The 117921-nt window shown below is 43.3% G+C and overlaps 10 protein-coding genes and 1 long non-coding RNA gene across 22 annotated transcripts in view; 6 read left to right on the forward strand and 5 right to left on the reverse strand.

The window, feature by feature from the left end:
- The window catches only part of cmtm7 (CKLF-like MARVEL transmembrane domain containing 7), an 8780-nt gene extending 8299 nt beyond the window's left edge, over nt 1-481 (reverse strand). Inside the window, exon 1 of the mRNA XM_032557850.1 lies at nt 354-481. The gene's annotated coding sequence lies outside the window, so the exon portion shown is untranslated. The remainder of the gene's footprint in view (nt 1-353) is intronic.
- Nucleotides 482-13765: 13284 nt separating this feature from the next.
- LOC116716879 (sialic acid-binding Ig-like lectin 15) lies at nt 13766-18305 on the forward strand. Its single transcript, XM_032557841.1, has 3 exons — nt 13766-14109; nt 14794-15198; nt 16772-18305. The coding sequence occupies exons 1-3, from the start codon at nt 14055-14057 to the stop codon at nt 17197-17199; spliced, it is 888 nt and encodes a 295-aa protein (XP_032413732.1). The 5' UTR covers nt 13766-14054; the 3' UTR covers nt 17200-18305.
- A 78-nt stretch (nt 18306-18383) lies between these two features.
- On the reverse strand, nt 18384-23951 carry LOC116716876 (uncharacterized). The gene is made up of 4 exons (XM_032557836.1): nt 23620-23951; nt 23205-23260; nt 20257-21405; nt 18384-20003 (listed from the first exon to the last, which is right to left on the reverse strand). Exons 2-4 carry the CDS (start codon nt 23254-23256, stop codon nt 19600-19602), a joined length of 1605 nt encoding a protein of 534 aa, XP_032413727.1. The 5' UTR covers nt 23257-23260; nt 23620-23951; the 3' UTR covers nt 18384-19599.
- Nucleotides 23952-35860: 11909 nt separating this feature from the next.
- LOC116716868 (sodium bicarbonate cotransporter 3-like) lies at nt 35861-69510 on the forward strand. Of its 3 annotated transcripts, XR_004338643.1 has the most exons (26): nt 49182-49235; nt 50543-50624; nt 51903-52043; nt 52117-52255; nt 53006-53166; nt 53565-53753; nt 57671-57777; nt 59421-59578; nt 59688-59775; nt 59863-60009; nt 60582-60685; nt 60748-60922; nt 61328-61461; nt 61751-61996; nt 62376-62481; nt 62566-62727; nt 62808-62921; nt 63429-63590; nt 63671-63922; nt 64039-64107; nt 64478-64651; nt 64725-64853; nt 64971-65050; nt 65135-65242; nt 65362-67163; nt 68241-69510. XR_004338643.1 is itself a non-coding variant. In XM_032557817.1 (25 exons), the coding sequence occupies exons 1-25, from the start codon at nt 35972-35974 to the stop codon at nt 65441-65443; spliced, it is 3351 nt and encodes a 1116-aa protein (XP_032413708.1). In that variant the 5' UTR covers nt 35861-35971; the 3' UTR covers nt 65444-65867. The 3 variants fall into 3 exon arrangements, 2 of the variants coding, with proteins under 2 accessions (XP_032413708.1, XP_032413707.1); XM_032557817.1 differs by lacking the exons at nt 49182-49235; nt 68241-69510 and adding an exon at nt 35861-36013 and having other exon boundaries at nt 65362-65867; XM_032557816.1 differs by lacking the exon at nt 68241-69510 and having other exon boundaries at nt 49072-49235; nt 65362-65867.
- Nucleotides 67930-73230, reverse strand: LOC116716877 (ectonucleotide pyrophosphatase/phosphodiesterase family member 7). 2 transcript variants are annotated; one of them, XM_032557838.1, is made up of 5 exons: nt 72918-73224; nt 70965-71110; nt 70262-70885; nt 68266-68488; nt 67930-68194 (listed from the first exon to the last, which is right to left on the reverse strand). In XM_032557838.1, exons 1-5 carry the CDS (start codon nt 73159-73161, stop codon nt 68127-68129), a joined length of 1305 nt encoding a protein of 434 aa, XP_032413729.1. In that variant the 5' UTR covers nt 73162-73224; the 3' UTR covers nt 67930-68126. The 2 variants fall into 2 exon arrangements, with proteins under 2 accessions (XP_032413729.1, XP_032413728.1); XM_032557837.1 differs by having other exon boundaries at nt 67930-68488; nt 72918-73230.
- Nucleotides 73231-73688: 458 nt separating this feature from the next.
- On the forward strand, nt 73689-75000 carry mrps12 (mitochondrial ribosomal protein S12). 2 transcript variants are annotated; one of them, XM_032557852.1, is made up of 3 exons: nt 73689-73857; nt 74346-74399; nt 74555-75000. In XM_032557852.1, the coding sequence occupies exons 2-3, from the start codon at nt 74354-74356 to the stop codon at nt 74935-74937; spliced, it is 429 nt and encodes a 142-aa protein (XP_032413743.1). In that variant the 5' UTR covers nt 73689-73857; nt 74346-74353; the 3' UTR covers nt 74938-75000. The 2 variants fall into 2 exon arrangements, with proteins under 2 accessions (XP_032413743.1, XP_032413744.1); XM_032557853.1 differs by having other exon boundaries at nt 73694-73909; nt 74344-74399.
- A 1092-nt stretch (nt 75001-76092) lies between these two features.
- On the forward strand, nt 76093-82466 carry LOC116716871 (endothelial zinc finger protein induced by tumor necrosis factor alpha-like). Of its 3 annotated transcripts, none has more exons than XM_032557829.1 (9): nt 76093-76361; nt 76780-76846; nt 77485-78158; nt 78767-79075; nt 79680-79761; nt 79864-80138; nt 80702-80770; nt 80854-81028; nt 81669-82466. In XM_032557829.1, exons 2-9 carry the CDS (start codon nt 76798-76800, stop codon nt 82265-82267), a joined length of 2232 nt encoding a protein of 743 aa, XP_032413720.1. In that variant the 5' UTR covers nt 76093-76361; nt 76780-76797; the 3' UTR covers nt 82268-82466. The 3 variants fall into 3 exon arrangements, with proteins under 3 accessions (XP_032413720.1, XP_032413719.1, XP_032413718.1); XM_032557828.1 differs by having other exon boundaries at nt 76094-76361; nt 76758-76846; nt 81666-82466; XM_032557827.1 differs by having other exon boundaries at nt 76094-76361; nt 81666-82466.
- Nucleotides 82467-83156: 690 nt separating this feature from the next.
- tmem116 (transmembrane protein 116) lies at nt 83157-94934 on the forward strand. Its single transcript, XM_032557839.1, has 11 exons — nt 83157-83947; nt 85120-85166; nt 85946-86006; nt 86089-86220; nt 88255-88359; nt 89699-89748; nt 89824-89907; nt 89979-90114; nt 93370-93514; nt 93608-93687; nt 94472-94934. Exons 1-11 carry the CDS (start codon nt 83873-83875, stop codon nt 94625-94627), a joined length of 1071 nt encoding a protein of 356 aa, XP_032413730.1. The 5' UTR covers nt 83157-83872; the 3' UTR covers nt 94628-94934.
- Nucleotides 94935-99686: 4752 nt separating this feature from the next.
- On the reverse strand, nt 99687-108551 carry LOC116716872 (gamma-aminobutyric acid type B receptor subunit 2-like). Of its 2 annotated transcripts, XM_032557830.1 has the most exons (18): nt 108200-108551; nt 107953-108123; nt 107527-107628; nt 107247-107312; nt 105999-106187; nt 105688-105921; nt 104741-104801; nt 104579-104659; nt 103498-103648; nt 103299-103431; nt 102435-102533; nt 102250-102369; nt 101661-101771; nt 101354-101566; nt 100881-101030; nt 100754-100814; nt 100613-100682; nt 99687-100138 (listed from the first exon to the last, which is right to left on the reverse strand). In XM_032557830.1, exons 1-18 carry the CDS (start codon nt 108269-108271, stop codon nt 99991-99993), a joined length of 2232 nt encoding a protein of 743 aa, XP_032413721.1. In that variant the 5' UTR covers nt 108272-108551; the 3' UTR covers nt 99687-99990. The 2 variants fall into 2 exon arrangements, with proteins under 2 accessions (XP_032413721.1, XP_032413722.1); XM_032557831.1 differs by lacking the exon at nt 102435-102533.
- A 2690-nt stretch (nt 108552-111241) lies between these two features.
- Nucleotides 111242-115139, reverse strand: rpp25l (ribonuclease P/MRP 25 subunit-like). 4 transcript variants are annotated; one of them, XM_032557845.1, is made up of 3 exons: nt 114878-115139; nt 114063-114178; nt 111242-112117 (listed from the first exon to the last, which is right to left on the reverse strand). In XM_032557845.1, exon 3 carries the CDS (start codon nt 112115-112117, stop codon nt 111506-111508), a length of 612 nt encoding a protein of 203 aa, XP_032413736.1. In that variant the 5' UTR covers nt 114063-114178; nt 114878-115139; the 3' UTR covers nt 111242-111505. The 4 variants fall into 4 exon arrangements, with proteins under 4 accessions (XP_032413736.1, XP_032413738.1, XP_032413737.1 ...); XM_032557847.1 differs by having other exon boundaries at nt 114063-114192; XM_032557846.1 differs by lacking the exon at nt 114878-115139 and adding an exon at nt 114721-114805 and having other exon boundaries at nt 114063-114192.
- On the forward strand, nt 114199-116097 carry LOC116716894 (uncharacterized). 2 transcript variants are annotated; one of them, XR_004338650.1, is made up of 2 exons: nt 114199-114835; nt 115854-116097. It is a non-coding gene; the product is annotated as an uncharacterized LOC116716894 (long non-coding RNA). The 2 variants fall into 2 exon arrangements; XR_004338651.1 differs by having other exon boundaries at nt 114756-114854.
- Nucleotides 116098-117921: the final 1824 nt, after the last annotated feature.

Consider the following 117921-nt stretch of genomic DNA (forward strand, 5'->3'; position numbering starts at 1 on the left):
CATTTTAAATATCCAAAGTAAATAAAACAACAGAAACAACAAATAAAAGGAATTATGAAGTTTCTGTGAACAAAAGTGTACTTCAAAAAAGGTTTAGTTGAGACCAAAACTGAAGACTTTTATGATCCAGTTTTTGGTAGAAAACTGGATGATAAAAACCTAAAATGGCCGCCGCGCCAGCTTCCTGAAAACAGAGAGGAAGACGAAGAACTGCAGCTCCGCCCACCAAGCTGAGAAGCTTCCAGTGTTTATAAGGCAAATGTTCGCTGAAGGCAGCGGGACCCGGACAGAAATCCCGACCAGATCATCATCAGACCCAAACGGTCACTGTGTGGAACAGCCGCCATCTTTACCTCTGTGGGCTCGTCAGCAGGCGGTCTGGAGCCGTGTTCCTAAAGAATCCTGAGACTAAAAGTAGATCTTAGTGACGTCGTTTCAAAATGTTGGAGAGAGGAGCTTCAGTGATCCTCAGTCTGAAGCAGGAAGTAGACGGAGCTCTGCCAGCAGCAGGTTCTGATCTGTGATGCTGAGAGGAAATCCATTAAATTTCATCATCACTCACTTTATTAATTCGGTGTAGATTGTATGAATGGTTGTATTTTTTGTAACGTGTTTTAAAGGTGCAGTTTGTCACAGCTGCTGCCATCTAGTGGTTGAAGGGAAAGGCGTTTCCAATCCCTGCCTTGTTCTAACAGTTTGTCTGAAACCTGTTGATAAAGAAACTCAATTAAGACAAAACTGAATTTTTCAATGTAAAGATTGTTTATCTTTTAATTATCTTAAAATTTGCTTCCAACTTTACTAATTCTTACGTCACTACTGGCTAACTGTTAGCATCAATTTAAAGCAAACTTATTTCCTAAACTTATTTTCTTTTCATTAACTTGAACTAGTTTAGTTTATTACTAAACAACAATTCCCATTAATCATCATGAAAATTAGCTAAAATAAGTTAATTTTATCAGAAGTCCCGTCATTACAGCAGCCTAAAAATAAAAGCACTGCAGCGCACTGAGAAGAAAACTAAAACAGAAATTTAATAAAAATCACAGAAACATCAAGAAGCATAAATTCTAATAATCAATTTTCATTAAACGGTTTTAATGTTTAAATCACGTTTTTATTGTTGCTGTGAAGAAAACAGTCGAGGAGCTTTTATTTTGAAAGGAACATCCTGTGTGAGCAGCGTTCAGGCGGTTCGGTGTGTGAGGTTGACAGGTGGGTGTGGCCTTCATCAGGAAACACTGCAGCATCCTCATCATCATCCTCATCATGAAGTCTCAGTCCAAACAGGAACGTCCAGCAGAGACACCGGGGGACCGGACCGGACCGGACAGTTCTGCTGGGCAACCGGACCGGACGGTGTTGCACATTCAGCATTTTCTAACCAAGCCTAGCTTCAGCAGCTCCAGCAGCTTCAGCTCAGAGGTCACCCAGAGGTCAGGTGATGAAAACATGAAGGAATCCAATCCAGGTCCGGCTGCACGGATCCAGGACTTCCAGACATTTTTCTGGAAACATTTCAGTTTTCCAGGAGTTCACTGAACCAACCGGTCCCAACTTTCTGTCCAATCAAACGGCTCAAAGGGCCGTGGGCGGGGCTTCATCCACTGCTATGGAGCTGACCAATCAGAGCGACTTCTGTTACCCGTCAGGATGTGATGAGAAGTCATGTGACCGGCAGTCGCCATGACAACCAGATCCGAGCTGGACTTTGCTTCTCATTTAGACGTGTAAACCAGCAGTGAGACGAGAGCGGCCATCTTGGTTGGTCTGATCGACGTAAACTAAAGGAAACAGGAAGTTTATTGTTCAGCCTCAGAGCTTCTGGAACGGCGCCCCCTGGGTTAGCAGAGCTAGCTAACAACTGGCTGTGTTCATGTGGAATATCAGATATTGATCAGATACTGATCTGTCATACAGCAACAGTCTTCAGTCAGAGGCTGTTTCACATTTGTTGGAACATTGACTGCTACTGGAGATCCTTCCTGCTCGGTTCGCCTGAAGCTGCTGGTGGATCAGTGGGACGGCCGCAGCTTTCTGATTACAGCAGGCTATTGATCCGGACCGGGCCGGGTCCACGCTGCAGCGGATCGATCCAAAGGCTGATCCGGACCTTCTGCCCAAAACGCTCAAAGTTCTGATGAATCATTCAGAGTTCAGCCAGAAACGGGTCGACCAGTCAGGGACAGGAACGGACCGGGACCGCCTGAAACCCGGCCCGGATTCACCGCTCCCATCATTACACAAAGTAAAACCAGATCTGTTCCACATGTGGAGCAGAACCGAATCCTGTCTGCGGCCTGAGTAGAATAGAATAGAATAGAATAGAATAGAATAGAATAGAATAGAATAGAATAGAATAGAATAGAAGTACTTTATTCATCCCAGCAGGGAAATTATTTCGCAGTTACAGCATAGAGACAAGACACACAACAACCACCACTGAGTAGTAGTTGTAGATAAAATAAAAATAAAATATAACATGGTGTTAATATAAAAAGCAGCTTAGAGCAGTCCTTGCAAAGATTAAAAAAATGCAGAACAGAATGTATATGTGTGCCACAGTGCAGTTGTGCAAAATCGGACTGATTAGTGCAGAACAATGATTTAGCTTTTATTGTACAGTGAGATGGCCTGTGGCAGGAAGGATTTCCTGTATCTGTCCCTACGACAGCGGAGCTGGAGCAGCCTATGTGAGAAGGTGCTCCGCTGTCTGTCCACTATGTGGTGGAGAGGGTGCTGTTTATTGTCCATAATAGACAGAACCTTCTTCAGTGTCCTCCTCTCCACCACAGTTTCCAGGGACTCCAGCCTTAGTCCCAGTACAGAGCCAGCTTTCCTGATGATTTTGTCCAGTCTATTAGAGTCGCTGGCTCTGATGCTGCTTCCCCAACACACAGCAGCAAAGAAGATGGCGCCGGCAACAACACTGTGATAAAAGGTCTCCAACATCTTGCTGCACACATTGAAGGATCTCAGCTTCCTTAAAAAATAGAGTCTGCTCATCCCCTTGCTGCACACAGCGTCAGTGTTAGATGCCCAGTCCAGTCTGTTGCCGATTACAACTCCCAGGTATTTGTAATCCTCCACCTCCTCCACCACTTCCACTTTGAGCCGCCATGTCGCGTTTATCCGACTTCTAAATGCGTCACAAATCAGCGGCTGGAGAAACCGGCGCCGAATTTGGACGTAAACGATGATGATGATGATGATGATGATGATGATGATGATGATGATGATGATGATGATGATGATGGAAGCAGCTGGAGTCGGTAGCCACATTAAACAGGACTGAGCAAATTAGACTATGGATCAAAGTGAAACGGAGTCGAGTCGCCTTAACCTAGGTTAAAGTTTTCTAGTTTAATCTCGGTTACAGTTTTAAAGTTTTCTAGTTTAATCTCGGTTAAGTTTTCTAGTTTAACCTAGGTTAAGTTTTCTAGTTTAACCTAGGTTAAGTTTTCTAGTTTAACCTAGGTTAAGTTTTCTAGTTTAATCTTGGTTAAAGTTTTCTAGTTTAACCTAGGTTAAGTTTTCTAGTTTAACCTAGGTTAAAGTTTTCTAGTTTAATCTTGGTTAAAGTTTTAAAGTTTTCTAGTTTAACCTCGGTTAAAGTTTTCTAGTTTAACCTAGGTTAAGTTTTCTAGTTTAACCTAGGTTAAAGTTTTCTAGTTTAATCTTGGTTAAAATTTTAAAGTTTTCTAGTTTAACCTCGGTTAAAGTTTTCTAGTTTAACCTAGGTTAAGTTTTCTAGTTTAATCTCGGTTAAAGTTTTCTAGTTTAACCTAGGTTAAGTTTTCTAGTTTAACCTAGGTTAAGTTTTCTAGTTTAACCTAGGTTAAAGTTTTCTAGTTTAATCTTGGTTAAAGTTTTAAAGATTTCTAGTTTAACCTCGGTTAAGTTTTCTAGTTTAACCTAGGTTAAGTTTTCTAGTTTAACCTAGATTAAAGTTTTCTAGTTTAATCTTGGTTAAAGTTTTAAAGTTTTCTAGTTTAATCTCGGTTAAAGTTTTCTAGTTTAATCTCGGTTAAAGTTTTCTAGTTTAATCTCGGTTAAGTTTTCTAGTTTAACCAAGGTTAAGTTTTCTAGTTTAATCTTGGTTAAGTTTTCTAGTTTAACCAAGGTTAAAGTTTTCTAGTTTAACCTAGGCTAAGTTTTTTTAGTTTAATCTCGGTTAAAGTTTTCTAGTTTAATCTCGGTTAAAGTTTTCTAGTTTAATCTTGGTCAAAGTTTTCTAGTTTAATCTTGGTTAAAGTTTTAAAGTTTTCTAGTTTAACCTCAGTTAAAGTTTTCTAGTTTAACCTAGGTTAAGTTTTCTAGTTTAACCTAGGTGAAAGTTTTCTAGTTTAATCTTGGTTAAAGTTTTAAAGTTTTCTAGTTTAACCTCGGTTAAAGTTTTCTAGTTTAACCTAGGTTAAGTTTTCTAGTTTAACCTAGGTTAAAGTTTTCTAGTTTAACCTAGGTTAAAGTTTTCTAGTTTAATCTCGGTTAAAGTTTTCTAGTTTAACTTAGGTTAAGTTTTCTAGTTTAACCTAGGTTAAGTTTTCTAGTTTAACCTCGGTTAAAGTTTTCTAGTTTAATCTCGGTTAAGTTTTCTAGTTTAACCTAGGTTAAAGTTTTCTAGTTTAATCTTGGTTAAAGTTTTAAAGTTTTCTAGTTTAATCTCGGTTAAGTTTTCTAGTTTAACCTAGGTTAAGTTTTCTAGTTTAATCTCGGTTAAAGTTTTCTAGTTTAATCTTGGTTAAAGTTTTAAAGTTTTCTAGTTTAATCTCGGTTAAAGTTTTCTAGTTTAATCTTGGTTAAACTTTTAAAGTTTTCTAGTTTAATCTCGGTTAAGTTTTCTAGTTTAATCTCGGTTAAAGTTTTCTAGTTTAATCTTGGTTAAAGTTTTAAAGTTTTCTAGTTTAATCTCGGTTAAAGTTTTCTAGTTTAATCTTGGTTAAAGTTTTAAAGTTTTCTAGTTTAATCTCGGTTAAAGTTTTCTAGTTTAATCTTGGTTAAACTTTTAAAGTTTTCTAGTTTAATCTCGGTTAAGTTTTCTAGTTTAACCTAGGTTAAGTTTTCTAGTTTAACCTAGGTTAAGTTTTCTAGTTTAACCTAGGTTAAAGTTTTCTAGTTTAACCTAGGTAAAGTTTTCTAGTTTAATCTCGGTTAAAGTTTTCTAGTTTAATCTTGGTTAAAGTTTTAAAGTTTTCTAGTTTAATCTCCGTTAAAGTTTTCTAGTTTAATCTCGGTTAAGTTTTCTAGTTTAACCTAGGTTAAGTTTTCTAGTTTAACCTAGGTTAAGTTTTCTAGTTTAACCTAGGTTAAAGTTTTCTAGTTTAACCTAGGTTAAGTTTTCTAGTTTAACCTAGGTTAAGTTTTCTAGTTTAACATAGGTTTAAGTTTTCTAGTTTAACCTAGGTTAAAGTTTTAAAGTTTTCTAGTTTAATCTCGGTAAAGTTTTCTAGTTTAACCTAGGTGAAGTTTTCTAGTTTAATCTCGGTTAAAGTTTTCTAGTTTAATCTTGGTTAAAGTTTTCTAGTTTAATCATGGTTAAACTTTTAAATTTTCTAGTTTAACCTCGGTTAAAGTTTTCTAGTTTAACCTAGGTTAAGTTTTCTAGTTTAACCTAGGTTAAGTTTTCTAGTTTAACATAGGTTTAAGTTTTCTAGTTTAACCTAGGTTAAAGTTTTCTAGTTTAATCTCGGTTAAAGTTTTTGAAGTTTTCTAGTTTAACCTAGGTTAGGTTTTCTAGCTTAACATAGGTTTAAGTTTTCTAGTTTAACCTAGGTTAAAGTGTTCTAGTTGAATCTCGGTTAAGTTTTCTCGTTTAACCTTGGTGAAGTTTTCTAGTTTAACCTAGGTTAAAGTTTTCTAGTTTAATCTCGGTTAAAGTTTTCTAGTTTAGCCTCGGTTAAAGTTTTCTAGTTTACCCTAGGTTAAGTTTTCTAGTATAACGTAGGTTAAAGTTTTCTAGTTTAATCTCGGTTAAAGTTTTCTAGTTTAACCTAGGTTAAGATTTCTAGTTTAATCTTGGTTAAAGTTTTAAAGTTTTCTAGTTTAACCTAGGTTAAAGTTTTCTAGTTTAATCTTGGTTAAAGTTTTTAAGTTTTCTAGTTTAATCTCGGTTAAGTTTTCTAGTTTAACCTCGGTGAAAGTATTCTAATGTAGCCCAAGTTAAAGTTTTCTAGTTTAATCTTGGTTAAAGTTTTCTAGTTTAATCTTGGTTAAAGTTTTCTAGTTTAACCTCGGTTAAAGTTTTCTAGTTTAACCTAGGTTAAGTTTTCTAGTTTAACCTAGTTTCTAGTTTAACCTAGGTTAAGTTTTCTAGTTTAACCTAGGTTAAAGATTTCTAGTTTAACCTAGGTGAAAGTTTTCTAGTTTAATCTTGGTTAAAGTTTTAAAGTTTTCTAGTTTAACCTCGGTTAAAGTTTTCTAGTTTAACCTAGGTTAAGTTTTCTAGTTTAACCTAGGTTAAAGTTTTCTAGTTTAACCTAGGTTAAAGTTTTCTAGTTTAATCTCGGTTAAAGTTTTCTTGTTTAACCTAGGTTAAGTTTTCTAGTTTTACCTAGGTTAAAGTTTTCTAATTTAACCTAGGTTAAGTTTTCTAGTTTAATCTCGGTTAAAGTTTTCTAGTTTAATCTTGGTTAAAGTTTTCTAGTTTAATCTTGGTTAAAGTTTTAAAGTTTTCTAGTTTAACCTCGGTTAAAGTTTTCTAGTTTAATCTCCGTTAAAGTTTTCTAGTTTAATCTCGGTTAAGTTTTCTAGTTTAACCTAGGTTAAAGTTTTCTAGTTTAATCTTGGTTAAAGTTTTCTAGTTTAATCTCGGTTAAGTTTTCTAGTTTAACCTAGATTAAGTTTTCTAGTTTAATCTCGGTTAAAGTTTTCTAGTTTAATCTTGGTTAAAGTTTTCTAGTTTAATCTTGGTTAAAGTTTTAAAGTTTTCTAGTTTAATCTCGGTTAAGTTTTCTAGTTTAACCTAGGTTAAGTTTTCTAGTTTAACCTAGGTTAAGTTTTCTAGTTTAACCTAAAGTTTTCTAGTTTAACCGAGGTTAAGTTTTCTAGTTTAATCTCGGTTAAAGTTTTCTAGTTTAATCTTGGTTAAAGTTTTCTAGTTTAATCTTGGTTAAACTTTTAAAGTTTTCTAGTTTAACCTCGGTTAAAGTTTTCTAGTTTAACCTAGGTTAAGTTTTCTAGTTTAACCTAGGTTAAGTTTTCTAGTTTACTATAGGTTTAAGTTTTCTAGTTTAACCTAGGTTAAAGTTTTCTAGTTTAACCTAGGTTAAAGTTTTCTAGTTTATTCTCGGTTAAGTTTTCTCGTTTAACCTTGGTTAAGTTTTCTAGTTTAACCTAGGTTAAAGTTTTCTAGTTTAATCTCGGTTAAAGTTTTCTAGTTTATCCTCGGTTAAAGTTTTCTAGTTTACCCTAGGTTAAGTTTTCTAGTATAACGTAGGTTAAAGTTTTCTAGTTTAACCTCTGTTAAAGTTTTCTAGTTTAACCTAGGTTAAGATTTCTAGTTTAATCTTGGTTAAAGTTTTAAAGTTTTCTAGTTTAACCTAGGTTAAAGTTTTCTAGTTTAATCTTGGTTAAAGTTTTTAAGTTTTCTAGTTTAATCTCGGTTAAGTTTCTAGTTTAACCTCGGTGAACGTTTTCTAATTTAGCCCAGGTTAAAGTTTTCTAGTTTAATCTTGGTTAAAGTTTTCTAGTTTAATCTTGGTTAAAGTTTTAAAGTTTTCTAGTTTAACCTCAGTTAAAGTTTTCTAGTTTAACCTAGGTTAAGTTTTCTAGTTTAACCTCGGTGAAAGTTTTCTAGTTTAACCTCGGTTAAAGTTTTCTAGTTAACCTAGGTTAAGTTTTCTAGTTTAACCTAGGTTAAAGTTTTCTAGTTTAACCTAGGTTAAGTTTTCTAGTTTAACCTAGGTTAAAGTTTTCTAGTTTAATCTTGGTTAAAGTTTTAAAGTTTTCTAGTTTAATCTCGGTTAAGTTTTCTAGTTTAACCTAGGTTAGGTTTCTAGTTTAATCTCGGTTAAAGTTTTCTAGTTTAATCTTGGTTAAAGTTTTAAAGTTTTCTAGTTTAATCTCGGTTAAGTTTTCTAGTTTAACCTAGGTTAAGTTTTCTAGTTTAATCTCGGTTAAAGTTTTCTAGTTTAATCTTGGTTAAAGTTTTAAAGTTTTCTAGTTTAATCTCGGTTAAAGTTTTCTAGTTTAATCTCGGTTAAAGTTTTCTAGTTTAATCTTGGTTAAAGTTTTAAAGTTTTCTAGTTTAATCTCGGTTAAGTTTTCTAGTTTAACCTAGGTTAAGTTTTCTAGTTTAACCTAGGTTAAGTTTTCTAGTTTAACCTAGGTTAAAGTTTTTTAGTTTAACCTAGGTTAAGTTTTCTAGTTTAACCTAGGTTAAGTTTTCTAGTTTAATCTTGGTTAAAGTTTTCTAGTTTAATCTTGGTTAAAGTTTTAAAGTTTTCTAGTTTAACCTCGGGTAAAGTTTTCTAGTTTAATCTCCGTTAAAGTTTTCTAGTTTAATCTCGGTTAAGTTTTCTAGTTTAACCTAGGTTATGTTTTCTAGTTTAACCTAGGTTAAGTTTTCTAGTTTTACCTAGGTTAAAGTTTTCTAATTTAACCTAGGTTAAGTTTTCTAGTTTAATCTCGGTTAAAGTTTTCTAGTTTAATCTTGGTTAAAGTTTTAAAGTTTTCTAGTTTAATCTCGGTTAAGTTTTCTAGTTTAACCTCGGTTAAGTTTTCTAGTTTAATCTCGGTTAAAGTTTTCTAGTTTAATCTTGGTTAAAGTTTTCTAGTTTAATCTCGGTTAAGTTTTCTAGTTTAACCTAGGTTAAAGTTTTCTAGTTTAATCTCGGTTAAGTTTTCTCGTTTAACCTTGGTTAAGTTTTCTAGTTTAACCTAGGTTAAATTTTCTAGTTTAACCTCGGTGAAAGTTTTCTAATTTAGCCCAGGTTAAAGTTTTCTATTTTAATCTCGGTTAAAGTTTTAAAGTTTTCTAGTTTAATCTCGGTTAAAGTTTTCTAGTTTAACCTCGGTTAAAGTTTTAAAGTTTTCTAGTTTAACCTTGGTTAAAGTTTTCTAATTTAGCCCAGGTTAAAGTTGTAAAGTTTTCTAGTTTAACCTAGGTTTGGTTTTCTAGTTTAACCTAGGTTAAGTTTTCTAGTTTAACCTCGGTTAAAGTTTTGTAATTTAGCCCAGGTTAAAGTTTTCTAGTTTAATCTCGGTTAAAGTTTTAAAGCTTTCTAGTTTAATCTCGGTTAAGTTTTCTAGTTTAACCTAGGATAAGTTTTCTAGTTTAACCTAGGTTAAGTTTTCTAGTTTAACCTAGGTTAAGTTTTCTAGTTTAATCTTGGTTAAAGTTTTCTAGTTTAACCTAGGTTAAGTTTTCTAGTTTAACCTAGGTTAAAGTTTTCTAGTTTAATCTTGGTTAAAGTTTTAAAGTTTTCTAGTTTAACCTCGGTTAAAGTTTTCTAGTTTAACCTATGTTAAGTTTTCTAGTTTAATCTCGGTTAAAGTTTTCTAGTTTAATCTTGGTTAAAGTTTTCTAGTTTAATCTTGGTTAAATTTTTAAAGTTTTCTAGTTTAATCTCGGTTAAGTTTTCTAGTTTAACCTAAGTTTTCTAGTTTAACCGAGGTTATGTTTTCTAGTTTAACCTAAAGTTTTCTAGTTTAACCTAGGTTAAGTTTTCTAGTTTAATCTCGGTTAAAGTTTTCTAGTTTAATCTTGGTTAAAGTTTTCTAGTTTAATCTTGGTTAAACTTTTAAAGTTTTCTAGTTTAACCTCGGTTAAAGTTTTCTAGTTTAACCTAGGTTAAGTTTTCTAGTTTAACATAGGTTTAAGTTTTCTAGTTTAACCTAGGTTAAAGTTTTCTAGTTTAATCTCGGTTAAAGTTTTTGAAGTTTTCTAGTTTAACCTCGGTTAAAGTTTTCTAGTTTAACCTCGTTTAAAGTTTTCTAATTTAGCCCAGGTTAAAGTTTTCTAGTTTAATCTCAGTTAAAGTTTTAAAGTTTTCTAGTTTAACCTCGGTTAAAGTTTTCTAGTTTAACCTATAGGTGCAGCTGGATTTTTGCCCAACATCAGCTGCTTTTTTTTTACTGCATCCGTCAGCAGATACCAAAAACACACAACACACACAACACACACACAACACACACAACACACACAACACACACACAACACACACAACACACACAACACACACACAACACACACAACACACACCCTCCTTTTGAAGAGTTACACCAGTTTTTACTCTGCTGTTTTCACCAGATTTGGTGAAAACAGCAGAGGGAGCAACGTTCATCATCATCATCGTCATCATCAACACCGTTGTCGCCGCCGCTGCCGCCACCGCCACCACCACCACCACCACCACCACCACCATCATCATCATCATCATCATCATCATCATCATCACAGCCTCGTCTCCTCTGCAGTTTCACAGAACCATCTTTTTTCTGTCTGCGGTGTGAAACTGCCACCTGGTCAGACTTCCTGCCGGGTTAGCTAAGGCGGCTAATGTTGTGTCAGTGTTTCCAGTAAGTCGGGGCAGCGAGGCTGTGAGGTGAGCAAGGTGTGAAACGCAGCCGGAGCTGCAGCTCTGAGCTTCAGACGGAAGGAAACGCTCAGACGCTCTGCAGCGCAAAAATGGAGCTAAGCTGAAGAAAACAACCCAAAAAACTCTCCAGATCTGAACAGGAAGGTTTTATTTCATGGTTTTAATTCTGGTGCAGGTTTCTGACAGCTTTTTTTGTTGCTATGGAGACGCGATGCTTCACACGTGTAACCACATCCTGGAGATGCAGCGTCGGTGGAAACACAGCAGCATAAAATTCACACCTTCACAGCAGCAGGAAGGAGGCGGCTGTCCGAGTTCAGCAGAGAGACGCCTGGTCACATGGTCACACGGTCACATGGTTACATGGTCACATGGTCACATGGTCACACGGTCACACGGTCACATGGTCACACGGTCACATGGTTACATGGTCACATGGTTACATGGTTACATGGTCACACGGTCACACGGTCACATGGTCACATGGTTACATGGTCACATGGTTACATGGTCACATGGTCACACGGTCACACGGTCACATGGTCACATGGTTACATGGTCACAGGGTTACATGGTCACATGGTCACATGGTTACATGGTCACACGGTCACACGGTCACATGGTCACATGGTTACATGGTCACATGGTTACATGGTCACATGGTCACACGGTCACACGATCACATGGTCACATGGTTACATGGTCACATGGTCACACGGTCACATGGTCACACGGTCACACGGTCACATGGTCACACGGTCACACGATCACATGGTCACATGGTTACATGGTCACATGGTTACATGGTCACACGGTCACATGGTCACATGGTTACATGGTCACATGGTCACATGGTTACATGGTCACACGATCACATGGTCACATGGTTACACGGTCACATGGTCACATGGTTACATGGTCACACGGTCACACGGTCACATGGTCACACGGTCACATGGTCACATGGTCACACGGTCACATTTGTCATAAGCTTCTACCAGCAAACGGCTGCTGTAGCCACTCTGGCCACCAGGTGGCAGCAGCTGTGGCACAGAGCACCTTTAAAGCCCAGTTCGTCTTTTCTCCAGTAATAAACTGTAATTAAACCTCCAGCAGCTTCACCACACAAATGAAAAGATTAAAACATTTATTTAACAGCAATAAACCCATTAAAGTTAAATAAAACTGAATTTATGTTGGTTGGAAATCATAATATTCCAGTTAATACAACGATGTAATTAGAAAAAATTATTAAAATAAGTTTATTGGATCATAAAATCTGCTGGAAACTAAATGAATCAAGTTGAATGAAAAACTGCAAACATGTTGCATCATCACTGAGCAGGTAAAACCTGCATGTTCACTTCAAAATAAACCAGAATGGAACCTGATTTCATTTCATTTTACTGGGTTTATGGGATGGTGTGAGCGAGGAGCAACGGCACAAACAAAACATTTTACAGATTATTTCATATTATGTAATAATCCAGGTTAGATGGATGAGTTTTGTTATCAGATTATATAATCTGACTTAAATAAAATATGTAAAATTTTGTAATTATTGTCTGCGACAGACTGGCGACCTCTCCAGGTCTGGAGCCGCAGCAGCTCCTCCCTCCGATGGAGTTATTGTTGTTATATCAACCAGGAAGTGATGAAAAGTTTCCCTTTTCTGTTTAACTGAAGCGACACTCTGGCGCCCCCTCTTGGCTGAGAAGGGGAAGGCAGCTGTTTACAAAAACCTTTAGATAAAAACTGGAAAAATTATAAACATCAAATGAAAATATCACGAATAGCTTCAAACATAAAGAGAAAAACAGATGAATAATTTATGTATTAAGCAGCTTTAACACCATAATATGATTATTTTAGTCATTTTAATCTTTAAAATATCAGAGTTGAGACAGAACTTCACAATTTGGTAATTATGAGATAAAATTTCTAAAAAATTAATTCAGACGTTCAGAAGAGTTTCTCAATCTTTGAGTCGATTTTTAATGAAATACAATTTTACTCCTGATTTAATGAAACGACTAAAAAACATTCTGACAGGACACAACGCACTGTAAAACATTACCACACACTGTAAAACATTACCACACACTGTAAAACATTACCACACACTGTAAAACATTACCACACACTGTAAAACATTACCACACACTGTAAAACATTACGACGCACTGTAAAACATTACAACACACTGTAAAACATTACCACACACTGTAAAACATTACCACACACTGTAAGGCTACTACAGAAGGTCCAGGAGGACGGATCACACTCCCCTTCTCATAGATGGAGAAGTGGTGGAACGTGTGGACAACATCAAGTTCCTGGGCCTCCACATCACGTCTGACCTCTCCTGGAACACAAACACCTCCCACCTGGTGAAGAAAGCACAACAAAGGCTCTTCTTCCTCAGGAAACTGAGACGGGCTGGACTTTCCTCACGGCTGCTCGTGAACTTTTACAGGGCGATGATCGAGAGCATCCTCTGCCTCAACATGACTGTGTGGTATGGTAGCTGCACAGCACTGGAGAGGAAACAACTGACACGGGTGGTGAGAACAGCACAAGGCATTGTGGGATGCCCCCTCCCAGACCTGGACTCCATCTACACAGACCGGGTCAAGAAGAGAGCTGGATCCATAGCGATGGATTCCAGCCACCCGGGCCACAGACTGTTTGTGCCGCTGCCATCAGGCAAGCGGTACAGGAATATATGGACTACAACAAATAGACTGAGAAACAGTTTCTTCCCCACAGCAGTCAGAGCCATTACTCCCTGCCGCCCCCCCCTCCCACACATATCATAACCTCGCAGTCACACATACATATCCCCCACCCCCACACAGCCATATTGTTCTGCACTTTGCACTGTCACATTATCTGTACTTTGCCATAATTGGACCTGCTGCTACTTCTTTGGATGGTTGAGTGCCTTTAGTTAATTTAGTTGTATATATTGTTATTATTATTATTGTGTGTTTGCTTATTTTTACTGTATATATTTGACCTTTTGCACGGGAGCTGCAATGGAAATTTCGTTGAATTCTGTTCAATGACAATAAATGCTATCTAATCTAAAACATTACCACACACTGTAAAACATCACAACGCACTGTAAAACATTACAACACACTGTAAAACATTACCACACACTGTAAAACATTACCACACACTGTAAAACATCACAACGCACTGTAAAACATTACAACACACTGTAAAACATTACAACGCACTGTAAAACATAACACGCTGTTAAACGGCGCCCCCTAGCGGCTGCCTGTGGCGTTTTATTGTTCTACTTTTAGAGAACTGAAAATAAATCTGTTGGAAGTTTGGATCAGAACCGGCTGAGTTTTTCCAACCAGCTGATGATTAACGCAGCAGGAATAGCTGAAGTGTCCAGAAAGGGACAGAAACACGCGGACTTGTCTGGGAGGTTCTGAGTCACCGGACCGGACCGAACCAGTCGGGTTCTGGGTTCGCCGCTGCTCTGCTCTCCTCATGGACGCTCCGTGGGTCGGACGTTTTCTGGTTCTGCTGCTGGCGGCCGCCGCAGGTGAGAAAGTTTCTGGTCCTGTTAAATCAGGATGACGAGCTTCCTGCTGATCTACACTGTAAAAACCCAACTGCAGCACTTTGGTTGATTTAGTCTGTCATGGAGGGGAAAACATCTGGTGTTATTTATAAATGTCAGAGTTCCAAACTAAATGTTTCATTTGAAAGCTAAAAAATTAGTTTGTATCTAAATATTTAAATCTGAGTAAAACATTTATTTTGCTAACTAAACATTTAGTGAAAAACTAAGAATGTATTTTCCTATTTAATTTCCAAACCAAATATGCAGTTAGCTAAATATCTAAGTTAGTAGTTAGGTTGCTAGCTAAATGTTTAGCTAAATTAATATTTTAGTTAGAGATTTAGTTTTTGTTTGCAGCAAACAGACCAGGAGCCTCATGTCTAAAGCGCCGTTTGAATAAAAAATGTGCGGCGCTAATTTTATGCTCAAGTCGGCAGGTATAAAAATTAATTTTGCCTAAATATGTGAACAATATAAATCCACTGAAATCTGACGACATTCAGTTATTAAGACCAAGAATCAGCAAATCCGATGATTTTATGATTTTAATATTTTATTGTTTAAACGATGATCATCAAAGGTCAGCACTGTTTGGGGTCATAGTTGCTGTTTTTATTTAATATCTCATATTTTATTGGAGCCTCATCTTGACTCTGTGTGAAGGTTTCTCCGCTGCAGCTGGCGGCTCCGGGGACGACGGATGGTCCATGGAGGTCCAGGCGGAGGTCCGGGGGATGGACGGCTACCCGGTGGTGCTGCCCTGCACCTTCAGCCACCCGCAGCATTCCCAGCATTCCTTGCTGCAGGTGATGTGGCGGCTGGGCCACGGGTCGGCCGCCGCCGTCCTGTACCGCTGCACCAGCCGGCCCGGCGCCGCGGCCTGCGAACCCGACCCGCAGCAGGACCAGCGGTACCGCCTGGAAGGCAACCCGAGGGAGCACGACCTGTCGCTGCGCATCAACGGCGCCACCCTGCAGGACAACGGCCGGTACTACTGCAGAGTGGAGGTTCAGGGGCGAGAACACGTCAGCTTTGAGAATAAAATGGGGACCAGGCTGCGAGTGGAAGGTAGGAGACGAAACGGCACGAAACGTTACGGTCAGGGCCGGCCCAAGGCATAAGCAAACTAAGCAGCCGCTTAGGGCCCCATGCAGGGCCACTACGGGGCCCTCAGAGGAGCTGATTTATTTATTTATTTATTTATAATAATAATTTCTATGTCATTATAATATCAAAAACACACAATTTCAATATGAAGTGATTTGTTTTTACAATAATATATATTTGATAATCTATGTAGAAATTATTATTTTATGGATAAAAAGAAAAATAAATAAATTCTCTTGGGCCCCCTGGTGGCCGCGGTAGGTACCGCACGCTTCGCCGGTACCGAGCTGCCGAGCAGAACATCCAAAGGTCCAAGTTCCGGTCAGAAGTTAAGTTAGTAAAACTATGTCTCAAAAAAGGAGAAAAGAAAGAGTGAGAATAGAAAAAGCCAAGATAAAGGTTTGTTTTAATATGTCTTGCTAATGTAATGTAAAAGATTAGTAAAGCTGCTAACAGAACATTAGCTTGATAGCGACCTGGACCGGTCCAGTTCAGCAGCCAAACATTTATGCTAGGGTCTCTATGCTAGAGTTTAAACTTTAAATGAGTTGATTCTCATGGTGGCTCTGGATATTTCTGAGCTATTTTGGCTTCAAACCGTGTTTAATAAGAATAATTAAAACTTGTCAATGTTTGACATTGTTAGCTAAATGTTTTTCCGTCAGGCTACAAGCTGCTACATGATGAGCTGCTCTATGTTGTTTGCTGCTGAGCAAAATCATTTAGTGGCTAAAAACATTATTTTTACATCAACTTCTAAGTTATGAGAAACTTCTGTTAAAATCATTTGAAGGCTCAGAATCAGTCCGGTACCGGTACCGGTCCACTTTCTCAGGGGAGAAAGACTCACCTGGTATAAATTACATTTTAGCTGTTGGAGTAACGCTTAAGAGAAATGAATTTAATCAAAGTAAGTCATGAATGTGTGTAGAGCTGCACCGATTGCAGTTTTCTGGCCGATCCCTGGTTACCGATCTTTAAAAGCCTGACCTGCTGATTTTGATTTTGGCTGATATGAATTTTTTTTGTCTGAAATGTTGCTAAATGTAGCAAGAAAGTCACTGAGTTGGTAACAGTGAGGTGAATATTGTTAGCTGTAAACGTTCAGACCTGGTGGGTCGGTCTGTCAGTCAAACGTCTCACTGCAGAGCAGAAGAGGACAGAGATGATTTTTAAACCTTTGCTGATGAAGATCAGATCAGCTTTAAGACAAAACCAGACGATAAAGTTTCTGGAGGTTTTTTCTCAACTAAACTTTTTTATGGAGGATGATTTTGTTTACAGAATCTTATAATTTGTTTTATTTTTTTGTTTTGTTTGTTTAGAATTTGTCTTCCAGTTTTAAATGTTCATCAGAATTTATTAATATAACATTTATAATTATTTTATGTTTATTGCAAGAACTTCTTTATCGTCCAGTATCGTTAGTTATGGTTTTACGGCCTGGCAGCATCATGCTGTGGGTGTGGCAGCCATCTTTCCTCTGGTTGTTGGGGTCAAAGGTCAGACTAACCCTTGCTGTCTGTCCCTGCAGCTCCTCCAAAGATCCTGGCCGTGTCAGTGGAGGGCGGCGGTCCGGCCGGGTTCACCGCCGTGTGCCGGGTCCAGGGCTCGCCGCTGCCGGACATCCAGTGGCTCGGCCCGGACGACCCGCTGGAGGGCTCCTCGCCGGCGCCGCCGCTGGTTCTGGGCTCAACGGGCCGGTACCGAACCGTCAGCCAGCTGAGGGACGTCCAGCCGGGTCAGCGCTACACCTGCAGTGCCTCCAACCCGCTGGGCCGGGAGCAGGCCGCCCTGTTCGTCCTGCGGCCCCGCCCGCCGCCGCCGGCAGCCGGGCCGCCTCCGCCGCTGCTGCTGCTGCTGGCGGCGACTCTGGGCACCAAGCTGGTTCTGCTGGTGGGCGTCGGGGCGTGGATGGTGCAGGGAGGGGCTCTGCAGGGCGTCGGCTGCTGGAGGAAGTGACCTCACACTTCCCGATCAGACCGCTTGTTGTTCTCATTACTGATCTGATCTGATTCAAAGGGCCGGCAGCATCTAAATTCTTTATTCACCGTTCCATCATGGTTTTCCCTCCAGGCTCACTTTGATTCTTTCATAAATCCTTTAATCTCCATGGCAACCTCTCAGCTGCTGGACCTAGCCCCGCCTCCGAGGAGCAGCTCCTTCAGACTAGCCAGCAGCAATTAGCAAACAGCTGCTGAGCTCATGATAGCAGCTACTGCTGGTGAAAACGTTGTTAAACAGAGGAGCCATGTTGACTTCCTGGAGGCGGAGCTTCAGAAAGAGCAGAAGTTTTTTAAAGAGACAGACGCCCAAATTCAAGGTGATAAATCAGGAATCTGATACATGCAGTATTTTCATAGTTAGTAGATTATGTATAAAATGGACCTGTGTGTCCGGAAAACACAACGCTTCCATCCATGACCCCAAACAGCTTTGACCTTTGACCCGTTTGCTAACCCCAGACATTGCTACAAAATATATAAAGAAACATGAACTTTTGGAATGTTATTGTATTATTCAGTAATTTTTACATTATTACATTCAGTTAGCATTAATGCTAATCTCAAAGCTTCTGGTTTTAAATAGCCAGGAGTTCAGAAAATGATATCAGATGAGTTATTATGACTTTATTACCAGATGATACATTATTTCACTCCAATCCTCTCCTTTGATTATAAGAAAATATGTAATATTTAATATTAAATGTTATTTTATTACCAGTTCTTCTGGTTTTTGTTTTTATCAGAAGCTTTTCTGTTTCTTGCTAGCTGCTAGCTTCAGGAGCAAAGCAAATAACATTTAAATTATTTGAGCTTAGATTTATTCAAAACACATAAAAATGATTGAATAACAGAAAAATTAGGATGAAAATTTTAACATTAAATGATTTATAAGATTTGTTTGTTTTTTTTTGTTTTGCTTTTTTTCCTCATCTTCTCTGTAATTTTCTGAGGCCGCCACAGCGCCCCCTGGCGGCCTCCCAGGGTCCACACCCCACACTTTGAGCATCAGTGCGTTGATCTACTGAAATCTGCAGCTTCCTGTGTAATAAAGAAACAAAACAATCTCTTGTTTCTTGTTCAAAATTCTAATTATTTTCATTTTTTTAAATCAGATTTTGTTGAAAGAAAGAAAATAAAAAGTTTAGTTTCACACATGAAACAGATTTATTGGCATAAATGACTAATTTCATGTATACAGTTTACATGATACATTCACAGCAAATCACACTAAATACATTCATTGTTTGCTAGATTCAATCTTAAACCATAAAAGATCAATAAAACCCTAAAATCAATAAATAAAATGATTAAACCTGAACAGCCAGAAGTTAATGTTCTGACAGTGAAAAATGATTCATGAGATTTTTAAATCTAAAAGCTGCATTTATGCTAGAATATATAATTTATTACTTTATAATTTCTTATTTAAATGGGATAAAATATTAAATCCGACTCGAGCGAAAAAAGTTGAAACAAAATCAGAAAACTGTTGATCAGATTTTCATCTTAATTTTAATTGACCAGTTTCCAGATCAGTGTCTGATGTCACTTCCTTTACACCCGTTAAGATAATTTGAACTTTAAATTTAATCTAAAATCTGGTCTTCCATAGATCTTTTAATAGGAATGACAAAAGTTATGGGAAAATATTGATATAATTTACATACAGCACAGTTAAAGTATGGAGCTAATAATTCATTTAGCAAGCTAAATATTTAGCATGCTAATTAAATATTTAACTCAGAACTTTGAGTTAGTTTTGACATCATGATTTTAAAAATAAAATCTGGTTCTGGTCCATCTCTGTATTTTCTTTATGGTTCATTATCAGCATTTGCTGATATTACTTATTTACCTTGGAGCTAAATATTTAGCTTGAAAGCTAACTATGCAGCTTCCAAGCTAAATAGTTTTGCAAAACTAAGTATTTAGCTTTCAAGCTAAGTATGCAACTTGAAAGCTAAATCTTGCTAGTTACATATGTAGCTTGAACCTACATATTTAGTGTGAAGCAAACTATTTAGCTTGCTGGCTAATTATGTAGCTTCCAATCTAAATATTTAGCTTGCTAAATGCTACGTTTGGAGCTAAATATTTAGCTTACTAGCTACATATGTAGCTTGTGAGCTAACGCTTGCTTGAACAGCTATGATTGTGTATCATAGCTGTTCATATATTTATATTTTATGTCACGCTCAGCCCTCCATACAATAACGGCTCATCTGTGTTCTGCCTGCCTCTGTAGACCCAAATAAACCGGTTTAACTATCAATGCCAGAGTTTTCTGATGCCTGTAATGATGGTATCAGCGGCTCGGTTCTGACCCAACCAGAACCGGGAGCAGGAAGCCTCTGATTCAGTTTATCTGCAGGATTTGTGGAGCGGCGTAGCAGAGAGGTCGGGCGTCCTCGCAGCAGTTGCGGTCCTTCCAGCCGCAGTCGCCGTCGCCCTCCAGACTCATGACGGCGCACTGGCCTTCGCTGACGTCCCCGGGTTCGCTGCCGGCCCAGTTGGTGTCGTTGAAGTCGCTTTCGTCCAGCCAGTACCAGTCTCCGGTCAGCGAGCTGCGACGCGTGCCGATCCACACTTGCTTGGCGTCGTTTCCACGCAGATTTTGGCAGGTTTGTTTTTGGAGAGCTTCGCTGGGGAGGCTGATGAGATCCAGGGTTTGGTTCTTACAGGATCGGATCGATTCCTGCCAGCTCTCTGCTTCTTGGAGGATCTTCGTCACCTCTGGAGTCGAAACGCAGCCCCTGAAATCTGACATGAACACAGAAGTTAGAGAAGGTCCAGTGTTTGTTCAGGCTTTAACTAGGACTAACATCCATCCCAAGGGTGTAAGATGGCCACCGCGGCGGCCATCTTTACTACTGGAAAATGGAGAACTTCTTCCAGAAGGACTGGGAGAGTCATCCTGATGGATGGATGGATGGATGGATGGAGGGAGGGAGGGAGGGAGTTCTAGGTGATTCTGATCTGATTGGAGGAACTGGGCCGCGGTGTTCATCCTCACCTGGGTTTGCACTGATAACAGCTGCTGGGTTCCCAAACCAGGTGTCGTTCTGCTTGTAGATCTGGTAGACGGTCATGTTGGCGGCAGCGTGCCAGACGACAGTTGTGGATGAAATGCTGCGATTGGTTGAGGAGTATTCGGTTCCCTTCAGCTCCTGCCATTCTGCTCCCTCCAGAGGATCGTTCCCGATGTGAATTCCCTGCTGGTGATTCTTGTTGACCACGATGATGAGAACGTTTTCCTTGCCCTCGATGAATTGGACCACAAAACAGCTGCCGAACTCTTCTACTGGGACCAGTGTGAGGAGTAGGCCGGGCCAGTAGACGATGGCCGTGCCTGCCGATTCAACGACCGCCGAGGAAGAACCGAAAGTAATCCGTTCTCTGGTTTCTTTATCGGACCGCAGAATGGACACTGGCTGGTCCAGAACCGGAGGAATGGGGAACCTCATGGTGTTGTTCTTGGCCGGAGGCACCATGGCATGCAGTAGGCCGCAGGTGCATTGGTGCTGAACGGCACAGGGGTGGCTGAAGAAGACCGCCACGCCTTTATTTGCTTCAACGTACCAAGTCTTGTTGTCATTTTTCACCCAGATTTGAGCAGCACTGCCTGACTCTATGACTATGGAGATTTCCTCTCCGCCTTTAATGGTCACAGATGCTTTGGGTTCATTAGGGTTGACGATGATGAGTCTGAACGGGGCTCTCTCTGTAACATTTGCCACAGGAGACGCTCCACTAGTGGTTCCTTCAATCTCAGGTACCGGTGGGATGAAGTACTTGTTACTGAGTTTGGTCGTTGGTATTACCAGAACTGACTGCGTGCTTCTTCCTTTGCTGCTGATGGCTTGGACGATGATGTCCTTGTTGCTGGTAATATGAACGGTTTTGTCAGAGATGTTGAAAACCTTGAACGGATCAGAAGCGTTAGTCTCATTAATCGTTAGCCTGCCGAGTTCTTGGGTCACAGTAAAACTTGTAGTTTGACCAGCGTTCAGTTGGCTGTTGGCTGATGACACCGTGACGGATGTGCCGTTATGCAGAGCGGTGACCCAGATCTTGTTTCGGGCATCAGAAGGGTAGTAGTAGGCGATGTTTTCTGGAAAAACGACTCTGAAATCCTGGCCAGCATTGCTGAGAGTTTGAGATGCTGTAAAGGAGAAAAGATTTGCTGCAGTTAAAACTCAAAGCATCAGAAATGTTCATCCAGTTTACAGTTTTCTGAAAGTCAGAGAACCGTCAGGACTGGTTGGTGATCGGTTGGTGTCTTTTCCTTCAGTCTTCGTCATCAGAGGAAGTTAACTGAACCTGACTGTGTGTAACTGGGTCGTAACTGGTTTAAATGGATTCCAGGAGGTTCTTAGAACCGAGGCAGCGGTTCTGAAACGACCCTGAACCTTCAGGATGAAAACTTTGTAATGGGTGAATGTGTTCAGAACCAACCGTCTGTTTTATAATGCTAACTACAGTTTGAATTTTTAAAACGTTCCACAGGAATCGTGCTCAAACCTCCGCAGGTCGATTCCCAACAAGTGGGCACTGCTAGCTGAACATTAGCTGGGCTAACTCTATAGCACTACTCATAGACAATTGTTCTGCTAATGCTAAAATGCTATGAGAAAGCAGCATTTAGCAGAAGCTAATGCTAAATGCTATGCTATGCCAAAGTGGTATTTAGCAGAAGCTAATGCTAAATGCTATGCCAAAACGGTATTTAGCAGAAGCTAGAGCTAAATGCTATGCCAAAATGGTGTTTAGAAGACGCTAATGCTAAATGCTATGCCAAAGCAGTATTTAGCAGAAGTTAATGATAAATGCTATGCCAAAATGGTATTTAGCAGAAATTAGAGCTAAACGCTATGCCAAAACGGTGTTTAGAAGAAGCTAATGCTAAATGCTATGAAAAAACGGTATTTAGCAGAAGCTAATGCTAAAGCTCTTAGCGACGTTCGAGGCTCTATGACTCCTGATGAGTTTTTTCATGTGTTTGTCTAATGAACTTCCTGCCTTTTTGTTTTTTCGGTGTTGAGTTTTTCTTTTCCTCATTCGTCTGTTAAATATTTTCCATTTGCTCAGTAAAGAAAGGAAACGCAGCTGCTGTGTAAACGGATTTCAAAATAAGAGCATGATATAAACAATGGTTAACTGAAAGTTTACAAAGCAGCCAAATAAATTAGCGCCTTAGCATTTTTATGTGTCAGTCTATGAAGAAATATCCAGTGAAATAACGGCTTCGTACTTTAAGTTTTCAACCTTTATATAAAAATATAGAACCGTAATGACCTGATTATTCTGTTCACTTGCTGCAGCAGAGGCTCATCTAAAGGTTTCAGGGCTGCGGGCCGCCAGGACTGGAGTTGGACACCTGTGCTTTAAAAGCTTCTGGGCATTTGAAAGTATGGAGCTAAATATGGGCCATAAAGTTTGTTCAAAAGAAAAACTATTTAAAACTGAGAAACTGGGTGTGCTGTGGTGGCGCAGGGGTTAAGCACAACCTACATATAGAGGCCTTAGTCCTCGACATGGCTGTCGCAGGTTCGATTCCCGGCCTGGCGACCTTTGCCGCATGTCTCCCCCTTCTCTCATTACCCTCTTTCCTGTCAATTCACTGTCAAATAAAGGTCACTAGAGCCAATAAAACCTTTAAAAAAAAACTGAGAAACTATTTTTATCTGAAAAAAAAAGTTTTGCAAATCAAAAATAAAAACTTGAATCTGAAAATTAATTTGGGGAAATCTCTTTTTCAGTTTGATTTTTTTTTCTTTTGAACAAACTTTTTGGCCCCAATTTACCTCCGTATGGAAGCAGCCCTGCAGCCGACAGGCTGAAATACCTGATTAATAATAATATGAGATTATTTCCAGAGGAAATGTTTGGTCGGTCAGTGATTGTCCAGGACGAACCGCTGAATGAAGGGAAACCGTCCGAAAAGCAGATTTCATGTTTTACCTGCGATCCGAGCCACCAGCAGCAGGACGACGAGGCGCGGCGCCGGACTCATGGCTCTGGAAAACCAAAAATAAAAACAACAATGTTAACAACAATTAAAGTTTCAGGAAACGTTAAACTTCTCATTAATATAAAAACAATGACGGATTTAGTTTGTTTTGACGTAGTTTGACTGGATCGACCTTTTTTATTAGTGTTTCATTTGATTAGTAATTTTTTAATTAAAATGTAAAAATCTTTTTTGAATTTTCCACCAAACGTCAGCTGAATAAACTCTCATCTAAACAAATAATGATGGAATATTTATCTACTTTTAAATATCTTCAACCTGTGAAATAAACTCAGAAAATCAGATGATAAAAATGAATCCCGTAGAATAAGAACAAAATTATTCCTGAGGAGGAAATGTTCTGACCTGCTGTGCGGCCGCTGGCGGTCTGTCCTCCAGACGCTTCCTTCTTCTTCTCTTATGGAAATGAAACATTTGTCAGTCAAAGTCAGCAGCTGATTTGGAAGAAGTTTGCATGAGGAGCTGAGGTCAGAGGTCACGTGGCGGCGCCTGAAGACGTTCCTTCCTCGTGAAACAGCAGAACATCTTCAGCTTTTAAAATCTTTGGATAAAACTCGACATTTTTGTAGAATTTGCTGCGATTCTCTGGAATAATATTTAAAATATGTTAAATATTCGTCTGGAGGAAAATGTCTGACTCGAAGCTCTTCCCACCTGAAGCGTTTTGGATTTTTTTCAAAGTGAACACAGTATTAGAGAAATCGTTCCAATATTATTGTAAAAGCAAACAAAATGTTCAAAATGAAAAAAAATCAAGTTTGATTTTTAAAAAATTCTGATTTAATTTATTCAAATTAAAAATTTCAGATTTAATTTTTTTCTATTTTTGTTTTTTCTAATTATCTTTAAATAAGTTTTTTTAAATTAAGAATTTATTTAATTTTAATTTTGAAATAATTTTAAACATTGTTTATCATAGAACTGCAGTCTTTTCAGATTCTGCTCCTCTGCTCTAGGTGACATATTTCTACCGGTCAGTTTGGAGAAAGTCTCAAAAAAGTTTTGAACAAATAAAATCTGAAAAAATTAAATACTAAACTACATAAATGAGTTCAACTATAGCATAAAAATGTATGTTTTGATTAAGAAGTTTGATAAAGTTTAACTTTTTTAATCATTTCTTTTTTTTAATTTAAATTTCTGAAACATGTTCTTTAATTAAAATAATATTGGAGCAAAATTCTCTCTGTAGCCGTGTGACCTCTGACCTCTGCCGGGCCAGGCTGAGAGGAATCTGTGGATCTAGATATAGGTAGAATAGATGTTATAGGGAATAGAAGCTGTTTGACTTTTTCCTCTCAGTCTCATTAAACCTGGAAATGATTAATCCAGATTATAATCTCTGATGAAGGTTTATGATCGGGTTTGATGCTTCCTGGTTCTGCGTGCGGAGTTCGTCCCTGGTGGAGTTCTTCTTCTGTGGTTTCTGTGGAGCCGGAGCAGCAGGAAGCTGAGCGGGGCGTCGGCTGAAAGCAGCTGCTGCTTTGAGAGTCAAAGCAGCAGCTGCTGGTTCCTCAGGCTGCCAGCAGGGGGCAGAACGAGCACATTAACATCCATCCACTTTCTAACACGGGGGGGGGCAACAAATGTAACCAAAACAAATTTAAATCTGCTGGAAACTCATCATGAACACATCAAACCTGCCTTCATTTAAGACCTTTAAGGATCTGTTTTATCCTTCAAGAGATTATTATTATTATTATTATTACTATTATTATTAGTATTATTATTAATGTTATTATTATCGTTATTATTATTATTATTATTATTATTATTATTATTATTATTATTATTATCATCGTTATTATTATTATTAATGTTACTATTATTATTATTATTATTATTAATAATGTTATTAATGTTATTATTAATATTATTGTTATTATTATTAATAATATTATTATTATTATTATTATTATTATTAATGTTATTAATGTTATTACTCCCAGATAAAGGAAGAAGCTGCTGCGATAAAACAGACACCAAGCAGCTGGACTGGTCAGGCATGGTAGTGGCAGCATCATGCTGGGCTCAGCTGTCAGTGGCTCCACCAATCAGCAGAACCAAGTCCAGCTGCAGGAGAGGAAGTGACAACGCTCTGACCTGATTGGACGGCAGCCAGGACGCAGCGTTTCACCTTACAGAGAAACTGTGAAGTTTTTTATTTTAGCCACAAAGGATCGAGTTGGTTGGCCTGAAACTTCAACCCCACAGAACAAAATAACCGGCGGGCCGGTTCTGGTTTCCTTCAGCTGTGATCCTTTCCGTTGTCAATCTACTGCTCTGCTTCCTGAAGCGGAACAAAAACAGACACGTCATGATATGGAGAAACATTTCTGGTAAAAATGATCATATAAACACAAACGGACCTGAAGAAGAAGAAACACGGAGCTTCATAAACCGCAAAGCTTTACTGCTGTTTCAGAAACATTGTTTTATTAGAAATGAAGTTTCATTTCTTCCCACTGAAACTTTTACATTTTCCAGAAATGTGTTTTACACATTTTGTACAGAAATATCTGAAAAGAAACATTATTTTGAATGTGGGGCTGCTTACTGAAAAGTGTGGTGTGTTGCTAACAAGGTAAAGGGATAATATGAGGATGTTTATTCTGTTAATACTTTGTAAAAGTATTTGTGAAGAAAGTTGGGATATTTATGGAAATGGGAAGAGAATTAAAGTTGCAGAGATTTTTAAAATATGTCTCCATGGTTGGGAAGGTTTGAAATTCAGCAATAAAATGTCAAAGTTCTTCAAATGCCTGAAGTCCAACAATATTTACTGGTAAAATAATCTTATGGAGATATAATGCACTGAGCTGCAGGACGGACCGACGGACAAAGCAAAGTGTTTCTGTCTGTTTTACAGTGTAGATATGCGGGATTATGACTGTAATCCTTAATCTGAGGAAGTTTTTCACATGATTACATCATTGTGTTTAGCCCCGCCCCCGATGACGTCAGCGCAGCACCAGCAACCAGGGGTTGCGTCCGTCCTCCTCATCACTTTTCTCCTCCGCAGCATCAGGAGAGCAGCTGCAGCAGCGTCGCCATGGCAACCTTCGTCTTGGTGAGTAATCAATTTTTATGATCAATGAAATGTTGTTTTTATTTCAACACAAACAAAACAATTTTATGAAAGAAAGTTTAGGTTTTGTGGAGAACAGGATATTTTTTTCTGAAAGTCACAAAATAATTTACACATTTCACAAAAACATCCTAATAAAGAATATATTATGGTCACCGATGCTATTTATAATAAACTGGCTCGGCGTTTGTTGAATTTCCTACATAAGAATATAAGAATCCTGAGAATATTTTGGTCTGAATGTATTTGTTATTGATTGATTGATTTTTACTCTGTTTTCTAAGTTAATTGATTTATTTATGCCACCCTGCCAATCTTTTGTAATTAAAATCTATTTTATGAATTAAACTCTACTTTGCATTAAAATGAAAACTAAAGTTACATTAAATATACAGTATATATAAAATGTTTCTACAGTAATAAAGCTGCAGGCGAAAAGCAACAACATAAAATCAAATAAAACAGATCAGAGAAAGTTCTGGAGCTGAGGAACGGTCCAATTAAAGCAGAAGTAGGTCTGAGGCTGCGGCGGGGCCCCTGGGGGCCACACGGCCCGATTTACAGCCTCTGTGACCGGAAACAGGCTCCGGCTCGGTGCTGCCCCCCAGCGGCGGGCGGTGGAGCTGCAGCGACATGAGGAGCATTGATGAGTTTCTGATTCTATGAACGTCGTTTAAAATCTGCTAAAATATATAATTCATTTTTAATGCAGTCCAGCTTTTTTATTAACAAAAACCAGTAAGAACATTTTGAAACAAAAATGGTGACAAAAGTCAAACACAAAACTTTCTGTGTTTAAGAAATTCAGGTTGAGATAAAAAAAATAAATTTAATTAAAATTAAATGACCAAATATGCAATTTGTATTTATCCACTGATGTATTTTACACAACTAATGAGGGAGATAAACGATAACAAAAATAATAAAATGATTACAGCAGTTCAGGAAATAAATACAGCACTACTTTAAGCAGCTTAGTTATTTTAATAAAACAGCAAATGAAAAGCAAGCAGAAAACAAAGAAAACTAAATTCACACTAAATATTTACCTTTGGTTTTAGCTAAACATTTAGCTATAAATCTGTAGCTAAATAGTTTATTAATATAAATCTATTTAATGACTACATTAATGATTTTAATGTAGCATTAATGTAGGAATAAGAAGGTCTGTATTAATAAACGTTTTCTTTAATGTATTTGTTCTTCTCTTCCTCTGGGTTTGGTCCTCCAGCTCCGCTTCATTTTCTTCTTCTTTTGTTTAGGATCCTCCAGGATCATTAATATCAAGTTATTCATTTTCTCTTCCCTTTTGTTATTCGTTCCATTGCGGAGAAGCAAGTTTTGAATCCATTGTAATCCGTTCATTTATATTGTTCAAATGTTAATTTTTCCTTAATGATAGGCGTTTGAATAGTTTCATTTGAGTTGCTATTACACCTTTATAACATTTGATGGATGCTAACACTATTATTTTGTATAGAACAGGCTGGAGAGCTGAAGCACATGCTATGTGCTAATGCTAATGTCTCCTGATTGTCAGGTTCAATAAACGGAGATCGGATCTGAACCCAGACTTGATGTCCTGTGGTTGGTCCAATCACAGCTCACATGAGCAATATAAGGAAACTCGATTCAAAATAAATATTTCATTATTTAGCTGATTAGCCAAATATTTAGCATCAAACTAAATATTTAGCTTCAAAGCTAAATGTCTAGCTCAGCTAAATGTCTTTTTAGCATGCTAAATGTTTGTAGATCAGCTTCATATTTGTGTATTTAGCTGATCTTAATATTCAGTTAGCTTCTCTGTTTCCAGAACTTTCTCTGATATCTGAATATCTGCTGGGAAGCTGTGAATGAATAGCATGTTTACCAGGTTTCTGCTGTTGCTCTGTTAGCATCATTAGCATCATTAGCATCATTAGCCTGCTTGGGTTTGATGCGTCTCCTCTTCGTGTCTCTGTCCCCAGCTGGCCACCTGTCCCCTCTGTCCCATCAGGTCCAGCCGCCGTCGCCTCGTCTACACAGACTCTCTGTCCATGCTGTCCAGGAGGCTGCGGGGCCCCGGGGGGCCGGAGGGGCCCGGGGCCCTGGGGGGCCGCCGCATTCCTGCCCACCTCCACAGGGTGGCCAGGTAACCCCAACTCTGCTTCCTGATGCCTTCTGATTGGCTCTCCTGCTGATGACCTCTCAGCAAGAAATCCGGGTTTTTATCCTCCTCAGGATTCTGAGGACCTCCTCAGAACCTCCTCAGGATTCTGGTTCTGATCCCAGAACCTCCCCGGATCCAGAGACCGGCTGACCGGAAAATATGGAATAAAAAATTAAACAGAAAAAAATATTTGAAATTTTAAAAATATTTAAAACAGCAAAAAAGTTCAGAGCGACGTTTTAGATTCAGATTTTATTTTTCAGTTCCCAACATCAGAACCAGAACCAGGTTCCGGTTCCGGTTCCGGTTCCTGTTCTGGTTCCAGTTCTGGTTCTGGTTCCGGTCTGACTTCTCCTTCCTCCAGGCCGGATCTCCCAGCATGCATCGCTGCAACCCGGGCGAAGCCGGCTGGCGGCGTGAAGCACCTGGTTCTAACTCACCTGGGCCGGCTGCTGATGGTTGGCCCCGCCCACTGGGGGGAGAGTGGCCTCCAGCCACCCGGTTGACCTTTGACCTGCCACGTACAGCGGCTGGTGTTGAGCTGGCCACCAGGGGGCGCCACAGACTGCCAGGAAACTCTGACCCGATCTGGACCTGAGAGCCAGAACCTCCTCAGGAGGGAGGAGCTTCAGGGTCAAAGGTCAACATGGAAACTTGTAGACAGAGATCAAATATTATAATAAATGTTTAATTTAATGTTCAGGATGATTAAAAATATGATATTTATAAAATAAACAGGAGCAGATTTACTCTTCCTGCCACTTTTCACGTTTTATTTGTTACCTGATTCTACATGAGTTCGTTTAAAATAAAACATTTATTCAGGATAATCTCACTTCAGTCTGACTGGAAAACTAGAGCAAAGTTAGAAAGATGTTTTTATCATATTTTATAGTAAAATTTGAAATAATTACTGGAAATAAAATGTGTAATGTAAGATATTTCTTAAATATCAGAAATTAATATTGTCCATTTGTTTCTGTTTTTATGGTTCTAGAGAAAACTGCAGTTGCATCATGGGAAATGTAGTTGCTTGATGTAAAGTGAATAAATATTTCTGCTGCTCTTCATTTTGCTTTATTTTGTTTCTGCGATCAGATCCAGAACTCAGAAGGTTCTGAAATCATGACGTTTTCATGAGGGAATGGTTTTAAATTATTTTAAATTATTTTGAACATGTTTTTAATTAAAATAAATGGTTTTAAATTATTCTTTAACATGTTTTTAATTAAAATAAATGGATTTAAATTATTTTGAACATGTTTTTAATTAAAATAAATGGTTTTAAATTATTCTTTAACATGTTTTTAATTAAAATAAATGGTTTTAAATTATTCTTTAACATGTTTTTAATTAAAATAAATGGTTTTAAATTATTCTTTAACATGTTTTTAATCACATTTTGAGAATATTTCCGTTTGAAGCTCCACCAGAAACCTGATCTGGCTCCTAAACTGGGAAAATCCAGTTTTTGCTCTGGATTGTGCAGATTTGCAGGTGGCTGCCATGACCTAAAGTAGAGCAGATGGAGTTATGGAGCTCCCACCAGGTCAAAGGTCAAATGAAGAATAAATGTTTGCAGAGAATCAGTTAAACAGTTAGCAGAAGCTAATGCTATACTGCTAAGCACATTCAAAAATAGCAGATGTTAATGCCAAACTGATACACATTTTATACTTAGCAGAAGCTAACGCTAACGCTAAGACATTGATCTCTCTTCTTCTCCTGCTCTGAGACTCGCTAACAGAAACATTCTCCTTTTCTGATTCTGTTACATTTGATCACTTTAGTATTGTTTGGACAGATGATGTGGCATAAAGTTCATGAGTCATAAAAATGGGGAACATTTCATGGCAAGAATTAGTTTGAGAGGCTCAAATAAATGGCAGCCATCTGGAAACATCTTGAAATTTAAGTGGCTGATGGGAAATATGAAACACATGTGACCTGAGGAGCGTCTGGCCTCTGATTGGACAGAAAACAGGAAGTCATCCAGCAGTGGGAGACAGGAACTGCTGGATGGAGAACATGTTTGGAACCAAAAGGTTCTGAAGGTTTAACCGGGTCAGAACCATCACCACGCCGAGCTAATCCTGGGAAAATCCTCAGAGTTAAACTGGGATTATGGAAAAACTGGGAAAGAGTTCAGAAAGATAACTGGGTCAGGACAAGTCCAGCTTCCTGTGACCCGGTTAGACCGGTTGTGATGGTTCTGATGGCGGTCCAAACCGGACCTGGTTTATTCTGCTCTGAATACTCTCCAGGGTTTGGTGACTCTGGTTCATCATGAGAAGAGTTGTTGAAACTTTATTGTTCCATCGTTGCTGAATGCTGAGTCATCATTAGAGGACAGGAAATAACCGAAAGTTTCCTGTTTGTGACGGTGACATCGAGTCGACTGAACATCTTTTCTATGAATGTGTTTATAGCAACGTTTTCTGTTATGATGTTCATCACTGGCTTTTCCCTAAAACTCCAAACTTACCTGAATTTTCTAAGAAACATTATTTTTGGGACTCTGAGAAAAGAAAAAAAATTTGAAAGGCTACTAAATGTAATAATTATGATGGGCAAGTTTTTCATTCACAAATGTGGTTTTCTTAAAGCTAAACCATCTTTCCCAACTTCTCATAAGGAACTCTGCCTCCTCTTCTTATCTCTACAATTCATGGACAAAGAACAAGATACAGATCTGGAAAATATGATAAACTATTTGAAACTGATGGAAAACCCCTGATGTTTTGTTTTGTTGTTTTTTGTTTTGTTCTTTCCTCTCGTCCTTCCTGTCTGTAAGGAAGCAGCCTGGTTCGGCTTCTTCAACTTTTTCAGGTTTGTTTACATCTGATGCTGATACCATGTTTGTTGTATTTGATGGTTTTAAAAAAAAGTTTCCCGTTTCCTGAAATATGGAGCAGTACAACAACCCAAACACAGCAACGATACGCAGCAGGAATCGACGGCCTAGTCAAAGCCTGGTCCTCCACCGGACGCACTGCGCTGAAGCCTTGAATGCAGATTTAACACACTTTATTCTATGATATTAAATCTATTTATTTTTATCTATTTCAGGTCCTCAGAGATTTATTCTTCTTCCACTTTTATCTTTTTAAGATGTTCAAGATACTTTAACTTTCAAAACCGGGTCAGAACCCAGGAGAACCGGCCCAACTTGAGATTACTCTGTCCATGTGTGACCAGGGAATGCTGAGGGAACTGAGTTCTTCTTCTTCTGTATTATTAATGTTTTTCTTCACTAAAACCCAGTCCGGCAAAAAAACTTCTCAAATATAAAAATTTATTGCCTAGGGGGCGCTGTAGCAAAGGACAGGTTTTGTCCAATAACTCGTAAATCTCAAGCTACAAAACTGAATATCAGTTTAATCCTTCAGTGATTCTGCTTCACGTGACATTTAGGCCCCGCCCATTTCTGCCCTACCGAGTTTCCCCTCTGCGGGGCAATAAAGGCTGCTTCTATTTACTGGTTTTAATGGAAGGAACTGGACCGGAGAAACACCTGAACGCGTCTGGACTCACCTGGACTCACCTGAATGCATCTGGACTCACCTGGACACACCTGGACTCACCTGGACGCACCTGGACTCACCTGAACGCACCTTGACTCACCTGGACTCACCTGAACGCACCTGGACTCACCTGGACTCACCTGGACTCACCTGGTCGCACCTGGACTCACCTGGACTCACCTGGTCGCACCTGGACTCACCTGGACACACCTGGACTCACCTGAATGCACCAGGACTCAACTGGACACACCTGGACTCACCTGAATGCACCTGGACTCACCTGGACACACCTGGACTCACCTGAATGCACCTGGACTCAACTGGACACACCTGGACTCGCCTGAATGCACCTGGATGCACCTGGAATCTCCTGGACTCACATAGACTCACATAGACTCACTGGACTCACCTGGACTCACCTGGTCGCACCTGGACGCACCTGGACTCACCTGAACGCACCTTGACTCACCTGGACTCACCTGGTCGCACCTGGACTCACCTGGACTCACCTGGTCGCACCTGGACTCACCTGAACGCACCTTGACTCACCTGGACTCACCTGGTCGCACCTGGACTCACCTGGACTCACCTGGTCGCACCTGGACTCACCTGGACGCACCTGGACTCACCTGGTCGCACCTGGACTCACCTGGTCACACCTTGACTCACCTGGACTCACCTGGTCGCACCTTGACTCACCTGGACTCACCTGGACTCATCTGGAGCGGCCCGGTTCTGGTCGTTTTCCCTCAGATGATGGAGTAAAGTGAGTCAGAACATTTTCCTCGTGTTTTTTCTGAAAGGAAACCTGGAGAACGCTGCGGGTCGGCCAAAGGGGAACAACAAGGACTTTGATCATGAAATAATCGGAGGGCTTAGAGCGGCTGGAAGCCAAGCGCTGAGGCCTCCCTCAGACAGAACCGGGCCTTCTGGGTCCAGTTAGTTCTCTGGGTAACTGCAGCATAGTGAAATCAGTAAAAATTGCTCCTGGACACCAAACAGCTGTGATGGACTGGAGACCCCGACTCTCGCACCAGAACCTCCTGACCCGATAGGGATGAGGGTGGATGGATGATGGATAGATGATGGATGGATGATGGTTGGATGGTGGTTGGATGATGGTTGGCTGATGGTTGGATGATGGTTGGATGATGGTTGGATGATGGGTGGATGATGGTCGGATGATGGATGATAGTTGGATGGTGGTTGGATGATGGTTGGATGATGGCTGGATGATGGATGATGGTTGGATGATGGTTGGATGATGGATGGGTGATGGACAGATGATGGATGATGGTTGGATTATGGATGATGGTTGGATGATGGGTGGATGATGGTTGGGTGATGGTTGGATGATGGGTGGATGATGGTTGGATGATGGATGGATGATGGATGATGGTTGGAAGATGGTTGGATGATGGTTGGATGATGGTTGGATGATGGATGATGGTTGGATGATGGGTGGATGATGGTTGGATGATGGATGATGGTTGGATGATGGTTGGATTATGGATGATGGTTGGATGATGGTTGGATGATGGATGATGGTTGGATGATGGTTGGATGATGGGTGGATGATGGATGATGGTTGGATGATGGATGATGGTTGGATGATGGTTGGATTATGGATGATGGTTGGATGATGGGTGGATGATGGATGATGGTTGGATGATGGTTGGATGATGGACGGATGATGGATGATGGTTGGATGATGGTTGGGTGATGGATGATGGTTGGATGATGGTTGGATGATGGTTGGATGATGGATGATGGTTGGATGGTGGTTGGATGATGGTTGGATGATGGGTGGATGATGGTTGGATGATGGTTGGATGATGGATGATGGTTGGATGATGGGTGGATGATGGTGGGATGATGGGTGGATGATGGTGGGATGATGGGTGGATGATGGTGGGATGATGGGTGGATGATGGTGGGATGATGGGTGGATGATGGTTGGATGATGACGGATGATGGATGATGGTTGGATGATGGTTGGATGATGGTTGGATGATGGATGATGGTTGGATGATGGTTGGTTGATGGGTGGATGATGGTTGGATGATGGATGGGTGATGGATGGATGATGGTTGGATGGTGGTTGGATGATTGTTGGATGATGGACAGATGATGGATGATGGTTGGATGATGGATGATGGTTGGATGATGGGTGGATGATGGTTGGGTGATGGTTGGATGATGGGTGGATGATGGTTGGATGATGGGTGGATGATGGTTGGATGATGGTTGGATGATGGATGGATGATGGATGATGGTTGGAAGATGGTTGGATGATGGTTTGATGATGGTTGGATGATGGATGATGGTTGGATGGTGGGTGGATGATGGTTGGATGATGGTTGGATGATGGATGATGGTTGGATGGTGGGTGGATGATGGTTGGATGATGGACAGATGATGGATGATGGATTAACCTTCAGCCTTACTGGCTTTGATTGGACAGAACAACACAAACTTTTCAAATAAAATCTGAAAAGTGTGGCGTACCTTTGTTTCTCAAACCCTTTTTACTCCAAAACCCCAAAATACATCCAGTGTCAGCCAAGCTAAGAGCAGCTTATCTGGGTCTTTAGAGAACAACCAGCATCATGGAGTGGATCCATGTGTTAAAGTGGCCTAGTCAAAGTCCAGACCTGAGTCTATTTGAGAAAACTGATGTTCACAGATGTTTGAGCAGCAAAGCTGGTAGAGACTCCAGATTTCATTTTCACAAATCTCAGGAAAACTCAGAAACATTTGTATGGCAGTTCGGTTTGCAATATAAATATTTCATCCTGAACTAAACAGATTACAAATTAAGTTTAATTTGGAGCTAAATATTTTATTTGTAAAGTAAATATTTAGTTTGGAGCAAACGTAATTAGTTTCTTAAGAGACAGGTCTGTGCTAAAAGGGCCGTTTGTAAAGTGACAGTCAACGTTGTGGTTTATTTACGCTAAGAAAAAAAATAGGTGATCCAACTTAGAATGTAAATTGTTAGAAATAATCAAATTAAGTTTATCCAAGTAAATATAGTAAGTTTATATTAAGTTAAACAAACTGAAATAAAGTTTGAGAAACTTTATGTAACAAATAAATTCAGTTTTTTAAAGTTGGAGCTTCAGTCTCTTTTTTTCAGTGTACCCTGAAAGAAATGGGTGTTGATTTTTCTAGGTCATATTTTCACCATGTTATTCATTCTTTCAGAAAAATCAGTTTCAGACTAAATAAGTTGGAGCTAAATTAGAAAACTAAATATTTAGTTTGTAACCTAAATGTTATTATTTTTTAAAATTTGGGTGTAAATATGTAGCTTACAAACTACATATTTAGTTTGGCACTGTGACATTTATGAATGTATGAACATCCTGGTGAAAAATAAACTCCCAGTTTTTCTACTAAAACGGGCTAAATAACCCAAATTACTGCTGTTCATTTCTGACTGTGTAACTTTATCCATATGGTCTGTCTGTAGATCCAGGAAGTTAACCAACATTTCATAAAGATCGCACGTTTTTTATAGAAGTAACCACAGCCATTAATTAAAAATGTTTCTGTGAATGTGTTTCAGTAACTTTATGACAGGAGTTATTGGTTTGTCTTTCGCAGCCTGGAAAACCTCATGTCTAACCGGCAACTGGAACCATCAGTCTGGAACAACTGATGAGAAGCTCCCGTGCTTTGTTACCGGTAAAGCCACGCCCATTTTACATATCAACTCCGTCATTGGTGGAACTGAAAAACTGTCTGAAACGTCATTGGCTGAGTGAGCTGCCGCTCGGGAAAGGGCGGGGCTTACTACCAGAGTTAATATATTCCGGGCAGCCGCGTAATCGTGGCGGAGAGAAACGGCTGAGGAGGCGGCGGGGGCTGGGAGCTGAACTTGGAGGATCCCGGAGAAGCTGAGTAGAGATTTTCCCGGTTTTCCTGGTGATGGAGGACAACATGGAGCAGATGAGACCGCTCCTCACATCTGTAAGTCCCCCCCTCTTTCTCTCTCCTCTCTGGGGAACCTGTTAGCTGGAGGCTAGCGCCCCCTCAGCCCTCTGGGGTCCGGAGAGCCGAACAGAACCGGCAGGTCCGGACCCGGTACAGAGTTTGAGTTCGGGAAAGTCCAGAAAGTTCAGAGGACTTGGTGGTGTGTGTTGGTTAAAGACGGAGATGTTCTGACCGAGGGGAAGCAAAGGCTGCCAGCGGAGCGCTTTGTTTTTAAAGGAGCACGTTGATGGCAGGAAGTGGAGAGCTCCGCGAACTCCGGTCAAAAAAAGCCCGATTTTAGATTCAAATGCTCTCTGCTTCCTCTGGGAGCGGGAGAAAATGATATCAAAAACAAGCCAGACTCTCATTACACAAAACTTATAATCGGCATATAATGTCTCCACTTTGATTAGCTGTTTGTCTTCAAACAGCTCCTGTTTCCAACCTGGTTTCCAGCTTGGTATAAACCTGTTACCAGCCTGATTTTCAGCCTGGTTTAAAGCCTGGTTTCCAACCTGGTTTCTAGCTTTGTTTCCAGCCTGATTTTCAACCTGGTTTCCAGCCTGATTTCTAGCCTGGTTACCAACCTGGTTTCCAGCCTGTTTTAAACCTGTTACCAGCCTGGTTACCAACCTGGTTTCCAGCCTGGTTTCTAGCCTGGTTTCCAGCCTGTTTTAAATCTGTAACCAGCCTGGTTACCAACCTGGTTTCCAGCCTGGTTTCTAGCCTGGTTTCCAGCCTGTTTTAAACCTGTAACCAGCCTGATTTCCAGCCTGGTTTTCAGCCTGATTTCCAGTCTGGTTACCAGCCTGATTTCCAGCCTGTTTTAAACCTGTAACCAGCCTGGTTACCAACCTGGTTTCCAGCCTGGTTTCTAGCCTGTTTTAAACCTGTAACCAGCCTGATTTACAGCCTGGTTACCAACCTGGTTTCCAGCCTGTTTTAAACCTGTTACCAGCCTGATTTTGAGCCTGATTTTCAGCCTGTTTCCAACCTGGTTTCCAGCTTGGTATAAACCTGTTTCCAGCCTGATTTTCAACCTGGTTTCCAGCCTGATTTCTAGCCTGGTTACCAACCTGGTTTCCAGCCTGTTTTAAACCTGTAACCAGCCTGATTTCCAGCCTGGTTACCAGCCTGGTTTCCAGCCTGGTTTCCAGCCTGGTTTCTGCCTGGTTTGACCTACAGGTCGCTGCTGGTGACTCTGAGTTGTTGAGGCTCTTCTGGAGGAAACGTTTTGTGACCTCGTGGTTCTGATCCACATGGAGCCTGGAGGTCATCTTGCTGGGGGTCAGCTGGATGAAACTTCAGCAGAGGTGATGGGAAAGACCTGGCAGGTCTGTTGCCATAGTGACCAGGTGATATAACTCTCAGAGTTCCACCTGTCCGTGTTTTGTGGGATGATTGGATGATGTTTGAAGGTTTTGTTGAGGTCTGTGCGGGAAGCGTTTCCGCGGTCGGACCAGCTGAGCGACTCTGGTTGCCATCTGAGTATGAAGCAGGTCAGCCATGTTTAATCCAGAGGAGGAACTTGTGTCGTAATAATTAAAATAGTTTTGTGTTCTGTTGGTGCCAGTCTGATGCTCAGGCTGCATGGATGCGACCCGACTAGACGGATTTCTTCTTGGCTGGTTAACGTTGGTCAGGCGTTCAGTTACTGACTGGTTTTTCAGTTCAGAACGCCAGTCTGAAATGGGGAAATATTTTCACAGGAAACCCAAGATGAAGCCTTTTAAATATCGAAATTGTCTTGTTTTTTGTTTTGTCAGAATTTTAATATTTAATTTAAATTATTTGAATTTTATTATTTAAGTTTTATCAAAATTAATTACTTTTCTTTTTGGGTTAATTTTTAGGACTACAGTAATTTTAATTTACTTTGTTTATATTTATAAATTAATATTATTAATTCTAATATAATTACATTATAATTATAATAAATTATATTATTTTAATATAATAAATTATTTTGTATTTTATAATTGATTATATTAATTTCCTGAACATAAGTTCAGAAAATGTACAGTTTCTGAACTTTATCAGTTTTACTGAAGCTGTTCAATGTTCATGTATTTGTTTTAGTTTTTGATTTTCTGTGAATTTCTAAATTTTTTGTTGACCTCTGGTCAATATTTAATTTTTATTTGTATTTTTAACTCGTATGTTTCTAATTATTTTAGTCGTTGTCAGTTTGGATGTTTAATTTGCTCTGATAGCCTGAAACAGTCTGACTCTGGTGTGAACCGAGGCGGACATGTTGAGTCAATTTGGTGTTTTTGGTAAATTAACTCATGCAGCTGATTGATTATTGGGAATATATGTGATTATATCTGCTGGAGGTAGCTTTGAGTTTGGAAACTTTTCCCAGTTTTCTGTAAAATTGAAGCATTTTTTAGCTGAACAGATGAAACGTTTCCTGATCTGGTTGGAGATTGTTGCAGTGATGAAGCAGCTCAGACTGTGGCTTTAGTTACAGGAACCACTGGGAACAACAATCCTACTGGGGCTTTTTAATTGGGCCCAAACGGAGCCACACACACACACTCCCACACACACACTCTGTGTTAACCCTGAGGTTCTGATCAGGCTTTAGCAGAGCCAGCTAACCCATGGCTGCTGCCCGGACCATCATGCCTCCACCACCGTGCTTTCCTGAGAGTCGGACTGTCTGTCCAGACAACAACGTTTAGAAGCAAACCTGATGCTGAAGCAGCAAGAAACTGGGATCAATTCAGATAAAACGGTGGAAAAAGCTGAAATGATTAATCGGATTAATTGATTATTGAAATAATTGTTAACTAACTTATAAATTAATTGTCAGCTGCAGTGTTCAGACTGTGAAAATGCCATTAGCTGAAAGAACAACACACTTAAATCAGTTATGAAGCCAAAACTGTAAAAAAAAAAAGGTTTTTCAGCTTCAGCTTTGCTACCAATAATCAAACGTTTAGTAAACGGATCCAGTTGTTACATTTTAGGCAGTAAAATGTTGTCTTATTTTAAAAAATGAATCAAGTTATTAATCTGCATCTGTTACTGTATTTATAATGTGTAAAAAAGCTTTTATCTGCAGAATGTTCCAATTCTTTTATCCAATAAATTGTTGAATCGTTGATTGATTAGTAAAATCAATTGATTAGATTGTTCTACGCTGCAGACGCAGCAGGTGAAGATCTCTAAACTGCAGGGTGCCAATAATGTAACAGAAACAGAATGTCAGTTTTATTTTTGTACACGTCATTGTTTACATTCTGACATTTTGCGCCGTTGCAACTGCCAACAACGCCACGGCATGTTTCAAGATTCAACACCAAAAACACTCAGACATTTCCCACACAGAGACCACAACATTCAGTCCGTTACAGTTTCAGGTCTATTTTTCCATTACTAGTAAGTGATCGCTGTGGTAGATTAGCGACTGCTGCTATTAGCTAAGCTAACACAGCGGCGGTTGATTAGCTAATATAGACTGATGATCTGCCAGAGTCGGTAATTAGGTTGCCTTTTTTGTTTTCTAACTGAAGGGTAACAGACAGAATCCCACAGCACGTCTACATGCTACGTTTGTCATAGTCAAGCTAGCATAACTGAACTACCGCCCTCTCCCTTGCTAGTTTATTCAAAATTAAAACTTTTTCTTGTCCTTGTTATCTACTTGTCATAGTGTAGCAAAGCACTGCATCCCTTTTTCTTTCATATCAGGCGTACATTTAAGATTTAGCGTGTTTTGTTGACAACCTGATAGCTAAAACTAATGCACCTGTTTTGACTTCAGAGGGAGCTGAAGGGCTTGATGTCACGCTGCAACGTATCTGTTTCTTTAAGAGGTTGAAACGGCACCAAAGTGAAAAATATAAAGTATGAAAAATTAAAGTATGACATCACAGCAGAAAAGTTCCAGTTTCAGATGTGAGGAAGAAAAAGTTTTTTTTTCTCGGAGGGAGTTTCAGGTTCACCAGCAGCAAAGTGAAGGCAGGTCTCAGCTTGTACATTCACACAATAGAAAAATATCAACATCAGAGACGTACTGCTGAACGAAATGATGAAGCATTTTAGGACACAAACAGAAACCAAGTGGATAAACTACCACACAACAAACACCATAGAATAAAAAGACAAAGGAGGAAAGGCAGTGTAAATATGAGCTCAAGCTTTTAATTCACGGCGCTCCTGAAGTTCTCAGCCTGGTGAACCGTGAACACGGTGAGGCTCAGATCCACGTTTTCTTCCCGGGAATTCAGTAAAAACCAAAAACAGTCCAAATGTTTTCCTTCAACCAAGATGGCCGCTTCAACCTGGCTTTGATCTTTACGGTTTCCTCCGTGTTGTGCCGCTCCACTACGTCTCCAGTCAGTACCGTCTCCATGGCGACGTCAGGACGTCCTGCTTAGCTACAAAATGGATGGCGACAGGCGGCCGATTTCTTTTTACATTTTATTGATTTTGGGACGTTTTAAATCAATTCTGAATCGTAGTGAATGAGAATTCATGTCAATCACAATTTTTATTTTGGGCACCGCGTAGAGCAGGGCAATAACGACATAATATAAAAATATGATGTATATCACAAGAGGCGATCAATAAAAAAATACATTCAATAAAATGTTCAATAATTTCACTGAACTCTGGTCCAGAACCGCACAGCATTCTGGGAGACGTAGGCAGAGTAAAATGCTTTAATCGCTCAACCAGCTAGCTGCGTAGCTTCTACTAACTCAGTCACCCTTTGGTTGCCTAGCAACAGCCTGTTGACCAGCAGCCTTTCCTTATAACTGCTTTAAAATGAAAAACATGAAGATAAAACAGGAAATGTTTTCCTTTCAGTTTGACAGGATTTCAAATATAAAAAAAAAAAATCAATCAATAATTACGTATCGCTGATATGAAACTGTTATGTCGTGATGCATTGTTCAACAATGTTGTCCATCAGTGATCGTGAGACGGTTTGTTCTGGCCTTCCAGCGCCCCCTGCAGGCCTGGAGGTCTTCTGAGGTTTTTCTGTTGGTGTTTGACGCGTCAGACGGACAGAGTGGGAATCCCTTTCCTTCACGCACAGCTTTGAGTTGCTCTGTAATGATGTTACATCAGTGGTAAAACATGCTGAGAGGCGATGAGTCGGATCCGACCCCTCAGGTCAACAACACCCTGAACGCTGCCGCCGGGTCGGGTCGGCCGTCCCGTTTGTCTCCGAGGGGAATGACAGGAAGCATCAACATGCTAACCTGAAGCCAAACAATCCGACTCCTCAGCCGGTCCGTTTGGGTCGTCTGGTTCTGGTTCAATCTGAACCATACGTTTGGTTTTTATCCTAACAATAGGATATGGTGATAAAATTCATTATCGGCCCACTCTGCTGCAGGTATGTTTGTGGTGAGGGAATATTATAATGACATAATGGAAAACTGAATAAAAATGGATTTTATGTAACACTGTACAGTTTCTTCTTTTCTGCTGATTTCATATTTATGTTCTACATTTTCTCTCTTCCCTTCCTGCTTTTCTTCTGATCACAGCATATTTAATAAGTCAGTTTTATCGGCCGACTGCTCGCTCTCTCCTTCCACTTTTCCATCTAGTGAATCTTTTGACTTTCCTTCACAGCTGAAGGAAAACAGGAAATGCGTAGCTTCGGCTAACTCAGTCTCCCTTTGGCTGATGCTGGTTCTCCAGCTGATGCCTCCTGCAAATCAAACACAGTTGGTGTCAAACGTTTGAGCCGCCATCAATTACATCAGTCATTTTTTCCATACACAAGTCAAAATTAAAGTAACAAATACTTCCAACGACTGAGGAAAAAACAAGATGAAACTAGTGCAGAAACAGATAAACAATATTTAAATTTCTATCAGAGGCAAAAACACAAAGTGGACCGAATAAAAGTTTAGCTTATGATGGCTTCACTGTGTTATTCATAAGCATCATCAAAAACAAATCAGGTTATTTTCTGTATATTGGTGGAATTTCTGCTGAGTCGGTGAACAAACCTGTAAAATAAAATAATCAAACCTTATTGAATTTGTTTAGCTCATGATTTTTTTATTGTAAGAGTGAAAAGCATTTTTAACTTTTTATTTCACTCCTGAATTGTTTTTAATATTCGTCCCGACTTCTGGTTTCATCGTCAATATCTTCAAAGCAAAAGCAGCACAAATGAAAGTTTTTGCAGCACAAACGCAGCCGAGGTGACTGACATTAAATTAGTTTGATTCTGAAAGCATGACGGGAGGGATGGGGTTGACCTCCGACCTCTGGAAACGTTAATATCTTTAAAATGATAGCGGCACTAACGTGGCACAAATATTTGACACCAATGTAGTTAAATATGGGTATGTGGGGTTGACCTTTTGACCTTTAAACTTTCATTAATTTCTTCAAAACAAACGCAGCACAAACTAATGGTGCATTCAGACCAACCAGGATTAGATTCCTGAATCAGACTAATCCGTTTTCTAGAAAGTCCGAGTTTTTGGGGAGTTCTGAAAGCAAATTTGAATTCCAAAACGGATTTAAAAACCGAACTCTGATCCGCCTATAAACCTCGGTGTGGGTCCGGTTGAAGTGGACTCTAAAACGGTAGAAAACCTGTCTGAATGCAACCTGACTAGAAACCGTTTCAAAAGCAGGAAGTTGGCTACAGTGCAGGGCATTCTGGTCATTTATTGCTCTCTGCGCGGCTGGTTAACGCAGATGTTGTCGGTTGTCATATCAACGGGTTTGCATGCCGACACTAAACAAGGAAAAGCAGAATATAAATGGTTTAAGTTGTTTTACAACTTTTTATCAGCTTATTGTCCCGTTGCCATGGCGCTCTGCAGCTGCTGTTATTTTTAAACCTGTAATAAATGACAAAAACTGAACTAATTGCCTCGTTTGTTTAAACATAATCATCGAATAGGATGGAGGAATTTGCTTAGTCTTCTCTTGCATCTTGACAGAAACCAAACTGTTTATAGATTTATATCCAGGCAGAAAACTTACAAACATCAGCAATTTTCTCTGCTTTAATTTAAGCCATGTTTATAGAAATCGGGTAAGAAATAAAGGCGCTGCGATCATTTTGTGATTCCTGCTCATCCTGCGTTGGAACAGCCTGGTTTAGTGGACAGGAGCGTCGCTAGCATTAGGGGCTAACAGGCCGCTAGCGTTAGCGGCTAACAGGCGATGTCCAGACTAGTAATGTAGATCAATGAAGAAATCCTACAACCGCTAAAATCTGACACTGCTCCTTTTTGTTTGCTTTTTGTGAAGAAGGTAGTTGCGCTCGTCTTCTTCAGAGGTTTTGTGTCGATTCCTTCAGTAGTTCTTGGTGCAGCGCCCCCACAGGCGACGGGGGGAACAGGTTTTCAGTTTTAGTCGTTTGACTCAGTGCAGTGTGAATGAGAACTAGAGTTCTGAAAATGTAACAAATGTTGCAATTTTAGACCCCAATCGAACCGAGTCTACCGGACTATCCGGTCTGAATGCACCCTAAATGTCTGACATTCTTAGATGTGAAGACGGCAGCAGGCCGACTTCACTCACACAAATTTCTCCACTGAGAAAATGAAGAAAGTCTGAATGTTTTGCCTGAAGCGACGTTCAGCCTCGTTTTCTACCATCCGTTTCTCCACAGCTGCAGATGATCCGGTCTCAGGATTATAATAGTAATTTGACTTTAATCTTGACTCATTATTTACACATATTTTAAAACTTCAACACAACTAGTCAGTTTTTCAAAACATCCGTCTGGAACCGTGTTTCTGCTAACCTCAACCAGCTGCTCCCATCGACCAACCGGGGCTTAATTTCTGCTTCTACGCAATCTGATTGGACGCTGGAAAACACTGTTGTTGTGCTAATAGGAGTTAGCCTGTCAGCAGAGCTATGCTAGCAGTGCTAACATGTAAAATCTAGCTCTAATGTCAGCGTTCGCAGTTCAGACCTGTAAAGAGGCTCAGTGAATGATCTGATAAATCGTCCCAGAAGTTATTGCAATAATATTGTTGTTTTGATTCTCAAACTTTAAATTCAAATGAATGTTTAACTGTGGAACTGGAAGCCGTTTTAAACATCCAAAATAAATAAAACAAAAAATAAAATGAATTATGAAGATTCTGCAAACAAAACTGTCCTTCAACAAAAGAGAAGTTTAGTTGAAACTGAAGATCTAAATGGAAATGTGAAAGGATTGATTGATTGATTGATTGATTGATTGATTGATTGATTGATCGATCGATCGATCGATCGATCGGTCTGACCTCATCAGGTCTGCCTGAACTCTGGAAAGCTGAATGACCAGAATAATATTTTACTCCAACCTGATGAACTGATTAAAAACTAAAATATATTTGTTTAATTTGTCTATTTATTCAGTAATTTGAATTGAAAATGTTGCTTTTTTGTCAATACACATTTTAAATCAATTGTGCTTAAATCCTGACTCTAATATGAACTTCATGAAACATTTTAATCAAGTCTCTCTAAATAATTAAAAGCTTCGGTGCTTTTAGCATCATTAGTCACCAGTTTAGTTTCCAGTTTATTCCAGTTACTGGTTGAAACCAGCAGAAGGTTAAAAATCCAGCTCTGCTCTGATTGGTCGTAATGTGACCAGAATCAGCTCTTCTTCCTCATGACTGTTGGACTGACTCCATGAACAAAGCCTGAACTGTTCACTGGCCCGATGACTCATGGTGATGTCACAGCCCAGCCGGGCTCTGATTGGACGAGGTTTAGAGGAAACGATAACCAAAACAGGCTGATTTCTGTCAGACTCTGAGAACGGGTCTGTATGAGGAACCCGTTTCCCCCGGCAACGGGCCCTTTAACGAGGTAACTCCTCTGCAACTTCTCCCTTCTGACCTGCCAAAATAAAAGCCCTCCTGGAGCAAACAGACAGATTTCTAAACCTCACTGAGTCAGAACTGATCAGCTGCATGAAAGAAGAAACCTTCACGCTGGATGAAACGTCTGCTTCTAAAAACAAAATTAACAAATTACTGAGAACCTGAAAATGGCTCCAACATGAATCTCAATGTTCTGATTCTGGGGATCATTCAGAGAAAACCTGAAAGAAACTTCATGACCTGAAGCATTCCTCCAAACATCCAGGACCAAACCTGATCACCAGGCCATGGAAACTCCAGAAAGCTTCAGCTGCCGGAGCTTTGCTCCGTTTGACGGACCATCTGCAGACAGACGCTGGAAAACATATTATTGGCTTTGAGTTTATTAAAAACCAGATGCTTTCACATTGGGATGCAGGATGCAGCGGTACCGGTCCGATCTCTGTCGGCGTTTAACACAGCGGTACCGGTCCGATCTCTGTCGGCGTTTAACACAGCGGTACCGGTCCGATCTCTGTCGGCGTTTAACACAGCGGTACCGGTCCGATTTCTGTCGGCGTTTAACACAGCGGTACCGGTCCGATCTCTGTCGGCGTTTAACACAGCGGTACCGGTCCGATCTCTGTCGGCGTTTAACACAGCGGTACCGGTCCGATGGCGGTCATGCCTGCACGTTTGCAGTTAATGGTCACCTCACTGTTGGCAACTCAGCAACTTTCTTGCTTTATTCAGCAACATTTCAGACAAAAAATTGGTTTTGGCCAAAATTTAAATTTGCTGATTGGGCTTTTTAAAAATCGGAAATCTGCGATCGGACAGAAAACTGCAGTCAGTGCAGCTCTGGTTATTTCCTGTATCTTGCAGTCGATCATGCAGCTGTTTGTGGGTAAGGATCTGGTTTTCTCTCTGCGGTGCATCTGAACATGTCTGCCTGATGCTGCATGTTTCAGTTTTTCTGCCGCATGTTTTAGTTTTTCTGCTGCCTGGTGTGAACTTTCCCACACTTCCTGCTGGGCTTGCTGCACTCTGCTGCAGGCCAGACGTTATCCTCCCGCCGAGTTTTCCTAATATGGAAGCAGCAGATCAGGCTGGAGATGCGTCTCTGTGGAATCCAGCTGCTGTGATTCATATCCAGCCGAGTCGTTTGTTTGTTTTTATCACATTAATTTCTTTCTGAGTGTGTTAATATTCCAGATGACATGAAATATCTTTTAAATAGATGTTTTACCCTTTTGGACATTTTGAATAAATAAAAAATGTAAGCTGACAGTTCTGTCTGGAAAAATCCTACAATAATCAGGAAAAGGTGAACAACAGAAATCAGATGGAAAATGAAGAGCAGCTGACTTCCTGTCTGTCTGATCCACTGGTCAACATACCAGACCCACAGGGGGCAGTGTAGCGCTAAGCTAAACCTGTCAGCCAATCACGTTGCTTCAAAACAGTCAGCACTTTCTGTTAGCAATCAAACATGGCGCCATGAGGTTCATTTATAGGTAGGCCTGTCACGATAGCAAATTTTGCTGAACGATTAATTGTCTCAAAAATTATTGCAATAAACGATAATATTGTTTGAAGACCTTTTTACACTGATTTAATGGAAATGACGTAATAATGCAGGTGATTTCCTGCCAAAGATAGATACACTTTATTTTCAAAAGAATATTTAACACTGGAGCTGATAAACAAAAACAAAAATAAAATGGATTCTCAGTCTCCATTAACAAAAAACTCACTTGGAAAAAAAAACTAAACATCATAAAGCCAAAGTGGAAATAAATACTGCATTCAACCAAAAGATTATGAAGTCTGTATATTATGTTGCCCTTCAGTAATAATTAGATTTAATAGAGAAGATGGGCACATCGACTACCTGATGCAATATTTCACACTACATGATTTTTTGCTCCTATTTTTCCCCTTACAACAATCTTAGATCGTTGGTCTTTCTAAGATTGTGTGGTGTGTTACGGTAGGTCGTCGTTGCCGCTCCGATCTAAATCAGGATTTTTCCCCGACTGGGATCTTAACTCCACCTGTTGAATGTGACAGGCAGCCAATCAGAAAGCGCGGATTCTCCTCCGTGTTTTCTGAGGGGAAATTACGGAGGGGAATCCCAAACAGCTGACACGGCGCAACCCGAAGTCCAGCGGACATTGGAGATGATATGTAGAAACAACATTAATGTTTATTCAACATGCAAAGAATATAGAAATGACAAGAGGAGGAGTTGGAGCGAAATTGCTACTGCAGTTGATAAACCCGGTAACTTTTCAGCTGTTCTTCGTTAACGTGACATAAATATGTTATAATGATTTTCATTCAGTCAGGACTTTACGCTGACACTAGCCACATGCATTGCAGGTAGATTGTAGTAAAGCATTGATTAATGCCTGGTTTTAAAATTAGTTCACTGAACTTGTAGCCATTATTTTGTGCCCATTGTTGGACACCAAACGGCCGGACCGAACCCGATCGAACCGTCATACCTAGGATTTCTGTCGGCTCATGTTTGGTCTGTCAGGTTTTGAAAATGGGCCGATAATCGGCCGACAGCTCTAAGATCCTGTAGTCTGCGCTGGGCTTTACACTGAGGAAATGAGGAAGGGAGGGTCAGTGGAGAGCACCGGAGTTGAGCCTTTTTTCATTTGGTGTCATCAACAGAAAGAGAAAAAGGCCGGAAGAGACGATAATGCCGATAATTAAAATGACGTCCATAGTTTTAATTTATCTTAATTGATTTACCGTTTATCGCTACAGGCCTATATAGGTTAAGCTGCTTTAAACTGTATTAGAATATAAAGTTATTGAAAACGATGTTTATTGGGAATCATGTCAAAGCAAATCTGTAAATTTATTGGCGGTTTATTCGTCGCAGACTGAAATGCGAGAAACTCTAAATCTCCGTATTTGAAACACAAATATAAACTTTCTCAAATCTCCAGTTTGTTCTGAACTTAAAGAAAAATAATTTTAGTGAGTTTTAGTGTGGATGAAAAGCCAAAGCATAAAAATAACAATTTTCTCAGATGTGGGCTGACTGGTATCTGACCCCATGTTGGCTTCATCATCAGGGAGTCTGTGTGAGGAGAACCTTCTGGGTCACGAAGTTCCGATCCGGTCCAGGCTCGTTGTTCCTCATCAGAATTCCTGAGCCAGCGGAGGACAAACTGGGAGCCAGGAGGCTCCAGCAGCCAGGGAGACGAAGAACTGGGGCCGTTTATAGAGAGGCTTCCAATCAGGAGCCGGGAGGCGGCGCAGCAGCCAATCAGGAGCCAATAAGATGCAGAGAAAGCCAAGAGCTTCCGTCTCCACTTCAACTAATTGGATTTCTTGGAGGTTTTTTCCCACAGGGAGTCGGGACAGATTAAAAGGCTTCTGCAGGGGTCAGAGGTCGGGAGACAATGGGCCCCGTTGGATTGAATTACAGCAGAGATTTGGGCCGGCTTAAAGGAACAAAGACACCATTTACTGGGGAACGTCCAGCTGGAGGGAAGGCCGGGTTCTTCCCGACTCACCCTCTTCATTGGTTCTGGTTCTGGTTTTGGGTCCAGTCCTGTGAGGTCCTGGTTCTGGTTCTGGTGTTTCTTGTGGACTCAGCAGCTCAGCGGTTGGTCCGACCAGTTGCTGATAAATCCTGTGCGATCAGTGAACGCTGAAGAGCAGCTCTGTTTGAACGAGTTAAAACCCCTGAGAGCTAAGCCCCGCCCCCTGAAAGCTAAGCCCCGCCCTCGGATAAATGTAGAACAAAACATTTCCCAAAAGCAGGTGGAGCCAAGGTAAACCGAGGGGCGTGGCCAAGGCTTAGGACGAGGGGAGGGGCTAACGCAGGATGAGAGACATTTCCCAAACTCTGCAGACGCCGAGTCTCGGAGCGAACGGTTCTGCCTCACCCGGTCCTGCTGCTCAGTTTGGGTTTTAGTTCCTGTTTGGGCTAAATAAACGGCTCCTCTTCCACCCAGTGTGACGTCTCCTCTGGTTATTCTGATTGATCATCTTAAAGCAGGGTCAGTTTAACTGAGTCGGCTCCTCAGAGGTCAGAGGTCAGCCTGGTTTCTCAGCTTCCTGTGTCATTCTTTGCCTCGTTTCCCAGTGAACTGTTTGTGAGTCGAGCTGCAGCAGGTGAACCGGACCGGGTCAGGAGTTCAGCTGGTCCGCTCCGTTTGCCCCCTTCCTGTCCAGGAGGGCGGTGCCCTGAAGCCCCGCCCCCTGCTGTCTGTCTGCAGAGTGTCAGGCTCTGCTGCTGACGAGGAAACTCTCTCTGCTATAAATATCTGAACCGCAGCTGCAGCAGACAGTTCTGCTCTGGGTCCGGTCCTGCGAGGTTCTGATTCCGGTCCGATATGGGAGACTTCTGGGCAGACGCGGCCTCTCAGCGCGTGGCCAGAGGACTCTCGGTACGTATCTGTGCTGCGTCTCCAGTTTCGTGTTGCAGCGTTTGAGGAAGTGAGAGCAGAGAGGAGCGAACATCCTGCTCAGCGTAGAGACGGAACGTCTAGATCTGCCAGAAACGCTGCTGCTGCTGCTGGACCGGCTCAGAAAAACATCCAGGTGTTTGGCACGGCGGGGTCAGAGGTCAGAGGTCAGGCCTGCAGAGAACCACGGTTCCTCCAGGCTGCATCGTATCTTAAATCAAACCGACCATATCGGCTCCAGAACCGGTTCTGGTTCCGATCCGGTTTTCTGTCGGTTCCAGGGAGAAACTGAATATTCAGAGCAGATCGGTAAAATAAAAACATGTGAAAGAGAAACGATCAGAACGAAGGAAACGACCCGAAGATCTGAATCTGAAGTGAAGCGACGTGGCGCCGAGCGACCCGATGTTTTATGGTTTCAATGGATCTTAAATTTCTTTCTGCTGGTTTTCATTTTTATTATGGAGAATAAAATAAAAAATGAAATGAACCCGGTTCATGCAACCAGAACCAGGAAGCTGGAGTCCAACAGACATGGAGATGGAAACAGAACCAGAACCTCCCGGGTCTGTTTGGCTTACCCGGGATCTGACCCGGTACTGTTCGGTTCTGTTGGGTTTGTTTCAGTCAGATTCAGGTTTATGGTGATTATTGAGGAGAAATTTTCCAGAACCTTCAGAGGTCCGTCAGGTTCTGGTTGTCTGGTTCGGATCAGAACCATGTAGGAGCAGCTAATCTGCTGGACGAGGTTCTGGTTCTGATCCAGAACTGGAATCGAGCCTCTTTGAAGCCGTTCTAGTTTTCACTCTCAGGTTGTTTCTAATTTTATTTGATCATGTTTTATTCTCATCAAAGCGCCCTGGTTTTACTGGCTGGTTTATTTACCTTTATTTTTATCTTTTGTTTATTTTTATTCATTTATTCAGTTTAAATTTAAATTTGTCAGTTTAAAAATGACAGCGTTTTGATTGGCTGCTGAGCCCCTTGAGCCCGCCCCTTGGCCCGTCTTCCTGTGGCTCAGCAGCAAACGGAGGGCTGTGATTGGTCCAGCTTTCGGAGCTAAAGAACTGGAGGTTCTGAGACTGCAGCTCTGTTAGGCTGCTGGACAAGCCCACAGCATGATGCTGTCTCCACCGTGTTTACACATGGATGTTGGGATGTGTTCTCGTTAACTCCGCCTTGTTTTCTCCGTTTGGTTTAGTTTGTCTCAGTGAGTTGGAGCGAAGAGGCTGAAGGCGAAATTAGACGTCGTTCATCCTCCATGTTTCAAAGGTTTTGTTTCTCTGCAGGGAAACGATGAGGAGGCCGTTCTGGACCAGGGCAAGACCAGCACCTCCCTGCACACAAACTTTGAGAAAGAGGAACTGGAGAGTGAGTGACACCCGCACACACACACCCACACACCCACACACACACACACACACCAGCAGCCTTTATTTGCAGCCAAAACAGAAAGTAGCGAATCGTTCCGCCCGTATTTCCACTGTTTGGGTTTAAACAAAACGTTTCTTTTTGGGTCGTTACATTAAATACCATGAAAACTTTTAACTCTTTTACTTTTTCTTCTGGAAACTTTGATTTAATTTACTTTAATCAGGAAACTCACTGTTTCCTGGAGCTTAATTTTCTGCTCCACTTTCACTAAAAGTCACAGTTTCATGGTTTATTTTATTATTCAAGTCATAAATCATCAGTTTTCTCCAAGTTTTCTGTATTAACACTTATCTGCTGATTTTATGAGTTTAAGCATCACAGTTGGATTTTACGGCTGATTTTATTCTGTCAGTTATTATTAGATTCTGGGAGTCTACAATGAGTTTAATTAAAATGAATTTCATTTATATTTTTTAAGCTTTCTGTTCTAAAGGTTGGCGACTGGAACCTAAAAATCCTGTTTTGCCATAGAAATGAATCAGCAAAACCTAATAAATATTATTTGCATATCTCTCCTCATACATGTTGCGGAGAGATATGATATTCTTTAATTTGTGTAAATAAAGGCCAGTTTGTCATTTAAATGCAGTTTTTCCATCCATTAAATGCGTCCATGTTTTTAGGTGGAGGCGTCAAAATTCATTATTTCTTTTTTTCTTCTCCCATTTACACAAATTGTTGGACTTACAGTCCACTATTTCTTTCTAACTGTAATAAAAATGCAAAACTTGTACAAACTAGGTGGAAAATTTATGAAGATGCTAAAAAAAGCATCTTAATAACAAGATGCAAAACTATTTATTATTATGTTAAAAAAATGGCTGAAAATGCATCTATATATTTTATTTCCAGTAAATTTAAATATTTATATTGAAACTGAAGTTTGCACCTGAGTCTTTGCCAATAAAGTTATTCTGATTTAAAATTACGATTAGAAACGAAAAGCATCAAACAGAATTAATCATCAGTCATAAAGAAACAGCAGATGGGATTTTACATAAAAAAATTAAAATTCACCCAAATATTCAATCAGTTTCATTGAGAAATAAAATGTTGTAGAAGTTTGGAGGAAACGCGTCGGTCCTGTTGGACCCGATCAGAACTCTGGTTCTGATGGGTTTCATGTTGTTAGTATTTGTGGATATTTGTTGTTCCTGTGAAGGTGTGAATCACTTCCTGTGTGTGTGTGTGGGTGTGTGTGTGTGTTCCTGCCAGGCCACAGAGCCGTGTACGTCGGCGTTCACGTCCCGCTGGGCCGGCAGAGCCGCAGGCGGCACCGGCACCGCGGACACCGCCATCACCGCAGGCGGCGGGACCGGGACGACCACGAGGACGGCCGGGAGTCTCCGGCGTACGGTCAGTACCGATCCGATTCTTGCACCAGGACACATCTGATGATGATGATGAAGAGTCTGACTTCCTGCCGCAGACACGCCGTCCCAGAGGGTCCAGTTCCTCCTCGGCACCGAAGACGACGACGAGGAGCACATCCCCCACGACCTGTTCACCGAGCTGGACGAGCTTGCCTTCAGGGACGGAGAGGTCCAGGTGTGGAAGGAAACGGCCAGGTGAGGTTCTGATCGGATAAATCGGTCCGATCACAGAACTCGGTGATTCTGCTGTAGATTGATGACGATGAGCAGGACAGGAAGGAGGGCAGGGGGTCGGCGGTGAGGTGTGCGGCAGCAGGGATCTGGGATCAACTCCTGAAGCTGACCGGGTCAGACGATGTTCTGGAGAGAAGAAGAAGAATGAAAGAGGACGGGGCTCCTGCTGGGTTCTGGTTCAAACTTAAGGAAACGTTAAACTGCCACAGCTCTAAAATCAGCAGCAAAACCAGATTCTATTAAAAAGAAGCAAAGCTTGTTAAAAAGAGAAACTTGATGCTGACGTCATTAAAACCAGATTCTAAACCTGTTAAAATGAGACGCAAAAGAAACCAGAGTTTCAGGTTAAGACAGACGCTGAATGTGTTCAAATTAGTTCCTCTAAGTTCAATGAGATTTAAGACGAGATGGAAATCTTGTTGAAATTTAAGACGAAAACGTTTAAAACGAGATGTAAAACTTATTTCAACGACAAACTTTTCTTGTTTTGCTTCTCATCATCACGAGCTCCTGAATTTATTTTCCAGCTGTGGCGGTTAAAGTCTTCTGGGTTCTGGTTTTAGTCTCGCTTCAGGTAACCGGGTCACATGGCGATCAGATTCACGAGACGTTGGACCCAAACAGAACCTGCAGAACTGGTCGGGTTCCCCTACCAGTCGGGCTGAGGAGGAGCAGACAGGAAGTTGGTGATGATGTCATGTTTGTGTCCAGGTGGCTGAAGTTCGAGGAAGACGTGGAGGACGGCGGCGAGCGCTGGAGCAAGCCGTACGTCGCCACGCTGTCGCTGCACAGCCTGTTTGAGCTTCGCTCCTGCATAATGAACGGCACCGTGCTGCTGGACATGAGGGCCGGCGCCATCGACGAGATCGCAGGTCAGACGCTAACCACACGCTAACCACGCGCTGACGACAGGCTGGGGACACACCAACAACATGCTAACGGCACGATAACGACAGGCCAATGATGCGCTGAAGACATGCTACTGACATGCTAAGAATGTCCTGACAACATGCTAACGACAGCCTAAGATGCTAACCAAGCGCTAACAATGTTCTAACAGGCTAGCAACGCCCTGACGACCTGCTAATGGCATGCTAACATGGCGCTAACAATGTGCTAACCACCCGCTAAATACATAATGACATGCTGACCGCATGCTTACGATGTGCTAACAACATCCTAGCATGCTAACAACGCGCTAAAAATGTGTTGGCAACGTTCTGACGATGTGCTAACGACATGCTAACGCCCTGTGGCTACCCCCTCCCAGACATGGTGATCGACAGCATGCTGGCGACCGGCCAGCTGGAGGCGGAGCAGCAGGACAAGGTGAGGGAGGCTCTGCTGAAGCGCCACCATCATCAGAACGAGAAGAAGCTGAGCAACCGCATCCCGCTGGTCCGCTCCTTCGCAGACATAGGCAAGAAGCATTCCGACTCAACGCTGCTGGAGCGCAACGGTGAGGCTGCGGCGCTGCTGCCATCCCTGAACGTCAAACCTCGCAGGTCCACCAACAGAAACCAGTCGGGTTTAGAACCACCATCCGGTTCTGGTCCCATTTAAGCCCAAAAGTCTTCACACTTCGTCGTCTTTATTTATCCGTTAGGCCTGTCGCAATAAATCAGTTAATGGCATTATAAATTAAAACATTTTCTTGATTTAGCTGGATGATCGAAGTTGTTAATCTGGTGTTTTGGCCTCAACTGGACCTTTTTTGGACGGACAGTTTTGGGCTTCGTAATCCATTTAATTTGTTCATTGTTTAATCAGTTGTTATATTTAAAACGTTTTCCTGTTCCAATGTTAAATGTTTATTTGAATTTAAGGTTTTAGAATGTGTTCTTGCAATATAATGCTATTCCCATTAAATTATTTGAAAATGGTCTCAATATTGGGAACATTCTCAATATTATCGTTTATCGCGATAATTCTGGGGCAGTTTATCGTCCAGCAGCATCTGTTATGGTGACAGGCCGTTTAGTTTCCTCTGGTTCTGACCCAAACCTTTGGTTTCCTGGTTCCGACGTTCTGTTTTCTCCCTGAGATCTGCTAGTCGCCGGGCAGAGTTCGGTTCAGTCCGTGCGATCTGATTGGTGGAAGTAATGGGATGACGTGGCGTCGGGCCTCTGGTGTGGCGTGTTGCATGAACACGCGTGTTGGTCTCTAATTCATTAACCGAGTGTTTAATGATCAGCAGAAGCTGCTTTCTGATTGGTCGGCACTAACCAGTGTGCTGATTGGGCGGGTTAATAATCAGCTGCTGACAGAGCTGAGTTGGAGCTTCATGGGTTTGGACTCAATCAGAACCTCGATTTTTACACGCAAGCAGTCAAATAATTTCGTTTTCCTGCACTTCTGGATAGATGCAAACTACATCTCGTTGCTTGTACTTGTGACAGTGCAATGACAATAAAGTTGAATTCTATTCTATTTATATGAACATTTTTAGCATTAAACGGTTTTTATGTCATTTATAAATATAATTAAAAGCAAAAACTGTCATCCTGCTCCGTCCCGCCAGGGTGTCACGATTGATTTTGGATGTTTTGCAAAGAAATCATTTTTTTGTGGCGCTGCTTTAGAAATACCAGCAAGACGTTTTTGCGCATGTAAGGTTCAGGCTAAAAAACCGTTCTTTCATCTCAAGAATAAAGTTCTGTGAGAAGTCGTAATATGAGAATAATTAATATTACAGCAACATCGTCTACAATACGAGAATAAAGTTGTTCATGAGAACAATTGTAATAAGAGAATAGTCATAAAGTGCAAGAAAGTCGTGATAATTTTGGGATAAAGTCATAATTCCTGATTATGCTGACGCGTAGAAACGCTTTCCGTCTCTGACTGACGTCCAAACCCGCTGCTTCTATCCCAGTAATGGGTAGTGAGGTGGTTTCCATGGAAACCCAGAGCCTCCTGCTGGTTAGCGTGACTCTGTTGATGTCAGCGTCTCTTCCTGTCCCTCCTCTCTCCAGGGGAGGGCGTGTCCTCCTCTCGCCTCTCCCTCCTCCGCCGCTCCTCCCAGTTCTCCTTCGATGCCGCCACCCCTCCCCCCTCCCCGCGGGCGCCCTTCCTGTTTGGTCGCCTCCTCTCTGGCCCCGCCTCCTTGCCTCCCGACACGCCCACCCTGTACCGCCAGGAGCGCCACCTGTCGGAGCCCTGCCCACCGGGTCTGGCCCCGCCCCTTCTGGACCCCGCCCCCTCAGGAGGAGCGCTGCGCCGCCGCTCGGCGCCGGAGACGCTGGCGGACGGAGCCGGGATCCAGGTGGTGGTTTTCCCTCCGGAGGAGGAGCAGCACCTTCACATGGATGATGGCGCTCCTGAGAGCCAAACAGGCAATAAGAGGCATGAAGCTGCTGCTACTAACACCAGGCCTGGGGTCAGAGGTCATCTGGGGACCAACGAACCTCCTTCACTGATTGGGATTAGCTGAGGGCTGGACAATAAATCAATAACTGACACATGATCAGCATGAAGCGATAATACACCTGATAGAATATTTATAGAATATTCACTGAACTCCAGAACCGCACGGCATTCTGGGAGATGTAGGCAGAGGAAAGGCTTCAGCCGCTAAACCTCTCGCATCGAGCCGAGCTAACTGGGTAGCATCAGCTCACTCTGTCTCTCTTTGGTTACCTAGCAACAACCTGTCACTCAGTTTTTCAGTCCTCGTTAAAATTTAAAGAGCTGGTCTGGAAAAGCAGCCTGGTTCTGCTAAACCCAACCCGGTTCTGATTCAGGTCCAGTGACTGGATGGATAGAGGACTACAGTTCTGGTGGTTCTGTGGTTCCGACTGTGGGACTGATGAAAACCAGAACCAGGCTGACTCTTCATCGGTGCTGCATGAAAATTTATGAAAAGGCAAAAATAATTTCATAGCAAGGAAAGCTGCCAGCTGGACCACTGACCTCTGCTAGAACTCGGGTTTGTGGCTAATAACTCTGTTTGCGTGTGAACGCTGGTGTAAATGTAGCAGGAAGTCTGAGTGTCGGTTCTGAAGGTGGAGTCCAGCAGGAACAAACGGGTCCAACAACCGAGCCCTGAGGAACACCGCAGTGGAGCTGACGGGGTTTCCCTCACAGACTGCAGGGCTCTGCAGCTTTTAAAGAGACAGTACTACTGCCTGACCCGCCAAATTAAACTTCAGAGCTGCAACTGTCACAAGACGAACCAGAACCGGTCCATTAATGAGCCGCTGGAGTTGCTCAGTATCGACCAGAACCGGTCTGTTAACCGATCGGAGCGCTGACTCGTCATCTCTGAGGTCGCTCTGAAGCGAACAGGAAGTAGTCAGAGCGTGACGGCCAGCAGAGTCAGCTGCTTCCTGGACCGGTTCCCCTTACTCAGCCCAAACCCCGTTGGTCCGGTCCGGTCCGGTCCCTCTGCTCTGGTTTAAAGTTCAGGAGTCAGGTGGAGCGAGCGTTTCAGCGCCCTGACATGGAGTCCACTGAGCTGTAACCGGACTCTGGGCCGTGTGTGTGTGTGTTGGGGTGTGTGTGTGTGTGTGTGTGTGTGTGGGTGTGTGTGTGTGTGTGTGTGTGTGTGTGTGACTGCATGCCCTGTGAGCTTCGTGTTCAGATGTCGGCTGTTGGATCAGACGAAGTATCAGAGCAGTAGAGTTGAAATCATTCTAATATAATTTAATGTTAAGAGAATAAAGTTAAAAAGTTTTAACTAGTGTGTAAAGTGAACATCCGACCTGATCAGGTCAAAGGTCATTCTTTGAGAGCCAAACCTTCAGATGAGGTTCAACTCAAACTGGTTCTGGTGAAAAGATGAATGATGATAAATCATCAGGAGCCTCATGCATAAAGCCTGCGCACAAATAATGTGCGGCGCCATATTTTACGCACAAGTCGGCATGTATAAAAATTAACTTTGCATCAAAGTTTGAGTAAATATACGTAAACTTTTTCAGTGGTGTGAAAATGTGCAGCAGCCAGGAAACTTTTCCTGTGGACAATAATAAACTAGAAAGAGTCAAAACTCACTAAATCCACTGAAATCTGATTCCGTTATTTAGACCAGGAAGCATCAAACCCCATGATTTTATGATTTTAATATTTTAGTGTTTAAACCATGACATTTATCCTCAGACAATAAGCTAACACACACACACAAAATAAAGAAATTAATAAAGGAAACATGCGCGGCCACAGCTTTATGCTTCAGAGTTTTTTTGTTTGCCGAACTTTAATACATTTTTCCCTTCGCCAAGTTTTAGTGTGAAAACTGCGCAGTGTTTTATTCATGAGGCCCCTGCACATGTAGAATAGATTTAATGAATAAATACTGAAGTGTCTCCAGAGTGGACTGAAAGAGGTTCTGGTTCTGGTTCTGGCCCGGTGAAACTGACTGTGGGTTTTCTGCAGGGCTGCTGGCGTCGCCGCAGTCGGCTCCAGGAAACCTGGACAACAAGATCAGCGAGAGCCGGATCAGCGCCGGCAGCCGAGAGAACAGCACCGTGGACTTCAGCAAGGTGAGCAGCACAGGCCCGGTTCTGGCGGCCCGGTTCCATAGCTAGTGGGAATCTTTGATTCAGTTCTGAGTTTTGGGGAAAATTTGTTTGAAAATTGTTTTATATATATATATTTATATTAGTAACATAAGTATTCATATTTTGTTGGTAAAAACCAAATGAATCCTTCATTTTCGTGGCTTCCTCTGTTTTGGTGCTTTCTGTGCTCGTCCCGTCTCCATGGCAACGTTTCGTGTACTGTTACAAAATGGAGGCCGACTGACGGCGGATTGGGTTTTTATTTTTTTAATGCATTTTCGGGCATTTTGTACCAACTCTGAAGTAGAATCATAATTCTGTTCTCCATTTAGTTTTATTTTTAAGGACAGACCCGATGTTAGCTTTGTTTTGTTTTTTTGTAGACTCACTTTCACCAGTCGTTCTGCATTTGTCGCCATGGTTACTCTTGATTCTTGATGTCATTGCAAACATTTTAAAATAAGAAAGAAAAAGTTGCTGAGTCACTGTTTGCCATGGCGATTCCCGCTTCTTCTGGAATCAGAACCAGAAACCCAAATGGAACCGAATCCTGAAGCTCAATCATCCGAACCTTCTGGGTCGAGACAGGGACAGATTAACACTGCCTTCAGGTCCGGGTTCTCCAGAACCAACCAGAGCTGAAATCTGACAGGAGGGAAGGAGAGTGGGCGTGGCTCTCTGCTCTCTGGGCTCTCATTGGACAGAAAACAGGAAGTTCTCCAGCTGTGGGAGACAGAAAAACCTACGATTCGACAGAGAGACTGGTTAAATCCAAAAGGTTCTGGTTATTCCACCGGGTCAGAACCATCAGCTGAAAAAATCCTCAGTTAAACTGGGATGGTGGAAAAACTGGAGATGGAATCAGAACGATATCTGGGTCGGACAAAGTCCAACTTTCTGTATTTAAACTCTGAAGGGTGGTTCTGGGGGGCGGGACCTTCCATTGCAGGTCCAATCAGAACCTGGGACCTTCCAGGGCTGGTCCAATCAGAACCTGGGACCTTCCATTGCAGGTCCAATCAGAACCTGGGACCTTCCATTGCAGGTCCAATCAGAACCTGGGACCTTCCATTGCAGGTCCAATCAGAACCTGGGACCTTCCATTGCAGGTCCAATCAGAACCTGGGACCTTCCAGGGCTGGTCCAATCAGAACGTGTGTGTGTGTGTCAGAGGGTGATGGCTCGTCTCTCTGCAGGACTGTAACTGTGTGTGTTTGCTGCCGGCGGCCGACAGGAAGCCCGCAGTAAGTCAGCCGTCGCCCAATCAGAGGCCTGTGTCGTGGTTGGTGCTCTGTGATTGGTCGATGCTCGCTGTCGTTTCAGTGATTGTTGTCGGCTGTGATTTTGATGTCACCAATCAAACGTTGTGTTTTTACATCTGAGGTGTTGGGACGGATTGGACCCAACAGAACTCCATCTGAAGCCGTATCAGTCCGCCTCTGAAAGTAGTCCCTGGCATGTTCCTCCTGTTTCAGATGTTATTTAGTCAAAATGATTTCAGCGGACGTAAAGTCCAGCTGAGTTCCTCCGGTTCTGAAGGGGCTCATGGTTCTGACTGGAACAGGAGTAATGTGGCAGGAGTACCAGGATCCGGTCCAGCAGTCTGAGTTCTGGTTCTGTTCCAGGTGGACATGAACTTTATGAAGAAGATCCCGCCTGGCGCCGAAGCCTCCAACGTCCTGGTGGGAGAGGTGGACTTCCTGGAGCGGCCCATCATCGCCTTTGTCCGCCTGGCGCCGGCCGTGCTGCTGACGGGCCTCACTGAGGTTCCGGTACCGACCAGGTGAGCTCAGAACCTGCTGGCTTGGTTCCCATGGCAACTCCGGTCCATTTCAAACCCACACAGTGAAACCAGAAGCTGCTTCTGAAGCGTCTCTCCGGTTCTGTTTCAGGTTTCTGTTCCTGCTGCTTGGTCCGTTCGGGAAAGGCCTGCAGTACCATGAGATCGGACGCTCCATCGCCACACTGATGACCGACGAGGTGAGCTGAGCGACGCAGGAGGTTCTGGTCTGGTTCAGGTGCGACCCAAACAGAGGAACCTTCTCTATCCTCCCGGTTCTGCCGCAGGTCTTCCATGATGTGGCGTACAAGGCCAAGGACAGGAACGACCTGCTGTCCGGCATCGACGAATTCCTGGACCAGGTCACGGTTCTGCCGCCAGGCGAGTGGGACCCCAGCATCCGGATCGAACCTCCGAAAAACGTCCCGTCTCAGGTGAGAACCGGCCCAGCGAGGCCCAGGAGGGTCGGCAGAAACTCGCCCTGTAAAGTTATGATGAATTAGCAGAAGTTGTTTTAGCATTATGTGAAATTATGCTACAACAAAATTAAGAAACTATAAACCTGCTAACATAACTTCCATTTAAAGCTGCAGTAGAATAAAACTGTTGAGTCTGTCTACGTGGAGATCGATCTTTTCACAGATTCCTGACTCATAACAAACTAATGACATGGTGACAGATTAAACAAATACATAAAAATCATATTTTTATTAAAGTTACATACTGCAGCTTTAACACATTGGAAGTTGGACTAAAACGGAAATTATGCTAGCAAGTTCATCCTAAATTTATGTTTCAGCATTAAACTGAAATATGCTAAAGCGGAATGCTAGCATTATTTCTGCTGTAGCAAAACTTCCATTTTAGAAGAAATTACATTTTTGTAGCATAATTCTGTTTTATGCTAAAACGGCGCTAAGCTAGAAAGGTTATAACTTCCAATTTAGCATATTTCTGTTTAAGAGCAGCAACATCCGTGTTTTCAACCGTCCATCTGTGTCTGCAGGAGAAGAGGAAGACGGCGGCGCAGCCTAATGGCTCCGCCCACTGCTCAGAGGCTGTGAAGGAGACGGAGCATCACACGGGCCCAGAGCTGCAGCGGACGGGCAGGTGTGTGTGTGTGTGTGTGTGTGTGTGTCTGATGCTCAGGTGACGCTGATCTAATCCAACAGGATCTTCGGAGGCCTGGTGAACGACGTTCGGAGGAAAGCGCCGTTCTACTGGAGTGACATCAAAGACGCGCTGAGTCTACAGTGTCTGGCATCCGTCCTCTTCCTGTACTGCGCCTGCATGTCGCCTGTCGTCACCTTCGGCGGTCTGCTGGGGGAGGCCACCCAGGGCAGCATAGTAAGGTTCCCAAACTCTGACCTGTGACCCCCACAGCAAACCCACAGTCAATGCGACAACATATGTAAACGTCAGAATGTTTTATATTCACTAATCCATTATTTTTACATCCATTTAGCATAAATGCTAACCTTCTGGCTTTAGATGGCCATGAGTTCTGTGGTAGAAAAGTTTATTATTAGATAAAATATTATGGTTTTCTGAGGCTCCCACAGCGCCCTCCGGTGGCACCCACTTTGAAAAACACTGAGCTAACAGAGATCAATTAAATAAATAGTAGTAGTAATAATAAAGTGGAAAAAGATAAGTTATAAAATGTTTGAACAGAATTAGTGAGCTCTGTGGGACCTGCTGATGTTTTTCCCGCGGTGTGCTCAGCAGTAACGTCTCCTCTCGGTTCTGCAGGGCACCATGGAGTCTCTGTTCGGGGCGTCCATGACGGGCGTGGCCTACTCCCTGTTCGCCGGCCAGCCACTCACCATCCTGGGCAGCACCGGCCCGGTTCTGGTGTTTGAGAAGATCCTCTTCCATTTCTGCGAGTGAGTCCAAACCGCAGTGCCCCCTGCTGGCTGCTTCATTTCTGAGCCTTCAGGCTGTTGGATAAGAGCCGCAGAGCCAAACGGGTCACAGATTATCAGAACTTTTAGGATTTAATTCTTCTGTTGTTTATTTTCTGGAGCTTTTAGACTTTTAATCCTTTTGTTTGAGGTTTAAATCTGTTTCATAACTCTTACATAAACCCCTGGTTTGTTGGCTGCTCTGGTTCTGAACCCATAAGAACCAAGATGGCGTCCTGGTGAGGTGTGACGTCTCTTTGTCTGTCCCCAGGAATCACGGTCTGTCCTACCTGTCCCTGCGGACGAGCATCGGGCTGTGGACGGCCTTCCTGTGCGTCCTGCTGGTTGCCACGGACGCCAGCTCTCTGGTCTGCTACATCACCCGCTTCACCGAGGAAGCCTTCGCCGCCCTCATCTGCATCATCTTCATCTACGAGGCTCTGGCCAAGCTGGTCAACATGGGGAAGAAGTTCCCCGTCAACCTGCACAACCAGCTCAACAACCTCACCTTCTCCACGTGAGGGGCGGGCCTTCACTCTTTAATGCATTTGTTTCCTTTAACTTTTTCTTTTACTTTTAAATAAATAAAATTAATTTTTTTCCCTTAATTTCTTATTGTATTTTTATAAAAAATTTTTTTTACTGATTTTAGTTTTTACTTTATTCGTTTTCTCTCTTTTTTCTTATTTAATTTCTTAAATTAAAATAAAATTTAAAAATTATTGCTAAAAATATTTCTTTAATTTTTAAAACGTTTTTAGTTTTTTCTTAAAATTTTTCTTTTCTGTTTTCTTTACATAAATATTTTTAAATGTACTTATTTAAACGATTTATGCCTTCTGTCCGATGGTTCTGGAGCGGCCCGGTGGTTCTGATCCGGTCTGCATCTCTTCCAGATGTCGGTGTTCTTCTCCCTCCAACGCCTCGGCCGACGTCCAGCAGATCTGGAGCAGCAGGAACCTGACAGCAGGAAGCATCGAGTGGGAGCAGCTGAACGTGACGGTATGGCTCGCTGGTCCACAACCAGCGGCCCCCGGTGGCGGCCGGAGGGACTGCGGCCTGTAACCCTCCTGTCCGTGTCTGCAGGCTTGTCGGGACTTGAAGGGACAGTTTATCGGGTCGGCTTGCAGTGAAAAAGGACCCTTCGTCCCAGACGTCCTCTTCTGGTCCGTCATCCTCTTCTTCGCCACTTTCTTCCTCTCCTCGTTCCTCAAAAAGTTCAAGACCAAGAGATACTTCCCCACCAAGGTCAGTACCTCTGTGTTCTGCTGGTTCTGCTTCACGGACCTGCTGGTTCTGCTTCACGGACCCGCTGGTTCTGTCTACAGGTGCGGTCGACCATCAGTGACTTTGCCGTCTTCCTGACCATCATGGTCATGGTGCTGCTGGATTACCTGGTGGGAATTCCTTCTCCCAAGCTGGAAGTCCCGGAGCGATTCGAGGTGATCCACCTTCAGGTTCAGAGGCGTGTCCGCACTTCCTTAAAGTCTTTAAAAAGTTTTAAATTGATTGGAAAAATGTATGTTGGCCTTTAATATATTACTTAGTGGCAGTTGAGGCTACTGTATGCTAGCTAGCTATTTAGCACTTTTGCATCTATCATAGGTTAAATGCAAATGTGTCTCCAGTTAGCTGACTTCTGTTGCGATGCTACATGCACTCTGTGCTAAAACGCTAGCCACTAAGGGGATTACGACTGTAAAGAGCCATTTCCAGTATGATGAGCAATAAGCTGCGAATTTTATTTGTACATTTTAGCGTCTTCTTCCCTCCTGAATAATCTGGATGAGGATCTGGTTCTAGGTACCATTATAGGGTTCTATTGGCTTTGGTCGCCCTCCTCTGGCGTCTGTGGCTCTCCGTTTCGTCGGTCACCCTCTGTTGGCGTCGGCCGCCTTCCTCTAAGAGGGTCCACTGGGTTGTAATGGCGTCTGTTGGGTTGTCTGCAGCCCACCACCAGCGACCGGTCCTGGCTGGTTTCGCCACTCGGCGCCAACCCCTGGTGGACGCTGCTGGCGGCCGCCGTCCCCGCTCTGCTCTGCACCATCCTGATCTTCATGGACCAGCAGATCACCGCCATCATTATCAACAGGAAGGAGAACAAGCTGAAGGTGGGTGGGGCGGCTCGTGGCCGCGGTCCGGTCTCGGTACGGGTCTCTGTGGTTCTGACCCGGTGTGTGCCTCCCTGCAGAAGGGCTGTGGGTACCACCTGGACCTGCTGGTGGTGGCAGTCATGCTGGGGGTCTGCTCCATCCTGGGCCTGCCCTGGTTCGTGGCGGCCACCGTCCTCTCCATCTCCCACGTCAACAGCCTGAAGGTGGAGTCGGGCTGCGCCGCGCCGGGAGAGCAACCCAAGTTCCTGGGCATCCGGGAGCAACGAGTGACGGGATTCATGATCTTCATCCTGATGGGCTGCTCCGTCTTCATGACGTCCGCGCTCAAGGTGGACATCTGGTTGGACATCGGACGTTCTGCTGGACATCCAGCAGAACGTCCAGCAGAACGTCCTGCTGGACGTTCTGCTGGACTCAGTAACAAACGTGTCCTGTTGGTCCCCAGCTGATCCCGATGCCCGTCCTCTATGGAGTCTTCCTCTACATGGGAGTGTCGTCACTCAAAGGCATCCAGGTTCATTTCTTGTTTTTTGTCTTTTTAATTTATTTCCAGATTTGTCCTCTGGGAGTCGAACCTCTAAAACATATTTTTGCTGTTGGTCAAAGTAAAGCAGGATTTGGTGAAAATGTTAAAGTTCTTGGTAACCAATAAGTGATTTAATATTTTTATATCATATTGTCCGCGATATATTATAAAGTTACATGCAAATTAAGATATTTTATAATCAAATATTTTCATACTGAAGTTACTCGGTGAGTAGTGCAAAGAAATGTTAATAATAATAATAATAATAATACTGAAGCCAGAAGTTTTTGCTGTGTCACATTAATAAAGTAAAGTTGAGTAAATCCTGCATTCCTCTGAACATTTCCTGGTCCTGCAGCTCTTTGACCGGATCAAGCTGTTCGGCATGCCGGCCAAGCACCAGCCGGACCTCATCTACCTGCGCTATGTCCCGCTATGGAAGGTCCACGTCTTCACCGCCGTCCAGCTGTCCTGCCTCATCATCCTCTGGGCCATCAAGGCGTCGGGAGCCGCCGTCATCTTCCCCATGATGGTGAGGCGGCGTCCCCCCGCCCGTCTCCTCGCCTGAACGGCGCCGCTCACCGCCGTCCCGCCTCTCCCTGCAGGTTCTGGCGCTCGTCTTCATCCGGAAGCTTCTGGACTTTTGCTTCACCAAGAGAGAGCTGAGCTGGCTGGACGACCTGATCCCTGAGAGCAAGAAGAAGAAGGACGACGACAAGAAGAAGAAGGAGGAGGTGATGCGCTCTGATTGGTCCTTTAGCTCTGATTTTTCCTTTGGCTCTGATTGGTCCTGTAGCTCTGATTGGTGCTTTGGTTCTGATTTTCTCTGCGTTCTGATTGGCTGTCTGCAGGACGCCCAGCGGATGATGGAGGAAGCGGAGGACGAGCCTCAGAGCATCCTGAAGTTCCCCATCAAGTCGCTGAAGGACAGGTGAGTCGAACACGGCGCCCCCTCTGAGTGCGCTCTGCTGCAGGCGCTGACCTGGTTCTGGTTTTGGTTCTGTTGGTCCTGCAGGTCTGACCCGTCTGAAGTCAACATCTCTGATGAAATGGCCAAAAGTGGAATCTGGAAATCCGTTTCCAAGAACTCTGAGGGAGGAAAGGCTCTGAAACGCTGCAAGAGGTGATGATGACATCACCGCCTGCGGCCGCCCCTATTGGTCCAGGAGGTTCTGGTATCAATTCCTGATCAATAATCAATAAACTCAGATCTAACTGGTCTGAAATGGTTCTGCTGTCCAGTCAGGAGAAACTTCCCAGCATCCAGATCAGCATGGAGAGCGAGGACGGACGGAGGTTTGTGGACGCTGAGACGGCGTTATGATCCTCCACCGGGACGGCGAGGTGGGCGGGGCCTGAACGAGGCGGAGGACCAATCAGCTTCCACCTGGCTGTGCTGCATTTCTCTGATGACATGACTTTTATTTCCTCATCGTTTCACACGGACAATCCTCAGGTTACTATGTTTTTACTGCCAGACCACCGCTGTGCTCTGATTGGCCGACGGCCAGCGAACTCAGAGGACGAATATTTATTTCTCCTTCAGTTTCTGCTTCTCCTCCATGATCCAACGCGGAACGGACGTTTTATTTAATCTATCATGCTGATTTCACTTCAGAGTGTGTGTGTGTGTGTGTGTGGGTGTGTGTGTGTGTGTGTGTCACCATGTTGCCTGTAGGTTAAACCTCAGCAGATGTTTTGTAGTTTCTTTGTAATTTTTTTAAATAAATCAGTTGGGAGGAAACATTTTCCACATCATGAGTCACATGACCAACAGGAAGTGACTCCTGGAGGAAACCATGAAGAAGACGAAGACAGGAAGTGATTTCTGGAGGAAACCACGAAGAAGACGAAGACAGGAAGTGATTTCTGGAGGAAACCACGAAAAAGACGAAGACAGGAAGTGATTTCTGGAGGAAACCACGAAGAAGACGAAGACAGGAAGTAGTTTGTTTTTTTTTACCTTGGTGGAGTAGATTTGTGACGTAAACACAGTAGGTGACACACCTGAGTGAAGTTGGCCCCCTCCTTCTTCAAGTCAGACGAAATTAGTGTCAAACTTTTTTGCTCCGTTTGTGCAGCAAAGATTTTTGTTTGTGCCGCTATCATTCTAAAGATATTAAGAAAAATGATCTCTAGGGGTCATCAGAGGTCAACCACTCTCCTGGCCCTACTCACATTTAAATTTATTGATTTAATTTAATTGTTTTTCATTTGTGCTGCTTTGGCTTTGAAGATATTAATTAAAGTTTAGGGGTCAAAAGGTCAACCAGCCCGCCTTCTTTTATAAACAGTTTCTGCTAGTTTGTGCACTGATTTGAAGTCGTGTTGATGATGACTGTTGATCAGGAAATTGAGCTGGAAACAGCTGATTAGACATGTTTTGCTCTAGTCCTATTGTTCATATTTCAACAGTACAGTTTGTCCAACAGCGCCCTCTGGTGATCAGAAACTGAAATACAGGTTTATTTTGGAAGGTTTTGTTCCAGTTCATTCTAAATGAGACCAAGCGAATTTCATCCACGTTAACATTAAATTATTCATGTTTGTAGGTTAGCACTTAACAATTTCAAATGAAATTCACAGATCCAGCATGAACTGATGTTCACTGACCTTTGACCTCTAGAAACATTGTAATTAATATCTTCAAAATGAAAGCTACACAACTGGAGTCGAGTTAATTGATTTCGTCTGATTTGAAGAAGGTGGGGGGAGGGGGGGCTGGTTGACCTTTGATGACCTCTAGAAACATTTTTTTACATCTTTAAAATGATATAAAACATTTTGCTGCACAAACGTTTGACACCAATTTTGTCTGATTTGAAGGTCTGGAGCCGACTTGCCTCAGGAAACTGATTTTATTTCCTGTTTCTGATGATTGAGATCATTTTATTTCTGTGTTCAGAAACGGCCAGCAGGTAACGCTCTGGACCGGACCCGACCCGATCCGACCGGACCCAACCCGGACCTGCCGTGGCCCCTGCCGCCGCTCTGGTGATGGCGGCGGGTTGCCTGCGTCGCGTCCTGGTGAAGCGGCTGCAGATGTAAAGCACCAAATCACAACACGCCTCGCGACGCACTTTAAAAACTAATTTCTGCATCAAGTTCAGTTTATTTCAGCAATGTTTTCCAAAATAAAAGTCCTAGAAACACAAAACAATCTTCTAAATTGAACGCAAAATGTTTTATTATGAAAGCTAACAATTTACACAAAAATTTATTTTAATGTTCATATTTTAAAATAAAATTAATTACAAGAGAAAATAGATTTTGTAGGATGAAGCCAGTCGTTTGTATAAATATGGAAAATGAAGAATTATAGTTTGAAGTTACTTTTAAAGCTGGTCGTTATTAAAAGCAGAATTCATGAAAAATAATTTCTTGTTGATCATAAATATTTCTATTTGAGTCGTTCACTTCTGGACCAGCAGGGGGCGACGGTGGACAGGAACCACTTCGCTTTAACAGGAAGAAACCAGAACCAGAACTTTCTGTTAGAAGAGCATCAAAAGTTTTAATGAAACAAAATTAATAATAAACAACGAATGTTTGAAATTATTATTTATTCATCAGTTTCATGTTTAGTGTAAAAACTGTAAACTATTGAATCCAGATGAGCTGACAGGCCGGTTCTGGTCGGTTCTGTTCTGTTCTGGTCAGTTTGGTTCTGTTCGGTTCTGGTCAATTTGGTTCGGTTCTGGTCTGTTTGGTTCTGTTCTGTTCTGGTCTGTTTGGTTCTGGTCAGTTTGGTTCTGTTTGGTTTGGTTCTGGTCAATTTGGTTCGGTTCTGGTCTGTTTGGTTCTGTTCTGTTCTGGTCTGTTTGGTTCTGGTCAGTTTGGTTCTGTTTGGTTTGGTTCTGGTCCAAATGCTTTGATTAATCAAACATCAGATTTTAAAGAAAAATGGAGAAGCTTCATGCAGAATCCTGACGGAGCATTCTGGTACCAGAACCTCTGGTCCGTTTTGATGTCTTCTGTGGTTCTGCAGGTGAGCGGTTCTGGCCCGGTTAGAGAACTCTGGCCAGCAGGACGGTCAGCAGCAGAGCGGCAGACAGACCGGACCTTTGGGATTCTCCTGCAGACAAACCCGGGTTAATCTGTGGTTCTGGTTCTGGTTGTAGTTCTGGTGGGCCGGAGCGGACTCACCTGCGGCCCGCAGCATGACCTCGGTGACCCCCAGCGACCCGTTGTGCGGCGCCGGCTGGATGCCCAGCAGCCTGCAGAGCAGCGGGTAGACGTGGATGCTGTCGAATGGGTCGGACACAAAGTTCTGCTTGAAGCTCGGTCCGACGGCCCGGAAGATGGTCTTCATGTCCATCTCCCCGTTGTGGAAGCCGTGGTCGCCTTTGTTCACGTAGACGATGAACCTCTGAGAAACAGAGAGGCAGGGTGACCTTTGACCTCACCTGCTGCTCTGGAACCAGAAACTCCATTTGAACAATTTTACACCTAAAAAAAAAACTGATTTCCTGATTTTATCTTTAATTAAATGTCAAACGCAACAGAAAGTCCTTAAAATGAGATCTGGACCTGAACGACTGAATTTCTGTTTCTGTTTCTGTGAGGTCAGGAAATGGACTTCAAAATAAGAGCATGAATGATTCTTAACAGTTTAAAACCAAAACACAGATGTTTAACTTTATTCAACTGAAAGTTTCTAAACCAGTAAATTAGTGCTTCAGAATTGAGCTGGAAAATGATCTTAGTGGAAGCTAATTGCGCTAAACGTTTCCAAAGTTAGCTAAATGGTTTTAGCTAAGCTAAAATTTAGCAGAAGTTTGACGCTATGACTGAACCAAAGTTCCATCTGCGCTTTAAATACTGAGTGAATATTTATGCAGTCACTCGTTTAAAAGTCCCTCTAGCTTTAATTATTTTACTTTGAATAAAATAATCCCTTAACCAGCTAGCTAGTTAAATCTGTTTCTCATTATTTTACTTTGACAGGGTGTCCACACATTAAGTCTTAATTTGTGTAAAAGTAAGAAATTAAAATGTCTTGAATTCATTTAAAATGTAAATTAAACACGTTAATCACCAGTCTTAAATTTTGTCGTAGCAATTTTATTTTTCAACATTTGAGTCATTTGCAGACGTTTCATTGCGTTCTGCGCCTGGAGCGGTTGAGGCTACCGCTAACTACCTGCTAATAAACCCTTGCTAGCTAGTTAGCTGGCGTTTTGTTTTGTTTCTTTTGTTGTTTTTTCATATTTAATGAGTTAAGTGCAGACTAATCACCAGTTTGAAGAAGAAAGATCGTCTCTCCCATTGGCTCACTTCTGTTCCAGCTCGTTTGATGCTGCGTTCATTCTGGGCTGAAAGGATTGGCACTATGGACCTTACGGCTAAATTGCACATTTTATTTGTAATTAAATACAAAAATCCACTTTTGTACATTTCTGTAATTGTCTTAAATTTCCTTCATAATGGTCTTAAATAGTCTTAAGTAGCCTTTAGGAACACTATTGATTTGTAATCTGTTGTAAAATAACCATAAATTAGCTCTACTTTTAGCAGATTAACAGAAGTTTTCCCACTGCCTCTTCAGATTTAAAGGTTGCTGAAAGTAGATAATGAAATACTTCAATATGAGTATTGGACTTTAGCTAAAAGAATCATCTCGATGGTCTTGTAGATGACTTCGTCACTAGCGATATTAGCGCAATAAACCGGAAGTCGTTCAAAGAACGGAGACGATAACTGAATGTTTCTGAAGCCAAGGAGCAACGTATTAATTATATATGTGTATATATATATATATATATATATATATATATATATATATATATATAATCCATTCCCTAACATTCTTGTATACTCTGTATAATCTGTGCATATAGCTCCCATATTTATATTTATACACAATATCTATATCTCTTGCTATAACCCCTTATAGTCCATACATACATAGTCTTGTACATCCGTAAATAAATATCTATATCTCGTAGAGCACTTCTGGATAGATGCAAACTACATCTCGTTGCTTGTACTTGTGACAGTGCAATGACAATAAAGTTGAATTCTATTCTATTCTATTAATAATAAAACAATTCTTCAACACCACCGGGGCCAGGACTGTTCCCACACTGACGCTCCTAGCACCAATTCTTTGGTGAAGAACCAAACCTGAGGCGAGCCTTACCGAGTTCAGGTTGAACCCCAGGTCCGCCACGACCACGATGGGAGGCAGCCGCTTGCTTCTCCCCAGATGGAAACTCTCCGGGATCTCCTGTTTCTTGTAGACGGTCAGATTGGGAGCGTTGGACAGAGCGTCGTAAACCTCCTGATCCTTCCCCGGCCGCGGCGTCACGATGCCGAAGCCGCCGTAGTCCAGGATCTCGAAGCTGGCGAGCTCCATCAGGTTCAGGTACTTGTTGAGGACGATCTCGTCCACCAGCGGCCGCTTCTTGACGGTGGTCATGCCGTGATCTGAGGTGATGACGACGTCCAGGCTGTCGTCCAGGCCGTGCCGGCTGATGGCGTCTCGCAGGTAACCGACGGTGCGGTCGATCTGCTGGATGACGGTCTTCCTGTCCGGGTGGTCCGGCCCCTTGTTGTGGCCCACGAAGTCCGGCTCGCCGTAGTACAGGGTCACCAGGTCGAAGTCCTCCTCCACGAACCAGCTCAGAACCGTGTCTATGTTCTCACGCCATTCTGTCTCATTGGTGTAAGGGTGGCCGGGCTCTGCCAGCTGAACTCTGTTGACCCTTTGACCCCCGTAGGTGGCGGCGCCTCCCGGGAAGAAGAACGAAGCGGTTTTCAGACCCTGAAAGAAGGAGATCAGTTTGATTTACTGGTTTAGCGTCACATTTGGAGCTCCTGCAGTCCGGCTCGCCTCGACTCGCCTGGTTCTGAGCCGTGATCCATAACGGCAGCACTCCGTTGTCCCACCACTCCGACCTCTTCAGGGTCTCTTTGAAGGAAACTTTCAGGTTTGTTGTTTCGTTGAACATTAAGTTGTGGACAACTTCGTGGTCTTCTATCCATCTACCTGAGAGGAGACATTTAGCTCTGTGATTCGGGAGAAAAATCAACAGAAACGTCTGTATGGTCCACTGTTATGCTGCCATCTGGTGGTTAGATTTGGCTGTTCAGTGAAGCAGTGGTGATCAGATCGAATTCAGGTAAATTGGGACATTTAAAGATTTACCAGGTGTCACATTTTTTATACTTAGTTTAAATATTATTTTGCTTACTAAATATTTAATTGCATCATTGTTCGGTGTTCAGTCTCCATTTTTCACCGTGACTCAGCATAATCTCTAACTGGGGGCTCGTCCGGGATTGAAACCAAACATTATGCTTCTTTCACTGCCCCTGAAGGAATCATCATGATAATTGTTGTCTATCTCAAGAGTGATCATGTAAAATTGAAACTTGTGTACAACTTAACGACACACAACCCAGTTAACGCAGCAGTTCAGTCCCAGTCAAACCAGTTCAGTGAGTCAGGGCTGCTTTAATGGGTGTGATGGAGTTTTCAGCCAGCAAACGGCGCCCCCTGCTGGAGTTCAGTTGATTCATGTTTACAATGTTGTGTCTGCAGCAGTGAGTTCAAAGTTCATCACAACTAAACTTATTCTCTCTGTTGGACGGCGTGAATAAAACGATTTTAAACGATATCAAATCCGTTTTCAGAAGGATGGATTTCATATTGATCTGCTGCTTATGGCCTTTTTTAAAATAAGGGGCAACATTAAACAAAAACAGATACTTCAGCAAATGTTTCTGCACAGAAATAATTTTTTTAAAGAGCTGGAATTGTATGACTCTTATAAAGCCAGAAAGTTTCTTGATTTAAACATTTTCGAGTCTCCTGAGGTGAAAATCCAGGTTTTTCCTGAGTGATTCAGGCTCAGATGCTTCTCACGTCTCCTGCAGGAAACAAAGAGTCGCATTTAGAAGAAAACCGTCACTTCCTGTTTGATCAGCAAGGAATTGGCAAACATCTGATCGTATCTAATGCGGCCATAAACCTCCACTTACTGACAGGAAGATCAACACAACCCAGACCAGCTGACAGTGCTCAATAATCCAGAAATAATCTAGGAATGCATGATTAGATTATATTTCTTATCCTGTAAGCTGGTTCTGATCTGCAGAGCTTCAGAACCAGATCATTTTCAGAGTCCAGCTGGTCTCCTTCTCTAAATCTAATAAATTCAGTGTCAAACATTTGTGCAGCAAAAATGTTCATTTTTCATTAGCATTTTAAAGATGCTAATAAAAAGCAGCACAAACAAAACTTTTACTGCTCAAACATAGTCGAGTCGATTGACACCAATTTTGTCCGATTTGAAGACGTTTGAGGGCGGTTGACCTTTCATGACCTCTGGAAATGTTTTTATTAATATCTTTAAAATTTGTGCTGCACAAACCAAAACGCTTGATGCCAATTTTTGTAGATTAGTAGAAGGTGAAGCGCCAACTGCCCTCAGGAGGATTTCTGGGTTCAAGACTCGATGACAAAAGCGCAATTTATTTATTGATTTTAATTAAAAACATCCCAAATAAAAAGTTTGACTGACAGAAGAAACGACTTGAACCAACATGTGGTTCCTAAACGGGATTTTCTCCGAAGCGTTCTGCGTGCTGCAGCCTCGCTGCTCGTCTACCCAGAACTTAAGATGTTTGGTTTCTGTAGCTCTGAGCTGAAATGTCGGTTTCCCCCCTGGAGGACTGACAAAGCTCTTCTTCTTCTTCATAACTAATTGTTCCTGACTTTACTGCAGAGCTGCTAGTAATCTAATTAATCTGCAGGACTGTTTGGTTTAAGGCCGTCCAGCGGCGCTTCAGACCTGTGATGGTGGTGAAGTGTGACGGCGAAGTCATGGTCATCATGGGGGGGGTGACATATTTGGCCTTGACCCCGTCCCGGGCCATGCGGTCCAGGTGCGGCGTGTCCACGTCCTGGTCGTAGTCCCACCTGAACCCGTCGAACGACACCAGCAGCAGCTTGGTCTTCTTCTCCTCCCTGCTGCTCACCGGCTTCCCGCCGACGCCGCTCGCCGCCATCAGCACGAGGAAAATCTCCAGCCTCATCTTCAGCCTCACTGCGACTGCCTGCCGCCTGGCTGGTGCTCACCTGTGCAGGAGACCCTGGTTAATGAGTAGCATCAGTTCCTGATACAGATCTGCTGATGGAGGGGCAGACCTTTGACTGTGAACTAATAGGTCTTATCGGGACGGACTTTAATGATTAGATGGACTTTGAAAGCTGGTCCTTGGTGTTTATAAGTCTGGACCAATCAGATTCTCAAAGCTGATAATCTGATCAATAATAAGACCAGATAACCTGAAGTTCTGTCCTGTGATGTACTGACCTGTCTCCAGTCAGATGAGGAAAAACAGATAGAATTCAAATTTCTTGCAGTAAATTTTCCACTTCAAGTTTTTATAAAACAATATTTCATCAATTTAATCTCAAATATCACGCCAGTAACTCTTCATTTGCTCTATTTGTACTCAAAACAGATTTACATCAGCATTAACAGCTTTGATATTAACTTGAATTGATCTCGCGAGCCTTTTAAGAAAATTAGCCCTTTATTTTGAAATTGCGTCTTTTATTTTGTCGTTAAACGCACCGGAAGCGCTTCTTTACCCTATGAAGGACATCCTGTCATTCGCGCTGCAGCGTGATGTCCGTCATTTAAGTGTTAAATGAAATGTTTTTATCAGGTTCTGGATTCTAAGTAGTGTTCGGTTCGGACGGGTTGTTCCGGATCATCTGAGCAGGTTTGTAGCTTTAGACGAAGAAAACATCGGAGTTCCGCACCGGAAAGCTAACAGAGGTTAGCTTAACCAGACTCCAGGAAGAGAAATGCGTCTTTACCTGATAAAATGCTCCAGAGGAAACTTTAGAAAATAACTTGATTTAAATTCTGTCGGTGTTTCTTCATAATTCGGCATGTGTGAACTGAAATTAATTTTGAGATATATAGACATGACATGCGGCAATGAGTCCAAGCAGGAATAATCTGACTCCACCGCTTATGGTTCTGGTTCTGTACCGGAATTGAAATGAGCTTTGGTCAAATCTGAAATGATTATATCCGTCAGATTTACTCTATTCTGGATAAATATTTCTGGAGCGAGAATTTGAGATGAGGAATGTCAGGATATTAGGAATAAAGGATAACCAAGATACTCGCAGATGATTTAATCCTGTGTTGTTTGGATTTGTCTTTGATTTGATCCCGGTTCTGAGTTTATGATGGTTTTAGTTTCAGGAATGTCCCTCTGGAGCCTCAGACCGGCGCTGGAGCTGCTGATCCACGGTGAGTTTCTTCCTGCAGGCTGAAGGTGAAAAAGTTTTTCTGCTCTGGACAGAAACATCCCAGGAAACTGAAACAATTTTCCCTGAGGTGTTTGTGATGAAGAATTCTTCTGAGTTAAACATGAACAGCTCTCGTTCTGCTCTGTGTGTCTGCAGCGACCCGGCTCTCCTCCTCCTGGACCGGGCCGCTCCTCTCCAGAACCATGGCCACTCTCAACCAGATGCACCGCCAGGGGAAGCCCAAGGTTCCCCCTAAAACTCTGGGCGCCACGTTCGGCCGGCCGCAGCTCAAAGCCGTCGTCCTGAAGACGATGATCCGGAAGCCCAAGAAGCCCAACTCGGCCAACAGGAAGTGCGCCCGCGTGCGGCTGTCCAACGGGAAGGAGGCGGTGGTGTTCATCCCTGGGGAGGGACACAACCTGCAGGAGCACAACGTGGTTCTGGTGCAGGGGGGCAGGACCCAGGACCTGCCCGGAGTCAAACTCACTGTGGTTCGAGGAAAATATGACTGCGCTCACGTGGTGAAGAAGAAGCAGTAGCTGAGGCTCACACTGCTGTTTGATTATAGATGATCAATAAAAACTGTTTGGTTCCAAACTTGAGTTGATTTTGCCTGAAACTGAACAAGAATTAATCTGCTATTAATAATGAAAGACGTGAGTCGGCTGGAAGGATTCAGACTTAATTTGCTCTCACCTTTATGCATTTGACTACACAGACACACAAACACATTTATATGAAATGTAAATGTGTTTCATGTATCACAATGAAAAACATTGTGATGTATATATATAAATATATATACATCACAATGTTTTTTCATCTTACATGTAAAATGTATAGATTTATTTGTACTGTTTTGATTTAATGTTCTGGGTGTTCTTTCAGAAAATGATCTTTGAGGCTTTACGCTCCAGTTAATTAATTGATTACTAAACTAGCTGACAATTATTTTAATAATTGGTTCATAAATCATTATTTATGTGAACATGAAGAGCAGCCAGTCCCTCCAACCGGCTGAAAACAGTATAAATATGAACGGCATGAGTTCATTTTACTGCCAGTGTTGGTTTGTTTAGAGGTGTAAACATCTGCAGCTGGTAATAAGCAAGAGCATCAAAGTCAAACAGGATTTACTTTGACTAGACTGAGGTCAGAACTGACTTGTGTTCCAGAAATACCACAGCAACAATAGTCAATGTCACTTTTATTCATTCTGAACTTTATAACAACAGATCTGCTCCAAAGTGCAAAATGCAAACAAAATAAGAATAATATTGAAGTTGTAGCATAAAACAACTCAATCAAAAGCTAGTGAAGAATTTCTTAAACTGATTCATATTCTGAGCAGATCTGACATGAAGAGAACAACAAACACACAACCACTTCTGCTTTTTAACTTCTTTTAACTTTCTTCAGTATGAAACAGTTCCAGAGTCTGTAGGCAACGCCAGACTAAATGTGTCACTAAACTGTTTAGTTCATTTAAATATTTGTCTCAAAAACCTCGCCATATATCTCCTCTTAGGTAAATCATCAAACTATACCTGAATGTAAACTATGTAACTATACCGTCCAAAATATTTGTAAATAATTGTTCTTATTTCGTTATTCGTAATAAAAAATGAAATTTCCATTCACTGGTAAAAGGAACTTAGTTTTACTGATTATACCGCTACTTTTGTTGTTGTAGTACCGCCCTCCTGCCAGTGGTGGCAGCACTGAGCCCATGAGCTCCAACATCTACTTTTTTACTTGCAGTTGTTTCGGTTCTGGTTTCTTTCTTCTCTGCTGTCGTTTATAGAAAACCTCCAACATGAAGCCACGGATCTCTGAAACTCTTTAACTGACGGTTTACGTCTTTAAACGGAACAAACTGGACCTTTAACGGTCGGAGCCATCCGAACTGTTCCTATTAGCTCCACGCTAGCTGCTCGGGCCGGTGTGGACCGGATTTCTGACGGTAAAAGAGGCAGTTGTGGATGTTTTTCGGCTATAATTACTTTGCATTCTACTGCTGTGGTTTGCTTCTGATTTTGCGCTGAGGTTTAATTAAGATAAATCAGCTTTTATTCGCTAATTAGCTGGCGGTGTAATAGTGATAGCTGTTAATGCTCTCTGATTGGCTGAAATGATCTCTATTGTGTTCTCTGATTGGCTGAAGTTCTATTTGTTGCCAGATGTTTAAATAGTGGTTAATGTGGTTCAATAAAGATGTATATGCGTTAATCTGATTAAAAACCTCAGTTAGTATTGTTTCTTTATTAGATGTTATCGCTGTAAAGCACCTTTTCATTTGAGTGATTTAAAATCACATGTTTGAGATCAAGCTGTGGATTTTTGTTTCTTTACCCTTCAGAGACATGTGTGTGTTTTTCCAGAGGCCTAGATGAGAGAAGATGATGAATGAAGTGAAGGTGGAAGAGGAGGAGGAAGGAGGAGACGAAGGTCAGAGCTGCATTCAGCCCAAACATGCAGGAAAATCACTAACAGCAGCACATCTGGGACACTCTTAGTAGTTTCTACTATTATTATGTTTTGTAGACACTAAGTCAGGAGAAATGAGCTTAACTGGAATAACCGCAGGTGGATGAGAGGTAGGAGAGACAGGTGGGATCTGCTCTGACGCGGCTCCTGATTGGTGGAGCTGCTCAGGTTCCAGGCGGAGAGGAAGAGTAGAGCTGCAGGAGAAGAAGGCGGCCATTTCCAGCTAATATATTGATAACGGCATAAAGTGAAAGTGCAAGACAAATAAACTTTAATTAAACTGAAACATTAAACTGGAAGACATTTTAAACATTAAAGTAAAACGCAGCAACCGAAAATAAAAAGCATCAGTGAAGCAGATTATTACTGAAAACGACAATTTTCTTCAAAAAAATGGAGTTAAGATGTTAGTTTTACAATCGGCTCTCAGTTTGTTCAATCAGAACATTTTAAAAAGATGAATGCTAGAAATGTGAAAGTCCACAAGAACCTTCAGTGTTGATCAGAACTGGATCAGAACCTGGTCCAGTTCTGTTTAGACATGATCAGAATTTCTTATCTGGAGCGTGAAAGTTCTGATCGGGTTCTGGTTCTTTCAGGCCCGCCGATGCCTCCTGACCCCCAGAGTTTCTGCTCTACTCCAGAACCGGCCTCGGACCAACACAAACCCAAACGGCGCCACCGCTGCTCGCTGTGCGGCCGGGAGTTCGCCGGCCCGGCCCGTTTGGCCGACCACGTTGCCACGCACTACGGCTACAAGCCGCACAGCTGCTCCGTCTGCGGGAAGCGCTTCACCAAGAAGGTGAACGTGTTGGTGCACCAGCGGGTCCACACCGGGGAGAAGCCTTACTCCTGCCCCGACTGCGGCGTCAGCTACGCTCAGCGTGGCTGCCTGCGCCGCCACCTCCTCATCCACTCCCCAGAGAAACCCTTCAGCTGCTCCCTGTGTGGGCGTGGCTTCGTCCAGCGCCGCTACCTGGTCCAGCACGAGCGCACCCACACCGGGGAGAAACCGTTCTCCTGCTCGCTCTGCCCCAAACGCTTCGCCTCCCGCAGCGGCCTGTCCGACCACCTGAAGACCCACCAGGAGCAGAAGCAGCATTCCTGCTCGCTCTGCGGGAAAACCTTCTCCTCCGCGTCGTCGTTCCGGGATCATGTGAGGAACCACACGGGACGCAAACTCCACCCCTGCTCACTGTGTGGGAGGAGCTTCAACCGGCCGAGTCTCCTGAAGAAACACCTGCAGAAACACGCGGATGGAACCCTGGAGAAGGTCAGAGGTCAATTAAGTCAATTAAATGAATTAGTGGAAGCTAACGGTAAAGTGTGAACCATTCCGCTAATGCACCATGCCGATATATAACTATTGATAATCAATGCTGTACGGCTAACATAAATGTTAATTTTGCTAATGCGTTATATCAACATGGTGCTTAGTGTGACTGCAGGTGTGTCAAATCTGTCATTGCGCGCCGACCTGTTGAGTTTTGCTAACTCTGTTGCTAACTAGCCGCAGCAGCGTTCAGTCAGAAAGCATCGGGAGATTTTAGACCGTTTACTGTGAACGTACTGCGAAGCATTCTGGGTAGAGAATGACATCATTTGCTGCATCAGTGGGAATGTGGGAAGAGGAACTAGAGTTGATATGTAACCATACTTCAAAATAAGAGCATGCATGAATATAAACTACTGCTCTGAAATCCTAACCACTAATAACCAAAACCTGAACACAGACATCAAACTTGATTGAAGTTAAAGTTTCCCTTATAGCCAAGGAAATTAGCTCCTTCAAATTTATCTAGAAAAATGGAGTAGAAGCTAAGTGTGCTAAAGTTAGCAAACGTGCTGAAGCGCTAAGCTAAAACTTCTCTGATCCTGCAGGAAGAAGCTGCTCTCTGCTGCTTCCTGTGTCAGGAGCATTTCTCCTCCGTCAAAGAGGCCAAGGATCACGAGCGGCAGCACCACGCCGCGACCCGGTTCTCCTGCGACATCTGCAGCCGCTCGTTCACTCGCTCGTCCCGGCTGAAGGACCACCTGCGCTCCCACACGGGGGAGCGGCCGTTCCAGTGCGACGTCTGCAAGACGCGCTTCACCGTGCTGAGAGCGCTGAGGAAGCACCAGGAGATCCACAGCCGGCCGGACCGCCGGGCCCACACAGCGCCGCCTGGAGGTCCGGATCCGCCAGAACTGGTGAGGAGAGAGAAACTGGAGGGTTTGAACGTTAAACTTTAAAGGGGCAATGTTATGTGTTTTCTATTTTATAGCACAATTAGGTCTCTGTTACCTTCAGTAGTTATGAAAATGCTGAATGTATTAAATATGACCAAAAAAAAGTTATTCCTGATTTACCGCTTTGAAACTGCGCCTCTGTCTCTTTAAGAAGCTCCTCCTCTTCCTGAAGCTCCGCCTCCAGGAAGTCGTCCCAACATGGCTTCTCTATTAACCCTTTAATGTTTTTACCAGCATCGCCCTGAGCAACGGCTCCTGTAACGAGCTCAGCTGCTGTGTTTGCTAATTGCTCCTGGCTAGTCTGAAGGAGCTGAGTGGGGGAGGAGCTGCGCCTAGGAGGCGGGGCTAGGTCCACCCAGGCATTTTTCACAGCTGAATGGTTGCCATGGAGATTAAAGTATTTCTGAAACATGGAAGAATCAAAGCAACACTGCAGGGAATAATAATTAAATTTTATATGATACCGGCCCTTTAAAAGTCACAAACATGGACCAGAACAGTTCCTATGAGTTTGGATCTGAACTGCTGGATCTGGTTGAAACATTTTACCTTCTGTTGGTTCCAGAACCCAGACGAGCTTCTGGACGGAACCAGCGCTGCCCTGCAGGTGGAGACCCGCAGCGACGAGTCGGTGCCTTCACTGACTGGTGAGAAAATCAGAACTTTGGCTTCAGGGAGCGTCTGGGTCCAGAAGTCTGCTGGTTCTGTTGGGTTTATGACTCTTCCGCTTTGTGTTTTTGGTTCTGCAGACCCGATCCCTGCCAGGACAGAGCCAGAGAAGAACCTGGAGGCCCAGGAGGTCTCAGAAAACCTGCAACCGGAACCGCCGGGTCCACTGGAACCGCCGGGTCCACCGGAACCGCCGGGTCCAGAGACTCAGACGACCTGCAAGAGTCCGGCGGCGAGGAAGAAGAGGAACCACAGCTGCAGCATCTGCTCCAAGAGCTTCCTGAAGCCCTGCCTGCTACGGGAACACATGAGGGTCCATATCAGGGAGGGCCGGCTGCCAGACCCGGCCGACAAGGTGACCAGAACCATCAGAACTGTCCAGGTTCACAGTTTCTATCTGATCCACCTTTCAGTTGTTCACCTTTGACCTCCAGATGGTTTGACGAAAGAACAATGAGCCAAAGCATCAACAGTTCTCTGTTGATCTACGGAGAGAAATTGGTTCCAAAATTATTGAAAGAGAAGAAAATGTTTCAAAAATTACAATTTGAAAAAATGCATTTCTATCAAAAATACATTTTGAGAGCAATTTATGACATGTTTGCAATAGTTTAACCTTAATTTTTCAGATTTACAAATTGTATTGTTTTCAAATCACATTTGACATATTTTGTTAGGGGGCGGGACTTCCTCTGATGCGTGGCAGGAAGGTGCATTCCTATTTGTCGACGTTAGCAGCTGCGTTTCTATTGGTCAGTGTGGAGCAAATCAGTGTCTAAAAAAAATCTGCCAGAAAACAAACTGCATAAATGTGGGTTATAAGTTTTAGTATTGGACCAGATTTCTCTCCGTACTGATCTGGACCTACCCGGGTCCCACACCGACCCGGGTTCTGGACTGACCTGGGTTCTGTTCCAGGTGTTCTGGCTCCACATGCGGACCAGCGGCCAGAAGAAGAAAACCGTGATGATGATGAAGGAGGAAGAGGTGAGGAACCAGTTTACTCACCAGTCTCCAACCGGTTTAAGGTTCTGGTTGAGCCTGAAACTTCTCCTCCTGTTTCCCTCCAGCGCCGACCTGGTGACCCCTCCACCTCTGACCCCGCCCTCGTCCCTGATGCCGGGCCGCATGCCGGTAACCATGGCGACCAGGGTGGGAACCAAAGCGAACAGCAGGAGGAAGAGGATGTCAGCGGTTTGATCAACTCTGATGGAGAGGAAGAGCGCTGGGAACCGGAGCGCCGCGGTACGACCACGGTTCTGACCCAGTTCCGACCCGGTTCGCATGGTTCTGCCTGAGGTCCAGATTTCCTAGTAGACTGGTAAAGCGGGCTGGGTCGGTTCTGATCCGGTCCGTTTGTTCATTAGTTCTGAGGTTCCAGTTGCATCAGATAAATATGTACGGCACAAGATCAGGGCCAAAATTAAGACGATTCTCCTCCCAGCTGTGGCTACTTCCTGGTAGCAGGAGGCTACTTCCTGGTAGCAGGAGGCTACTTCCTGGTAGCAGGAGGCTACCTCCACTCTGAAGCTGCCGATCTAATGGAGCAGCACTGCTAACTGAGCAGAAAGTCAATTAGCGTTAGCTTTGGAGGAGCTAGTGACTAGCATGGCTACCCTGGTCACCCACTGGATTGGCTACTTCATCTGCAGCTATTAGCCATAATAGGCTAGCATTAGCTTTGTGTAAGCTGCCGATAGCCTTCTGTAGAATCATTTTAGTACTGAGAGGCTTTTGTTTAGGAATTAATTGAATCGGGACCGGATCAGAACATTACCAGAGGTCAGAGGTCACTGAAATCTTTCCAAAATGCGTCAGCAGAGCTTCCTGACGGTGGCGTGTCGAACTCCAGCAGCTCCTGACTGACCCTTCGTGTTTCCAGCAGGTCCAAAGATCCGCTCCGACCCGCCGGCAGACGGCCGCTCCACGGGAAAATCCAAGAGCTGCTGCCCGGTGTGCGGCCGCGACTGCTTCAAGGCCTCGGCGCTGCAGAAGCACCTGCGCATCCACTCCGGCGAGCGGCCCTTCCAGTGCCCCACCTGCAGGAAGAGCTTCGTGCAGCACGTCCACATGACGGAGCATCAGCGCATCCACACCGGCGAGAAGCCCTTCACCTGCGGCGTCTGCAGCAAGAGCTTCACCTTCTCCAGCGCCCTGCGCCGCCACCAGCGCGTCCACACCGACGCCAGGCCCTTCCGCTGCGCCGTCTGCCCCAAGACCTTCAAGCAGCTGTGCGTCCTGAAGAACCACCAGCTTACGCACTCGGGCGTCCGCTACCAATGCCCGCTGTGCAGCAAGAGCTTCAGCCGCGCGCTGGAGCTCACCTACCACATCGACGTGCACTCCGACGCGCAACCCTACTACTGCAGCGTCTGCAAGAAGAACCTGAGCGGCGCCCGCATCTTCAGGAAGCACATGAGGAAGCACGAGTCCGACGAGCCGAAGCTCGACCCGGCGGCGGCGGAGCCGATGAAAAACCAATGAAGGTCACCTCAGAATCACGTGACCTGAGAGATTCGCTGCTAAACTTCCTACAGGAGCTCAGAAGGGCCAAACAAAGCAGAGACTCCAGCTAGCAACCCGATTCATCGATGCCTTGCTCAAGGGCACGGCGAGAGCCGGACCAAGACGTTCAACACGAAATAATCAGATTCTCCACAATAAAAATTTGATCCAAATGAAAGTTTCTGATGAAGAGTTTGAATCTCATTTATCCACAGAGGTCAGAGGTCGTTTAATTACCTACAACTCCCAGATCAGGGCGTAAAAGCTCTTCCCTGCTGGTTCCACCAAATCCAATACGGTCCAGGCTGGTTCTGTTGTGCTGAGGCGTCCACCAGGTGGCGCAGTGCTACATTCTCTATTTCCAGGTTCCTGAAGGTGGAAACTTTTCTCCCAGTTGGACCCAAATCTGGTTCCCTAAGGCTGCATCATTCGCTTTGATCCAACTCCAGTCCGTTTGTCTACTCAAAGTCCGGTTGGGTTGGTGAGGTGTGAACGCTCTCTGACCTCTGACCTCTGGTCCTCCAAACCTCCGTCTGGGTTTGGTTGAAGTGAACTCTGATTCAGTTTCATATCTGAATGCCAAGCGGGCCGCAGACCGCTCCAAAAGCAGGAAGTGGACTACAGCGCAGGGCATTCTGGGTAAATACAGCCAAAGCTAACATGCTAGCTTAGCGCTAGCAGCAGAAATGGCTCCTGGTCTTTAGCCAAAGACTAAAGAGAAATCCTCCAACTCTAAAATCTGACGCCTCCATCTTGTTTCCATCTGGTGAAGAAGGAAGTTGCTCTCAGTGTCTTCAGAGGTTTTTGTGTCGTTTCCTTCAGTGGTTCTTGGTGCAGCGCCCCCACAGGCCAGGAGGGGAACAGGTTGGTTTGACTCAGAACCACAGCAGCTGGAGGTGGAGCAGATGTTCCAGTAGGACCGGGTCGACCGGACCATCAAGAGGGAAAGACATCCTAAATCCTTATTAATGTAAATGACGTCAGATGGCGGCTGATTTAAGATCTGGTAACGTTTGGATCTCCCATAACTACCCATAGTTAACCTCCAGGCAGAAAAGCAGCTAAAGTCTCTGAAACGTTTAGTTTCTCACCAAGCTTCACTAGTTTCTGTTCGTTGACTAGAAACTCATTTTTAAACCCCAATGTGATGAATATTAGGGAAAAACAACAATATGGAAGGACTGCAATGGAAGCCATCACCAGGCTGAATTCAGACTCACTGAGAAGAGATGGGAACAGGAACTGATGAGGGCAGAAGTTGGTCGGGATTTCCTCCAGCAGGGGGCGCCAGCAGAGATGTTTCGGTTCATTAAATGATCCGTTTTCACAGTAACTCTGTGGTTCGGGTTTGTTTCCAGAAGAGGTCAGAACCTCCTGATGGGAGCTGAAGCACGGCTCTGATCCAATCAGAGAGCTGATAAGAAAACCAGTCTCTACCTCCTGTCACCGGAGACCAACCTGCAGCTCCGCCAGGTGGGCGGAGTTAACGCGGCTAAGCCCCGCCCCCCGCAGGATAAAACCTGCTGCTGAACCCCTCGCTCCAGTTCCTGGTTCTGCTCCTCCAGAGACCCCCATCCTGCCAGCATGTTCCCCCAGCTGACGCTGAACCTGCCCCGCAGCCCGGAGGCCAACACCACGGCGGCCGTGGACTGGACCCAGGTGAGTTCGGCTGATTTAATCAGGAGATTTAATCTTATCGGTCCGTTTTCACTCCCTCATTCAATCACTTCTGCTCTAAAAGCTGCGAAATAATCTGAAAAAGGAGCAAAAACGCTCATTATTTTAGTTGCATCTGGAAAAAGGAAGTTTTTCCATTTGATTATTGGAACATAAAATTTTAACTTTTGAAAATTCAGTAATTTTATTTTCTTAAATTGTGGATTTTTTCATATCTTTCTATCATTTGTATCGAAACCCAATAAACATGTAATGAAATGTTCCTGGTTCTTTATTTCTTTTCGTGTATTTTAATAGTTTTAACGCTGTGGGGCGTGTGGGTCATTATTCCCTCCGCGCAGACTGACAGGCTCTGAATCCTGAAGAAGTTATCAGGAGTCCCAGGGAATCGAACCGGGACCGCTGAACCACTGCACCGCCAGCAGATTCTCCTCAGAAAGTTCAGTTTCCTGGTGGATCCAGAAACTGGATTTAGTAACTTGAATCTCTGACATAGAATGAAGCTGTATGTGCTGCCGTTTGTAAAGTTAGTCAGAAATGAACAGCAGTCATTTGGATGATTAAACTTGTCATAGGAAAAAATTATAGTTCATTCTTCAGTCATATTTTCACTGTTATTCCTTCATTTAGAAATGTTACTAAATATTTTTGCTCAAAAACAAAATCCTAAAATTAGCAAAGGAGCTAAATTTAATAGCAAATTTATATATTTAATTTGCTACCTGCATATTTAGTGTAAAAGTAAACATACAGCTAGCTAAGTAAATATGTAACTTTAGTTGGCAAACTGAATATTTAGTTAGTGATCAAATTATTGATAAGCTAACTAAATATTTAGCATCTTAAATATAAAGCTAGTGATGAAACTAGTTTGTGAGCTAGCTAAATATTTAGTTAGCAAGCTAGCTGTACTTTAATTATCGAATTAAATATGTAACTAAAAGTTTATCTCACGTAATATTTATTTATTTAGCTCTATTTAAATATTTTGATCATTAAATTTATTTACTTTGCCAGCGTTATATTTAGTTTATGTTAATATTCGTGTGAGATGAACGGTTTGGGAGGTGAAGAGAAGCTCCGTGTCAGCCTCGGTTCTGCTCGGTTCTGGTCGGGTTGCAGCGGCAGGTTGATCGTGTTGTTTTCCCCTGCAGGTGTACGAAGCCGTCCGGTGGGTCCAGCTCGTCATGGCCTCGTTCAGGTTGGTTCCGGCTTCGTTCTCTGTTCAGTTTAAAATGACTTTTATTTGTTTCTGCATTGAAAACATTTCAGGAAGGAAGAGACTTTAGGCTAAAACTGAGGAAAATATTGTTTTAAAAACCCCAGCTAATTTTAGTTCTGGACTTTTTGATCCGGTTCTGGTTCTGGTTTTGGTCCAAGGTAACGTTTCCATGGCGATGAACACAGTTTAGATGAAATGCCGCCTTGGTGCAGAGGTAGATGAGAAGCAAAGGTCTTTAAAATATTTTTGTTTTTTATTTTGTATATTTCATTTAAAGATTGAAAGTTTATAGTAAATTAACTTAAAAAAGCACAAAATGTGTAACCTACTGACAAAAAAGACAAAGTTCCTCCATGCAGAAAGCTACGTTAGTTTAGTTTATCTTAGTTTCATTTAATTTATCTCCGTTTATCTGAACTTTGCTTGTTTTTACCTTAGAAAATATTTGAAAAGAATCTTAAGATCTTTGCTAATTTCTTAGACATTTATTTCAGTTTTTGTACATTTTACGCATGAAAACAGGAAAACCTTCTACAACTGGCCTTTTAAATGGCATTTCCATTTTACAACTTTATTAACTATTTATTAGGTAATTTGGCCAAAATGATTCAGGAGCGCCTGTACTGTTAGGGTTAGGGTTGGGGTCCAATACTAAACCCTAACCCTGTGTTTCAGCCTGGTTGAGAAATATTAAAATATGTTTTAATGCTCTGATAATAATTCAGTCACTTTTAAACGTTTTCTCTGAATATTTGCAGCATTGTTGGTTCCGGCTCCATCATCTCCCTGATTATTCCCAGACTCGGTCAGACGCCCGAGGTCAGTCCCTTCGTACAGGCGCGTCCGGCTGTGCCTCAGGGGTCAGAGGTCATGTGTCTGACCTCTGCTGTCCTGTTTGCAGCTGCAGCCTCTGTTCCAGCTGAGCGTGGCTGACCTGCTGCTCGCCACCTGCTGGCTGATCGGCGCCGTCCTCTACTCTCAGCGCTGCGACCACCTGAGCGCGCTCTGCTACAACCTGCACACCGTGGAGCAGGTAACAGCTGCGCCGCCGCTCTGGGGGACTCTGACGGGATTTCTGGGGAAGTTTGAGGGATTTCTATGAGTTTTATCAGGAAGTGGCTCCTTTTTCCTCCTCAAAGCCTTCACTGTTAGAAAATCTCAGCTTCCTCAAACGGCGGAGAGAAACCGCAGCCTGGACACGAACAGCATCAGAAGCACAGAATGAGCCCTGCCGGGTGTTTCTGCAGAAACACCCGGCGGGGCTCATCCTGGGACACAAACACCGACACGGAAACTTTCAGCCGATTCAGTTCTGTTTGGTTCCAATGGAAGATGAGGAGAAAACCTTCATGGTTTCTAACTTCATCTGTGAATAAAACATGGAAACGTGCAAAGGAACCAAACAATTTTAAAATCAATTGAATTCAGTTTATTTCTTTATTCATGTTAGTATTCACAACATGGAGAGAAAACAAACTGAGAAATCGTGAAGTTAAATTAAGGCTATTATTTTTTGCTATTGTTGTGATAATGATAAAGATTAAGATAAAAAAAACAAAACTATATTACTTATTTTTTAGGTAAGTGAACCAAAAACACAAATATTGTTCTTGGAAAAACATTTCCATATGAAACAGGATCCTTCAAGACTCCACTTACATAAAACTAAAACTAAGATGAAATTTATTGATGCCCTCATGGAACAAACAGTGAAAAAACTGTAAAAATAACATTTATTTATTATTTATCATCAGTAACTGAAATTTATCCTAACAGTAGATCAAAATTGATCATTTATAACAAAATAAATTATAAATGGTACGACAGATTCTCATCCCTAAGTTGAAATGTCAGCAAATAATGCAAATAGGAGAGTAGTAGGAGAAAGTAGCAGGATGAGAAAAGATCAGTTCAACCAGGTGTAAAAATAAAGTTTAAAGTGAATAAAATTGATTCAGATTCAGTTTGTTCAGGCTGGGTTCAGGATTCAGATTCAGGCTGGTTTAGCTGCTTTTAGCTTTAAAAAGTTCCTCTGAAAGTAAAGTTTAGTGTCTTCTGTTTTCAGGTTTTATTTTTGACACCAGGAGCTGAACTGGAAGCTGCTGTCTGGGGGTTTTCCCACCCCAGCAGCAGCAGGTTTGAGTTTTACATCTGGCTCAAACCCAGCAGTTAAATCCTGTGAGGTCAATAGTCAGTCACAAAGGCAGCGTGGGTAAATCACATGACATGAAAAACACGTCAGTCCGTCATTTAAAAATAAAGTATCCGTCACTTGATGATGTACTGGTTGGCCTTACCAGTTGGTGGCAGTAACGTTCCCTTTACTTGTTTGCCAACCGTCATTATAACAAAGAAGAAGTCTAACAGATCACTGCGCATGCGTGAACAACGGCGCTAAGTGCAGCAAAGCTAGCTAGATAGGGAGTTTTCTCCCATTTCTAACCCTCGGTTTTTCTCTTAAACTTAAAAAGGGAATAAAAATAAGTACGGGAGACGGACCAAGTAAGAAGACAAAAGCTTATCACTTTAAATATATAAATACAGTTATGTTTTGCGTGTAGTATGTAGGTCGTTTCGACTCGGTCCTGTTATAAGAAGCTCTCATGCTGAGTCCATTTGGCCTTTATTTGTTGGCTTCTTCCTCCATTTTGTCCTGATTTGTTGCTTGTTGGTAAAACCGGGTTTGATCTGAGTCTGGGACCGGCGGTTCCTCTTTCCGCTCCGGTATTTCGCGGTTTGGGTCTGGATGCTGATGTGAAACCCAGAGCTCTTTCAAAGCCATGACGTCATTTTCACATCATGTGATGCATTTCCAAGTTAGAAAGCAAGCAGGACAACAGAACCTGAACTGGACCTTTAGGACAGGAAGCAGGTGGGAAAGTTCTGATCTGATCCGGCCCGTTTGGCTCAAACAACCAGAACTCATCCTGAACTGGGTCACTGAGGAGGAAATGGAGCAGCAGAACCAGGACACAAAAACACGCCTGACCTACATCTATTGTCTGTTTGAGCTGCTGGTTTAACCCGATACTGTCAGAACCAGACTGACCGTTTTGTTCTGTTTCAGATTCTGTACATGGCGTCCTTCTTCTTCACGCTGAACTACGTGTGGAACCTTTACACGCTGACCAGAGAGAAGTTCAACAGCTGCTTGAGCGGCTACTCCGTACAGGTAGCCATGTGGAGCGGTAGACATGTGGAGCGGTAGCCATGTTGAACGGTAGCCATGTTGAACTGTAGACAAGTTGAGCGGTAGCCATGTGAAGCGGTAGCCATGTTGAACGGTAGCCATGTGGAGCAGTAGCCATGTTGAACGGTAGACATGTTGAGCGGTAGCCATGTTGAACGGTAGCCATGTTGAGCGGTAGCCATGTTGAGCGGTAGCCATGTTGAACTGTAGCCATGTTGAGCGGTAGCCATGTTGAGCGGTAGCCATGTTGAACTGTAGCCATGTTGAGCGGTAGCCATGTTGAGCGGTAGCCATGTTGAACTGTAGCCATGTTGAGCGGTAGCCATGTTGAACGGTAGCCATGTTGAACTGTAGCCATGTTGAACGGTAGCCATGTTGAACGGTAGCCATGTTGAGCGGTAGCCATGTTGAACGGTAGCCATGTTGAACTGTAGCCATGTTGAGCGGTAGCCATGTTGAACGGTAGCCATGTTGAACTGTAGACAAGTTGAGCGGTAGCCATGTGAAGCGGTAGCCATGTTGAACGGTAGCCATGTTGAACTGTAGCCATGTTGAACGGTAGCCATGTTGAACGGTAGCCATGTTGAACGGTAGCCATGTTGAACGGTAGCCATGTTGAACGGTAGCCATGTTGAGCGGTAGCCATGTTGAACGGTAGCCATGTTGAACGGTAGCCATGTTGAACGGTAGCCATGTTGAACGGTAGCCATGTTGAACGGTAGCCATGTTGAACGGTAGCTCCACAGAACCATCATTAAACATCCATTAAGCAGCTGAACCCAGAAGCTTTAATCAGATTCAACAAAACTTTTATTTTATTGTTTCTGTAAATCTTAAACTGTTTTCCATCTTCTTCTGTTTGAAGTGACATCATTACTATCTGCTTTCTATGGAAGGCCATTTCTGCCATGAAAGAAAAAATGAGAGTCCAACAGGACGTCATATTTGAAGTTTTAAGGTTGTAACTGTGAGATGCTGGAAATCTCATAACAGTTTAATTTAACACGTTTTATCTAAACATTATGTTGGCTTTGCTCTGTTCAACTCATTCATATTGACATAGAGTAGCTTTATGTTAAGTTGTCTTTCTGTTTCTTAAATAATATTAAAAGAAAAGGCTGTAAATGTTTCAACTTAGCTTGGTTTAGCCTTTAGGAAGGGGAAATCTAAAGCTAAAATCTTCCTAAGAAGAATTATTATTAAAGAAGCAAGCAGTCTTTAAAATGTTTATCTCCATATTTTGCTGTAAAACCAGCCGACCATTAAACATCTGTTGGTTCCTGGATCAGGTTCTGATTCTTGGCATCTTTTCTTTCCTCAGTTTTCCAACACGGTGTCGCTGAAAGCTAAAATGATTGCAGTGTTGTCAAGGTGAGTGCAGGCTGAGAGCAGCAGCAGGTGAACCGGGACCGTTCTCAGCCCGCTGACCCGTTTCTCCCGTTTCAGTCTGGTTCCGGCGCTGCTCATGGTCCCGGTCTTCGTTCAAGGGAACCTCGGCCACTGCCAGGTCAACTTCAGTGAGCCGTACAGGTGAGGCCTCACCTGAGACAGGTTAGCGTGGCGGCGCCGCTGTTTGGACTGACGTTGTGCTTGTGGAGCAGGTGCCTGCTGATGCACACCGGAGCGCTGTTCCTGCTGCCGGGTCAGCAGCAGCTTAGCCGCAGCTGCAGCTTCCTGCACACCTACCAGATCGGAGTCTTCCTCGGCAGCTTCCTCCTCACCCTGCTGGGCATCACGGTGAGCTGAGGGGTAAATACTAGGCGTAGAGGGGTAAATCCTGAGTGTAGACGGGTAAATTCCTGGGTGTAGAGGGGTAAATCCTGGGTGTAGAGGGGTAAATCCTGAGTGTAGAGGGGTAAATCCTGGGTGTAGAGGGGTAAATCCTGAGTGTAGAGGGGTAAATCCTGGGTGTAGAGGGGTAAATCCTGAGTGTAGAGGGGTAAATCCTGAGTGTAGAGGGGTAAATCCTGGGTGTAGAGGGGTAAATCCTGAGTGTAGAGGGGTAAATCCTGAGTGTAGAGGGGTAAATCCTAGGTGTAGAGGGGTAAAATCCTAGGTGTAGAGGGGTAAAATCCTAAGTGTAGAGGGGTAAAATCCTAGGTGTAGAGTGGTAAATCCTGAGTGTAGAGGGGTAAATCCTGGGTGTAGAGGGGTAAAATCCTGAGTGTAGAGGGGTAAATCCTGAGTGTAGAGGGGTAAATCCTGGGTGTAGAGGGGTAAATCCTGAGTGTAGAGGGGTAAATCCTGAGTGTAGAGGGGTAAAATCCTAGGTGTAGAGGGGTAAATCCTGAGTGTAGAGGGGTAAATCCTGGGTGTAGAGGGGTAAATCCTGGGTGTAGAGGGGTAAATCCTGAGTGTAGAGGGGTAAATCCTGGGTGTAGAGGGGTAAATCCTGGGTGTAGAGGGGTAAATCCTGAGTGTAGAGGGGTAAATCCTGGGTGTAGAGGGGTAAATCCTGAGTGTAGAGGGGTAAATCCTGGGTGTAGAGGGGTAAATCCTGAGTGTAGAGGGGTAAATCCTGAGTGTAGAGGGGTAAATCCTGGGTGTAGAGGGGTAAATCCTGAGTGTAGAGGGGTAAATCCTGAGTGTAGAGGGGTAAATCCTGGGTGTAGAGGGGTAAATCCTGAGTGTAGAGGGGTAAATCCTGAGTGTAGAGGGGTAAATCCTAGGTGTAGAGGGGTAAAATCCTAGGTGTAGAGGGGTAAAATCCTAAGTGTAGAGGGGTAAAATCCTAGGTGTAGAGTGGTAAATCCTGAGTGTAGAGGGGTAAATCCTGGGTGTAGAGGGGTAAAATCCTGAGTGTAGAGGGGTAAATCCTGAGTGTAGAGGGGTAAATCCTGGGTGTAGAGGGGTAAATCCTGAGTGTAGAGGGGTAAATCCTGAGTGTAGAGGGGTAAAATCCTAGGTGTAGAGGGGTAAATCCTGAGTGTAGAGGGGTAAATCCTGGGTGTAGAGGGGTAAATCCTGAGTGTAGAGGGGTAAATCCTGGGTGTAGAGGGGTAAATCCTGGGTGTAGAGGGGTAAATCCTGAGTGTAGAGGGGTAAATCCTGAGTGTAGAGGGGTAAATCCTGGGTGTAGAGGGGTAAATCCTGAGTGTAGAGGGGTAAATCCTGAGTGTAGAGGGGTAAATCCTGGGTGTAGAGGGGTAAATCCTGAGTGTAGAGGGGTAAATCCTGGGTGTAGAGGGGTAAATCCTGAGTGTAGAGGGGTAAATCCTGAGTGTAGAGGGGTAAATCCTAGGTGTAGAGGGGTAAAATCCTAGGTGTAGAGGGGTAAAATCCTAAGTGTAGAGGGGTAAAATCCTAGGTGTAGAGTGGTAAATCCTGAGTGTAGAGGGGTAAATCCTGGGTGTAGAGGGGTAAAATCCTGAGTGTAGAGGGGTAAATCCTGAGTGTAGAGGGGTAAATCCTGGGTGTAGAGGGGTAAATCCTGAGTGTAGAGGGGTAAATCCTGAGTGTAGAGGGGTAAAATCCTAGGTGTAGAGGGGTAAATCCTGAGTGTAGAGGGGTAAATCCTGGGTGTAGAGGGGTAAATCCTGAGTGTAGAGGGGTAAATCCTGGGTGTAGAGGGGTAAATCCTGGGTGTAGAGGGGTAAATCCTGAGTGTAGAGGGGTAAATCCTGAGTGTAGAGGGGTAAATCCTGGGTGTAGAGGGGTAAATCCTGAGTGTAGAGGGGTAAATCCTGAGTGTAGAGGGGTAAATCCTGGGTGTAGAGGGGTAAATCCTGAGTGTAGAGGGGTAAATCCTGGGTGTAGAGGGGTAAATCCTGAGTGTAGAGGGGTAAATCCTGAGTGTAGAGGGGTAAATCCTAGGTGTAGAGGGGTAAAATCCTAGGTGTAGAGGGGTAAAATCCTAAGTGTAGAGGGGTAAAATCCTAGGTGTAGAGTGGTAAATCCTGAGTGTAGAGGGGTAAATCCTGGGTGTAGAGGGGTAAAATCCTGAGTGTAGAGGGGTAAATCCTGAGTGTAGAGGGGTAAATCCTGGGTGTAGAGGGGTAAATCCTGAGTGTAGAGGGGTAAATCCTGAGTGTAGAGGGGTAAAATCCTAGGTGTAGAGGGGTAAAATCCTAGGTGTAGAGGGGTAAAATCCTAGGTGTAGAGGGGTAAAATCCTGGGTGTAGAGGGGTAAAATCCTGGGTGTAGAGGGGTAAATCCTGAGTGTAGAGGGGTAAATCCTGGGTGTAGAGGGGTAAATCCTGAGTGTAGAGGGGTAAATCCTGAGTGTAGAGGGGTAAAATCCTGGGTGTAGAGGGGTAAACTCCTAGGTGTAGAGGGGTAAAATCCTGGGCGTAGAGGGGTAAATCCTGGGCGTAGAGGGGTAAAATCCTGGGCGTAGAGGGGTAAAATCCTGGGCGTAGAGGGGTAAACTCCTGGGTGTACAGGGGTAAACTCCTGGGTGTAGAGTGGTAAATCCTGGGTGTAGAGGGGTAAAATCCTGGGCGTAGAGGGGTAAAATCCTGGGCGTAGAGGGGTAAAATCCTGGGCGTAGAGGGGTAAAATCCTGGGCGTAGAGGGGTAAACTCCTGGGTGTACAGGGGTAAACTCCTGGGTGTAGAGTGGTAAATCCTGGGTGTAGAGGGGTAAAATCCTGGGCGTAGAGGGGTAAAATCCTGGGCGTAGAGGGGTAAAATCCTGGGCGTAGAGGGGTAAAATCCTGGGCGTAGAGGGGTAAACTCCTGGGTGTACAGGGGTAAACTCCTGGGTGTAGAGTGGTAAATCCTGGGTGTAGAGGGGTAAATCCTGGGCGTAGAGTGGTAAAATCCTGGGCGTAGAGGGGTAAATCCTGAGTGTAGAGGGGTAAAATCCTGTCTCCAGGGACAGGATCGGGTTTCAAGGCTTCATTAATGAAAGGAACTGACCTCTGACCCGGTTCCTGACCCGTCCACTCAGGTCTTATGATGTTTGTTTTGGATTGGCTGTACTGAAACGAGTTTCATTGTGCTTCTGTACGATGACGATAAAGGCCGGTTCTGGTTCTGGCTCCGGTTCCAGGTACTGGTGGTCAAGGCGCGGTGTGTCTACCGGCGGGCGGTGACTTCCAGCGGTTACCTAGGCAACGAGCAGCGGGCCTTGTTCCGGGTGATGGACCTGCGGATGCTGCTGTACCCACTGGTGTTCGTGTTCTGCTGGGGTCCAGGTGTGTTCCGGTTCTGACCCGTGACACTCGCCGCTCAGCGTGGCGGTTGCTAGGGGCGACGGCGCCTCATTCACTCTGTGCGTTCTGTTTCAGCCGTGGTGCTGGCGGTCCTGCGGGTGGCAAAGCCGTCGACGGGTCACGGTGTGGCGGGCGTCTGCCTTTACATATCTGAGGTCAGCGCGCCGCGCTCTGCGCCGATCGGGTCGCTCCGGGCCGATACCTGGAGCTCCGACTGATCAGGCTTCACTTTTTAATCCAGGGATGTTTTGTGATTTTTAAAGGGCCAGTTTCAGATTTTCCATCATGTTATATTTATTGCTCATCAGAAACGTACAGTTAGTCCTCTGATCTCCATGGCAACCATTCAGCTGGGTGGGCCTAACCCCGCCTCTGAGGCGCAGCTCCTCCCCCACTCAGCTCCTTCAGACTAGCCAGCAGCAATTAGCAAACAGCTGCTGAGCTCCTTATAGGAGCAACGCTGGTAAAAACATTAAAGGGTTAATAGAGGAGCCATGTTGGATGACTTCCTGGAGGCGGAGCTTCTTAAAGGGACAGAGGCCCAAAATCAAGGCGCTAAATCAGGAAGTCAATTTTCCTTTAAGTCATATTTAATAACATTTCTATGACAACTGAAGGTAACAGTTGCTTGAAAAACATAAAACTGCAAAGTTTAAATGAATTGTTGGTAAAATCCAGATGTTTGGTTCAGGAAGAAAAGTTCAAAAAACAAAGAAATGTTGCTCATCTGCACTGTAAATAATGATTGGAACAGAAAACTGAACGTTTTCAGCTGGAGCTTCTTAAAGGGACAGAGATCCAATTTCAAGAAGTAATTTTTATAGCAGCTGAAGGTGACATAGTCAGAAAGTGAAAACACCTGATGCTGCCTCTTTAAGGTCACTTTGTGTTATTTTTGTTCCCGTTTCTGTTCTTAAAGTGACGGTGTGTATTTTCCAGGCCTTCACTTCGGCCTCTCAGGGTTTCCTCAACTGTCTGGTGTACGGCTGGACGCGCCTGCACCTCCGCCGCGCCGGCCTGTCCTTCTTCTGCAGAGACGTGGACACGCAGACGCCGCTGCTGCGCTCCCAGCAGACCAGGAACTATCTCACCTGAGGGGGTGAGCGGCTCAGCAGCGGGTGGGGGTGGGGGCTTTTCTGCTGCTTTCTGCCACAGAGGCTCGAGGCGTTAACTTTCGCTTTCCACCGGAGGAAAAACTCCGCGGCTGCATCTTCCACCTCTGGTCCTGAACCACCGAGGCGAGGAAAGAGGAAGAGGAAGAGCGAAGGGGGTTGAGAATGGTTGCTCAGTCAAGCTCTGTCAGCGACCTCTGACCTCAGGAAGTGAAATCATCAGTTTGGGCTGAAATGCTTTTATTTTGTAGTTTTTAAGCTAATAAAGTTGCTTCAGTGACCAGAAATCACCTGAAAGGTTTTTACAAACTGCTTTAAATTTACATTTTTAATTGTTTCATTTATTTTGCAGATTTTCTTTCTGGAAGTTGGCAGAATAAATAAAAATGACAATTATTAAGTTTTAAATAAATTATTGATGCAACACAAGAAAAAAATGTGAACTGGAAAAAAATCAAACTATTTGAAAATGTAAAAATCCCAACAATCTACTAAATATAAAATTTATTCTGATTTTATTTTCACTCTTTCAACTTGTATTACAATTTCATTCTTGTGTTTTTATGACTTATTTTATTTTACTGTTCCGGCTTTCTTGTATTATTTTATTTTATTTATCTTTATTCTCTCATGAAATTATCACTTTATTTTTGTAATTTGAAGAAAAGTTTGGACTTGTTAATTGTTGCATTTATTTTTCACCTTTTCTTTACATCTTGTCATTTTTATGTTTCAGAACTAATAAAAATTATTGATGGAAACAGATTAAAAAAATCAAATGAACTGTAAAACGTCAAACTGGTCGGTCGTTGGTTAAAGATGAAAAAATCAGATGGGAGTTCAGATGCTTATTGTTGCATAAACAGTCGAAGACAGATAATATCTGAAAAGTGAAACTTTATAGATATCGTAAATTAAACTGAAAACGTATTCATGCTCAGAGCCGGCTGCCCCTCCCCAGCCTGTTTCCATCAGAGAGCAGCGGCTCTTGACTTCCTCTGCTCGCCATCCTGAAGCAAAATTCAGACATTTTGACCTAAATCATGAAACGAACCTCAGAGACCCGCAGCCTGCAGCTTCTCAACCATCTGTGTTGGTTCTGTCCGTCTGGACCCGGCTGACCGGAACCAGAGTTCCTTCCCTCTACCTGCCGGACAGGTGAGACACACCTGGCCCTCTCGGGTCTGGCTGCGGACCAGCAGAGCTCTGCGGCGCCCCCTGCTGGACACTCTGCGTGTCACATTCTGCTGGAAATTCTTTTCAAGATGCGGTTTGTTGGTCTGATATAATATTTATTTTCTAACATTGTTTTATTTTGAGAAAATTCTCGGTTGATTGAAAATAATTTAAATCTAAATCTTACAGGGGTATGAATACTTCTGAGCTCAGGTTTGTGTGGATCAGAGAAAATTCAACAAAAACAAAATGTTTGTTTTTAAAGTGAATTTTAGTTGAAAGTTGAGTCAGAGGATGGAAACATGACTGTAGCTGGAGTCACAGGCCCCAGTTAGCCCCAGTGGGCCCCAGTTAGCCCCAGTGGGCCCCAGTGGACCCCAGTTAGCCCCAGTGGGCCCCTGTTGGACCAGGTACTAAGTATTTTCCAGAACATAAGGTGTTTAGAACCGGAACATGTTTTGGTTCTGAACCAATCAATTTCTGCTGCTTTGCGCCCTCTAGTGGAATAAAAATGACACAACACGTTCAGGCTTCAGTTTTATTATGAGAAATGATGAAAATTCACTGATTCATGATGTTGGTACAGGCATTGTGGCAGTTATCCCCGAACAGCCGGTAGTTCGGGCCTCCGGCTCCAACCAGGTCCGACACCGTTTTGGTTCCCCTGAAGTTCTTGGACTTGATGACCTGCAGACAGGAAGTGGGTCCATCAATTAATGACGTCATGGTTACCCGGATGTTCGGACAAACGAAGCACCAACAGAATGGCGCCATGAGGACGTCTCTGGAGCTTCGTTTCAAGATTCTCCGATACAGAAGCTCAGTGAGGACAAACTTAAACGATGGTTGAAGGCAGAGGACTCAAAGTGAGCGGAAAGAAGGCAGCGTTGGTTCAAAGAAAGCTTTTCTCTTTCTAGCTAACACTAACTTATCTGGGCCTACGTTACCAAGTTCCCGCTCGGCTCAGAAATTGCCTCGGTGTTGGTTAAACATTGATTCATTAATGGTTTACAGTTAATTTTTCCAGTTAAGTATCACTTGAGAAAAATCTGTGACTCGATTGGATCTCCTGTCCTGCCACGGTGAGCAGCGCTCATGCAGAAACATGCAGCTTGTCCACAGTCACTGGTCTCAAAAACCAGTCCAAACTGGTTCTGGACTGGGGAAAGTCAGGCTTCTAGAACGTTCTTCCAGAAGCTCCGACCTCAACGTCAGTTAACAGTTGGATCCCAGAAACCCAACCAGTCTAAACAACGTTTACCAGTCCTGCTGCTTGTTGACGGTGTGTGGTCTTTAGCCACCACCGAACACTTGGTGGCGCTGTTGTACCTCAGATGTTTGGTGTGTTTGCTGCTCACCTCCCAGTTGGAGCTCATGTATCGAGCGTCGGTCGCCACCGTCTGGGAGGAAATCCCGTATCCGCCTCCTTTATGGATCAACCACCGAGATCCGTCAGCCAGAGTCACTCTGCAGAGGAACCACAGCACCTCTCAAGGTTACACAGCCGCCATTTTGTTTGCTAGCTATCCGCTAGGACCTTCTCAGAGAAGTACACTGGAGATCAAACAGAACCATGAGTTTGGGTTTATGGTAAAAATGCCTAAATTCTCTTTAATGTTTAATTTACCTCTGATTGCTATGACTAACTTCACCACAAGATGGCGGTACTTACTCGATACCGGCCCTTTAACTGCTGAAACATTGAAACGACACCAGAGAGAAAACGGATCAGCTGTTTGGATCAGTTCTGACCCGAACAAATCAGAACCGGATCCAACAACTCAAACCGGGTTTAAATGACAGATCTGAGAAACAGACCAGGAGGAACCAGGAGCTCTCAGGATCAGTTACCATGACGACACAGATGATGCTCATCCCTACATTACAATGTCACCAGCTGACCTTTGAACCCACCTTAGGACAGATACATGTGTGGATGGGCCACGACGTCCTGAACAGAAACAAAACTGAAGGTAAGAGGAATGATCTAGAGTTATAGATCTAGAGTTTTATATCTAGAGTTATAGGTTCTAGATTTATAGATCTAGAGTTATAGATCTAGAGTTTTATATCTAGAGTTATAGGTTCTAGATGTATGGATCTAGAGTTATTGATCTGGAGTTATAGATCTGGAGTCAGCTTCAGTTCTTCCAGCTGGAAACTAGAAATCAGGATGACCTCTGACCTTCAGAGCCACATAAAGACGTTCTATCAGCTGAAGAACTTTTCCAGGATTAAAGATCTGCTGCTCCTGGTTCTGGTTCTGCTGTGCATCTAGAACCAGAACCAAAGCAGCGTTCAGCTTCTATGCTCCACAGATCTGGAACAAATTTCCAGAAAACTGCAAAACAGCCGAAACACTGAGTTCCTTTAAAGCTAAAAGCGGCCGGTTGGAGCTGCTGCAGAACCATAACCAGTGGAACGTTGAGAACATGTTGATGCTTTTGGAGGTACTTTGATAAGTTCTGGAGTTTCGGCCCGGTGCTGAGACCAGACGGTTCTCCAGCCTCTCTGCTAATGTTTCCATTTATCAGCAGATTTCAGTTTCTCTCACCGAACTCCACAGTGGCTGATGTATCCAAGTCTGAAAGGAAAGTTTTCCAGCGGCCGCCGCATCGCCTCCGCCAGGTGGACCCGCTTGTTGTAGAGTTTGGTCAGGTCGGAACCGGACAGGTCGTAGCTCAAGGGACCGGTGGATCCTGTCGGGGGAAAACAGTCAGTCAGTCAGGCTGCAAACGGCGGAGCGGCTCTGAAGGCGCCTCACCTCCAGACGACGGCTCCACAGAACCGGCCAGCAGAACCAGAGCGGCTGAACACAGCAGAACTTTACAGAACTTCATGGTGGACGGGTCTGTGGCCGGAGGTCCGGCCCAGCTTATAAGGAGTCCAGAACCTCCTCCCACTCACATGCTGGGCTTTTCCACTGCAGATTTCATCACAGCAGCAGAGGCTGAAAGTCCAACAGGCAGAAAAACACGACCCGGTTCTACAGAACCAGAACCACCTCTATGGAACGAACTGCAGCCTGTTGGATCGTTCAGCCATGAGAGGAAAAATGGTTCATCTTTCAGTTTCATGTTCTTCACTCATTTATTAATGTCAGGTTCAAACAAATTTTTTAGTTTGAAAACTAGTTTGTGACTAAAACTGTTTTAGCTACAAGCTAAATATTTAGCATGCTAACTACAATTTTATTTTCCAAACCAAATTTTTCTCTTTAAATTAAATATTTACATCAGAAGCTAAATGATTAGCTAAAATATTTAGCTTCTGAAGTAAATACTTAACTTATGAATTAAATATTTGATTGGAAAATAAATATTTAGCATGCTAACCAAGATTCAGTTAAGCTAAATATGTAGCTTTTTAACTACATTTTATTTACAAACTAAATATTTAGTTAAAAGATCTAGCTTCTTAACTTTAGCGTTTGGCTAAATATTTAGCTTCTTACTAGCTAACTATTTAGTTAGGAAACTAAACATTTAGTATGGAGTTAAATATTTAGCTTAACTAAATATTTGATTTGTATATGAAACACTTATTTGGTTTTAAATTCGTATTTATAAATGAATGAATAACACGACTTTGCTAAATGAATCTCTGTTTTTCTGTCATGTCAGGCTGAATAATCCAGATTATTTCATTTTAAACTAGTTTAGCATAAATCTGCTGTAGGTTTGGGTTGCAGTTCCACTCCTGTCCGCTAGAGGGTTTTGGTCCGGTTCTGCTCTGGTTTTGGTCCGGTTCTGCTCTGGTTCCGGTTCTGAGCAGTTTTCAGAGTTAAACTTTGGTTGGATGTTATAAGTCCAGAAGTTCCTGATTTGCTGCCAAAGCAAAGAGACGAAACGATCAGAACTGAGACCTTCAGCCTGGAACAACATTTACTCTGGTCTTTAACATCAAAGGTCGTTTCCAGACTTTATTTTCTCAGGTAAACAAGTTTATGAAAGAAACATCCAGGTTTGACCTTTTGTTGCTTTTATTAATCCTTCATTAACTAAATTTGTTTCTTTTGGCAAAACCTTTCATGATGAAGTGAAAACTGATTTCTACAAAATAATGACAATCAAAGGAAAATAATTTATTCTGTCTAAATATTTCAACAACAGTTCATATTCATCCTGATATTTTCCCACAGGAAGTTCCTGGTTGCTCAGCTTCCTGTCCTCAGCTATACAGGAAGTGGTCCTGATGGCGGGGAGCGACAACTTCCTGTTCGCCGAAGAGGCTGGAGCTGCTGGAGCGGACGCCACCGACGACGGGGAGGTAGGAGTGATGGAGGATGGGCAGCTGCATGGAGAGCCGGCGCCGGACGCTGCAGAACCAAACAGAACCAAAGTGGGTCAAATGGAACCAATCAGAACCTGTTCTCCACTGTCGCCCTGTGCTTGCTGCACAGTCTGTCTGATTTGCTGCTCTTCTGAAACATCGTTCACTGATTGGTCACAATTTTAATTTGGTTTTGGGATAAAATTTGTGTTTAATTGAAAGTGAAAACATTTTTGGTTTATTTGATCTGTTTTAAGCTGTTGGTCAAATTCAGTCAGTTTTAGTCGTATGGAAAAGATTTATTTTAGGAGAGCTGAAGGTTGAGAACATCGTTTGTATTTTCAGAAACAGGAAACAGTTATCAGGAGCTGAGAAACGTTTTGAAGAAATGTATTTCTGGGAACAGAAGTGGTCCGAGCGCGCCACCCTGAGGAACACCGGCTCCAAGCAACTGGAACAAAATGGCGGCTCTGTGATAAAAGAGTGAGCTTTGTCATGACGATGATGATGCTCCACTCACCGCTCTGGGGAGTTGATGTTCTCCTCAGCTGGAGGTCTCGCCGTGCAGAGCTGAGGCGCCGCTCCACATCCTGAAGAAACGGAAGAAACTCGGGTTAGCAGCGGAAACGCGGCTTCCTGTGGGCGAGTGCGAAGCTGGTACCCGTTTCCTGTTGCAGCGTGGCAGAAAGCTCCATGGCGATGGTTTCAATCTGGACGTCCAGCTGCGGAAACCAGAGGAGACGAAGTTACACCTGGAGCCTTCAGCTGGTCACCTGCAGCGCCCTCACCTGGCCGCTTTGACTCCGCAGCTCCTGGTTTCTCCTCCTCAGACGCTCAACACCCGCTTCTTCTGCAGCGTCAGCCTGCAGCTCCACCTGCTGCAGCTCCCCGCTGCTGCAGCTGCTGTTGCTGCAGCTGCTGCTCAGCAAGCAGAAAACCTGGAAACAAAAGGTTCAGAAAATGTGGCAGCAGGATGAAGCCGAAGCTCAACAACCAGGAGCGTTTAGCATTAGCTTTCAGTACTGGTTTAGCATTAGCTTTCAGTACTGGTTTAGCATTAGCTTTCAGTAGTGGTTTAGCATTAGCTTTCAGTAGTGGTTTAGCATTAGCTTTCAGTAGTGGTTTAGCATTAGTGGAACTATTGTGTATGGTTAGCATTTAGCATTAGCTTCAGCTAAATACCGCGTTGGTGTAGCGGTTTAGCAGTAGCGTTAGCTGTCCATGATTAGCGCGTTGGGCTAACCCAGCTAGCTGTAGTCACCTGAGGAGCGAACAGGCCCATGAGGATGAAGAGGTTGCAGCTGAGGATGAAGATGCTGCACAGACAGAACTGGGCGGCGGGGTCACTGGAGGTCAGCAGCGACCCCGCCGCTGCGGAGGCGCTGAACCCGGTGAGGGAGAACATGCTGACGGCCAGGAGCCGACCGCTGACCGCCGCGGCCCGGATGTTCCAGGCCAGGAAGCAGCCCAGGCCCTGAGGAGGAACCAGCGGGTTAGTTTGATCTGTTGCCATGGAAACGGCCTGGGCCTCCTTCCTGTCTGCTGTCATGGTTTCATGAAGTTCTGACCAGCAGAGGAGCTTTGAATCCGCAGACGGCGGTGAGCCACAGCTCCATGTTGGCGCTGCTGCAGCGTTCAGAGAACGACTGAATGACGACGTCCTGATCAGCCGCCGAGTCCTGAGGAAAAACTCACAGACAGGATGTCAGAGTATTTAGTTTACTAACTAAATATCACTACTGTTTAGATGAATATTTAGTTTGCTTACAGCATACTGAGCAGCTTACTAACTCAGTATTCAAACTAAATATTTACTTGGTAAGCTACAGTACATATTTAGTTAAATATTTAGTTTAGAATCTAGATTTTTAGACTGAAACTGAATATTTAATCTGAAATATTTAGCTTCCAAACTAAATATTTAGTATCCTAAATATAAATATTGAGGTAGACAATTAACTCAATATTTAACTTCAAACTAAATATTTAGTTTTCTAATGAAATATTTAATCTAACATTTCTAAATGAATGAATCAACTTTGAAAACTAAACTTTCTTGTTTCTCTATTTTCAGGTTAAAACGTTTTAAACGTCTGAAGACGTCCAGACGTTCTGGAGCCTCCGGTCCGGTTCTGGCCCGGTCCGGAGGCTCCTCACCTCCAGCCGGTGCTGCAGAACCTCCCATCTGAGCGGATCCAGGATCTGCCAGGAGGTCAGAACCAGCAGGTCCAAAAGGAGGATCCAGAGCTGAACGCGGCCCGTTTCCTGCAGCTGGTTCTGGTTCTGGAAACACAGAGACGTCAGCATTCCCTCTGGACCCGCTGGACCCGGACCGGTCCTACCTTCAGCCGGACGCTGCAGACGAAGTAGACCCTCCAGGTTCTGGTGAGCAGCGCCGCCAAGCCCACAGTGTGACCCAGCGACAGAGTCCACAGACGGACCTGCAGCACAGCAACCAGGAGTTCTGGTTCTGGTTCTGGACTGTAACAGTCTGGGTTTTACATTGTAGTTTCTGGTTTAATTGAACTTCTTGTTTCATTTACTTTGTTTTTCAATATTATTTAATATTTCTGTAAATGTGTCACATTTTGCTCAAATGGATAAAAATAAAGTTAAACAAACAAATTAAACAATAAATACAAAACAAGGAAACTACAAAACAGATAATGTAAAAAATAAAAGAAGTCATTAAAATGTTTTTATTTTATTATTACTGATCAGTATTATATTGATTAGCTTTAGCAGTTTTTTATGTTCTGGTTAATTTTTACCTGTAGAATTCAGAAAGGTCAAAATATTGTGATTAATTATTAATGAATATTCAGCAGATGAAACATTTTCACAAAATAGATTCAATTATTGCTGAACAACCAATAATTATGCCATAATGTCATTAGCAATTAGCATAAGCTGTAATTAGCCGACAGCTGCCGTGAACGGTTTGTGTGAAAAAGAAACTATTTGTTAGTTTGAAAGGCTGATAAAAAGATCGATAAAAAGATCGATTAAAAGATCGATTAAAAGATCGATAAAAGGTTCGATTAAAAGATTGATGAACTCAAATGAAGGTTAATTATCTAGAATCAGTTTTGGTTTCGCTTTAGAAACGATTTGGTTCCTGTATTTCACTTAAAATGTTTTATCAACCTGTTTTAGTTGAATAACTAATAATAACTTGAATAACCTGGTTCTGGTTCTGGACTCACAGAGCAGAATATCTCCAGCGTCGGGTCCGGCAGCGAGGTCCGGTCCAGTCCGGAGAACAGGACCGAGGCGGAGGACAGCAGGAGGCCCAGCAGGAGCAGCTCATCCTGGGGAGAAGCTCCGGGCCGCCGGGGCCTGGAACCAGACGGACAGCTGAGTTCTGGGAGGTTCTGCTGGACCCAGAACCGGACCTGGACCCACCAGCGCCAGCGGCCGATGATGATGATGCAGAGGACCGTCAGGGTGATGAAGATGGTTCCAACAGCGGCTGCCGATAGGACGCAGTAGAGGAGGAGGCCGACCCGGAGGGGCTGCTGCCGGACCAGAGTCTGGTCTCTGGCCGGACCCGGACCTGCAGAACAGAACCGGGTCAGTTTGGACATGGTGACCTTTGGACCTGCTCATCCGCCAACGGGACGGGGAACCAGGAACGACCCGGAAACATTCATCTGAATGTAGAGCAGAATTCATCTATTTTTGTTTTATTTTACCTGCAATAATAATAATAATAGTAATAATAATAATAATGATAATAATAGTAATAATAATGATAATAATAGTAATAATAATGATAATAGTAATCATAATAAGTAATAATAATAATGATAATCATAATAACAATATGTTGGTTGTGTCTCATGTCTTATGGTGAACTGAGTCAGTGGAAATAAACCAATTCTAATATCTTTATTTAACCAGGAGAAACAGATGAAACTCGTCTTTTCCAGGCCGAGAGGCAGGAAGGATTTACAAAATAAACTTTATGACAAGCAAAGAAAATGTTTCATAATTTAAATTTGTAAGAAATGCATTTCATAAGTGAAACTTTGAAAAACTTTTCAACCAAAAAATAAGTTTATACAGAAGTTGAAGCAACATTTATGAGGTTTGCATAATTATCACAAACATGTATGCAAACATAGATGTTCCTTTTAAAATTCTTCTTGAAACTATTTTATTTCCAAATAATTTTGGAAAAAAAATCAAATCATTTTTTGAAAATAATTAAATGGGTGCTGCACAGACACTATTTGTCTGAACGGATGTTAGCAGCAGCATTTCTGCTGGCCGGTGTTTAACAAATGCAACGTGTCAAATTTTGAAAAAATTAAATCTGGAGAAAGTAAAGCGAACTGTGAGTTCAGCTACTGCACAAAAGTATTTTTAGATCCAGAAGTTCATACATTTTTGAAAGGCGTTCTTCGCCTGTAATAATTTTGGGACTATTTTCTCTCCATAGATCAGAAGCTGAGCTATGGAGGCAGAGAGGAGCCGTCCTGACCTTTGAACCTGAGCAGCTGGTTCAGGACTCGGACCTGCTGGTGACTTGTGTTGAACTCGCCCACCAGAACTCCGCTGTCCCCTGAGGACAAACAGGCAGAGCTGAGCATCGGTGCGGCGCCGGAACCAGAACCAGAACCGGCACCGGGTCGGCTCTCCTCACCCTGAAACTGGATCAGCTCGATCACCGTCATTCTCTCGCCGTTCCGGAAGGAAACCGGACCCTGGGCAGAGACAGACAGGAGAAGGCCCGTTGGACCGGTTCTGGTCAGATCATCATGTTCTTTAAGGTAAAAACATTTAGATATTTAGCCGTTCTGCTAACTTTGAAAATGTTTAGCAAAATTATTTTCCAGATAAATTCTAAACGTTAATTTAATTGGTATTTGGTAAACTTTCAGTTGAGTAACACCAACACCAACATTTATCTTGTTGGTGTTAGCTTCCGCTAATTACTCTGTTGGTGTTAGCTTCCGCTAATTACTGTGTTGGTGTTAGCTTCCGCTAATTACTGTGTTGGTGTTAGCTTCCGCTAATTACTGTGTTGGTGTTAGCTTCCGCTAATTACTGTGTTGGTGTTAGCTTCCGCTAATTACTGTGTTGGTGTTAGCTTCCGCTAATTACTGTGTTGGTGTTAGCTCCTGCTAATTACTGTGTTGTTGGTGTTGCTCTTTAGCATTTCTGCTAATTACTGTGACGTAACATTTAGCAGTGCCTTCTGTCGGGCTATTTTTGTAAAGAACAACGCTGTATAAAATCAACCTGTGGTGCTTTACTGTTATCCTATGCTAAACACTTTAGCTTATGCTAATTACTACGTAGGTAGCTTTTGCTTAACTTTTGCTTTTTTAATGAGTATGTGGGTAAAGTTCTAATTGCGACGTGGGGTTAGTGCTTTAGCATTAGCTTTCGTTAACTGCTATGTGCGGATAGCAGTTTAGCATTAGTTTCCACTAATTATTTTGGGGTAGCAAAGCTAGCTGTTTAGTTAGCGGTGCCCACCACTGCAGAACTGGTACAGGTGGACGATGAAGGAAGCAGATGGGAGCCTGTCACTGTCTTAGGTGTGTGTTTCAGGTGTGTGTGTGTTTCAGGTGTGTGTGTCCTAACTGTTACTCCTTCGAAATGTGTGCTCTTCACGGCCTCCAGCAGCATCTTCCCCTCTTCTTCCTCACCAACAGAGACGTTCCTCAGAGAGCCGAACTTTCTCGCCGTCTCCTTCACCTGAACCAGAACCCGGGCGGCGAGCCAAACCGCATCGTAGGCGAAGGCATGGAGGGGGTTGACCTCTGACCCTTCCTGGTTCAGCTGCTTCAGGTACAACTCCAGGTACTCCTGAGGAGTCTGTGGACAGGATAAACCTTTAACCTTTAGCCAGCATCCCAGCCGGGCCAGGTAGCACAGTGCAGAAAGGTTCTGACCCGTCCGGAGACTCCAGGCGTGTCGGTGCTGCTGAGCTGTCTGACCTGCAGCCTGAAGGATCCGTCCGCCGCCGTTAGCAGGCTGCTAGCAGAGCAGCTGGAGGGCTGCCATCCCAGCCTCCACCCAGAAGGTCGTCCAGCGGCCAGAATCCACTGGTACCGAGGTCCGAACAGGCCCAGTCTGAACGCCTGAACACAGTCACCAGGGTCCAGATGTTCTGGTTACAGGCAGCATGTTGCTTTGAGGTTAGATAAGAATTAGCCTCAGACATTTTAGCCTGCTGAATTTCAAGATGGACGCCGTCTTTGAGCTTTTTTACCAATTACTTCCCCATTGTAAAAGGTTCCCCATTTTATAGCTTGGATGAACTTTGTATGAACTTTGTCTCATCTTATGTTTTCAACTTTGCTCTTCCTGTTAATACAACTTTAAAATAATCAGAAACTGGGAACTTTGCTGTTAGCGAGTCTCACCAGCCGTCAACTGGAAGGACAGTCATCTTAACGGTTAGCTTTAGCTATTTCTGAAAAAAAAAATTCTATTTAGCCATTTAGCATTAGCTTGCACTAACATTTTTATGCGTTTAGCAGTTGAGGTTTAGCATCCTCACATTTTTTGTCTTTTGCGGTTTATCATTAGCTTACACACATTTTTTTAAACGTGATTAGCGATTTAGCAATAGCTTACACTAATTGCATGTGTTTAGCATTAGCAGAGCTAATTCTTTTGCATTTAGCAGTTTAGCTAAACACATGAGCTAAGACGTTTGTTTAACGAAAGAGTGAATTTATCTTTTTGGTTAGCTGTGTCCTCCACTGGCAATAACTACTGTGGATTTTAGTGCAAACATATATTCTCCATTACAACCACGGCGGCCATTTTGAAACTTGTCCAACAGAAAAAGGAAATGCAAGACCAATTAGAAATGTATGATTTCTATGGTTCAAAATATGTATGCTGCGATTTGACACCAGCACATTCATCTGATTGGAGATTTTACCGCAAAAAAATAATATCCATCACAACCGTGGCGGCCATCTTGAAAAATAATCAGATTATCAGTAAATATGTTTTCTATGGTCCAAATGTGAATGAACTGATACTAGAAGTTTCCATCTTTGGTAAATATTGGCAGTTCTGGTGCATTGATAAATGGCCGCCATCTTGAATCTTTCAGTCTTTTATAGCCGGGCCCTGTTAGCATGTGAAACATTCAGAACCAGAACCTGGACTCGGAGTTCACTCACACAGCAGAACACGTCTGTCACAGAACCATCTTCAAAATGTCCGACGATGATGCGGACATCTTCATCCTGTGAAGCGGGAGCAGAAAGGAAGTGAAGAGCCGCAGAACCCGGACCGGGACCATAACCGTCCTGGACCTGGAGCCATCCTGGTTCTGTGGCCCTGGACCCGGCCCGGTTCCGTCCTGGACCCAGAACTGTCCTGGACCCGGCCCGGTTCCGTCCTGGACCCAGAACTGTCCCGGACCCAGCCCGGTTCCGTCCTGGACCGGCCCGGTTCTACCTGCAGCCTCCTCAGGCCGCTGCAGGCGTCTCCAGAGAAGCGCTCGGCGGCGGCCAGCTGGACGTCAGCCCTCAGAAGCTGCCGGATCAGATCTCTGGTCATCTGCAGACAGAACGGGTCGGACTCTGGGTCAGGTTCTGCTGGGTCTCAGGTTAGTTCTGTTTCCTACAGGGACGTTCGCAGCAACTCCTTCAGTTTTCATTACAATCCATCAGTTTTTTAAATGTTCAGGTTTTTGTTTTTAAATGGATTCATTTCTAGTGATAACAAATAAAAACTAGCAAAACACCATAAAACTAAATAAAACTAATTGAATTTGACAGAAATTCACATCAAAATAAAACTGAACTGTAATGAAAAACCACAGACTGTTTTGACAGGAAGTGTAAATTTGTCAGCAGGTCATGTGATCAGTCACATGATCACCTCAGCGAGTCCCGGCCGGTCCTGGGTCAGCAGCCCGACCCTCCTCCACCTGTAGCGCTGCAGCAGCTTCACCGTGGCCAGGTTCATGGCGCGGACCGGCGGCGCCGTGCTGACCAGGTGCCGGTACCACTTCCTGTTGGACAGGCTGGGGGGCGGAGCCTCGAAGGACACCTGAGACCCAGAGCAGCAGGAAACCAGGTGACAATACAGAAACACGACAGGATGACGATGAGGAGGCGCGGCGCACCTGCAGGAGTCCGAGCGCCGGCAGAGCGCGAGCGATGAGTGATGTCACAGATGGACACGCCCCCCCCAGCATCAGCAGGTACCTAGGCCCCGCCCACAAGGCATCAAACAGCGCTTTCAGGGCTTTGGCTGGGTCACACTGGAAAACAGGGTAAACACACCGGAGGATGAAGAGTTGGAAGAAAATGACACCGAAAAGCTGCTGAGGCTTTTCTGGATGAAAACGGTCTGAAAATGGAACAAAAATACTGAGAATTTTGACCGTTTTTAACTAATCCAATATGATATGGCTGATAATCAATATTCAGTGGGGAGCAAAGCTGGCTGAAAACTTCACTGAACTAATGCTAAAGCGCTAACTAAACCATTAGTTCCGGTAACGCTAAAGCGCTAACTAAACCATTAGTTCCAGTAATGCTAAAGCGCTAACTAAACCATTAGTTCCAGTAATGCTAAAGCGCTAACTAAACCATTAGTTCCAGTAATGCTAAAGCGTTAACTAAACCATTAGTTCCAGTAATGCTAAAGCGCTAACTAAACCATTAGTTTAACTAATGCTAAAGCGCTAACTAAACCATTAGTTTAACTAATGCTAAAGCGTTAACTAAACCATTAGTTCCAGTAATGCTAAAGCGCTAACTAAACCATTAGTTCCAGTAATGCTAAAGCGCTAACTAAACCATTAGTTCCAGTAATGCTAAAGCGCTAACTAAACCATTAGTTCCAGTAATGCTATGCGTTAACTAAACCATTAGTTTAACTAATGCTAAAGCGCTAACTAAACCATTAGTTCCAGTAATGCTAAAGCGCTAACTAAACCATTAGTTCCAGTAATACTATGCATTAACTAAACCATTAGTTTAACTAATGCTAAAGCGCTAACTAAACCATTAGTTCCGGTAACGCTAAAGCGCTAACTAAACCATTAGTTCCGGTAACGCTAAAGCGCTAACTAAACCATTAGTTCCAGTAATGCTAAAGCGCTAACTAAACCATTAGTTTCACTAATGCTAAAGCGTTTACTAAACCATTTGTTCCAGTAATGCTAAAGCGCTAACTAAACCATTAGTTTAACTAATGCTAAAGCGCTAACTAAACCACTAGTTCCAGTAATGCTATGCATTAACTAAACCATTAGTTCCAGTAATGCTAAAGCGCTAACTAAACCATTAGTTTAACTAATGCTAAAGCGCTAACTAAACTATTAGTTTAACTAATGCTAACGCGCTAACTAAACTATTAGTTTAACTAATGCTAAAGCGCTAACTAAACCATTAGTTCCAGTAATGCTATGCGTTAACTAAACCATTAGTTCCAGTAATGCTAACGTGCTAACTAAACCATTAGTTCCAGTAATGCTAAAGCTCTATGTGAACAAAGCAATTAGTGGAGGCTAGTGCTAAGTGCTCTACCAACATAACACAAAAATGATTCCTTTAGAATTCATCCATAAATTGAACTTGGAGGAAATATGCTAAACATTTTCAAAGTTAGCTAAACCGCTAATTAGCTGAACTGAGCTAACCACTGCTAATACTATAGCTGTTGGCTACATTTCAGCACACAGCTGGTGTTTGTCCTCTGCTTCAGTTCAGCAGCCATAGTTCTTCATCAATAAAGTCCAAATAACTGGAACAGAACCGAGATGGAGACAAACATCAGCCGAGTTCGGCCCGGTTGATTTTATCGGACCAATTCCGATGTTGATGCCGATATATCGTTCACCTACCAGGAACAAAAGCAGATAAAGATAATCACAGAGAGCTGCTCAGCTGAACCCAGTCAGAACCGACCTGTGAGCCCAGAACTGACCGGTCCAGAACCGACCTGTGAGTTCAGCAGCTGCAGTTGGACCTGGTACTTCCCCAGCGGCTCCGTTTGTCTCTCCAGGTCCTGCAGAGCCAGACTGACGGCTGAAAGCAGGCCGGCTGTCAGGTTCTCCCCACCGGACCCGACCGGCACCATGAACAGGACGGGCAGCGGCTGCCGGACCCCGGCCAGAACCAGCGCCGGGCCGACCAGGAGCAGCAGCGGTCCGAACCGAGCCATGCTGCCGCAGAGCGCTGATCCTCCTGAGAGTAATCCTCTGAGACGCTGGGAGATAAACGGATCAGCTGCAGGTCCAGATGGCCCGGCAGAACCCAACAGAACTGAAGCAGAACTTCCACTACTGCTCATCAGCAAGCTAATTTTCAAATTAGCTAAATATGAAGCTAGAAACCTAAATAATTAGTTAGCAAATAAATATCTAATCTTGGGCTCCTCATAAACCAAACCTCCTTTTCTCCTCCTGACCTCTTGACCTCCTGACCCGTTTCTGCCTCAGGTTCTGGTGGATGAAATCCAACTGACCCAATCTGACTTTAACCTTTCAGATTCTGATTTTATGGATCAAACATCATGACAACACGTCATGATGTCGGGCTTTTTATCCATCCAACTGATCAGCGTCACTCTGCGTATTGAAGCTTCTAACCTGGCAGCTTTACGCTCATAAAAATATTATTTGACAACATCTGGAAACGAAGTTAAAGCTTCATCCTGAGGATCTGATGGAGGCGATTTCTGCCGCCGCCTGCATGTCGGTTCAGAGAGCCGCTGCTGATCAGCGGGGCGTCCTGCTGCGCGTCGGGCGGAGCTGTAACCAAACGGGATCCGGTCATAATAAGTTTGGTCTGTGATGCTCCAAAGGCACCATGGTGGTCAGTGTGATAATTTGACTGTGTGATACTGCAGCTCTCCAGAGATCACCAGCATCAGCCAGTGATTGGGAAAAAAATAAAAAATAAAAAGTCAGACCCGACTTTGTGCAACAGACTTTTCTCTGCTGCTCACCAAGAATGATCGATTTATTGCTCTTTTAATTCTGCATAATAGACTTGGTGAAGGGGGTCAGTGTTTGCTGTGAATATTGCTGGTAAAGCCTCTAAGATGTTGTGAAGCGTTTTGTGTTTACGTCACTATGACATCATAGTGATGTCACTATGATGTCACCGCGACTATTATCATGATGAGTCGTTCAACTGCTGTGAATACTTTCTCATAGATTTCAGTAAATCTTTATTAAATCATGATGGAACAGAAAACATGGAACTGGACTTGAAATAAATAAAAAAATGGAGAAGCAGGCCACACTTTTCAGATTTGTAGCTCCAGTTTGTCACAAAGTTTCCCAGTAAAAATCAGGCTGGTTTGAAGTTAGCGGGGTGTGAATACTTTCTCCTGCTAAACTTTATTAAGTCAAAACATCAAACTGGACGTCAACGCAAACATGGAGTCACTTCCTGTCCAGTTGCTATGGAAACCTCTACTGTCCTTTGCCAGGCTCTCTGGAGCGGCCGGTGTGTCGGCCGGAGCCCTTCCCTCTTCCTCCTCCTCCTCCTCTCCTCCTGCGGAGCCCGGCGCCCGGCCCGCCGGCGCCCTCCGGGGCCCACAGGGCGTCGTAGCGCCCCGGCGCCTGGTAGCCGGGCTGCTCCGGGTCCAGCGGCTCCCGGGAGAGCAGGATCCAGACGGCCGGCAGCTTCCTGCTGACGGTCAGGCTGTCCAAGCCGGCGCCGGCCTCCAGTGGCTCCCACACCTCCAGAACCGTGGACTGGGACAGCCGGGTCAGCTGGTGAAGCCCCGTCAGGCGCCGCTTCACCACCTCTGCGCAGGTGATCGCCTTGGAAACGGCCCGGCCGCTGGCGCTGAACAGCAGCCGACCGCAGGGCGGAGCGGGGCTGGGACCAGGACCAGAACCGGCCTCTTCCCCTTCCTTCTGGGCCCGGCCCGGCCCGGCCTCCAGCCGGCTCAGGGCAAAGCGCAGCAGGTTCCGGATCTTGCTGCCGTCTCTGACCCGGACCTCCGGCGTGTCGGGAAGATCGGCGAACGGAGAGACGCACGGCTGCTCCACGACCCGGGCCCGGCTGTAGTTCTCCATCTGGAACCAGAACCAAACCAAGGTCCATTCAGAGTAAAGTCAAGCTCGCACCACCAGGGGGCCCCCCAGAGCACCAAGCTGGCATGAGGACAAATACACTGCCTGGCCAAAAAAAAAGTCGCCACCAAAAAATGGTCACACTCTCTAATATTTTGTTGGACCGCCTTTAGCTTTGATTACAGCCGCATTCGCTGTGGCATTGTTTCAATAAGCTTCTGCAATGTCACAAGATTTATTTCCATCCAGTGTTGCATTAATCTTTCACCAAGATCTTGTATTGATGATGGGAGAGTCTGACCACTGCGCAAAGCCTTCTCCAGCACATCCCAAAGATTCTCAGTGGGGTTAAGGTCTGGACTCTGTGGTGGCCAATCCATGTGTGAAAAAGATGTCTCGTGCTCCCTGAACCACTCTTTCACAATGTGAGCCCGATGAATCCTGGCATTATCATCTTGGAATATGCCCGTTCCATTTGGGAAGACAAAATCCATTGATGGAATAACCTGGTCATTCAGTATATTCAGGTAGTCAGCTGACCTCATTCTTTGGGCACACAATGTTGCTGAACCTAGACCTGACCAACTGCAGCAACCCCAGATCATAGCACTGCCCCCACAGGCTTGTACAGTAGGCACTAGGCATGATGGGTGCATCACTTCACCTGCCTCTCTTCTTACCCTGATGCGCCCATCACTCTGGAACAGGGTAAATCTGGACTCATCAGACCACATGACCCTCTTCCATTCCTCCAGAGTCCAATCTTTATGCTCCCTAGCAAACTGAAGTCTTTTTTTCTGGTTAGCCTTACTGATTAGAGGTTTTCTTACGGCTACACAGCTGTTCAATCCCAACCCCTTGAGTTCCCTTCGCATTGTGTGTGTGGAAATGCTTTTGCGTTCACAATTAAACATACTCCTGAGTTCTGCTGTTTTTTTTCTTCGATTTGATTTGACCAAACGTTTAAGTAATCGCCGATCACGATCATTCAGGATTTTTTTCCGACCACATTTCTTCCTGGAAGACGACGGTTCCCCACCATCCTTCCAGTTTTTAATGATGCGTTGGACAGTTCTTAACCCAATTCTAGTAGTTTCTGCAATCTCCTTAGATGTTTTCTCTGCTTGATGCATGCCAATGATTTGACCCTTCTTAAACAGACTAACGTCTTTTCCACGACCACAGGATGTGTCTTTTGCCATGGTTGTTTAAGAAATGAGGAGTTACTCATTGCATCAGCTGGGGTTAAATAACTTGTTGCCAGCTGAAAGATAATCGCCTATGCAGCACTTATCCAATAGGAGGCTTGTACCTATTTGCTTAGTTAAATCCAGGTGGCGACTTTTTTTTGGCCAGGCAGTGTATATACACCTAAAATAACATGAAACACGCCATCTTGGTAGGAAATGCAGAAAAAGATACAGGAACAAAATGGCTGCTGTGGGGATCGACCGTACGAGACATAGAGGAAACGAGCTGCTCTGACCGCCAGCCGTCGCTCACCTAACCCCAACCCTCACCACCTGGAGAACAGGAAGAGTTCCTCCACCTGAATCCATGTTGATGCAGACGATCAACGTTTAAACGGATTCATGGAGAACCGACATAGTGAGCAACAAGGTTCTGCTGACTGGAACCGTCACTACATGTAGCCACACAGAGGCTACACGTCTCTGCTGAGAAATATAAGATATCAAACTATTTATCAGGTGATGTGACTTTAAACGAGTTAAAATAATACGACCTAAATTCGGCTCTGATTTTGTTTGGTTTGTTTCTCCATGGTTAAAAATAACTATGGCTGTTAGGATGTAAGCTAACCACAAATTATGCTAATGCTAGCATCTATGTGACACACAGAGGAGCTTAATGATGATGAATCATCTGGTGTTGGCATATTGGACCCTGGCCCAGTTACAGACCGACCCGGTTCTGACCCAGTACTCACCTCAAACAAAATAACAAAATGATCCGCTTCAGGTCCAAACGTGATCAACTTCCAGTCTGAGTGGTTCTGGTTCCATCTGGGTCGTCAACAGAACCGGGATCCAAACAGCAGCTGATCTACAGCAGAACGGCTGAAAACATTAGAACCAAGGTGCTGAAGAGGCCTAGTCAAAGTCCAGACCTGACTGAAATAAATGAAGGTGCCAGATACCTCGTATAATTATTTCCCTCTGTTTACGTAAAACTAAATATACAAAGTCAAATAATACAAGTTTTAAAATGAATTTCTTTGATGAAAATGAATTTTACTGCTCATTATTTAATGCTACATTTATGTAATTAATTTTGTCCCTTTTGGCCCTCCATACATCACTATTCTGAAAATCATTTAAACTTGTCTCGAGACCCCCAGTGGTTCCCGCTCCGTACTTTGGGAACCTAAACCTGCCCCGAACCTCTTTGTCTCTGGACTGACCCGGAACCAGCCGGTTCTGTCTGCTCACCGAACTCTACAGGGATTTCCTTAAATTCTACTCATTTTTCTCTGAACTTCGGACCGGACCGGACCGAACCGAGTCGGAACCGACAGGCTTTCCAGGAAGACATGGCGCCTTCTGAAACCTGCAGGAGAAATTCAGCTGAAAAGACTTCAAACCAACCGGCGGCTCGGTTTCCCTGAGCTCCTGGTTCTGGTACCGGCAGCTGGGTTCGGTTCGGTTCGGGGTTATCAACCTGCTTCTCTCCAACGAGCCATAAATAAACATCAGACTTCCGGTCAGTTACTCAAAGAAATGTGAGAAAACTTAATATTTTTACCTGTGACGTTTCACTGGACTCTCCACATGTTTACTTCGGTTGCGACAGTTGGCGCTGCCGTAAGGTGACAGTAGCTGTCGTAAACTGTCGTTAGCTTTTGTAGTTTTGAGCCAGAAATGCAGCTAAACGGAGGGCTGGTGGTGTTTATCTCCATCTAACGTTCCGGGCGGAACGCGGGGTCACCTGGACAGGTGACCAGTCTGTCGCAGGGCAACACAGTGACAGACAGGACAAACAACCATGCACACACACACACACACCCACACACCTACACACACCCACACACACACACACACACACACCTAGGGAGAATTTAAAGAGACCAGTTAACCTGACGGTCATGGTTTTGGACTGTGGGAGGAACCCGGAGAACCAGAGAGAACCCACCATGCACAGGGAGAACATGCAGACTCCATGCAGAAAGACTCCGTACCGGGAATCGAACCAACTGCGCCACTGTGCAGCCCTCATAAAAAAAGAAAACAAATACAATAAAAGAATAAAAAGTACAATAAAAAAAGGCTCCTAAACATTCAGTTTTATTTATGTTTCTTATTGTGATGAAGGAAAAAACAGAGACAAGTAAATAATAATATTAAAATACTGCCACTACTAATCATAATAATAATAGTCTGGTTATAAACTGAAGGTTTCTTCTCCTGATCTAGTGACTCTTTGCCGCCGCTTGAGGGCGCAATTTAATGTTTTACAACAGGTTTTCCATCCTGGTCCAAATGTTTGGCTGGTGACTGGAAAAATATAGAGATAGAAATGATAGAAATGTCATTTATTGTCCCTCAGTGACGAAATTCACTAGTAAAGGTAAATAGACACAAATACAGACGATGAAACAGAAGAAATAACATCTGAGGTGATCATAATCCAGACACTTGATCTAAATACTTTGTGTTTTATTGATCGGATGCTTTAAAATTTTTTATGATGCTTCAGTATTATCTGTCTTTATCTCCTTTAGGTTTGAATTAATCCACCTCTTTTGGAACCGTTTCCTGTTTCGTACTCGTGGACGTTTACGGAGCATCATGGGAGTAAAATCATCAGAAAGTATAAATCTCACTTTTTCATCCCTAGATTTGTTTCCTTTGCTCATTGTTTTCATTAATGGTGGTTCTGATCTCCGTTTGGACCAGTAGACGGATAAAAAGTTACAAAAAAAACTCCTGCAATATTAACATTGAATATTTCCCAGCATTAAAATATATAAACATAATGAGATTAATATTAGGGTTATAATAGTTATAACCAAACGAGGAGAAGCCGCATTCAGCACCACAAATTTGGAACAAACTTCCAGAAAACTGTAAAACAGCTGAAACACTGACTTCCTTTAAATCTAAACTAAAACCCACCTGTTTAGGATTGTATTTGAAACGTAATCAATTACAAATTTATTGATGGAACTTGACTTAATGCTGTGTTTTGATTATTGATTCTATGTTGCACTGTGTTTCTGTGTTTGTAATGATGTAAAGCACTTTGAAATGTCTTGCTGCTGAAATGTGCTATACAAATAAAATTTGATTGATTGATTGATTGATTGAATAGTCTTTTGTTTTTGCAAACACAATGCAGTTCCAGTTTTTCCCATTAGTTGCAGGTTTTATTTCCTTCAGTTAGTGTAAATGTTTTCTCTGCTTCAGTTTTAGTTTTTCTGTTTTCGTATAAAAACCCGGATCCGTTTCCAGCTGTTTTAAATTTAATGCGGTTCTGATCGTCGATGTTTTACTGACACGAATAGTCAGAAAGCCAGATGTGAGGAAAGCATCTGACGAGGCGTTTTGGGTCGTTGAAGTGGTTCTGTTGGGTTTCAGACGGATCTGCTGATAAAAGCTCATAAACTTAATGGATCTCAGTGGTGATTATTGATGTTTTGGGCTTTGATCGCTCTGGTTTTCCCCTCTGAAGGTTTTTGGATGATTTCAGCCTGAGGCAGCAGTCCCGGCCTGAAAACGCTGTTTGGCTCAAACACAGCTATCATTGTTCAGTGATGACTAACCAGAGGGAGAGCTGACTTTTCCTCTGAATTTCCAGTGAATTTTGTGCTGCGTTTCTGTCCCAGCAGGAGCAGAACCGCTTTGTCTCAACCCTCGTTAGACCACACACTGATGTTTCTGGCTGCAGTTTTTAAAACGAGTCCATCTGTAAAACGGTTCCAGAACCTCGGTCTCGGTGCCGAACGGCAACACGTTTCCTTCACTGACTGAACCTGAAACTCATGGAGGGAAAAAATCATCAGCAGATTAATTTTATTTGAAGAAATATGTGAAGAGAACAAATGAACTTACATCAACGACACAATTGATCAAATCTCACTTGAAAATAAAGTTAAAACCTGCCCAGTTGTGTAAACGTTAACTGTGTGTGTGTGTGTGTGCTGTGATTAGAAAAACTGATGTTGTATTTTCTGTCTTTTTTCTAACTTGTCAAAGGACTGCAGATGGGAATTAGCTTGTGCTATAATCAGAGCATCAAATGATCTTTATGTTTGTTTCATATTGTCCCTGTTTAAATCAGACACGCCCCCTGGTGGTGGGTCCAGAGGAGGAACAGTTAGCGTGGTTAGCATTGATTGATAGCCTCACTCAGCTGTAATCATGTGGGATTCATGAGGAACGTGGACTCAGAGTTTAACGGGCCGGTTCTGCAGAACGAGCCACAATTCTCCGTTTCCATTGGAAACGTCACTAAGTTGGCAGCAGGGCGTTTCCTCGTCCTGACCACGCCCCTCGCTGTCTATTGGCTCCGCCCACTTTGAAATCTTTCAACCCGTGCCTGGGGGCGGGGCTAAGCTTTCACACCCTTCACTGACTTCTTTAAGCTCCTCCCCAAACAACCTGCCGATATGACATCATTCTAATATTAATAATTGATTTTATTAATATTTCCCTTCATATCTTTAGATCTCAAAGAGCAAAAACAAAACAAGCAGTTGGAAATGATAAAAATGGATAAATAAGAGATTAAAACTCACATACTCGACTGATTACCTAAACTTCTGTTTTGACAAATTCCTTTATTTCAGA

Source organism: Xiphophorus hellerii, chromosome 3 (assembly GCF_003331165.1).
Source record: "Xiphophorus hellerii strain 12219 chromosome 3, Xiphophorus_hellerii-4.1, whole genome shotgun sequence".
Lineage (NCBI taxonomy): Eukaryota > Metazoa > Chordata > Actinopteri > Cyprinodontiformes > Poeciliidae > Xiphophorus > Xiphophorus hellerii.

Excerpts from the sequence above, each read along its gene's own strand:
- LOC116716879 (XM_032557841.1), top strand. The coding sequence starts at position 14,055 with ATGGACGCTCCGTGGGTCGGACGTTTTCTGGTTCTGCTGCTGGCGGCC. Across the intron at positions 14,110-14,793 it reads GCTGCTGGCGGCCGCCGCAG|GTTTCTCCGCTGCAGCTGGC; the intron begins GTGAGAAAGTTT and ends CTCTGTGTGAAG. Across the intron at positions 15,199-16,771 it reads GACCAGGCTGCGAGTGGAAG|CTCCTCCAAAGATCCTGGCC; the intron begins GTAGGAGACGAA and ends CTGTCCCTGCAG.
- LOC116716876 (XM_032557836.1), bottom strand. The coding sequence starts at position 23,256 with ATGAGTCCGGCGCCGCGCCTCGTCGTCCTGCTGCTGGTGGCTCGGATC. Across the intron at positions 21,406-23,204 it reads GCTGGTGGCTCGGATCGCAG|CATCTCAAACTCTCAGCAAT; the intron begins GTAAAACATGAA and ends TCTCCTTTACAG. Across the intron at positions 20,004-20,256 it reads TGTTATCAGTGCAAACCCAG|ATTTCAGGGGCTGCGTTTCG; the intron begins GTGAGGATGAAC and ends TGTTCATGTCAG.
- LOC116716868 (XM_032557816.1), top strand. The coding sequence starts at position 49,182 with ATGGGAGACTTCTGGGCAGACGCGGCCTCTCAGCGCGTGGCCAGAGGA. Across the intron at positions 50,625-51,902 it reads TGAGAAAGAGGAACTGGAGA|GCCACAGAGCCGTGTACGTC; the intron begins GTGAGTGACACC and ends TGTTCCTGCCAG. Across the intron at positions 53,167-53,564 it reads CGCCATCGACGAGATCGCAG|ACATGGTGATCGACAGCATG; the intron begins GTCAGACGCTAA and ends ACCCCCTCCCAG.
- LOC116716877 (XM_032557837.1), bottom strand. The coding sequence starts at position 73,161 with ATGAGGCTGGAGATTTTCCTCGTGCTGATGGCGGCGAGCGGCGTCGGC. Across the intron at positions 70,886-70,964 it reads GGATCACGGCTCAGAACCAG|GGTCTGAAAACCGCTTCGTT; the intron begins GCGAGTCGAGGC and ends TCCTTCTTTCAG. Across the intron at positions 68,489-70,261 it reads TGGGGTTCAACCTGAACTCG|AGGTTCATCGTCTACGTGAA; the intron begins GTAAGGCTCGCC and ends TCTGTTTCTCAG.
- mrps12 (XM_032557852.1), top strand. The coding sequence starts at position 74,354 with ATGTCCCTCTGGAGCCTCAGACCGGCGCTGGAGCTGCTGATCCACG. Across the intron at positions 74,400-74,554 it reads GCTGGAGCTGCTGATCCACG|CGACCCGGCTCTCCTCCTCC; the intron begins GTGAGTTTCTTC and ends GTGTGTCTGCAG.
- LOC116716871 (XM_032557828.1), top strand. The coding sequence starts at position 76,798 with ATGATGAATGAAGTGAAGGTGGAAGAGGAGGAGGAAGGAGGAGACGAA. Across the intron at positions 79,076-79,679 it reads GTCCGGATCCGCCAGAACTG|AACCCAGACGAGCTTCTGGA; the intron begins GTGAGGAGAGAG and ends TGTTGGTTCCAG. Across the intron at positions 80,139-80,701 it reads TGCCAGACCCGGCCGACAAG|GTGTTCTGGCTCCACATGCG; the intron begins GTGACCAGAACC and ends GTTCTGTTCCAG.
- tmem116 (XM_032557839.1), top strand. The coding sequence starts at position 83,873 with ATGTTCCCCCAGCTGACGCTGAACCTGCCCCGCAGCCCGGAGGCCAAC. Across the intron at positions 83,948-85,119 it reads CGGCCGTGGACTGGACCCAG|GTGTACGAAGCCGTCCGGTG; the intron begins GTGAGTTCGGCT and ends TTTCCCCTGCAG. Across the intron at positions 89,908-89,978 it reads AACTTCAGTGAGCCGTACAG|GTGCCTGCTGATGCACACCG; the intron begins GTGAGGCCTCAC and ends CTTGTGGAGCAG.
- LOC116716872 (XM_032557830.1), bottom strand. The coding sequence starts at position 108,271 with ATGCTGGGGGGGGCGTGTCCATCTGTGACATCACTCATCGCTCGCGCT. Across the intron at positions 108,124-108,199 it reads CGGCGCTCGGACTCCTGCAG|GTGTCCTTCGAGGCTCCGCC; the intron begins GTGCGCCGCGCC and ends TCTGGGTCTCAG. Across the intron at positions 102,534-103,298 it reads CGCTGGAGATATTCTGCTCT|GTCCGTCTGTGGACTCTGTC; the intron begins GTGAGTCCAGAA and ends GCTGTGCTGCAG.
- rpp25l (XM_032557845.1), bottom strand. The coding sequence starts at position 112,117 with ATGGAGAACTACAGCCGGGCCCGGGTCGTGGAGCAGCCGTGCGTCTCT.